Source organism: Lutjanus erythropterus, chromosome 12 (assembly GCF_056507025.1).
Source record: "Lutjanus erythropterus isolate fLutEry1 chromosome 12, fLutEry1.hap2, whole genome shotgun sequence".
In the NCBI taxonomy this organism is placed as follows: Eukaryota; Metazoa; Chordata; class Actinopteri; order Lutjaniformes; family Lutjanidae; genus Lutjanus; species Lutjanus erythropterus.
Genome location: NC_139328.1, coordinates 23,584,993 through 23,719,719, shown reverse-complemented (window position 1 = coordinate 23,719,719; position 134,727 = coordinate 23,584,993). Strand labels below are relative to the sequence as shown.

The 134,727-nt window shown below is 39.1% G+C and overlaps 4 protein-coding genes across 7 annotated transcripts; all 4 read right to left on the bottom strand.

The window, feature by feature from the left end:
- Window positions 1-48,768: 48,768 nt before the first annotated feature.
- LOC146318034 (serine/threonine-protein kinase pim-3-like) lies at window positions 48,769-50,068 on the bottom strand. The gene is made up of 4 exons (XM_084732860.1): window positions 49,698-50,068; window positions 49,244-49,424; window positions 48,954-49,127; window positions 48,769-48,860 (listed from the first exon to the last, which is right to left on the bottom strand). Exons 1-4 carry the CDS (start codon window positions 49,980-49,982, stop codon window positions 48,769-48,771), a joined length of 732 nt encoding a protein of 243 aa, XP_084588986.1. The 5' UTR covers window positions 49,983-50,068.
- Window positions 50,069-56,969: 6,901 nt separating this feature from the next.
- On the bottom strand, window positions 56,970-61,643 carry LOC146318033 (acyl-coenzyme A thioesterase 1-like). The gene is made up of 4 exons (XM_084732859.1): window positions 61,495-61,643; window positions 58,694-59,155; window positions 57,981-58,183; window positions 56,970-57,767 (listed from the first exon to the last, which is right to left on the bottom strand). Exons 2-4 carry the CDS (start codon window positions 59,148-59,150, stop codon window positions 57,159-57,161), a joined length of 1,269 nt encoding a protein of 422 aa, XP_084588985.1. The 5' UTR covers window positions 59,151-59,155; window positions 61,495-61,643; the 3' UTR covers window positions 56,970-57,158.
- Window positions 61,644-63,620: 1,977 nt separating this feature from the next.
- LOC146318032 (acyl-coenzyme A thioesterase 1-like) lies at window positions 63,621-68,236 on the bottom strand. The gene is made up of 4 exons (XM_084732210.1): window positions 68,111-68,236; window positions 66,304-66,785; window positions 65,898-66,085; window positions 63,621-64,528 (listed from the first exon to the last, which is right to left on the bottom strand). Exons 2-4 carry the CDS (start codon window positions 66,776-66,778, stop codon window positions 63,920-63,922), a joined length of 1,272 nt encoding a protein of 423 aa, XP_084588336.1. The 5' UTR covers window positions 66,779-66,785; window positions 68,111-68,236; the 3' UTR covers window positions 63,621-63,919.
- A 1,260-nt stretch (window positions 68,237-69,496) lies between these two features.
- LOC146318031 (supervillin-like) lies at window positions 69,497-133,560 on the bottom strand. 4 transcript variants are annotated; one of them, XM_084731349.1, is made up of 41 exons: window positions 122,569-122,798; window positions 119,685-119,748; window positions 118,342-118,433; window positions 118,172-118,229; window positions 117,908-118,056; window positions 115,730-116,564; window positions 107,753-109,099; window positions 106,578-106,748; window positions 106,346-106,383; window positions 106,187-106,248; window positions 105,475-105,611; window positions 104,534-104,620; window positions 102,105-102,390; window positions 100,554-100,619; window positions 98,073-98,751; window positions 94,434-94,962; window positions 90,696-90,828; window positions 89,128-89,184; window positions 87,217-87,294; window positions 86,500-86,647; window positions 85,620-85,715; window positions 85,231-85,311; window positions 84,815-84,992; window positions 84,312-84,493; window positions 83,889-84,044; window positions 82,405-82,541; window positions 81,703-81,850; window positions 81,406-81,551; window positions 80,034-80,209; window positions 79,071-79,218; window positions 78,511-78,790; window positions 77,751-77,902; window positions 77,347-77,452; window positions 76,379-76,586; window positions 76,139-76,272; window positions 75,457-75,612; window positions 75,200-75,343; window positions 74,236-74,357; window positions 73,733-73,888; window positions 72,903-72,924; window positions 69,497-70,403 (listed from the first exon to the last, which is right to left on the bottom strand). In XM_084731349.1, the coding sequence occupies exons 1-40, from the start codon at window positions 122,627-122,629 to the stop codon at window positions 72,913-72,915; spliced, it is 7,995 nt and encodes a 2,664-aa protein (XP_084587475.1). In that variant the 5' UTR covers window positions 122,630-122,798; the 3' UTR covers window positions 69,497-70,403; window positions 72,903-72,912. The 4 variants fall into 4 exon arrangements, with proteins under 4 accessions (XP_084587475.1, XP_084587477.1, XP_084587474.1 ...); XM_084731351.1 differs by lacking the exons at window positions 72,903-72,924; window positions 122,569-122,798 and adding an exon at window positions 133,174-133,560; XM_084731348.1 differs by lacking the exon at window positions 72,903-72,924 and having other exon boundaries at window positions 122,569-122,797.
- Between the last annotated feature and the right edge of the window lie 1,167 nt (window positions 133,561-134,727).

The window sequence follows — 134,727 nt, the reverse complement described above, 5'->3', positions numbered from 1 at the left end:
GAAATACTCAAATCCAGGTACCTTGAACTTAGCTGCATTTCATCACTGAACTGAAGCTCAAATATAGTAACACTGCATTAGAGTAAAAGTTCTACATTCAAGGCTGTATTTATGTAGGTAAAAGTATTACTAGAAAAACATTCTAAAAAGTATCAAAAGTAAAAGGAGTTATTATGCAGAATGATCTTCTTTGGAGTAGAAAATTATGTTTATGAAGTTTAAAAGAGCACTAGCATCAACATATACTTAAAAATACTTTTTGTATTATGTAAAATAGCCCATTTCAGAATAATATATTGTGTTATTGGATTAATCATTAATAGATTAAAATTACACATGATACATATATTAATTAATTAATTACATATCTTAATCTATTATAACATATCATATTTTTGTATGGATGATATGTTGCATGAATAAAGTAACTAGTAAGTACATTTTTCAAATAAAAGTAGTGGAGTAGAAGGATAGAGTGACCTAAAGAGTACGTAAAGAAACTCAAGTAAAGTACAAGTACTTTACAAGTAGTAGTACAAGTGCAAATGCTTACAGTACTTGCATTGAAGCACTGCTGGGTTTTGTATCAATATATCAGCAACCAAACAAATCTGAGGCATCAAAATCTTATAACTCACAATTTTCAGGTTTTAGGGCTTGAGATAAGACTCTTAGATAAAAATAAATTCTGTATAAGTAGAATGATTTCAAGCATTTCAGGAAAAAAAAAAAAAAAGCAAAATAAGTGTTCAAATTAATCAAGATTATTTAAGAAAAGGAAAAGGAAATCATCTGGAACACATAATATATTTAGATAATACTATTTAATACATATATATATATATAGATTATATGATTGAGATGCCTTTAGATGATAATTTGCTGCCTCTTGAAATGAATGAACAGACATAGAGGATAGAAATGACAGAAAATGGAGCATGATTCTGCAAATGTATCCATATCCATCCACAATCCTGCCAGACGACAGCACAAGAAGCAAAGATGCGGCATTAATATTTTATAGGTTTCTCAAAATGAAGACATTTCTATGTCCTTATTTCTCTTCTCCTGCAAAAAGATGTGGTTTCTTGTCACTAAGATGATTAATGTTGTCTGTTTCACTTGTTTGAACACTCAAGACACTCTCAGCGTTTAATCCCCATTTGCATTGCATTGTGCCAAATAAAAGCTTAACATATTTCTCTCTAAATACAATAATTTGCCATTTAAAATGAATCAGGCCAGCAGTGTTGCTTAGCTCCACGGTGGTGGGGAACTAATGCATTGATGAAACAAATGTAACATGTTAAACAACAAAGAAAACTTGAAGCCAAAGATGCATGCCCACACACACACACACACACACACACACACACACAGAGCGAGGTTTTGTCCTCAACAGGGACAGAAGTTCAATGACAGTTCACAGCAGGTCAGGGGAGTGGCCTTCACAGTCTCATCGAGCTATTCTTGTACCTGCCGACGATCAGGTTTCCAGTTCAGACACACCAGGTGCTGCTGCAGGCGAGCCTCTCACAGCCAACAGGACTCCTGTGGATATCCTGACACCGTGCTGAGGACGGTGGATGAAATTAAACTGAACAAGGGGGCAGTAAGTTTGAGATAATATGCATTTTTAAAGGTGCTTTGTTGTTGGCGAGGTGCATTCAGCTGCCTGACTGAACTGTGACAACATGAACGAACTTGGATTGGATTGTGAAGGAGAAGTGCTCAGATCTTTTACTTTGGTAAAAGTAGCAAAACCACAGTAATAAAATACGTAATAAAAAGTATGGTAAAAAAAAAATAAAATACAGAACCAAATACAGCTGTTTAAAGTAAAATCATAATCATATTTCTTATTATATATCAGAGTTTAAACAGAAAAACTGTAATACAAAATGCAGTAATATAACATGACACTGCTATTAATGCTTTTTGTCAGGTATATTTTATACAAACAGAAACATTTTACAAATTTCATGTTCTATTTTAAAAATAGGAATATACACAAATACAATAAAATTATTTTGATATTAACATGATGTGTCTGTTTAAACAATATGGTAGCAAACAATCTCATAAATTAATGCTTCACATCTTATAGATGTGAAAATGACCGTTGTGTGACGACAGCTGTCAGTGATGACGATGTTACGTCCCATCCATAAGCAGCCTTACGCCATTCCACCGACCCGCACCAACCACAGAGAAACACCTATGAAACAACCAAATCCATGATATCAGTTAACATGAAGACATAAAGACACTGAAAACACATGAAGACATTAAATCAAGGCTACCAAAAGATACAAACTCAAAACAGCAGCCCCCTCGCCACACGCCTCTCTCTCTTCTGCTGCTGCACAGGAGCTTTTAAGCTCTTCATTCTCAGGCCAGGTGCACCTCATTGAGCAATCAGATGAAGCACACCTAAGCAGAGCAAGAGGACAGCAGGAAATGGGACAAACAGCGCAGGGAAATCTAAAAATAAGGGCATCCTCAATTCATGTGGAGATCAACTTTGGTGAACTTTGACCTTTGCAAAGTCGCAGCTCCAACCAATAGCAAAGAAGTGTGTGTGACTGACTGTGTGGCTGTGCTCTGAAGCAGCTAAATGAAAGCAGCTAAATCAAACTCAACAACTGTGCTTTTGTTACTGGGACATGTTGAAATATCTTCTGCAAAAAAGCATCTTTCAGAGAGTGTCATGGATTTGTTTTCCAGCTTTTGAATCTCAGCTGTTGCGGAATAGCAAAAAGATACACAGTCTTACTTAGAAAAAAGTCATCTGTAGAGTTAAAGCCATGTGATGTAAAAGTAGTAATATTTCACCTTAAAAATACTCTCTTAAAAGTCAAAATTTACTTAAAACAAAAGGTATCAAAAATAAAGGTATTCATCAGACCAGAGGTGCCCCAAAATCTCTTCCATGAAGGGCCTCTGGATGAAGGACCAAGGGCCAAAAATAAATTTCATTTCACATCGCATGAACATGTATTTCATTTTATAGAAAATTTACATTCTAAATCTATCTAAATCAATCTTAACAGTATTGTTTTTATTTGCAGAGATGATTGTCATGTTGAGAGCATAGATTTAAAAGGAAAGATCTCTCTGACAGAAAGTGCATGTGACTCAATTTCTGCTGAACAGCTGTATTGTCCACCTTCATAATCAACGGTGGAAATTTGACTTCAGCTTGACAAAAATATAAAGGTCAGCATCATAGTGATAATACTGAACACGATGCAAACAAGTGAGTGAGTGAACAGCTGATTGCTTCAGTTTTCAGTGAACAGACTGAGCAACGTGTCACTTGCTTGAAAAACTTCTCATCCTGGCTCTATTTCAGCAAAGTTTCATGCACCTCAAACCTATTTTATCTGGTTAAAATCGATGTGACATTCTTGACATTTCTGTTTCCCCTAATCAAAGCAGTTGAAAGGGAGAACGAGAGACTAACGGTTTAAAAGCGTCACCTTGTATATGATTCAGAGCAGCATTTTTATAGGAATATCCTCAAAAAGGACGGGGTTTGGAAGGGAAAATGGGAACTTTTGGGAGTGACAAGTAAGTAAATTGTCCTCCAGGCTGATTTAAGAAAATTATGTTAGTTATTAATAAATAACTCAGGCACCTAATTTACTCATCTACAGATGGAAGAATCTCAAGTGAGCTGCAGCGATATTGCTCACATATGTGGACAGTTGTTCGCTCGCATCACTTCTAGTTACGAAGCGGTGTTACTGGTGATAAACTGTGGCAAGCCAGCTGAGTTTGGTGGTAAAAGAGACTAGAACATCATGACAACAGGAAGCCCTAGCTTCATAACTTTCTAGTGCAAAACTTTCAACAAAAAGTCTGGGAATGCTTTTATATTTCATATTGTTGGCAATGACCATGCTACAAGCAGGACAATCAACTTGTAGGTGTGCACTAAACAGTTTGGTTCTTCGCCTCCATGTCGTGCCTTCAAACTGTTAAATGCACACCTACTCATTGATTATACTAATAAAATTATAATAATATAAATACATTTGAACATTAAGGTTGTGAGTGGTATTGTATTTTACAATGCAGCTAAAATATGAGTGTCAGTCTCTTCTCTCAGAACATACACTCACCATTTTGGTAGAAAGATGATCTGCTTATCAGTGTGAACCCTCCAAACCACAACCAGCCCCTCTACCTCCACTACCACATCACTAATGCTTTAATTGAATCTCCCACTGGCAGGATATGAAGGGCTAAAGAGTCCTCTGCTGTCAGGGGAGTCATGGCCGCTACATCACAACGTCTCTACAGGCAGCTGCTGTCCTGCTGCCTGTCATGTGAGAGGAAATGGATGCCATTATTCAATGCTAATTTGGTATTGATATGAATATTGGGCTCACAGGGCTTTTGGGCTTTTTTCCCCCCTCTTTTGTAAATTCATTTGTATTTCAGCTGGAAAATCTTTCTTAATGAGTGGTCAGCCAATAGACTGAGAGTATTGTTCTTTGAAGAGGTGAACCCTCAGGCTAAATGTCGCTTTATTCCTTCCTCATCAGTTTGCTTTGTTATGCGTCAGGTAGGGGTTCTACCAAGAATGAAGCTGTGAATCTGACTGAGAAATACGGGGAATTCAATCTCTAACCCTGTTAGTGTTAGTACCTTATTTTAAGCAGGATGACAGTTTGCTGCAGTGATATGAGGTATGTAATATGATTTAAAAATAAAGAATGACATCTATTATAATTTGGGGCTGCAACTAATGATTGGTTTTACTGTTGCTAAATTTCTTGATTAATCAATTACTTTACTAGAGGTGCACAGAGACATCACTATCTGTATCTGTATCTGTTCAACAAAATTATCTGTCTCTGTATCTGTAGTCAGATGGAAGACTAGAAATGTGTGTGGTTTAGACTGGAAGACATGTTAAATTGGTCAAATGTTGTGTTTTATAAAATTAAATAGTACTCTGAACATTACTGCGTAACATTTAGGAAATGTCTGCTTCCATCCAATTATATGTGCTTTCCAAAATAACATTTTCAGATCTAGGTGCATCTGTAGTTTGGTTCATAAAATGTCATAAAAAGTGTAGGAAAATGTTGATCACTGTTTCCTAAAGTACATGGTGAAATGTCTTGTTTTGTCCACAACCCAAAGATATTCTGTTAATTGTCATAGAGGACCAAAGAACCCGAAAATATTAACATTTGAGATGCTAAAATCTGAGAATTTAAACTACAAAGCCTTTTGTAGTTGCAAATAATCAACAAACAAATAAATAAAATTAACATATTCTTCATGATGATTGTAAAGATGAATCTAGAAACTTTTCATTGGCACATTTGAGAACCACTGCCACAGAAGCCGAGTACATGAATATAAGACTTTTTCCAGATGAGGCAAACATGGTGTTTCATTCAAAGTTTAGTTTAATTATCAGGTAATATTTTTCTTCCTGCAATGTGTGAAGCCATTGACTGGCCTGATAATTTACCCTAACGCTAACCAATGCTCATTCCAAATGCCTGATCCTAAACAACTCAACCAACAAAAGTAATTAGTACCAGCCAATCAGAGGCAGAGTCAGGTGAGTCATGCCATGCCATGAAAATGGGATGGATGTGAGGTCACAGTGATCTGTTCATGCTTTAGCCCAAGTGAGCGTTTGTACCAAATTTGAAGAAATGTCCTCAGGGTGTTCTTCAGATATTGGTTTTACAAGAATGTGATAGACATGAGGTCACAGTGACCTTTGACCTTTGACCATCAAACGTTCACCATTGAGTCCAAAACCCCCTTCACACACGCACTGAAACTCAATTATTTTTTTCCAGAATGGAAAAGGCATGTCAGAGTAAGGTATGGCATCCCTTCACCATCCTGGGAAAAAAGTGTTGCTTCTGAGTTGGCACGCTCAGGACACAGAGTGCATTAAGTGACAACTGATCAGGTGGTTGCTTGTGCCACTTTGAAGAAGTTCCCTTAAAAGGTGTTTTTGATGTATCCCATTCACAAAAATGGGCCATATGGATTTATGGATGTACAGATGTAGATACACACAGACAACCTGAGACACAATGTCTCCAGCAAGGTATTATGTCACAGAAACATAATAAGTGGAAATACTCCATATACCTGTGTATACCCTGCACTACACCCCTGGTGTCACGTGTTTTCCTTTTCAGTCTGATTTTCAGATTTTATCTAATTACTCTAGACCACACAACATGGTGCGGAGCACAAACATAAAAAAAAAGTAACACTGCAGTGGTAAACGACCAAAATAGATTCACTTGTGTCTTCTCTGCTTCCCTGTTCGTCTCTCTGTGCGTATCTGTGTCTGTGATGTGGGCAAGGCTCTCTGGTTGCTGTTCAGCCTGCACACCTGCTCCAAGCCACACACGTGCAATCCATTTACTCATCTACTCTGTTGCAGTACATCAACCTCAGCTCTTCACCCTCTCATCGCCACATTCTTGTTTCAGCCAAAATGGTAGCTTCTTTAACTCATCTATCTGTGAACACAGGTTCACTGCTTGCCTGCTGCTGTTCAGGTGTCTAGTCTGCCAGTGCTGACTGTAGCTTCCAAAATATCCATCAGCCACGCTCACATCCAACCTTCTTCCCTGCCACACTTCACCAGCCACCAGCTCCCCTCCCACCCCACTGCCTCCACCTGCTGGACTTTGCCCTCATCCACCTTCAACCCCTAGAACCCAGTCTATAAACCCTTTTATAAACCCGGTACACCTTATCCATTCTGTTCTGAGTCTGTGTCCTGTACTTGGATCCCCTCCTGCTGATCATTACAGAAATTCTACATGTAAAAGGAACATAACATTGCCATATTATTTCATAGAGGTGATGCTGAAAAGATTTTTGTGAAAAATGTCAGTCAGTGCCAACCAAAACCGATGTTACGTTTTAGGTTTGGTTAAGTTTAGACCCAAAACTCGGCTGAGATTAGGGAAAGCTTGTGGTCAGCAGAACACATTGCTGTCATTTTTCTGGTGAAAACAGTCTCACTGAAACACATGACCAAGACTAAAGGCGTCAGTGTACTTCATGAGAACTGCTTGTTTGATGGTTGAATAGCTCGTGTGCAGTGGTGACATTTTAATGCATAAATGTTACATATTATAGCTTTAATGTCATGTACTGGCCCTAATAGACTTGGCCTTTGAAGCAGGTCTGTCCTCTCAGGCTAAATGCCTGCTGGCCTTCTCCTCAGTGTTTCATTTTCATGTTTGTCGGATGGTAGATAGGTTAGCATGAAGTATGTGAATGAAAAGTGAGGACAAAGGCACAGTATAGCTCTGTTTCTGGCATGTTAATCAGCCCAAACATGTAACATTTCCTCCAAACAAGTCAGATAAATTCAGCCCTACTGTCCTCTTGTGCAGCACCATAGAGGGGGTCTGTGGCATCCCGACTTCCCTCCTCACTCTGATGTATCCCGTATTTCCCCAGAAGTAATAGATAATAGCTAGCAATGGCTAGCATGAAAAAAGCACCGTTACCTTGAATAAATTACAGAGTATTCTGAGTTTGACCATTGTTGGAAACATTTGGGATAATGGAAGTGCACAAGTTAACAAAATATATAGTAGTTCGAGTGTGTTTCGACATTTTAATGCAAAAATGTTACATATTATAGCTTTAATGTCCTGCACTGGTCCTAAAAGAAAGAAGCAGGTCTGTCCTCTCAAGCGAAATACTTGTTTCCTGCCTCAGTGTTTTGCTCAAAGGTTTGTCAGGTGTTAGCTGAATCTTCTCAATGAAAAGTGAGGACAAAGGTACAGTAACTGCAGCTCTGTGTCTGATATGTTAATCAGCCAAAACACGTAACATTTTCGCAGAACAAATCAATTAAATTTAGCTCTGCTGTTCAGAACCGTAAGGGGGTCTGTGGCCAACCGATGAATAATGTAATTTTGTGTCAGCATGAGTAATGCGGGCACACATCACTTGTCTGGATGAGTGGCTGGGGACTTGATAACGGTGAATCCTCATGTTGGGTTTATAAGGCAGGAGGAGAGAGGAGATAATTCATCCTCTCTCTGTCATTCTCTCCATTAATGATATGCTGTAAAGGCTGTATAGCTGTGCGGTATTATGAATAAAAGGAAGAGCATGGACCTGGAGTAAAGGAAACTATCTGCTGGGAAATGTTTACTTTATGACAAGGTTAATTAAAGGGTTAGTCTGAAGCCCCAGTTCAGTTTTAAACTAGCATGTAAATGCCTTTACACACTGATAGGGCTATAATTATTCTTTAAGGTGACTCGTTAATCTGTCTATTACAGTAAAGACAACCTCAGATACCTCTAAAACATGTTTATTGGATTTTTCTTTCATGCAAAGTACTGTTTTATTGACTTCTCATTGATTGAGACAGTTCGACCTGGGCTTCAGGTTTTCATTTGATCCTGTTACCTGAGATAAGAGCTGTGTTTGACAGGACAAAGTCTGGAGGGCTGTTTTGGCGGTAGACAGGTAAACCGGGGTCAGTTGGCTCATTACTCTCTCAGGTGTGTGTTTGTTTGTGTGTGTCTGTTTGCTATTCTGCTTGTCTGTGTGATAACAGTCAAAACAGGAAAGCAGGCAATAGGTGAAGAGATGACATGGACTCCTTCATATCAAGACATATACGTTAGCTAATTCAAACACAAATGCGAAGTGGACACAAATAGTTTCTTTGGATAAAATATCAATGCTCATGCCAAACTGTAGCTCTGTGGAGTTTTTAGCTCCCTGATTCAGTCTTAGCCATTCTTTTGATCAATCAGACATCTCTAGCACAAAGCTGCGATAGTGAATGACATATACAGATTGTAGCCTAATTATGAACAGCAGAGTAGGAAAAACTGTTGTAATTCCAAGTTAGACATATTGGGGATGTTTTACAGCCACTTCAGTGGCCTATCTTTCACTTGATGTAAAAAAAGGGGGACGATATTTTCAAACCCCCAAATAGGAATCCTTAAGTCTACCATACATTCCCACACGCACACCTGTATGTGTTTATGCATGCACAATAGGCATTTTCATTGAAATGGGGGACAATGGGCACCACGAATGCAGCATTTTTGCTGCCAGGTACCTTATGAAGGAAGGAGTAAGCTCCCAGGAGCTCTTTAGAAAAGACCAACTTAGGGGCCAATCAGACAGCGATGCATCACTACAGGCGTGGCAACTTCAAAAACACCTTGGAAAAGCCCCTCGGGCAAAACAGCTGGTGTGTTTGTGGAGCAGGGCTGCATGTGCAACCAGGAATTTAAATATGAATTACAGTGACCAGCGGTGCGCCTTGCCCTGAAACATTGAGAATATTTTATATTTTATGTGCGTCTAAAAACTGCCTGGAAAAACACTATGCATGGTGCAAGAGAGGAGCATACACCAGGCACACCATAACATAAGAAAACAACGGTTTTGCAGACAGCGCATTTCAAGTGATGCATCTTGGTGTGATCGCCTCTTTTCTGATTCTGGCATATTTGTCAGGACTAAGGACACCCAGCTTGAAACTAGGACAATCCTGGACAAACTGGGACATCTGTTCATCATAAAAACACCTACCTAAGTATCAACAAACCATTAGAAAATTACAAAGCTACCATTGATGATAAACTTCATTATTAGTTCTAATATATTAAAAACAGTAAGAATACATTATTTATCTTATTTTAGTTATTTAAAAAGGCTAGTGTCTAACATAGTGTCTAATACAGTAAGATGTGTCGTATATCAGCTTGTTTTTATTTTTCCTGCCCCCTACTGGCCAAACATAGACTAAAGCTTCATGGATAGAAATCACATCAACTCAAACACACACTCCCACTCTCACTGTCCACCCTCCAAAACAACAGCTCACCCCAAATGACACAGTAACACCCTCACCTCCCTGCTCTTCTCTCTTGCACAACATTCATTTCCTGCAGTGACCATCAGTCTCCTCACATCACACTGCTGATCAATAGACCCGTGTCCAGTTCAGGTGATTTGTGCAGTGATAACCTGGTCTGTTTGCTCGCTCTCTGCAGTGATAATAGTGAGCCTTTATCGGCCAGTGTAATGAGTCACATGCAGGAACAGGAGCGACTGATGTCATTTTGCATCACTTCATCTCCAGTGGGACCAGACACAGTGTGTGTGTGCATGTCTGTGCATAGATGTGTGTACTGTGTTTTTATTGCATGCCTGTGTGTGTGTGTGTGTGTGTGAAGCAGTGCTCATCCCGAGGCACTGCCTGCTGTTCAAGCTCATACCTGGAGGCTGACCTCATTTGTTGCAGCACTGCAGCTCCGGACACATGGAAGTCACATGACTAAGCCCTCCCAACTCCATATGGAACAAAAGCCTCCTGCCACAGACCCTGCTGACCTTATTACCATAGTGTCTGCTTTGAGCTTTACAGGAAACTCTACTTCCTCTAATGCAGTGTTTCCTTACCTTTTGATGCCTTAAAATTAAGCAGTTATGACACCCCATAAAATAAGATAAAAAATATACTTTACTGTTGTCACATGGCTTCTTTTGAATATTATTGGAGGCATAAAGCCGTAAAAAACTATCTGGTATTCCACAAGCAAAAGCCAAGAAGAGGTAAAAGTTAGACAAGAATGCATAAAATGTTGTCGTTTTCATTCTGATTTGTCACACCTTAGGGATCCAGGCCCTCAGGTTGGAAACTACTGCTCTAGCGTAACTTCAACACAAAAGTGAGAATATCTGGTGAATTTAACAGTTCTTTCCCAGGTTGAATATCCGCTTTAGGATTCCCTACAGTCCATGAATTTGAAGTGAAATTAGATAACTGAGACACCATGTTTTACCCCTTAGAGTCACATGTTAGTGTCTTTGCTGGAACCTCGCAGCAGTGAAACTTTTGCAGATTGTCACGCTATCAAAGAAAATAAAAAGTGTGTATTATCGTCCTCGTTCGGCGACAAAATGGCTCACCTGCTGTGCTCCTGACAGCAAAGGTGGCGACTATCACCCGATGTGTTTTTCTGCACAGTCTATTCAGCACATCACTCTGTAGCCCAGCCGGATTCCATCTCCCGAACCTCCCCCGAGATAAATGAGAAATTCTTCTGGAGGTGGGAGTTAAAGGCGTTGCAGGCAGGGGCCTCAGCCAGCCAGTCTCACTTCACTCTTACCACACATTTGGGTTCACCAGGTCTGTCCAGCAGCAGACACAGAAAAATAGAGGTGCTAACTGGAAAAATGGTTCTTCAGAATGATGCCATAATAGAACATTTTTTACAATTTTTAGTTCCATGCAAAACCCTTTACAAAGAGGTTCTTTAATGAACAACGTCTGCAAACAGTTTGTTAAAGAACCCCCAAAGGTGCCTCAAAGAAAAATCAAAAATAGGTTCTTTGAGGAATCATTTTTATGAAAGTGCTTTGTGGGCTTTAACTGGTTTAGTGAAGAGCCTCTTTTAAACAGTTCTTTAGAATTTTTTCAAAATAAATGTGAGCTATTGGTCACTATCTTATGTTGATCTAAATTGGCACAATGGATTTAATTTATTCATGGTGTGTTCAAATCCACCTTAGCCAGTGTGTGGAAGGATATCCTGTATCGCATGGGAACCCAACGTCCCACATGTCTGTTGAGATTTACTAGGCTTTATAATTATAATAATAATTCCTTTTTCTTTATTAGTGAGATTAACTTTAAAGACATGCACATGCATGGTTGTTTAATAGAAATGAAAGGTGTTTTGCGATTGAAGATGTGATGATTGCTGATTGAGATATGTGAGCATATCTTGGTTAAACGCGAGACACACATACACACACACACTCTTTTAACTTCAATATTTATACTTAATTGCTGACAGAAAATATATACAAAGGACACTTTACCAATCCACACTCCTGAGTGGGGAAAAGACTTACCATAAACGGAGGTGTTTTGTGACTGTGGAGATGTGCATGTATGTTTCGTGTGTGATTGCTATCTTGTGCATTCAGATCTATTGCGCCACAGGCTTTGCACTTGGATCAGGTTTAAGCCAGTTTAAGGCACAAGTGGTTTTCACTGCAACGCGCCAAGCACAAGATAGCAAACGCATCTGGCCACACCATCATTTTGCCCTCATTCTTAGACCTCCTGCCCATTGCTGCACAGACTAGGCATAAGCTCTTTTACTATCTTGCAAATGTCACAAAAATGGCAATTGCGCTGTACTGTAAAAGTTGGGTGTACTCAAAAAAATTATACAAACTCATTGCCTCAAAAATACTAAGTAAAGTTGAGATTTTAAAGTAAAAATAACTTGTTTATTTTGAGCCCACAATACTTAGAGTTTGTGTTTTTTGTGTTCTTTTTTTATATTTTAAAACTGGTCACCATTCACTTCAATTGTACTGGATTTGGCTGCAACATTGTTTTCCGCTGAAGCTCCAGGAGTATTTTGTGAACTGGAGCTCTTCACCCATCCTCACATCAGCACAGGGGTGAATAGATATTGAGTGAAATTTCATTTAAACCACTTTTTTTTTTTCAGACTTTTGGAATGATGACACAGACGCCCATGTCTGCTTTCTGACTGGGTCTGATCAATCATGTTGTGTCCTACTCTAATTTGTCACACCCCTCTCACATGACCCTTTCAGATGCTGTGAGGCTAGCAGTTGCTTGATTGCTTCAGGTTTAATGCATTTTTAAATTTCTTTTCATTTTTAGTTTTAATGCTATTTTAAAAAATTGTCTCTGGATGTCTTGTACATAACTGATCTTAATCTGCCTTTTAATCTGTGCCTCACTGAATTTAGTACTAGTGTTACTGGTGTTTCAGGAAGAAAAGAGCCATTCATCCAGTATGTGGTACAGGTGAACAGCTGATTCTGGCAGTTTTGAACCACTGACAGCCACACTGTGGACACCACAACACAGCTAACAAAGCTAGCGATTTCTTACAAAGTTAGCATACTTATTGTATTACCTGAGTGACGAGGGAATGCTCCAGAAAATCTCCAGTGCTTTTGGACTATCCTGACAAGTTGTATCAGTCATAAATGTGTGTGTGTGTGTGTGTGTGTGTGTGTGTGTGTGTGTGTGTGTGTGTGTGTGTGTGTGTGTGTGTGTGTGTGTGTGTGATAATAGATTCGCGTTGATGCATCAATGTGTGTCAAGTATACTTGAATGGTAATGTGATATGTGTTTTCAGGCATGACAGAGATTTCTTTGAAATGCCACTAAAACACTTGTCCAGACAGAGATTGCTTTTGCTGTTTTAAAATGAAAACATATTAGCGTGGATGTAGCCGTCCTCTCTGGGGATAGCTCCAACACACCCAGGACTTTGATTTCATTTTCTACTTGAACTCGGCAGTATTTGCCCACTGTTTTCCCACACGCCACACAAGGCATCATCTAGGTAATGCTGTGGCTCTTCAGTGTTGACCTGCTGAAAGTGAGACCTGATCCCTGCTGTTTCCCACAGGATGTCAGTATTTGGCTGGGTGACATATTAACATCACTTCAGCTGTAGCATCCTTCTTCCAATCCTATTGTATTCTCTTCATCCAGTCCAAATGCAGTGTTTGATATATCCATTGAAGTCCAACTATGTCAGCAGTGTAATCACACCCTGTGTGAGACCTTTTGCTGCAGATTCACTACAGGAGTTGTGCTATGTTTGAATTTAAGCTCAGAGAGCATTTGTGTGGGAAGATGAAATATTCTTTGCACATGGGCATGCAAATTTCATTGAATTAAACCACCGACTGTGGCAAAATGTACACACACCTATGAAATTTCTATGCATATAAGTGGAGATTTATGTAACAGGCGGTACTGCAAAGGATTTATGGCTCTACAGCCGTTACAGCTGCGACAGCTTTACTGCTGATGCACAGTGAATGATATGCAGGTGTGAGCACTTCATTTAACATTTCTGTACAAGGTGTGTTTATGTGTTTCTATACTACAGATCTTAAGTCATATTCATCTTTTTTTTACTGCAGGATTCAGCAGGATAATATGATATTTTACCTAACCCATCCCCTGTGGTCTTACATCCCATCAGCGATGACCTCACCCTGCCTTAGCCCCAGTGTATGATGGGATAGGGAGCAGTGCTCTGTGTCTGAGTGTGAGTAAGTCATTGCTAAGACATCCCGATGACTCATCCCAGTTGACACTATTCAAGATGAAAGTCAGACTTGCTGCTTGTCAGGATCTCACTAATAACCAGAGGGTGAAGAAAAGAAAAGAGTTTCAAGAAAGGAAAGAAAAAAAACTCATTTTAATAATGAACAGAGCAGTTAGTTATTTATTTATTAAAGAAGAGCAAAGAACAGCTTTTCTCCATGGAAAAGATGTTTTCACTCTTCTCCCGACTGGCTTCAGCAAGAGTTTGATCTGATTGGATGAAGTTATCTCGTGTAAGACATTATAGAGAGACAGTTCATCCAGACACCTGCCAAGTGTTTTTTGAAAGTGCCTGCCCTCTTCCAAACAGTTTCTAAGGACAACTCCCCAGATAGTTCTATGTAACAAACCATCTAGTGTGTCTGGCGCCAATTGTGATCCCCAAAGTTATTTGATACATTTGCACTATAATTACTTTATAGTATCTTACAGTTGCTTATTCCTCTGATTAAGATTTATTACAAGACTAAATTGTCCTACTAATTACAGCACCATACAATTACAATATAAAGCTTCCATTCTTTATTATTTAAGTCCTCAAATGGAAATTGTGCCTCCATTGTACATCTATCCTCAGGCTGTCATCCTCCACACTCCATCATGAAAAATACTTCTATGTTTACAACTTATTATTTAAACAATTTATTAATTTATTAAGTAGGATAAATTAACCTGTAAAAATGTGAAAGTAGGCTACATACAAAAGAAAATCACGCACATTTAAAAATATTCATTATACAGTTGGTTGAAACTAAGGGCCCGTCCCTCACTGGACAGATAACCAATAATACTTGAGGATAATTGGGTGGCACCTGGGGTGGCCAGTAACATTTCAGGGGTGGCCAAAGCCCAACATGCCCCCCTTCCAGTAATGCATTCAACACATCAACTTGAGGAACTGACTGTTCACTTGCTGCTTAATATATCCATGCTTGTTCCATTGTAACAAGGTTATTAGTGTTATTCACTTTACCTGTCAGTTGTTTTAATATTGTGGCTGATCAGTGTATATTGACTTGAGAAATGACAAAGAAAAAAGTGCAAAGAGGAATATTCTTTGCTAGAATATGTGTCTATATCCTACTAATGTCTCAAAAAACCAACAAATGGCAGATTTGCTTTGACAGTACTTTCACCACAACACAGATAGTGAGAGACAGACCAGGTCATTTCAATTAACTCTACCAGTTAGGTCTTGATATGTAACTCTACACACACAGAGACAAACACACTGAAGTAGCTGAATTTCAATCTGCTGAACAACATTCATCATCGCACAGGTAACCCTCCCCCACCCCCAGCCTCACCCTATCATCATCCCCAGATCAGCAGGAACCATCTACTCTCCACTCCTCACTGTTTTGACACTAATTGCACTTTGTCGAGATCAAACTGCCTCGCGGTGTTTCCTCTGCTCACCCCCAAATTTACTCTGACACTTGACAGTCACTGAAAGGGGCTTCATATCTCACACATCAGACAGGTATCGAGTACGATGTGATAAAAGCCAAATTTAATATTCAAACCTCCTTTTTTTTTTCCAGGCTGCCATCCTCAACCTCCTCTGCTCTTCTCAACTTCAGAATCACTCTTTAATCTGCCAGATCTTATTCAAAGTGGGTAAGAAGGAATGACACTGTCTGCACTGTCTGATGTACTCTGACTTTTGTGGTGTGTTGTGGGTGATTACTGATGAAGATTTCCTCTCTGAAAAACCAGTCTGGAACCAGGTTATTCAATACGTCAATCATAAATATATGTTCCCTTTCATCATTTAAAAAAAAACAGATTTTAGATTTTTCTGCTTAGATGTTTTTGGCATTAATCATTGTGAAAGAAGCAACATCCTATTTTCTCATTTGAAAGAACATCCCTGTATGATGAATTCAGAACATTCATGATTAACTACAACGTTCACTGTCAGATCTGTGGGTGACTGTGTCCAGTACCAAATGTCTCTCATTATATATTTTTTGTTTCCAACATAGCCAGCATAGTCATAGAAAAAACTACTAAAAAAGATACTTGAAATGTTTCATCCTCAATTTTTATCCTGTATGATTTTCTCTGTTAACTACAGTTATATATGAATGAAGTCAAGTTGCAAACAAAATTCAAGGACCTTCAACTAATGGCTGGTTATAAAGTGTGAATGAAAATGTTCAAACGTGGTATTTTTTTTTTTATATGCACTGGCTATGAATACAAAAATAATATGCAGTAAATAATAATATTACTATGATGGTTAAAGCTACTACTTTTATCCCTTCTGGACCACAAATGACCACAAAAATCAAAATAAAAACCTCTTCCTGCCTTGGACTGGTTTTCATCTTACCTTCCTGATAGCAGTTTTTCTTTTAGACCTTTAAACCTCAGTATTAAGGCTGGGGTGATTAATCGAATTTCAATTTCAGTTATGAATTTGGCTTCCCACTGATCTGGTGGCAGGCATTAAGAATAACTATAGACAATATTCTTGTTTTGTTAAATTTTGTATGTCACATAGAAGCATCAGTAATAAGTTAATAAATTAATAATTACTAAATAAATAAATTGAGACTGTTTTATAACCAGTTTAAACTCCTTGTAGTGGATTTAAAAAAGCAGATGTGAAGTTGAGACAGCAGAGAGCGATGCATTACTTCTGGCATCTTTAACCAGTTTGGTGGAATACCTCTGTGTTTTCAGTGTTTTCAGTCCAGCAGTGAAGTGCTCTCAAATGTGTGTTTATCATTAATATCAGCAGTGAGGACTATGCTTCACAATACATGTAGATCCTGCAGGTAGAGTACTTCAAATCTCCTTGTTCCTCTGATGTGAACTTAATGTGCTTTAGAGAGGCTACAGGGAGAAGAGAGGATAGTTTAATATCATGAAAAGTGCAGTCTAGATCTGCTCTAAATAAAAAGTGCCCTGAGATGGCTTCTGTTACAATTTGCTGCTATTGACTTCTTTCTGTAAAATATTTCCTTTTAAAGAAATAAAATAATTACCACTACAAGTTAATAAAAAATACCAGCATAACAATCCACCTGTAAAATGGACTTAAAAGAGGAAACCAATAGAAGAAAAAGGACTAAACAAAAAATGCTGGTGCTTCAGTCAGACAGGCTTTCATTCATCAAATTGTAGAAGGAGGATTCAGTCAGTAAGATTGCATAAACACTAAAATAACGATTCAGTACAACAGCTTTACTGTACTTTACTCAGATGAGACTTCTTTCCATTAGGTGCACAAAGAATGAATGAACCAAACCCACAGCACTTATCTGTGCTGTGACTGTGGTTAAGATCATGTTTATCTCAGACAGTCTTGAATGGCTTTGGTCTCTGTGGTCGTGTATTTGCGTAGAGATGTATTTGTTTATCCTGTATGCGAACGTAATATTATTAATATATATATAATATATATAATAATATATATATATATATTGTGTGAAGAGTTAATTTGTGCATGAATTAACGTTCCTGACCATTTTCACTGCCATTTTTGTGTCACTTTATATTATCTTGAGGGATGTTACTGAAAATATACACATTAAATATTTTATATATTCAAGAAAGACTAGAATATAAGTATATATACGTACAAATAAGCATATAGAAATATAGACTATAGAATTAAGATAGAAATATTATGTAGAGGTAAACTTTAAGAAATAAATCGAAGTGATGTACAACAATATATACAGCTCAGTGATCTCTCAGGGATAAAACTTGTACAAATATATAGTATGGCATTATCTATACACTCAAATGTGGGCTCTGAATTTACAAAGTGGACCACCATGTATTGCATGTGTGACATTATATGCAAGCCTTTTCACATGTAATCTGGAATTTAATCTGAAAATCTTTTTTCCAATATTAACAGACATTGTTAGATTAGTTTGCCACATTCAGATGACAAACAGCACCCAGTCAAACTGAAAGAAGTTGGACTATTGGACTATTTCATTTCATTGAAAAGTACATGACTATAGTAAAAATGTAAAATATAATAAATTACACACTTCTTGCAAACACACTTTTGCTCAAACAAAACAAAAGCTGAGTTCAAGTAAAACAAAGAATGTCCTGTAATTTTTTACATGCATGATATAGTGTGTTTTTTTCTCAGGCATTCTATCCCTCTGTCTTCCTCTCTGTCTTGCTTTTGTCTCATAAAAACACCCAGCAGGTCTTCTCCAGCTACAGTCTTGATCCACATGTAAACAACACTACAAGAACGACCTCTTTAATGGATAATTGACCCACAACAAGGCCAGCCACTCATCTGTGTGCCTGCAGGACGTCTCCTCCTGCCCCCCTCCGCCTACCTTGCCAGGAGCGCTGGCAACACCTAGAACAGGGGAAGTGCATAAAAGATTAAATTATGAATGGATATCCAGCGAGGCAGAAGGAAATGGTTGTGATAATAGCATGACAGCATATTTAATTTGCAGATAATTGCACTTTGGGGGCTTTTAAGGGGCTCGACTCACACTGGCATTTTTAATGAAATGGGCAAATCATGGCTGTTGTCACCTTCCAGTCTCAAAAGAAGAAGGTAGATTAAAAAGAGCAACAACATAAAAGAAAAGTGACTGAATGGACTGTGTCAGCCATTTTAATGATTCAGATTGTCATGTGAAAATGGAAACCAAGCCTTTGCACCGCCACTGTCACACGAGAGCAGTCTGACTTCAGCATTAGGAGAGGTATGATTTATTATTTTCATTTGCTAAATTTGTATTTTTTCACAAAACCAATTTGTTTTTTTGCAGGAACCGTTAATGCACGTGTATCAGCAGATTTGGGGTCACAGATAAAAAAAGCTCCCCTGACATATGTACGCAAGCAGAAATCTTTTATCTTGTCACACAAACACAACTCCACAGTTACCACAGTTACACCTTTTTGAGTCTGGCAGCCTGTCAAATCTGTCCTACATACTGTGCTCTACATCCAACAATTTACATCTCGCATTTTTGCTATAATTGCCTCAGTGAATGTGTTGAAAATCTGGCATGTAGCAAGAAATGTAAGGTCAAAAAGAATATTTGTGCAACTGAAGTACAAGCCAGTACATGAATACATGCAACAAAGGTAGTGAAAATGTGTACATGTTTCTCACACCAACATGATTGTAATTACAAGCTCTTGAATTTGTAAATATTAAACTGGAAATGACACCATGTGTAGTTAGTCCAAATGCCTAAATCGACTTGCTGTACTTTTACATTTAGCTGACAAGGGCCTCTTGTGGTGGTGTGAATTTATTTGTGGTGTTTTATTTATTTATGCAATTCAAGTATTCCATTATTTAATTATGTTTTCAAATGAGCAGTCCATTGGTCTTAGAATTTTATGGCATTTTCAGCGCTGCAAGAACTACAGCCGCCTGCACCTGTCACCAGAGGACACTCTGAGGGTGACTTTTTTCATTTGACACAGAGGACAGACCCAGCCTGCCGACTTGGCGAACACTGAAATTGCAGAGTCGGCTAGCTCGAGTCAGGCCTTGAGATCGGTGTACAACAAAAAACTTTCTTCAAGCCAAAACTCCAAAACCATCCAGACTAGTGTGCCTCTGGAGAGGTTTTGAAGTCTTGTCAGAGGAGCAAACTATCTGACACATGTTCACACGCTATGAAAAACTTGTCCTGAGTTTAAAAAAAGAGCAAACTAGATTGAACATTGGTTGGGTGAGTTTGTGAAGCCTGTGCACTTTTATAGTTTGTATGTATATATTTTGAGAAGTTAACTGCTTCATGCTGAAACTAGAATGACCAAAAACAAATGTGGGACAAAAAGTACATTTGTTTCGAACAATGCAGCACACATTAATAATTCTGAAAGGCAGTCTAAAATTTTAATATTAAAAAAATATATACAGTTCTATTCTGGCCATTGGCTCACAATGTCTCTAGTTGATTCAGTCTAAACCAGTCTTTGCTGAAGGTGCATTTCCTTTTCTTTGAGGTATTTTTCATCATTTTCTTCCTAAATCAGCAGAGCTTTCAACTTTGTGGTGACTCACAATGGGCAAAGGGTAGGAAAAATGGTGGAAAGTTACCAGCACTTGACCCATGTGTGTGCAGTTTGATTGACATCAACCCCATGATTTCAGCCTTCACTGCTTTCTTCACAGCCACTGGATGAAAGCCAGATTAAAATCCTCTGTCCTATGCTGTAACATAAGCTACATTTTAAAAGCGGTAATCTTGTGATGGTTAAAAGTGACAGGTTACTTTTAAAAGTAACGTTCCCCAACATGGGTTATACTGCACAGTTTCATATTATTTGACAAAACTTTAATCATTTTGTAATGGTCATTTGTAACTGAGAAAACTTTCTCACCTCAGGGTTCATTGAGCAGCTGTTCTGATCCTCTTCAGCAGAGCAGTTTGCCCAGATGCAATGGAGTGGTACATGTTTAAGTTTCCAGTTTTCTGAGCGCTTATTTAATGACTCATAAGCATTATGATGCCTTTTCGCTCATATATAAAAAGAGACGACTCCTCTTCAATAAACATTGTAATGGATGTTTTGGAAAAGTTATTTAAGCATCTGTGGAAGCAGGTGATGAAAATGTGTTAAATGGTTAATGGTTCGGGTTCTTTAAAATAACCTCCTCTCTACAAAGATATCGATTAATGAATGTGAAAATTTTGTGCTAACACAAACTTGTGTGCGGTTCTTCAGAGGGAATCCTCTACACAATGTAACAACAAAAATCTGAGCAAGTCTTAAAGTCCTCCAAGGTTCATCCTTCAACAATTACATGTTTTTTTCCCCTAAAACTACATGTTCCAAACTTCTATTCATATGCATCTGTTTTGCATTTGCGATTTATGTTCACTGGCAGCAGCATAGAGAAGAGCGAGATGTTCCTGCAGCGTACTTCATGGGAAAGTATGAGGTCTGGGAGGTGTACAAAACATTTGACTCTGGAACTCTTGACTTCTGTTTCTGACAGTTTTGAACATTTTGCAGTTACTGTAGTGTGAACCCACTGGCCTGAATCTGGCCTTTAACAACCTCAATCCAGCCCTTTGATTATTATACATCTGATACAAAAGTGTATCATTGTGATTTTATTTAAATATCCTGCTAACATTTCAGGTTTATGTGGGTTTACATTGTTTAGAAGATCATCATTTCCTGAGTCATGTCATCAGCCCATTCACTGGTTTGGTGTGTTTGTTCTAAGCACAGAAACTTGTAAGAAAATTGTAACATTGTGTTTATTAAACCAACAAGCTACTTCTAATTTAGGATTAAAAAGATGATTTTTTTCTTTTACTTTTGAACATAGCGTTTCTTTTTCAATATTGTCAACTAATAAAGTGGAGAAAAATTAAAAGGTGTTTTGCTAGACATGGGAAATGTAAACGTCCAGCACCTTGGCATTTTACTTTCTTTTTCAAATCCAGCCCTTCTAAAAAAAAAAAAAAAGTAATTCAGTAGGCCTGCTGTAGTATTTTTCTCTATTTAAAAAACAAAACAAAACAAAAAAAACAATCATGCTTCCCTCAGCACATATTTTTCTAATGCAAAACAGTTTTACATAATTCTCAAAAAAAGATTGCATGAGTTACATACAATGTGATGAGCCTCCTTTATTCACATATGTAATATATATTTCACCTTCATGGTACTTTTTCCCTTGTGTCAGGAATGATCTAAACATGAGTAATAGTATTGTGTAATAAAACATGCTGTTAACTCAGGTATGTCAGGCTTAAAGACGTCTTAAAGTGACAGTTCAACCCCAAATAAAAAAAGACATGTTTTTCATCTGGCCTGTAGTGCTATCTATCCATCTAGATTGTTTTAGTGTGAGTTGCCTTTCTGCTGTAGAAAGAAAATAGTTCCTGCATGAAATTCCTCATAACATGGTTTGTGGATTAACTTGAGTAACTGGGTCATGATTTCTGGAGAGAAATATTTTTCAGATGTATTGTTTTGGATCTTTTAGCACAACAAGCACAGCACCATTTAATTTGGCTATTTAGTAGAGAAGGGAGACATATCTCCAAACGGACAGAATGCAATGTACTGATACAGCTCTAGACAGATTTATATAAATTTAACTTAGTCTATTATTAAATTAGTTTAGTAAACATTTAACTAATTAAATGAGAAAAGTGACAGTCATGTGTGTGAGCATGTTTGTGTGTGTGTACAGGACCATCAGAGCTTGAGTTGTCTACAGATAATCTTGCATACTACAAGACTCATCAGCCAAATATTTTTGATTCACATTTATGACTGTATGCTAAAACACCTCTTGTAGTCGTGGTAATTCTGTAATTTCTGCAATTTCTGCAAAACCTTGAAAAACCTATGTAACCTATACATAACCTGCACTGACTGTCTGTTACAGTTACTGAGAAAAATGTAATTAAATTACAGTTACTAAATAAAATATTGCTGATTACAAAGGGGTGCATATGGATATTCTTTGTGAGTTTCCTGTCGAAGATCTGCACTTACTGAGCGACCTCTTCTAGTTTATGAAGTGCTCTTACAAACAGTTTGATTGCATTGGGCAGTTTACTTCACTTGTTTCTATTAAAAATAAAATCCTCCATATTGGTGTGATGATTGGTTTTAATCTGTCAGAGGCTCTTTACAGAGCAGACCCACTAATCGCTGCTCATTCTTGTGTTTGATTTAGAAAACAGGGTCATCAATAAAGAATTTAGTGACTGACGTGAGGGCAGATTTTATCCAGCTTATGTTTTTTTTACCTAAACCCATGGGATACTTTCAAATATCATCAGCTGTACTTAGTAATATAATACATGACAGTAGTGCAACCCTGTGTGCCCTGAAAATAGATGTAACATAATATTTCTGCAAGACCTCATTCAAGGATGAAATCCAACACTTCTTCTGCATCAACTGACAACAGCAGACATTTGTGATCTCCTCTACCTCGAAGCTTCTGGCTGCTGGTCAGCTGAACGCTGCGATTCATGTGAACACAGAAGTGGTAAAAAAGGTAATCTGTGTCTCAGGAACAAGTGAGCACACTCAACGGCTCACAAGAGTCGAAACGAATTGAGGCTGAAGATTCCCATTTTACCGATTAATGAGGTAATTCATGTAAATGGTTTGGTTTCTCATTAGCATTCTGTAATGAGGTGAGCAACCTGCTTCGCTCACTCCTCTTTCTCTTCTTCATCCGCTGCATCAACGTGCTACACTGGAATTTACAGGCAAATTAATACAAAGAGACAGCCGTGACCTCCTGAAGAGGGATGTTGTGCTGAGTGTGTGTGTGTGTGTGTGTGTGTGCGTGCGTGTGTGTGGTGCTTACCAGCTGTTTCATTCAGCCATCTGTGGTGTCAGATGTTTGTAAGGATGCTGGAAGATTCTCAGCCTGGTGTGATGAGCATGATTGCACATTTTGAGCATTATGTGACACACATACATGCATATATACACACATGCGTATGCGCACTTTTTTAAACATATCTTTCTCTGTGTATTGAAGTCAGTTCAGCTAAATTCAGTTGAGTGTAATTCAGCTCAGCTCAGTTCAGTTGGTGCTTTCTGGGTGTGAAATTACATAACTGCCACAGCCGAGGGTGGCATAATTAATTACTACAGGATGATAACAATTAAAACAAATCAGTAACATTATGTGTCAGTCTGTATTGTTACAAATCTGAATCATTTGCACGAAGAATATCTTAAATAATGTAAAATATACAGTAGGGAAACCTATGTTTTCTATAGATTACATAACAAAGTGAGCCATTTTTAGAAGCTAATTCTGGTTTATCATCACTTTGTATTTATTTTAATAGCTTTGGTCACCATTTCCATCAGTTATGAAAGCACTGTAATCACTTAATTGTAGTTTTTAGTAAAAGAACAAATGCTGCAACACAGTTAAATAGGGAAAGAAACACATGCAGTCGGACGATAGGAATGATGTTTAAAAACTATGGAAATAAGATCCATCTCTATTTAAATCTTTTTCATTTATACTTTTGTTTCCCCCTTCTTGCAATGAGAGTAATTACACACACACACACACACACACACACACACACACACACACACACACACTGTTTGCATGTACTAATGACGTATGCACCCACCATACTAAAAGTTGATGTCTACTTCATCGCCATGGTTGTGCCCTTCCCTTCAGCTTTTGCAAACCAATCACATCGCAGATGTAAAAGAGATCACTATGTTGCCACAGACCTGAGAGCTGAAATGCCTGGTATAATGCAAAAAACAGAGATTTACCGGGCAGTGATTGTTTGACATTTTGATCTGAGTTTTATGAGTCTGGTGCAGTGCACCTTAAATGTCTGATGTGTGACTTTTCAAATCTGGAATGGTGGCGCTCTTCTTTCAGCCATCGAATAAAACCCATCTCATCCTAAATAAACGGCTGGCCGAGACAGATCCAGGACGGGTGGAAAACTGTCTGAACAGGAAGAAGGACAGATATATTTGCCAGAGCAAATGAAATATGGGCTTGCAGATTCATCTGGCTCCCTGGCTAATACCCCTTTTCCATACACATGTGCTGGCCTGGTAAAACAAGGAACAAACACTTCATTTCCTATAAATTCTTCACAATAATAGTTGCGTGTTATTTTGTTACTCAAAAGCTTTTATTATGAAGTAGCTAAATGAGGAAATGTTGGGTCTTCATCAGCAGTAATTTAACATGACTCATATACAGCTGGTAGTGAACATCAGTACAATAATGCATCCACATACAAACACACACATTTGCACACACATACTTCATGCTACCTCTCAATAAGGCCAGGCACTGCTTGGACTACCCCAATCGAAAAAGTCAGGAAATGTCCCTGATGGAAGTGTAAATCAGCATGGCATGATTTGACATGGCATGGCCAAAAGTGACAATGGAAAAGCCCCATAAGTCTCTTGTGTATTGATGCAGCCTTCCCCACAGGTGCTGCATGTGATGTCACACGTGTGCACCCCTCCAGTTTTCCCCTGCAGACAGGTCATGTCTTTAGTCTTTTTATTTATGACATTTTCAGCTGAATTAATCGTCATGATTGAACAACCTGTGGAAAAGTAATGTTCCGACCTCCAGCTGCTTCAGTGACTGGACGACAGAAGATTATGTTTTACTGGCATGAATGTGAAGCAGCCAGGATAAACACAGGTAAAAAAAAAATCAAATGTGTGTTGCCTCTCAGTTGGACATCTCGTGTTGTCAAAAACGAGTCCATAAAGCAAGCTGTTTCCCTTCAGCTGATCGCCCAGATGATCACAGCGAATGCCAGGGTGCTGTAAAGAATTACAGAGCCGATGCCTGAACAGAACAGCCGAGCAGAGAGCCGGTGAGATCCTTCCATGTACCTGTCAGCCTAAAATGATGGCTGACTTCCTGTGGGCTGGAGAAACACTAATAGTCTCCAGCTGGACGGAGAGATGAAATCTTCACCGTGTGTGTGTGTGTGTGTGTGTGTGTGTGTGTGTGTTTGCTTCAAACAGCAGGAAACTTTACACCTTCATGAGGTCAGAGAATGACTTAAACATATGTGGATTTCTGTGTTCACCTGGTGTGGTACTTTTCCAGCACAAGACTGGTGTTGAGAAAGAAAGAGGAGGTGACTTGATGAACACTGCCAGGACGTTTTCTGCTCCTGTCAGACACTGTGGAGGTTTGACAACACTGACTGTACCTTATTTTCTGGAGACGTTTCAGCTGAATTATAAACATCCTGCCAACACTGTCTGTCTGTCATCCACATCGTCTCATCATGGAGCTCCAATGGAGAATTTCACATGTGCAAATAACAGACAGATGTACTGTATAACAAGTAGACCAGACGTTGTGAGAATAATATTGTGTTTATGTAGCAGGAGGGGGGGTGTATGATGTATGAAATTGTCTGATAAGGTAGGTTTACTGTGAAAGAGTAAACTGACTTGTTTTTATGCTCTGTATGGTCTCTACTGCAGAATAGGCTCTGTGTTTACACCTCGTATTAACCTGAGTCCTGCGTGATCCGATCACGAGTGGGCAGCTCTAACTACAGGTGGGAACACACCGAAGAGGCAGTGGGCTCCACGCAAGAACCACATTCTAGTTTTTTAGGAGAACTTTCAACATTCAGCAATTTTCTCGTATTTTCAATCTTCTTACAAGTGATGCAGATCTGTCATAGGAGACACGTGTAGTTTGGTTTGAGACATCATCCTGTTTGGCTACATTTTAAATTATAACATAATTGTAAAATTACACATCAGGCCTCATCATGCATTTAATGATGCTTTCTTACTGTCAGGTGTATTGGCTGTATATCTTGACATGCAGGTTTATGAAGTTGCTGTCCTGTCCTCACTTATTCTGTCCTCTGTCTCTGTGATGAAAACTTCCTCTTGATCCCTTCCTCTTGTTGCATGGCATTTCAATTTTATTTCATTGACAGTACAACCCTCAGATAACACGGCATTGACAGCACTCGTTTTACCTGTTCTTTGCTTTGGCAGGTCCCTTAATTCCACTGCTGACACCTGACAGCTTGAAAATGACAGATTTTCCTTTATGGATCGCTGAAAGCAGAACTTCAACTCATAAAATCCCTCTTTTTACTCGATGATGCAGGAAGCCTTATTTGGTATTACTAAGGTGTTAATTATGTTAATTTACCATTCTTATGCATTTGCACTCAAATACGGACAGGCGTATCATTTATACAGGTGTCTGAAGTTACAAGCCTTTGCTGAATCTGACATGGCATGCTCATACATGCCCTTCATATGAAAAAAAAATGAGGAATTTCAAATAAGAATAAAAAAAAATCTTGCATGAGGCCCATTGAGATCCAATCACTTAGGCCACATAACCACATTCTTTCAGCAATGTGTACATGAATATGGCTCTGGCCATATTGAAGGACTGCCTAATCAGCTGACATCCTGTAAATAGAAATATAACAGCTGCCTGATTTCCATTTGATTCACTGCAATGTAAATTATGTGTTTGGTGCGGCGATCAGCAGCAGGTGTTTGTGAACACACTGTCTGTTTCAACTAATTTCACCACTGAAGTAGTAACCACAGTATTACCAGACCCCCATTAAAAACTGCAAATTGAGAGTTATAGATTAAGGAGAAACTTAATAACCTCTATGAAACAGCTATGGCAAATTCTTAATCAAATGTGCCTTTTTGTGAATTGGGCATTAAATGCAAAACACACAGTTTGTCATGGCATAGCTCTAATGGTGGCTACTCTGCGCCTAAAGTGTATCTACCTGCTAACATTTATCTGTTGTTTGAACGCACTATTTAAACTGTTTTCACCATTTACACCAGATTTATGATAGAAGACAACGTTCTATTTACAGTGAACACGGTAACCAATATTGGCTACTTGTTTGTTGCAGTGGAGAAAGTCCCCAGACTCCCTTTGAAAAGAAAAGCACAGTTGTGTGAGTTGCTGAATGAGGAGAGCAGGCAAGTGAGATCTGAACACATGTGGAGATGTGTTGTGATGCCACTTTTGATGGGATCACTCTAGAAGCATGTTAATGCCAGATGTAAACTATGTACAATACATACAAAGTAATAACAACAGGAAAGGTTATGATACTGTTGAAAGTGATCAGTAAACAGCAATGCAAGGCTAATATCTGAAAGTACAAACAGGAACGCTGGAGATACTCACATACTACTGAAGCTGAACACAGAGTGACTTATAAAAACATTTGGATGCTTTAGCTGCACCAAATCCTCCTTTATGTATGTAATATTATGTGTCTACAAACATAGCTTACGCTGTGTGATTCAGGGTGTTTTGTGTCCACGTCTTACAGAGGACATCAAATGTATCAAGTAGAAATGACATCATGAAAAACATGCATTTTTAATTTCAGTCAAACTGACTTTTTTTCTTTCTTGAGAAAGTCTTCAATAACAATTTAAGTGGCAAGATTGAGTGCATGCTGTAAAAGCTAAATGCAGGTTGTTAATTTTATACGAGCAATAGGCTAATCCACAGTCACCTGCGGTCACAGTGACCTTATCTTAATGGCATCCTAAAGTCTGAGCAGTCGCCCAAACTGAGAGCAGGAAACTCACCGCACATGTATAAGGACACTTATCTTTTTTAACCAAACTTGTTCTACTTTTTCTGCACATTATTTTATATCTGTCTACAGTATATACACTCACTGTTGTAACATACTGTACGGGTATGGGTGTACAGTCTGCAAAATTGTCCAAATACAGATTTGAAGGGCAGAAGCATGTGTCTTTGCTTTGTTCTTTTAGAAAACATCCTCCCCCAGACTTGATAAACTGGGCTCTGATGGGGATGGAAAAATGCACGCCATGATGATTTTTTTTTAGAGCATAAAAGCTGGATAACTTGATTTTTATTGCAGAAATGCATCCTGTTTCTGCCTCAGAACAATCTTGAGCTCAAAAGTTAAATTAAACATTATCAATTCATCTCTCCACCTCCGCCTAAAACACTTTTTTTTTCTTTTCAAGTCATCAAAATTTCTTTCTACTCAAGCAACTTTCTCTTGTAATCCTGTCATGTATGTTTCATAGCGCACACATCCACTCAGCCCTGTCGTATCTAAAATCTCAGCTTGGTTGCTTTGATCTGAGGGAGAAAAAACTGCAGCGTCTCTCTGGGGGAAGAGACAAGTATTTCTCACAAGTCTCTAACATGCATCCAAGAGTTTCCTCAGAAGATAAACAAGCGATACGTCAAATAAAGCAGCTGGAAATAATTAATTGCATTGATTTTGAAGTGTGTTCTGTATCAGTAGTTTTGGCGAACATGCATCTTTATATGGAATTTTTATCCTCTTCTGATCTGAATGTCTGTCCCTCGCTGAATTTCCCTAAAAGGTATGCAAAAACAATTTAACCCAGGTCTGATGTAGTCAAACAGAGGGAGTGAAACCATGTTGAAATCATTAACAAACCTGCACACTTTCTGCTGTATTTCTCTGCAGGTAAGAGCTGAAGTCAAACCACAGCGCATACTTGAGATATCTGGCCAGAGGAATGTGTGTGTGTGTGTGTGTGTGTGTGTGTGTGTGTGTGCATTGCTGCTTTCCATCCTGAGGTGTGTTTTCAAGGTCTCCAGGCTGCGTGGAGGTCCCTGCTCCAGGTCTGCTCCACATTAAAGCCACATGTCTCTGTTTTTCTTTCCTACAGCCATGTCATACCTGCAGCTCGCACACATGCACGCCACTGTCATAAGGTGAAAACCTCATGACTCCACACCGGTGATTGTCATGATTTTACTCAATGTGAAGGATTAATTGGTTCGCCGTGGTTTTAGAAACATTTATAGCCACATGAAAACTTTTTTGAAACGTGTATGATGACTCAGTGAAGAGGTGAGGTAATCAGTAATTGATGGAAAGAATGACTGGATACACTTTTCATGTATTTATTGGAGAACATATCACGAAACTCTTGACAAGAAAAACCTTGAAGGTTGCTAAGAAAGTGACTTTAAAAAAAGTTATTGCAGAGGTTTACTATTTAATAACTAGTTTAAATGTAAAGATTTTTTCCTTCGATAACGCCTGAAAATGTATAAAACAAAAATTACAGCAAGACACACATCATCTGTAATGAAATTTTTAAAGTTGCATTAAGTGATTTTGGCCATTTGGGGGCAGCAGAAACATGCACTACCTCTAAAGTGGATTTTTAGAACGTTTTCACCGAAAACAGCTGTCTTTGGTGGCAAAAAACAACTACAGCTCTCTTTTCATCGCTGTGTTATTAGGAATTTTCTGAAGTGGCACATTAGAAAAGGATGATGGAAACATACATAAAAACAGAAATATCATATTTCTATTTTGTTTACTACATTATTTTTCCCCATTTGCTCTTTTAATTGTATCATCTTGTTGTACCCTCCTCTTTTGCAATTGTATAATTGTTTTCAGACAGGAGCGCCGGCGCCACCCACCACTTATCTTGATGAGCCAACTCTTAATACTCACATAATGGCAGTGGATGAAAACAAGCATGCACTCGCATTTTCTTTTGACGTTTTACAAAATGCAGTTGAAATTTGTGATGTATTTGTATGGAAACCTGCATGAGAGCGGTTTAAAGTGAACTAAAACAGTAAAGTTGTCTGGGCTGCAAAACCAAAACAATGAGCTGAAAGACACTAAAATGCTTCAGCTCAACGTAACTACAGAATTGGTTATAATTGTCTGTGGGTTCTTTGCTATATGACCTTAAACTGCCTCTTCCAATCAAGGAAGTGTTCAACCCACAAACCTTTAAGAAAAGGGTCCAACAGACCGAAGCATGTTGACATTTTAATAGATTGTATATTAGGTTTAAAAAGCACACGTATTAATGTGTATTAAATATTTTATAATCATAGTTATTTCTAAGTGGATTGTTGTATTTTCATGTGGCATGATGTGATCATGTGTCTCCTGCCATGGACGCAACCACAATGGAAATAAGTCCTGGACTTTATTCCTGTCAGTGGGATGGGATATACAATATGCTGGTACCTTTTTTTACTATAGTATTTGAATTTTTGTCAGGTAAACTACACTAAATTAAACCCTTTTTACATACACAAAACAGTTTGATGCATTGCTCATATAAAATATAGCAACTTCAACACTGACTCTCTGTGTACACATTTGCTGCTGAAATTAACCAGAAACTGCAGGTCAAACCATTGAAGATCATAGACTCCCATTACATTTAAATAAAAACAAAAAAACAAAAAAAAAAACACATGCTTTGTGTGCAGTTTTGTATTACATTATATTCAGCTAGAAAAACAAATAAGTGTCTTCATTTATCCTCCTGCATTGCGTTGCAGCAATGTGGCTGTGCAGTCACAGCCACTGATGCAACACATGTATTTAGACATTAAAATGAAATTAAAGGACATTTTAATATATTAACTTGCAGTTCACATTGTGTCTCAGCCACAAACATGTACATATATGGGGTAATTTATGATAAAATGATATTAGCAGAGCAAAAGTGTTCTAAACACAAATCAATCTCCTGAACCTTTACTCAGTACTCTGTAGAGCCTTGTACACAGCATTGACAGTATATAAAGATGGAGGACAACTAGCTTAAAGACCCCTGATTTATTCATTTCATGGCACGTTGAAGGTCCATATCATCTCTGGAACTGTGTCAGGTCAGATTAACGACTATGTCAAAACATTTGCTATTTTGAGCTCCCTTTACTCTGACATCTCTCTGACGCATGTCTACAGGTCCTGTTTGTCATGTGTGTGTGTGTCATTACAACAGAGTGAAAAATGTATTTTTAATTAATAAAGTATACCTTCTTTCTTTTATTTTGATTAACAGTTTTTATCAGCACTGCTCTGCTTCACATTTGCAATCATATGAATGTGATACAATATGATTTCTCTCTCTCTCTCACACACACACACACACAAAGACACAGACACACACACACACACACACACACACACACACACACACACACTCTTTCATACACACACTGAAAGTTGGACAGGAAGGGGTTGGGTTTCATGTTTCCTGCGTTGTATTCCCCAGGCTGTTGGATGATGTCTTGATGTGAACCGTTCCCAGTTCCCTGTAGTGTGCGCTGGCTGCAAACCGGTGTTTTTACTGGGAGATCAGAAATCTCCCACTTCTTGCCAGTAGTTACTTTGTGTTTTTTTCTCTCCGCCTCCTCAAACACACAGAAACATTACATCGTTACATCTTCATCTTACATCTTCTACTTTAACTTCAAAACTTTATTTGAATAACCCTCCAAGCCAAATATTTATAAAGCCTTTGAAATATCTACTTATATTAGATGACCAGTTGTCTCATACATGGATGAAGGGGTATATCTACACTATATCTGTGTAAGTGCATAATGGCACACATTTTTTTTTTACTTATTTATGGATGAGTTTTGGAATTACATTATGTTATATCTGATATGATTGTAAATGACATGAATTTTCCCTTGTGAGATACTAAAGTTTACCTTGTAATCAATTACAAGTTAGTGCACACAGAAGTTGTTAATTACAAGTAGGCCTGTTGGTAGAGTAACAAACTTCACTGAATGATTTCAGTCAGACATTTTAATTTGAGGCTGATATGAGGAATTGTTTTAGCATGTAAAAGCACAAGGCAGGATGCATTTATAAGATATTTTTCAGGTTATATAAAATTATCTGGGTTTAGTAAAAGTTATATGAATAAAATGGATGCAGCACCAGTAGTAAGTTTTTAGTGCCATCTTGGTGAAAGATTGTAAACATCTTGTCTCTCCTCTTTCTTCACACTTTCTTTGAACAGGAATTCATTTTAAAGCATTGTGTCATTTGTATTCTGCACCGAATAATAATGCCTCTGCGTCAAAGATTACTGTGTGTATTGTTTTTAAGTTTATGCCTATTGATTTTTACTGTAGACCTGCTAAAATGGAAACTGTTGTCTTCCTGGAGGGCAGGAAAACACTCATAAAACATTTTATTAAATGCACTCTGTCATGGATTTGAGCCTGCAGCTGCAGTTTGTCTCAAAGTTTACTACTGAAACTTTCTTTATTTCTACTTCTTTCAGCTCTTCATTCATCTGTAACTGCAACCTGTCATTCCCATATCCTCTTACTTTTCCCTCCATCTCCTCCTCTGTCATTTTGTTTCTTTAATGCAGTTTTCTCTCCAGTTTTAATGCTGCTGAGGTGGAGTCATTTTTCTGTACAATGTGCTGGTTACAGTGCCTTGGGGCACGTCATCTCCATGTTGATCTTCTCAAAACAGACACAGACCTGCTTTGCTGCGCACAATATCTGATGATGGCAGCGCTGCATTACAACACCTGCAATTTAGTTCCAGATTTTCATGTCAAAAAGAAAAAGTGTTAGCATAAAAGACAAAATGCACCATCTCTGGAGCGAATGTGAGATGCCTGCAGCGAACTACTCAGAGGATGAATGTACTGGAATTCAGCAACAAAACTTTTTATTCACTGTTTCAGTCAATGATTCACATGGAATAAAACTCAACATTTTACAGCAGCTCTGTCTATATTCAGTGTAGCAGCTTCAGGCAGCCAGAGATGGCTCAGTTTAATGTGTGGGAGAAAGGCAGCAACATTGGCACAGCTCAATACTATGTTTTTTAATTGGAAATGAGGAAATTATGCCCCGGAGTAAAGCCAGTAATTATAAACACATAATCATAGCCGCCTGTCCTTAAGTGGTCATTTACTGTATACACTGTTTAGTTTCATGACAGACAAGAGCAGATTGATATTCACAATAAAACGTATAAATCGCTTTGATCTGTAGACAGAATATAACAAAGATTAACCAGTAAGTTGGCTCTTTAAAATACAATTTTCTATGCAGACAGCTGCATTTCATCCTCACAGCTGTAGCAAAGGCCTCGCTGCATGCTGCATGCACAGTTTAGATTATGTTCGTTATAATGTTATTCTTTAACTGCCATTCTTCTGAATCGGAATAATTGTTAATACCACCTGTTTGACATTTCTTCTTGCATTTAGTGTTTCCTGAAATACGACCACTGTGTTTTGATGGTAGCCAAAACTGTACCTTAAAAATAAGTGCATTTCCCGGGTTATATTGGGATAACTATTACTAATATTATTATAATGAACTAAATAAACTATTACTAATACTTACATAATATTACTAATATGACTCATAGTGCTACAGCTACAGCACCACTGCATCAATCATCTACTACAGTACAGTACAATACTTCTACTACTACTACAGCACTGTACCTATTATGGCAATATTATAAATGCTACTAAAAGTAATAGCATCACTTTTTTACTTTTACTCCTGCTGCAACTGTCATTACCGCTACTAGTACTAATAATAATACGATTATGAGTGCTTTTACAGTGATTACTACTGGTACTGCCAGTATAATCTACTACTGATACTTTTACTATTATGGTTTCATTAATGCTACTACTAGTGGTATTTCTACTGCTACAGCTGCCATTACGGCCGCTATTATTAATACTGGTACTATTCATCTTCAGCTGTGGTTACTGCTATCACTACAGCACAGTGCAGAATCTTGAATGTGTAAACAGCGTGCATTTCTCTGATAGTCTGATATCATCCAAGTCAAGAGGAGGTGAGGAGGAGTTTTTGTTTTCCATCCTGTTCCCCAGTTCTTCACAATCCATTTTCTACATTTAGTTCAGTGCAAAACGTATCAAAGAATCTCAGGTATGGTTGTTCGATACACACAAAGAGGAAAAAAAAACCTTCTGCAGCAACAGAGGAACTGACCAACAGCCTCTGAATGCCTCACTCAGTTAAATATAGCCGGGAGATGCATGTCTGTCAGCTTCCTCCTCCCTCCCTCCCCCTTCACCGTCCCCTCAAGCCCTTATCTTAATTAATTCCAGACCTTTCAGTCTACACGCACGCATGCACGCACACACACACACACACACACACACACACACACAAACAGCTGATAGAAAAATACCAGTGTTGTGTTTACAGGCCTTCCTGCTGATCTTAAAGGACACCGATTACAGACGGACTTTCTAAACAAAAATAGCTTTCAACTTAAATGTATAATTTGTAAGATCTGTCACTGGGAGGCTCTCTCTCTCTCTCCCCTTACGACGATAACAAAAGAGGTACTTTGATGACATTGTGAAGTATCATGGGATCATGGGAGTTGTTTTCCTCAATGTCAAACAACCACCATTGCAGATGAAAATCTATTTGACATGGCTGAAATCATGTTCGTAGATGAGTTAAGTTTTATTCACGACACATTCAGCGTTAGTGTTGACACTGACTTTCTTCCTCACTATCTGACTCATTCCAAGTTATCCCAGAAGTTAGAAGGAAAAGCACTGTTACCTTTAATAAATTAAGGATTTGGGAAAATGTATATACACAAATCACAAATCATGATGCTACATTACTCACAATGCAAACTGACTGCCAACAGCTCAGTATGAGATTCTTTCTTGTAGCGGCTGATATAAATTTGAGCCACAGCCACAGTTTTTAAAACACAGCAGCATGTTTACAGTTAACTGTTAGCTACTATGTAAAGTATATATTTGGCTAAAGCGTGTTCTGCTCCTTTAAACATTTAGATATATTTTATATTAGACGTAAAAGGGTCTCAGGGTCTGGGTGAAAATTCCATAATAACAGCACATAATTATTGCAGTGGTCTGAGACAAAACTATAGTTCTACTCTGTTGTCAGGCTTCAGAAAATCTAGCCTGCGATGATCACAATAAGCAATTCTGGGGAATGAGAGTTGATTGTTGAGTCTCCAGGTTATTAAGTACAATCACTTTGGGTTGGTGATGACAACTTGGGAACAAAACACAACAATCAATAATCTTTCTCCAAAATCACTGGCTGCTTTCTTTAATTTATTCAATATTTTGTTCACAAAGTGTCTATATAGAGTGTGTGGCTCCAGGGTAATCAGAGAGTGTGTGAGAGATGGACATGTGTTAGTAGTGATTAGATGACGTCCAGCATTCCCTCTGTATGAAGAGCTCTGAGCAGTGAGCTGTGAGATTGTTGAGACTTACCAATCCTGACTCTCCCAAACACCTGAGGAAAGACTCCAGCACGCTCACGCAGAACGTTACCGACCGTGCAGACGCTGCGTTACGACTGCTGCGGGTCCAAACCTCGTGTCTGCAATATGGAGAAAAACACAGCCTTTAACCAAAGTGCCTTCCAGCAGCAGGGGCTGCACACTCAGAAAGGCAATTTCACATAATAGCCTACTCATATTTTCTTGATACCTGTCGATTTTTTAGATTATAACATGCATTTGAATAGCTCTCATCAGCACCACTCATCACTGTGTGTGTGTGTGTGTGCTCAATTCCAGCAATAACATCAGATAAAACTTTAATGATCTCAGTGGGGAAATTGGGTTGCAGCAAGCAGCTAAGAAAAAAAGTGACTCTGAAATCACAAAATGGAGGTTTGATAAACATAACATGACAAAAAATATGTTAAATGTCTTCAAGGAACTGTTATGTTGGCAGCAAACACTGCAGGCTTATTATCTCCCCGACTCAGAAGCGTCACAGACAAATTCCCTAATGGCATGGATATCAAGCCATCAATAATTCATCGTTTCATTCAGCTAATTAGCTGCTCTTTCACAAAACACTGCAAATGTCATACACATTCAAGTAATTGGTATGTCTCTGTCATAGTAAATGAACATATGAGTCCCTAAAATTAACTGGGACACATTTTGATGAAGCTCACCAATGATTTGAGTCAAAAAGTTGTTGCCTGTCATAGGTTTCTTTTACCAAACCTCGCAAAAGTTGCAACATCAGACAAAAGAAAGTAAATGCATTAGAAGCCAATTTTAATCACTAAAGGACTTTACACACCACCAGCGACACGAATAAACAAAATTGCAAATATTTCAAAGGTGAAATTTTGACCTGCCTATTCACATCAAGCATGGCACATTTTGGTGAATAAATGATTAAGCTTCTAAAAATATAGTGTACCATGGCAAAAAAAAAAAAAGATGAAATCAACATCAAGTGAACATGAGCTGGAGTTCCTTTTACTTGATATATATAATATTATATTATATTATTATATGTAATAAAAAGATAAAAACAACGTATTTAGGTACAGTCAATATACAGAAAGAGAGGAGAACTTAATGAGTTTCATGGCTGGGTTTAAGAGCTGAAAATGCACCACAGCTGCTTCAAGTTCAAGTTTGATATACACATTATAGTCATACTGAAAATCATTTGCTATTCCTCTCCACACATGCTCTTAAAACGGAATTTGGCAAACCATGTGAAACAAGGGATCTGTCGTGTTGGATGTTTCAAACACGCACTTTGATTGGACAGATGTGTTCATGTTCTAAGTAAAACTTAAAAAAATTGGCCTTGGTCCCACAAAGTAAAAGCCACAATATTGGTCAGTGAAATTCTGCCACTGATTTGAAAGTTTACATTGATTGTTTTGAAAAATATTAACATGCAAATTATTCACTCATTTTTTTGTGAAAAGGCCTTAATGCTGATGACATTTTTCTTATTGTTAAGAAATTCCATGACGAGACCAAAACCTACAATAAGCTGATCCTACCAACACACCTGTTTCCAGACCCACTATCATCAACAGTGCAACAGCAACAGCAGCGGAAAATAGTAGGTGTTTAGGTGCTACGGTCCAAGTATGGTTCCATTAACAGATTATGCTGGAACACAACACTCTTAAGTGAATGCAGCCTGTTGTTCCTCCTCAGCAGCAGTTTGCTTTATGAGTCAGAACAGCAACGATCATATGTTGATAAATCTGCAGCCTCTGAGAAATGACGCACCAGAATGCAGTGTCATTACACATGTCCGTTCACTGTGTTTACCATCATTAACTCACCTCAAAACAACACCATGCTGCTACAGTATAACCATACAGACCTGTACACTCATTAGACTCGTTGGTTTTAACTCCATAATCTGCATTTTTATAAAGAGGCATCTGATTACCAGAGCTCATCATGACTGCTTTTTCATCTTAGAATTTAGTAAATTAGCTTACGTTTTATCCTTGAAACACATCACAGTGTAAACACTGTTGTGTAATATTAATTACTAAACTAGACTATGTGACTGTGGCACCCTGGACATTTTATTAGTTCAGATTATGTCCAGAATTATGTCTTTATTAGTTTTTGTATTTAATTTTGTCCCCCCAGCATTATTTTTCTCATTAATATAGTTTGAAATACTTGTGTCACTATAAAACACTCACCTGCTTCACCTGAAGTATTTGTAGGGAAATGCCCATTTGTGTCAGAAGGTGTCAGTATTAGCTTTATAACAGTCATGCGACATGCAGCAAATTAGGTTATCTGATAACTCTAAATTGCCTGTAGGTGTGAAAGTGAGCATGAGTGGTTGTTTGTCTGAGCCCTGTGATGAACTGGCAACATGTCCAGGGTGTACCCCACCTCTTGCTCAATGTCAGCTGGGATAGGATCCAACTTTTCATCTTTGTGAAATGATCGAGAGGACAAATGTGGTGTCCCTGAGTCCTGCTGTCCTGATGTTTGGTCCCGCCGCCTGCTGCTTAATTCCTGATTTCACTGGAAAAGTTGAAAGACAGGTGACAGACAGCATGTGCGTGCGTCTGTGTGTGTGTGTGTGTGTGTGTGTGTGTGTGTCTGTGTGTGTGTGTGTGTGTCTGTGTGTGTGTGTGTGTGTCTGTGTAAACAGAGAGTGGTCAGACGGCTGCCCACGGGACAGAAGTTGAGCCTTCGAAGTGTTTATTATGCAGCAGATCAACCTTCACTGAGTCTCTCCTGAATATGAATGTGTGTGTCTGGACCTCAGTGTGTTCATGTATGTGTCCATCCTTCATTCTGCATTCCATTTAGTTTCCATTTGACAATTGATCTTGAATATTCACACGTAGCTGGCTGTAATCAAGTGTAAGTATTTTTCAACCTGAACCCTATTGTCCCATGAGATCGCAAGATCACATGAGAATCCATCTTACCAGGCTTCAAGTTATCTGTTAGCACCTGCACCAGAAGTGTTGCAGCCAATCACTGTTCTTGGAGGGACTACTGACAGCTACAGGTGTGGCTTTAGGTGTGACAACAGTGAGAAGCATCCATGGAAGTGATTCATCACAGACAAATGATGGAGGCTCCTGTAGAAGTTAACATAGATACTGCGATAGCATCACTTATATCAGACCTGGAGAGTATTTCTTTATTGAAAGAAGAGCAAAGAACGACACTGAAAGCTTTTCTCCATAGAAAAAAATGTGTTCACTCTTCTCCTGAAAGGAGTTTGATCTGATTGGATGAAGTTTGCCCATGTTAGATGTGATAGACAAATGGTTCATCCAATCAACTACCAAGTGTTTTTTTTTTTTTTTTTTTTTTTGGTTTTTTTTGAAAATGTGTGTCCTTTTCCAAACAGTTTCTAAGGATGACTTTCAAAATGGTTCTGTGTAACAAACCTGCTTTAAAACCCATACACCTGAACTGTAGAGTCAGAATTAACATGCCATCTGTATTATTTTCCTGATCTGGGACATGATTTTATTTAACTTATTTCAATGTCGTTTAAAGGTTAAAGCAAACTATTAACTTTTATTTTTCCATGATTCTGTAAGATCTCAAGACTCTGGACCTCCTGGATCAGGGGTTCTGGACTCCTCAATTAGGTCCCAAAATAAATCCAAGGGTTCAAAAGATTATCAGAGATAATGCAGAGAACATGTATATATCTCTAAGACAAAATTAAAAACTTGCCTCGTGTCATCTCTCTAAAAGTCCTTAAAATGAATCTGAGACAGAAGGGGTGGAAAGTTACTCCATTTTAAGGGGTCTGAGGGGGGAAATGGTTGGAAACCACTGTTTTAAATAGTCAAGGTTTGACAAAACTGTTAAAATCACATCATTTGTAAAAGAAACTGGGATTTATAACAGAGACGGGGTTCAATGAGAGAAAATGACATGTATATTCTTCTCTTACAAAAATTCAAACTTGCTGCTGCTTCGCTGCCCTTGATGGTTTTATCCTTCACCTAATTTGTTCAAGAACACAAAATCCCACAAGTGACATGAGAAGACTTTGTACTTTATCTTCAAGCTGTAAAAGCGACTCCGTCATTTTGAGAGTGTCGTTGCCATTGTCACCCTCACGATCACGTTATATAATAAAGCGTTTTCCCGCCTGACACCCCCTCATCTGTCTTTCCTTTATTCTTAAAGGAGTCATTATATAACTGCTGTGTTCCCTGTCTCTTTGAACTCTTGTCTCTTAGCTGTCACAAGCACTTAAAATGAGGCCAAAGGTACATTTGAGACTCCTTTATTTTCACACACACATACATACACATGTATGCACACACACACCTCTATTTCTGTGTATGAGACAAAGCCTGTCTTTGCTTCACTTTATTCCATCCAAAGATGTCATTAGTAGTAATATATAAAGGAAAAAGTAAGATAACTGTCACAACTCATGACCCACATGCAGATAAAGCAGGTGGGCTGCATGATTTTAGTGATTTAAACAGCATAATTATAATACAAGCATGCATTGGACTGGTCACGATTAAGGGCTACTCTAAAATGTGCAGTTTTATCTTTAAAAAAAGATGTTTATTAGGCACTTAGTTATAGGTGCCAACCCTACTGAGGATTGTGTGATATATACACGTTGCAGGATATCTCAGTAGTTTGCAATGTTAATGGGAGATGTTTTGGGGAGAAGCCTGTGAGGCAGGGTATATGATTTTTTTTATGTTTTTAGAGCATAAGCACATCTTTGTTGAGTTGATCTAAACCCACTCTCAACTGTTTTGAGGCATAATCCCAACATAAAGCTTAATTTTGGAAAATATACTATACTAAAGGCTGTTATTTTTATGTCTTACTTTAGATGTTTTGAATTCAAGAAATCTTGATTGAGGTTTAGTCTTATTTGAATCATACACAACTCTTCAGCAGTCCAGCTAGATGGAGCAGGAACAGTGGCACCTGCAATGTTGTGTTCAAGCTCCAAATGTTCAACTATAGCACCCCTATGAGGATATGCAAGGTATTACATCATTAGAGAAACATTTTTAGCGTGCTGAAAATGTTAACACATGATATGCAATAAACTTCATGCAGTAAAATAGAGTCCTGATGGACTGACTCTCAAGAGCTGAATTGCAGAAGGTTTAATGAAAGTCTGGTTTGAGGGCTGTGATCACATCTATACAAACTATGAGACAGAGGCAATGTGAGTGCATTTTCTAATTATCACCATCTACTGTAACATTGCATAAATAAATAAATCTGCACAGCATTAGCTCAGCGTGACTCAGAAAACTATAAATATGCACATTTACATGCAGCTCTGACATGGAAATCTTTGCAGGACCTCCATGTTCCTGAATCTTAGTGAACCTTTGCAGGTCTCACTGGGATCAGTTTAAACAACTGAACCCGTGGGACGAACAAGCAATTTTTATGCTTTTACCAGAAACATGGGAGTCTTTGATCCACTGTTTTCAAAGCCTGGCTCACACGGCTCGTCGTCTGCATCTTGGCGAAGGCCTGAGGAGCGCTGCCAAACACATGGGCCACTGAACTGCCGAGGGATTTGAATAAATGTTTCTGGAATCACTGCATCCTTGTGTCCTTGTTAAATGAATTAAAAGGAGATGATACGGTAGCGCTGCTTGTTTTGGATGTATGATGCAGAGAAAGAACCAAGGACCATAGATAGAAAAGGTTTAGAGTCGCTCTTGTGCAAATGAAAAGGCAATTAATGTTGCTGGATGAAAATCTGAATCTGAATTGAATGTTCTATTTTTTCACAGATGCGCATTTCTTTATGAATTCAAAAAAGTCATTACAGTTACTCAAATCATAATGACCATAAAAGATTTTCAAAGTGGGGAAATGTGGCAGTTAGGGACGGTAGCTGTCATTGAGATCACTCATGATTTTTCTTCCAAGGGATTTGAGTTTTTAGCAACGTCAGTGTAGTTGGTCTATACTTTATAATATGATTGCAGGATTTTTACACTTAACTGACAAATCACCTCAGAGTAGCAGACCACATAACCAAGCAAAATTTCATCTAACTGTGTTGCTGGGTACCAGAATCGAATTACCTCGAGAGGCCGTTGGTTTCGCGAGAATGTGCTAGAATCTGTTCTGACATGAAACCAGCTTGTGACTCCACATTTGAGTATTATAAATAAAGTTAAATGTGCATATGATCTGTTTTAAGCTAAATGAGCACATTTCAATGGTTCAGAAGATTAGTATCAAATCTAATGACCACATCCAGTTGGACTAAATTAACCAGTCGTGTCTGTCCATCTCCCCTCAGTCAGTTATCAAGATAAGAGATGCTGGAAACCAAAGGTTTTCTTTAAAGCAGCGAAAAAAGGAATTTTTTTCTCAACTTTAAGAGTTGTGGCTTTCAAGAGTTGCAGCTGTTTCAATTAAAAGTAATGGGGTCATTTTTTGTCGCACTGCTCCGTCCTTTGATGCTAATGTCGTCTAGAGACCAGTTTTGCTGATTCACAGCATCATAAGAAATACACAGAAACATTAACAATGCTCCCTCTTTATGCTCACTAAAATAAATAGATTAATCTGTGCCAGAGAGGAACAGAGATTCTGCCTCCCATCCACCCTTGCCATTAGCCTGTTGGGCTAATTACATATCATAGACTGCATGTACAGCCTAATAATACATGGCGGTGACGCGATAGCCTGGTAATTTTCACCATTTTAAAACAGCTCAAACGAACAGGCAAGTGCTACTGTTTGCTGTTCTCTATTCTGGCTGGTAGAAAAATCTAAGAGGAAAGGAAAAGTAGATCATTCTTCTCTTCATGTTTTGAAGGTATTGCCACAACAAACCTATACGCAGCCATGGTTACAACTTTACTGTAGGGAAATTTACCCTGCAGTAAAAGACAAAAGGCACAAGATCATGATTATAAAATAAGGTTTAGTCATAGGTCACACCCACCGTTTGGGTTTAAAAAAAATTAAAGGCATGTATGTATATACTGTATTTACAATTGATGCCCCATTGAAACAGAGCAAAGGTTGGGTACCATTCATATTTGAACCAACACCGGTACCAATACTGAAATTTGATACCAGTACCCTACGATACATTTTTTTTTTTTTTTTTTTTTTTTTTTTTTGCTACTTTACTCCCTCAGTAAGAACAAAAATGAGGCTGTAGGACCCTGACACTTAACTCAAGTTATAGTTTTTGTCCAGTCAAAGTGTAGAGGTTGACACTAACTAAGCATGAAAGGCCTGGTTTTGATCTTTCTTGGGTTAAATGATCTTACCTGATGATTCAGTCAGATAGTTGTAAATATCAAAGTATTTAATTTATCTCCATTCAGTGGGATCATTTCTCACGGAAAAAAAACAAGGTAAGGAGAAGGGACACTGAGATTTGCAGGCAATAGTGGGTTATCAATATAATTTTGCCTCTCTGGTAAACATAGGGTACAAATAAAATCCTTTGACATGCTGAAATCTGTTTTTTGCTAGCTACCGTAACTGTTTGCATTTCAGTCATTAGTTGCAGTTGCAGTTGTGCCGCCATTGGTTTCCTCCTCTGGTAAATGATGTCGAGACCTATCTGTACATCACAATCAAAATTATGTAAAGAAAATTACACTACTGTCATAGAATCTGGCACAAAAATACAGTTTCAGTTGAAATTAAATAAACTTAGGCACCACGGACCGTACTGCTTGGCTAAACAGTTCAAATAAGGTCCACATCATTTTATAATCCTTATTGCAGTATCAGGTCGTTCACCCTTTGACTGCATTTCTCTTTCAGCAACGCTTCCTGCTTCCTTGTCTTTATTACTCATTAAAAATACAGCAGTTATAGCTCGTGTACACGAGCTGCCTGCAGCCACAACCACGACACACAGCATGATGATGGAGGAGGCCAACTGATATTTCTTCTCAATCAGAAGAGTAATGACACACTCCTGTGAGCTTAAATTAAAGTACTGAAAACTGCAAAACACCAACAGTGTGGTAATAATATGAGCGCATAGTTTCTTTGTGTCTGTTTATGCTGCTGCCTGCTTGAGTGGTGAGATTTATGATGTATTATGTTGCTGGAACAGTACAGTAGAGTGTTTATATTTTTCTAAACCTCCCTTACTCTGCTGTCTCTGGCAAAAAAAAACAACTTTTAAATGATTAAAAAACAATGAGGAGATGAGGAAAGTGAGTTAGAGAAGTGAACCAGTGACAGGAAGTTCAAAAGTTCAGATGTGGGGGTGTGGAAAAGAAACATCACACGTATTGAGCATTAGGATCACTCTGGCTGTCAGTGTCATATGGGAGGTGGTACTGTGACAAAAAGTCTCAGAAGATAGGCCAGTGTGGGCTGGGCTCAAGGCCACAACACCTTGTTAACTTGCTAAAAAAAAAGTAAATCACCAAAAGTATTTCAAAGTCCAAACCAACAATGAAGAAAAGATCACTGGAGGAAGAGCATCTTCTGCTAGTTAGAGTTTATTAGTCTTTCTAGTGCAGCAAAACCAACAAACTCGAGCTGATCACAGGACCAGACTGATGAAAAAAGCCTAATACACCTCTCTTTGTACTATATGGAGACTCTGAGGAGTCTCATCCTTTCTTCTTTCATTTTGATCCACACTCAAACATACCTGTGTATTACTTTTCCCTGTCCCCTGGCTTTATTCCATAGCCGTGATACAAAAATGTCTACTACCCTTAAGTTCAAGTGGCTTTAGTCACCTGTTTATTTAAAAATAGTGCTGACAAAAACAACCCAATGGATACATTTCACGGCATCTCTGTTTGGCCTTCACATAAGAAAGGAAGATGGTGACACTGAACAGGGAATGAAATGTGGACAGAGTGGCAAAAAATATACCACTACAGTGTATCTGTCAAGTCCTCCTGTCAGCAGCTGTTTTATCTTTTATTCCTACCTTTTAAAAGAATGAGGTGCTCACATTTTATATGATTCAGTACAGATTTTAAATAGGAATCAAGTTTATTGGACAAGTGGTGATGGGTGCAAGAATTCGACTGTGGTTCTCAGTAGCCTGTAATGTACTTAGACACAGTGCAAAAGACTTAAAGCAAAGACAGCAGACATACAGCTAAATAAAAGAAAAACAGCTAAACAAGCAGATGCGGTATTACATAGCTACAGCAGAGGTGAGACTCAGACATTGTTTTGCAAGTCACAAGTAAGTCTTTGGACTCAAGTCCCATGTCATGAATGACTGACTGCCTTAAAACGTGAGTTTCATGTCCTAAACAAGTCATAATGTGCTCTTTACCAAATGTAATGTCATTTTAACAACAGAGCCTCAAGTTTAAGTTCTTTGTGAAACTTCAAATGCCGAACAAAGTTAAGTTGTTGTGTCTCCATCTGTAATTTTGAACAGTGCATTTTGCATTCTGCAATTCAATTTTTTCTGAGGGTTATTGTAGGCAACTGGATTTGATTAGATTCTTGAAGATGTTTCGCCTCTCATCTAAAAGTTGCCCTCTGTTTGAACTGAGAAAACTGAGTTTCCTCTGTCCTGTCAAGTTTATAACAACATTTATAACAACATTATTTTTAGTTTTCCTACTTAAACGTCCCACAATACTTGCTGCACTGATCACTGTTTGCATAGAAGTGGGAGGTGGATGATTTATGCGTACATACAGATTTGGATGAACTCACATCAAGCACATTATGCAGCACTACTTGTCGTTGTTCCAATATCTAAGTTGTATGATCAAAAAGTTGGGATGCAAAAGTGCACATTTGTGTAATTGTGGGATGCAGCTGTTCCGTTTGCTCCATTGCTCAGATGCCTATGGTTGTGTTTGTGGTTGGTTGGAGTGAAGTTCGGGGTCTAACAGACCCTTATAATGAAACCAAGGTGGGAGTTTTCTTCTGGTTGTCCTTGTCCAGATGTTCCAGACACCAGCATTATCAGCTCTTCCATGATTCCAATTCATTTTTTTTTTTTTTTTTGATAACCCTGTGATGCCTACTATTTACACAATGGCCACCCTCTTCAAATTTTTTTTATAAAAGCTGCAGTGAAGTCAGGCATTTTAGGTCACAACAATCCAAAAACAGGCCTGTGAAATCCAGGAGGGACTGTAAAATGACTACCCCAAGCTACCTCGGGGTGGTATGGAAAGGTCTTTACCATATCCTGTACAGTTTATGTTGGTACCACGCTATTCTTAAACACACAACTATAAACAGCACAGGAGCTCAAATACAGCCTCCACCTCAAGTTTCTGATGTTTGTACATCTCCTGGCGCAGGTACGGTAGTGGAACAAATAATTCTCTGCCTTTTAAAAGCCAGAGGCTGATGAGAGCTCTGTCTAACTGAAATGACAGAAAGGGAGCAGTCAGATACATGAGCACAAAGAACAGAAGATAGGCAGAGAAAGAGCTTTTCAACAATACTGCTTAATAAATCAAGGGGGCAGATCAAGGCTGGTTCTGCTATCTTGATGAAGCTGCACTAAAGCAAGCCTGCCAGGGACAATAACATGTTATCTCTCAAGAGTAAGCATGATGGAAAGATCAGGGTGAGATAGTTACCAATATGTCAGGTTTTGTTCCCTGCCTCTCATTTCCTTTTTAGTTCTCTACTGTTGTGTTTTGCCAAGGTTGTTTGGAGTTGACTCAGCGCTGAGTATGATATGATGAGTCTGAAGCAAAGGTTGAAAGATTTATAAACCTATAAAAGCTTCACAATTTTCCATCAAGTGCTGTTAGAATGTCTGAAATGAATAAAAGATGTGTAGAAAACAGCCTTTTAACACATGGAATCTACCATATCACTGGGTTAAAATATCTACGTAAGGCAGTGTTTTGTTTTTTTGTTTTTTTTTGGCAACCTCAGTTTTCATTCATTCTGTGTTTTACCATTATTGGAAACATTTGGGATGACATCAGTACACAACTCAACAAAATCTATAATTCAGCATCATTCGACCACCAGCCAGATGAGCTGGATGCAGCGTTGCAGACCACCCCAGGAGGAGTGAAGGGGAGCACAGACAAGTCATGTTACTCCAGACTGGATTTAATTGCGTAATCACACAAGAAAAGTATACTCAGTGTTGCGCAAGTTCACACTGCTAGCTAGTTCAAACTTCAATTCACAGATATTAAAATGAACTAGTTCTTGTTCATAGTTAGGAGGTGCGTGTTTTGTATCTTACAAATTATTAATAATTAATCAGTTGTTAGCATTTTCAACTATTGGATCAGGAAATTGAACAAAATTTGCAACCCTAGTTTGGAGACATGACTGTGACATCAACAGTTAAAAGTAACTAATACTCTGAGTAGTTTTTGAGACAAATACTTTCTACTTTTACTAAACAATATTTCTAACACCTGTACCTTTACTTGTAATTAAGTAATATTTTAGCAGTGTAACAGTTCTTGTACTTGAGTACAGATTTTCAGTACTCTTGCCACCACTGTGCAAAAGAGCTTATACTCATACTGCCCATGCATAAATTAATCAAACCTTGCATAATTCTAATCTTTTCGTTGACTTCTTCTGTCAGGGCTACATAACCTTGAGACAGTTGTTGCAACTGCAGAAAACATATAAAAACAGACCCATACAACAACATTTTTCTGTTTTTTTTAACTGATTTTATTGAGCATCAAGGTAATACATTAATCCCATACAATCTTGAACACTCCTTGACAATATTTTCATTTCATTTTTTTGCATTTCAAATAAACAATTACAGTTCTTCAGACCAGAAATTAAAAGATAACAGTGATTCATTTTTACTGTCTCAAACTGAAATATAGAGACTAAATAGCATTAGCAGAAAGTATGCTTTTTGCGTTGACATCTTGATGATGTGTCCATCTGCGTCGCTCTGTGTTGACTTCCTGATAATCCGTCGATCTGCGCCGCTCTGCGTTGACATCTTGATGATCCATTGATCTGTGCTGCTTTGCGTCTACATCTTGTTGAGTTGTCATTCTGCGCTGATCTGCAGTGACTTCCTGCTGAGACATCGTGCTGTGCTGGTCCATGTTGTGGGCAGTCAATCTTTTGATTGTTTTATCTGCTGCAGGTCCACTCTCCTCTGCCTCTTCCTGCTCGGCCCTTCTTCATCAGCGGCGACCTTTCTTTTCCCGCTCCTCTCGCTAACATCCTCCACAGATGAACTGCATCTCTCTAGTGGGCTGCTGCTGCTCTCTAAATTAGCACACAACAAAGTTTCACCTTGACATCTTGATGATCTGTCGATCTGTGCTGCTTTGCGTCTACATCTTGTTGAGTTGTCATTCTGTGCTGATCTGCGGTGACTTCCTGCTGAGCCATCATGCTGTGCTGGTCCATGTTGCGGGAAGTCAATCTTTGCAGAGGAAAGTGTAGATCCATGTGGGTGTGGATCCACTTTGCAGTGGTATCAATGGTCAGCAGGAGTTGGGATGGACTGGTTCATCCGGGCTGAAGAGCGTTCTTTCCTTTGTGCTGCTGCATGTAGATGAGGATGGATGTTGCCACAGCCACCAACAGCAGGAGAAGCTTGGGCTGCTATTATCTGTGAACGAAGAGCTTTTGATGGGAGAACACAACACCTTGCAAAAAGTCAACGGCAGTCACGCATTTTTCATATCTAAAGCAAGATGTCTCTTTGCACAATTATAAGGGGTCCCCAGGGGGTAGGATTGGCTGCTTGGCTTGTTCTTACATGTCATACACCTATTGCAAAATTGACGATATCAACGATATCAAAACCAATGCTAGCAACCATTTCCCCCTTTGTTTGTGTGGGACCTGTCATGTTCCACACAAGCAATGAGAGAGCAGTTGGGGCGAGGAAAGTGGGATTTCAGGGGGCAACTAGACTCTCCTCACAATACAACAGGCTCTTTTACAGAGGTATGTTAATGAATGTAAAAATGACGTGTGGAGTTGCACACACATTGCACATTTACACATATGCATACATTTTAGCCTGTAGTGGATAAAGAAGGTGTGTAGGTTAAGATATTAAACTTATTTGAGCCATGGGTGAAGCTGGAGCTGCTCCAGGGTGCTGCGCTCTTCAGGTGCTTTGGCCAAACATGCTCTCAAGAACCTCTGGCAGTCTGGAGAAAAAGAAAGAGGAGAAAGGTGAAGGTGACGGCAGTGATCCATCAGAATGTGAACTACAGAATGTGAGCAAGTTTCTGATTTCTTACTTTTGGTCAGGTTCCTATCGATGCTCAACCTGTGTCTGAGAAATTCTTTGGTCTCGAACACCTTGTCTCTGTGGAGCGACTCGAACAGGACCGCTCCCAGCTGCCACACCGTGGAGGGTCCAGGCCTGTAGGTGCAGCGGCTGTACCACTCCGGGGGGATGTAAGCAGAGGTACCTAGAATACACAAATGTAATAACAAGACGTGAGGATGGGGAGAAGCTTTGTTTGAATGTTAAAGTCACAGACAGGTAAATATGAGTGTAAAGCAACATAGAAGCTCGACATCTCACCGTAAAAGATGCTGTAAGATGATCCCTCCTCAGTAAAACAGCCCAGGCCAAAGTCAATCAGGCGAACACACGGGACATCCGAGCCGGTCTCGATTAGGATGTTTTCCAGCTTGATGTCCCGGTGAAAGATGTTCTTATCCTCAAGTTCTTTTGCTGCGTCGACCAGCTGTTTCATTATGATCTGACAGAGACAGAAAGACAAGGGTGAGGTATCGAATTTTCAAGGCTGTGATTCAAAGCGGACAACAACTGCAACATACAGTTTCTACAACTATCTACAAACCTACAGACACTGAAACAGGGCAGGACAAGGTATTACAGAAACTTCCTAACTCACTTAACTGTTTGGTTGCCAGGGTGACATAAAAGTTGATTAGCAATGTTGGATTAAGTATTTAGGATTTCCTAACCTGAGCTAAGATATAAAAAGCTTGAAACACACACGGCCGCTTACCTTGGCTTGGTCCTCCTGTAGGGAGCCTCCGTTGGCCTCAATGTACTCTAAGAGGTCTTTGCAGGGGACTGGTCTCTCCATCACCAGGATGAGCTCCTGGTCCAGATCATACCAGTCCAGCAGGGACACTGGTGCTGATGTCCCCACTGAACCATCTGTTCCAGTCTGCAGTTTCAACATGATGGCCACCTCCATCACGATCTGGGTCCCATTCTGGTCCTGAAACGTCACAACAAGATGGAGGATGAGGGGAAGAAGTTCCAGAGACTCACAGAGAACCACCATTCATACAGAATACATTCAGCCAGTGAGAGCAGAGAAACAGCAGATTTCAACAGCTTTTGTTTGGTGATAAACTTCTTTTTAACCATTTCAGGACGTTGCTCAAAACAGATGCAAGATGGATCTGTAGATGAATGTGTAGTTTAAAGCAAATATATCTCCAAACTTACTTACCTCGTGTTTGCAAAAAATGTTGTCCTTTGGAATGTGTTTGATCGCAACCTACAAGACACAAACAACACTTTGGTTAGCACTTTCTGACCACTGTGCATGTGTGTGTATGGTGTGCGCTTGTGTGTAACACTTACAGGTAAATTATCTGTTTTGCGATATCCTCCAAACACAGCTCCACAGCCTCCTTCACCGAGCCGATTCTCTTCTTGATATTTAGCCTCAAAATCAGCTGAACAGACAGATACACATATTTTGTTGAGTCACAGTTCTGAATAACATAATTTCCATCTTACCAAAGCTCTAATATTGATATTTCCTGTGTTATACCTCATGTAAATCCTAATTTTTCTCTTTACCTTAAAATAAAGTCAGACATTAATCACTACTTACCTCTTCGGGCTTCTACCAACAGTTCTTGTTTGATCTGCTGCAGGTCCAGGCTCCTCTGCCTCTTCCTGCTCGGTCCTTCTTCATCAGCGGCGGCCTTTCTCTTCCCGCTCCTCTCGCTAACATCCTCCACAGATGAGTTGCGTCTCTCTGGTGGGCCGCTGCTTCTCTCTAAATTAGCACACAACAAAGTTTCACGTTTCAAAATATGTCACCTGAACTTTTGATTGAAACGTCATGTAGAGGGCTGGTGGATAAAATACAACTTGGTTGCTAAGAGTTGCATGTTGGGGAATTAGCATAATTAGCTCATTATCAGGACTTCCCAGGGTAAGTTCATTTTAATGTTAACAATCTGCGTTACAGTTTGACATACCTTTCCTGTCCAGGATTTTGGCGAAAACGTCCATCCAAGAAGTGTTCTGGGCTTCATAGTCAGACACCCTTGTCCTCTTGTTGGAGGTCCTCTTGTCAGGACTGGCTTTTCTTTTAGTCCCCCCATTCTTTCCAGACGCTGCACAATGTTGATTTGTGCTGCTGTTGCTGTCTAAAAATGAGAAAAACAGTGGAACATTGATTTGTTGTGAATTGTTTCCACCAACTGTATGAAAAGGTCCTTTAAACATCTCACAGTACAGATTCAGATCACTGACATCAGTCATGGATAATTTATACAAATGAACACAGATTTGTCTGGATTTCTTACTTACCTCGACCTCTATTGAGGAACAGAGAACAGCGATTGTAAATCTTTGGTGAAGATTTGTTTTCCATGATAATGTTCAACAAGTTTCCAAAACGATCACTACGTACTAACAAGTCAATGTCCATCCAACACGTCTATCTGAACTAACTGTCCACAGTTTGTGTTCTTATGCCTGTTGTGCATGGAACACGGAATGTGGTGACACGTTCTTTAATGACACATCAAAGGACGTGTTCCAAAATGTTCCAAAATTCCGCATAAATTAAGGCTTTTTTTTTTTTTTTCTCAAATCTCAATATGGCCTCCTGCAATTTTCAAATCACAGGAGACACAATATTTGTTAAAGGTGAAATGTGTGTCAAAATGTCATTTGTAATTAAAAATTGCCATGCTTCTTGGCCTACACACCATGTTTTACAAACTGAAAAAACATCTTTGTTTGGTACAGATCCCTGCAAAAATCACAGTGAATCAATTTAATATGTTTTTCAATGAAAATGAGAATAATAATGTAAAAATTATCACTCACTCTAATACTGCATATAATAATATAACAACAATATTGCAATTGCAGTATCAGTTTTTAACAGCTTTTTTAGTATTAGTAAAATATTTTGCCCTTGAATAAATTGGGTGTGAGATATTTGAATGTGTAAGCCACACTGAGACACTGGATAACTGATATTAGTGGCCCAATACTGGTCTATAATGGCTATATTGGTCTATATCAGTATGTTGTCTGATATGCGCCTATATGAAAACTTTTTTATGTTTTAACACAACATAATGAAGATTGTTTTTATTCTTTATGCATAATTTTATGTATGGTTTATCATATTTTCTCAATTCCAATATGGATCCTTCCTAATATTGGGATTGGCATGAGCCCCAAAAATACAGTATTATTTGGACTCTTTCTCTTCCCTACTAAAATGTCCTCAGGTGTTTTTTATGAACTGTTCATGTTGATCTAAATGTCAAGCACCATAAAGAATTAATACATAACTTTTTTTAGCCATGCTAGAGACATAGCTTTATGGATGGCAATTTTGTTGTGTCAGTCAGGCCAACACTTTTGTCCAGAATGAAACATTCACCAACCATTAGATGAGATTTTGTGACATTCATGGTCCCCAGGACATCAGTTTTATTGGTTCCAGTGACTTTTTCTGACTTTTCCTCTAAAGTCACCATCAAGTCTTTTAGTGAAATTTCTAGGGAATTTTGTTTTTACAAACTTGGTTTACTCACTTTCCACACGGATTTAAACCTGTTCAAAGGTTTTGATTTCCCAGCCACATCTGCATTTGTGTGTACTGTAGCTTGTGTGAGACGTGCAGTATATTCATTTTAATAGTGTGTTTGGTTCATAATTATACATGTTAATTACATCCACTAAAATTGTGGTTCCCATCCAACCTTTTCCCTCATGGGACCCCTTATTTATTGGGAAACTGACAACTATACCTATATAAATATTTCATATTACAGTTAATGCATGACAGTAACAGCAACATAAAAACTGGCAAACTTTATTATTTCTTGTGAATATTTCATCAGGGATGAGTTTTCTGATATCATTAGGAACTTTATATAATTCTTTGTGTTGTGTATTTCTAAAATTTTTATCAGTCACACTGTTATGTGCCACAGTGTCTGTGTGGTGCTGTGCTCTCCTGTGCTCAGGTTCTGCCCCTCCCCCCTTGCAGGTTGTAGTGATTGGCATCAGGTGCAGCTGCTCTGCAATCAGGACCTGGTGCTTAAAAGCCTGGAGAGTGCAGCCAATCAGGGCCAGTGAGCCATTCAGTGGACAGTAGTCCCCATGTCAGGGCCAGTGTGCCATTCAGCAGGCTACAGTCTGCAGTAGGTTAGACTACTTGTGGTGGTTGACAAGTGCTTTGCTAGCGCTCCCAGCTAGTGAAGTCACTTGTCCTTGTGTTTCATGTGCCTTGTTTACCTCCATGGTTGGCAAGGACACTCGTTTGGGCGCCCTCATGTGCTTTGCTAGTCCCGCCAGCTAGCAAAGGCACTCATTGTTTTCTGTGCTTGTGTTCTTGTTAGCCTTCCTGGCTAGCATGGACACTTGTTGTCTTTTGTGTGTGCGTGTTTAATTTAGTAGGTTAAGTTAACCCTTTTGTTAGTTTAATTAGTTAACTTAATTTGACACATTTGTTAATAAAAGAACCTTTGTTTACATTTTGTCGCAGTCTTCCTTCCTTCCTTCCTTTTTCTCCCGGTTAAATTTATTTAATGTTACACCCCTCATCCTCAAGCCCAACTTGGGGGTCGTAACACGCACATACTTAGGCATTTTTTTTTAATTATTAAATTTTGTGGTTTTTTTACTTTAAAATAATACAAACTTTAAAAATTACAAATTTCATTTAGTTTTTTTTTTCACAGAAATTAAATGCTCTGAGGTTCTCCTGTGACCCACCTGTGGGTCAGGATCTAGTGTTTGGTAATGACTCCTATAAAGCACTTGTAGGAGCTGACTGATTCTCAGATGGTGCTGAATGGCTGTTAACATCTCCACGGGTCTGTTTCAGGTGTTTGTCTCCCTTTAATAGCAGCCAGTGGTAAAACCCTCCTGAACCTCCATAGTATTAAAAATAGCCTACCTGTGACAGCTGCTGACAAACAGAAGAGGCCAGAGTCAGGCTGTTTAAGTCAGTGACGACAGTCTGCAGCACAGATCAACTGAAAGAATAGAAAATGTCCGTCAGCAGACTGAAAAAAATGTAGGAAAACATGTCTAAAAAAGATGAATGTGGGTAACTACACTTCTAATTGTACGAAAACCTCTGTTCAGTGAGGCGTTGTCTATGAAAAGAGGTTTAGATCATGGTAGTTTGAGTAGCTGTCATTCATTACTTCCACCCCTGCTCAACATTTTCAACTCAGTTCAGTATAAATCAGTGAATTGATGGGACAATAAAAAACACATTTAACCAGAGAGAAAGTCATTTTCAAACAAGTCAAGAACTCCATTTGTTCAGCATCTCAAAATTTGGCCTGAGTAAACCCTCTTCACCAAAACACAATCAAATTAGGAACTGTGGGAAAGTTTTAGTGGTTCAGTTTATGTTTCACCTCAAAGAGTAAATCACCTCCCCACCAAAGTTAAAACCCTCTCTGTTAGAGTTAGAACAAAACATGAAACCAATGGTGATTAAGAATAGAAAATAAAATTACATAAGGGAAGCTAAAATTTATAACCATTCAAGTAAAATTCAAAAGTCAAGCAACATACATAAATTCAAGCTGATATTGCAGTACAGTCTAAAAGTTTAATGATAGTGAGTAAAGTTGCAGCAAATATGCATACAGTATTGTGCAAAAGTTTTGGGCAGGTGTGAAGAAATGCTGTGAAGTAAGAACACACACACTTTTGCAATAATCCGTCGAAAGTGGTTAACATTTGTGACAAGTAATGGAGGCATTATATTTTATTTTATTGTCCCAAATGAAAAGGTGATGAAACCATAAACTTTAACCAGTGTTTTAATAACTATGGCTTCAAAAAATGAAAACAGAGCTAAACATGTATATAATAAAAATGAGTTAAGAAATAAGGATCGACTGTACACAGAATGTACATAAGGGTCTGACAATAATGCCAACCACAATATTTTCAGAAATTTCTCATAACCTTGTGTTTCACTGTATTAAAAATAGATGACCTGTGACAGCTGCTGAAAGAGTCAAGAGGCCCGAAAGATTCTGGAGTGAGCCGTTCGATTCCATGTTAGTGACGACAGTCTGCAGCACAGATCATCTGAAAGAATGTTCAACATTTTGCAAAAATCATTATCATGTACTGATTGTCAGCAGAATATTTCATTGTTTTTATGGTGCCAGACAGTTCCTCTGACAATTTCCTGTTTGAAATTTTAAAAGGTCATTTCCCCGACATGGATGCATGAATACACTCAGTCATAAACACACTTTTTAGAAAAAAAAATGAACCACCAGAACAACAGCACACACATAATCAGGGTGACAATGCAGCACAAGTCAGTTCAGTATAAATCAGTGTATTGACAGGATGATGGAAAAAAAAAAAAAAAAACAACACATTTTAACCAGCAAATTAACTCTCCCAAGATTTATTAATAAGGCCTATTGTGAACTGGGTCACTATGGTTTGTCATGTTTAAAAAACAGGTCCCCAGAAAAAAAAAGTCTGGGAAACACTGATCAAGTACAGGATGATTGATTTTCTGTCCTGTCAAAGTGTAACTGTCGTCAAAAGTAAAATATACAAACTTTACAGCCAATGAAAACCTTTGCCCATTATTCTCTTTAGAGTGCATGGAGAAATTAAAATATAAATCTAAATATATACATTTCTTCATGCACTTTAAACACAATGTAGTTTGAATCCAACCCTTCCAAACTCAGTGTACTGCTGTAACACTGGCAGTATCATCGCCATCTAGTGGCCACAGTGATGATTACCAGGCACCTGACAGAAAACTCCTTACTGTTACAGTTAAGGACATTACCAGAGTATAATCTCATACTGAGATTGTGAGAGAAAGGAAAACGAGGCAGACAGACTTCTGAAATTCTTTAATAAAACATCTCACAACAAAATAGAGAAAGAAAATACAATTCATATCAAATATGTATTTAAGCACAACAGACACCGAGAGCACTTCACATTGTATTTTAAATTTCCACTGTGTATTATTATTATTATTATTATTATTACTATTACAACACTCTAATTATAATATTTATATAAATGTAATATACTGTACATATGATCAGAGGGGTTTAGTAATGGCTGTGGCTGGCCAAAGGAAAGTTAAGTTGCCACAGCAAAAGAAGTACACAGTTTTTCAGTGTACCCACACAACATTGTGTGTATTTGTTTTTACTGTATGTGAAAACTTGATAGAGCCCACACTCCATTCCTTTGCTGCATGTCACCCCCTTCACCCTCTCTTCTTTTCCTGTCCTATCCATTAAAGGCATAAAAGCCCACCAAAAATATTTTTAAAAAACATATTCAAAGTGACAAGCATGACTTCAGAGTATGGACAATATGAAGAAGACAACATACTGTGATATTAAGTATTGGTATAGACAACGTATTGATTTTTCTGAGTACACATCTAAACAAGGACACTTGGAAGTCTGGCATATGATTGAGGTCCACACAGGGACGCCCACGAAATTGTTGCAAGGTTTGTGGTCAATAAACAATAAAAATTTGATAACAAAAAGGATCTGTGATTGGTCTCATAACAATGATAACTTCCTTAAGCACTTAAGTCTGCTGTCTGCAGATAAAACAGTTGATGTAATTTTCCTAAAACTTCCTTTTTTCTTCAACCAAGTGTTTTTTTCTGTAGTGGACATTAAAGTGCGTTTTTTTTTTCTACAGTTTTTGATAGATGTTGTGGCATTGAGCAGTAGTCCAAGCTGTCATTCCAAACATGATGCTTGTTAGAGGGTCACAATTTGACACAGTAGTCAAGTAATGTACGACATGATTAAAATATAATGCATGTATCCCATGACATGTTCGAGGACTGCACAAAATGTTTATGAGGGCTTCCATTGGCCCGCACTTTGAGAACCCCTGAGAGCATGTTCATCATTATGTTGCATATTGGCACTGTATACTTGTTGTCCTGTGACTGTCTTCGTGAGTTTGATCATTTTCTAGTTTCTGCTTCTCAATATCACACTTTTTTCAAACTAACATTAAAAACTGTAGGCCATGAGTAGTAATTGTGCATTAGGTTATGATCAGTCATAATCTTTCCCTAACCCATTAAATATTAAATCAAACATTTAATATTTTGTTTCACTACAAAACATTCATATTTGCAGTTAACTAGCAGCCAAAATGTTGTTATGTATCTGTTCCTTTGTCCTCTATATCATGATCTCTGTATCTATAACATGGCTTTAGTCTGTTGAGAATCATTGGTCAGGTGAGTTCTGAAAAACTCCTGGATCTTCTTCCACATGTGGACTTCAGCTGCTACGTGAGACCTTGGCTCACCCCCCCACAGGGCTGGTTGACCCACAACCCCATGTAAACTGGAGGGGCAGTAAGGTCCATAAGGAGGCTCCAAGTAATGTCCTGCTCCAGGGTAGCACACACTCTCAAAGCTGTCCTTCCCATGACGCTTCAGTCTCTCCACCATCATGTCCACATAAGCCTTGCTGTCCCAGTTGAGGTCATCCTCTGCGGCCACAAAGAGGAAATGTCCTTTGGCGTGTTCAATGGGGACCAGGGTGGCCTTGTACTCCTCTGCCAGTGGATTATTCATAACATACTTTCCTATGACAGCTTCTGAATCAGTGCGAATCAGCTTGCTGAGGTCAAACATCAATGCAGGAAGGATTTGGCTCTTCTTGTAGTAGAGAGGGAGGACTGTATTTGCAGAGCAGCCATTAATCCACACTGTGGCTGCAACACCTGGCAGGTAAGAGGCTATTGAAAGAGCAAGCTCTCCACTTTTTGAAATTGATATTACACCAACTCCTTTATTGCACACCTATGGAAAAACATACAAACAAAACTGCAACTATTAGCTGCTTTTTACTATTTCTTGTGATATCACGCAGATTGATTCTTTTGCAGATAAACAAACGGAAGTATGTGCAGACCAGTCTTCAGCATCCCAAGTGATGCTATAAAAAAGTGAAACTGGTAGGAAGACAAAAAATACAAATTCTCAGATATGACCTGTACCGTTCACAAAACTTACCTTATCTTGTTTTTTTAAAAACTCGATTGCTTCCTCAAAATAATCTAGATGGACCTCTTTGATTTTCTTCGGCATGTCATCATGGCCATACAGTGCAACAGTCAGAGCCATAAATCCTCGACTGGCCAGCAAAGCTGCCCTTTTCTCTGACAAGCCTCCACCAAAAGTGTACAGATCCAACACAGCAGGGAACGGACCTTGTCCTGGACCAGAAGACACAGAAGAACACAATATATACCATATTTAGTCATTTTTCATTGTGAGAACAAAATAATTCAGTGTTTTTAATGACAAGTGTCTTTATGAACCTGAGATAATGCTCAAAGGTCAAACTAAACTGTCATTCAGTTTAATAGCTTCAAAATGAATTATAGCAAAAGCAGCATAAAATAATTAAAACTAACTTAAATAAAAGTAAATAAAAGGTGCACAACACCAACTGTAACTGTGTATTTGACTATAGTGGGCCTGTGACTGCCAGTGATTGGCTGTCTTATTCTAGGGTGGCCAACAAGGGCAAATGTTATGCAAATTAAGAAAACCTCCTTACAGCACATCACAGGAGAATTGTCTAAACCTCCATGCTTAAAAATGTATTGATATGGACAAAAAAACTGTAGGAAACCTTGCAGACTGTAGGAAACATTATTCATGCAGCATTAACATTACTTACTAATTGAATTATTTAAAGCATGGCAGAGACTTATAACAACCTGGAGGAGTAAACAGGACTCCACGAATATTTCCCTCTTTGACAGGGAATCGGCTGACTCCATCTGCCATCAGCAACCTCTCATTGGTCGCCTCTGCCAGCATCCTGCCTTCCCCTCCCTCCTCATGCACAGAAAACTTCACCACACTGGGGTTCAGTGCTTTGGTTTTCTGAAACCTTTTGTGCAGGGAGTCTGCCCTCATCGACCACAGCAGCCCCATGGGTTCAACCCCGATGTAGCTCCCACTGAGTGACGGGTCTCTCTCCAGGTCGATCTCCCCGCTCCCATCGGCCTTGTAGGTGGCCAAGGAGCTGAACGCCACTCCCTTCTCGTCCGTCACTCTTGCTCTCATGGTGACCACCTGTCTGGACCTCAGCCCAGCCACTTTCACCTGAAGAGGTTCATCGAATAAGCATCGGGTTCTTGGCAGCAGCCTCAGTCTGACTTGGGAGGACATCTCCTCTGAAACAAACAGGCAGTTCGGTTTGTGATCCTTTACAATAAAGTCCAGTCTAGTTTCATTTCAATGGTTTGGACAGCTTGTACAACAGGTGCTCTTTAGTGAGGCAAGTAAAAAAAATTCAGGAAGTCTTGCCTGAGTTATGCAGACAACCCTAGGAGGAAAAACTTAGGCATGTCTTCATCAGAGACCCTGACATTTTGTCATTTGTAAAAAAGTGGATTCCCAGAAATAAAGGCTGGGAAACACAGTACTAAAAGACACTAACTGAACAGATGACTAAAACATAAAAGCCACTAAACCAGAGTTTCTCAGTCTTGGTCCTCTGGCCCATTGTCCTGCATGTTTTAGATGTTTTGCTGCTCCAACACACGTGATTAAAATGAACAGGTTGCTGTCAGACTTCTGCGTGATGGAGAGGAGAACCATCTAAAACATACAGCACAGTGGGCCCTGAGGACCAGGAATACAAAATGCTACACTAAACAATAAAACAGTCATAAAACTTCCTCCAAAAGGGAGGAAAGGTGGCTAATGGACAAATCTAGCCTATGCTGATGTAACATAGTTAAATACGGTTCATGTTAAATTCCGCTAAATGGGAACACAGTGCCATCTACTGTTTTTCATCCGTACCTGCAGTTAATAATAGTAGCAAAGGATTATGGTTAATCCTCAAAGTAACGGATGATTTGCACTGAGGTAATGTATTTGTAAATGTCTGTGGACAAAACGACGATAAAACTTGTAAAAGCACTTCAAACTTAAAGCTGACTGTGTTCCATTTAATACTAGATGTTTAATTTTAATTGTGTAAAATCTTTGTTGAGTCACCTACGGGTTTTTATGTGTTTTATTTCGAGTAAAAATACCGCTAGCTTAAAGTAACGTATGCCGTCTTTCCAGAGAGAGAGAGCATGCGCCGTTGTCCACAAGCAGTGATGATTATGCTCTATCATCCTTTGTCTTAACTGCAGGTACGTGTGTCCCAAATTGTTTTATATTGTTATTATATTTCAGGAAATTTAGTAATGTTTTTTTTTAAAGAAAATGTTGAATTTATTTTGTGTTTAAAAGAAAAGAAAGTAACAGTCTGGTAATGAGATCTATTGTAAATTGTATGTATATTTTTGAGCAGTAATCCTAAAAGTAACGGATGATTTGCACTGAGAGAGAGAGAGCATGCGCCATTGTCCACAAGCAGTGATGATTATGCTCTATCATCCTTTGTCTTAACTGCAGATAAATGGAATAAATCTGACTGTTACAACCAAAGAAACAGCTCCAAGAGATTTGTTAAGAAGACATCACACACACAGAGGTCACACTGACAGGTCAGTGAGTCAGTTGCAGGCAAACTAGGCCTATCCTGGTGAACTTTCCCTGTCTTTCAGCACTGGGCTCTAACTGCCAATCACTGCAGCTACATGAAGGGGGAGATGCAGTACCTGGGCACAGAACAACAGCACAGCAGGTAACACACACACACTGGCACGTAACAGAGGGCTATTTATTCTAGACTTTGGAATTGCCAGGCGGGGCCCATGTAAGGATCTAAGGCTACATACTGGTTTAGTTTATTAATGTTTTACTGAGAATTTCACCTTTTTTAAACAAGTTGAATTATTTGGTAAGTGAAGTTTTTATGGTTACACCACATGTATGGACTCATGTCCTACAGCAGGTTAGACATTTATTAACAAATACAAATAAAACGATAAGCAGGCTTGTATATCTTTTCATAAATCACTGTTGTGGCTTTTTGCCTTGTTTGCTACTTCATACAGCTACAGACAGTTGTAACTGAACCCATACAGCTATTGAAGCCTCAGGACATGAGGTGGCCGCTTTACCCAGTGACCTAAAGTGACAGATCACTGCGCACCACAATCCCATTCCTGTCACATTTTTTGTGTTTGTGGCTTCTTCCCAAGATATCCTCCTCACATTGTTAATTGTGGTAATATTGGCATTTAGTCACGATGAACCCTTTATACCTTCTATATAGTTTGCTCTGTTCTGTAGCTGAGAAGAAAACTGCTCCCATTTTCCCTTCATTTTGTGACATCTTTTGACAAACATCTGCTCTGGACTGCTTATCTTCCTTGTGCATGGTCAAGATGCAAACTTGTTTTAGCTTGTCTTAAGTTAGCATTGACTAGACGAGGCTAAATTTTATTAAGTGGAATGGCTTAAGCCTTGAGTGGAAGTTGGAAGTTTTTTACTTAAAGGGATAGTTCAACCAAAAATGAAAATTCAGTCGGTGTCTATTCGCCCTAATGCTTGAAACGAATAACAATTACTCAGCCCTCATCAATCTTTACTTTCAAGTTAGGCTTACCTGATTGTGATGTGACATATACGCAGGAAACCGTCGACAGAGGCCGTGACGTACACACGGTAAAGTAGAAACGACGTCGTCTTCACGTCAACGGTTCTTTAATTCAACCCCAAAATGGTGGCAAGTCTGGTGACATACGGACACACGGGAACGTAGACTCTGGCCGTTTCTCAATATGCATTCTTCTCTGTTTACGCTCTTGGTTTCTTAGTCAAGTATCTGCCAATACAGAGTCGCACTTCCGGTATGTGCTTCACAAATAAGAGCTTTCTAACGATCAGCCGTTGAGAAGCTTTTATTGTTAAGCAGCTGCAGTTTGCTGCTTCGTCACTTACCGACCCGAGCAACACTTCTGACGGATTTAAAAGAAATCCAGTCGGTGAACTTTGGATTTTCCTTTCAGACGCTGGTATTAAACAACAAAAAAATGGGTGGTTATTTGATTTGTAATTGAAATATGCTTTTTATGGTCAAAACTGATTAAAAATGGTTTGGTCCTCATTTCTATATTTGTTTTAAGTTTTTGGGGAAATTAAAGGGAGAGTCAGCCCGAATTATATTATACCATTCATAACTTTCTATAAAACTGAAGAGTAAAATAACTTAAAATTTCATATGGTTATAGTTAGGGCCTTTGTGAACAGGACTCCATTTAACATTTAAGCAAACTTACTGAAGAAAAAAAGAAAACAGGAAATTATGAGTAGTATAATGCAATTTGTGTTGACTGTCCCTTTAATATTCTATTATGGATGATTTTTTTTAATCAAATAAGGACTTGTTTGTGATGTCATATTTAACAAGACCTCACTGTATCATGATGTGTAATATAATGAGAGAAATTATTGCTATTATGTGAGACCAGGCACAGGTATCGTATCAGAATCTAAGTGGTGTATGACTTGACCAGGTTTTTGCAAAGGATGGTTCACTTGTGTGCAATTTCAGTTTTACGGATGACAGGCCCTGCTATGTCTAAAATCATATTAGAGTAGGTTCCCAAAGTCATTTTAGCATGGGATAAAGCAAAACTGGCAATCTAACATTTGACTCTCATCTTGCACATGATCACATCTGGTCTCTGAATATGAAAAATGGGCCTTTTTTGTTTGTTTTCTCAGTTTATTTATTTATTTATTTGGCTGTACTTTGGCTGTGGTTGTTGGGGGTGGTATGACACATGATTTGAGTTGAGTGTTATTGTGATTTAAATCACTATATCTTATAGCACAAAGTCTTTAAAAATGCAGACTAGACTTTCTGTATATAAACTGTACAAAATAGCAATAATAAAACTGTTCAATGGAATATTCAGTAGTTTCACATAAAGGCAAACCGCAATCAAAGAACATAACTAATATGCACTGGATCATAAACAGCCTATCATATCCCTTGATAATGGTATGTGCTACGAGCAACACACAAACAGCCAGTCATTTAGTGTGCTGCTCAGTTGCACCAAAAAGAAAAAATAAATAAATTTTAATAAATAAGAGCAGGTCAGCTCTCCAGTGTGGCACTTTGGTGTTTTTTTGTTTTGTTTTTTGTTTTTAATTGTATTTAAAAATAGGTAACTGAATATGACCATGAATAATAATTATATATATGTATACTGTCTGAAATGAAACATTTTATGTGATAATATTTTCAGCTGTATCACCCAGCTCTAACATAATTATACAAAGTTTTAATTTTAGGCCTTAATTTTTCATGGCACACCTTGGCAAGCCTGAAATTACAAACCCTTCACCACAAGAGGGAACCACACATGAAAACACTGGTGCATGCTGCAGAGGCATCACACTCTCTAGTAGCACTAAAATGAGCTCATCTTCTCTCTGTTACAGATAACAAGCCTGCACCAGGTTGTGATCAGTCGTAATCCTTCAACATGATCCAGTTCATGTACATTTAAACATTAAATTGTTCACTCAATTACAAAACATTCAGCTTCATATATTTGATTTGATTTAATTAGATTAATTTTAGCTTACTAGCTAATCTTCCAAGATTCCACATTTAAAACATTTAAGCATAAAATAATTGAGCACATAATTAATGACACACACGTATACACATATGCTGATACCTACCTACAGCACCAGTCAAAGGTTTAGACACACATAGCATTTACAGTTTTATATTTTTCTAAGAAATGGTTCAGATTATACCAACAGTGTGCATTCGGTCATCAAAGCAAAAAAAGTTGCTACTTTGAGGAATCTAAAATATCAAAGAGCAAAAAACTTCTGCACACTTGTAGGTTGACAGGTGCACTGGAAAGGACCATGGGTCAACAATAAAAAGCAAAAAGACTCTCACACTCTGCATCATTATAGACCCACATCACACCCTTAATGTTAATTAGCAGCTATAATGCAATGATTTTGTTGTCCCTTTGTCTTTCCTGTCAGCCTGTTTGTATCTATAACTTGGCTATAGTCCGTGTAGCATCACAGCTCAGGTGAGTTCTTAAGAACTCCTGCATCTTCTTCCACATGTGGACTTCGGCTGCTGCATGGATACGGGGCTCCCCTCCCCACATGACTGGACATCTTAGTAGCCCATGTGTAGCCGAGGGGCAGTACGGTCCGTACGGTGGCTCCAGTACGTGTCCAGTGCTCGGGTAGCACACACACTCAAAGTTGTCCTTCCCGAGACGCTTCAGTCTCCCCACCATGTCGTCCATATAAGCCTTGCTGTCCCAGTTAAGGTCGTCCTCTGAAACCACAAAGAGGAAACGTCCCTCGGCTTGTTCAATGGGGACCAGGGTGCCCTTGTTCTCCTCTGCCAGTGGATTCTCGACGGCATACTTGATGATGCTCGCTCCGGACTCGGTGAGAATCACCTTGCTGAAGTCGACCATTAGTGGTGAGAGGATCTGGCGTTTGTTATAGTAAAGAGGCAGGCCCACGTTGGCGCTGCAGCCGTTGATCCACACAACGACCTCAACACCTCGCACAAAAGCAGCGAGTGAAAGCGCAATATCTGCTCCTTTTGAGCGAGATACTATTCCAACTCCTTTACTGCCCACCTGTGAAGAAAAAACGTTTAAATACACTAACTGGGCTATTAAGGCGAATCAGTGTCACTAACAGAGTCAGAACTGGAAGGTCTCCTCAAGAATGATGGCTTAATCAATTAACAAAAATAACCTGTATAATTAACATAATTAGCACTAGATAAGATCCTTAATGAATTCCACAATAGGAAATTTCTACTGGCTGTTCTGTATAAAACTAACTGAACCTCACTTTTTTCATCACGAGAGCTTCCTTCTTTTGTCTGTTACATCTTGTAACTTTTATGACATTTTCATCTTGTTACATCCTGTTGCATCTTATGATGTTTTCCTCTTGTTACGTTGTTGTTGTTTTTATGTCTTTTACATAATTCTTGCCTTCTTAGGTCTAGTTTCGTCATTTTTGTTATGTCTTTTCCATTTTCACTTGTTATTGTCTTGTTTTATTTTTTAAAGCATTTCCGCCTTGTTATGTCCTGCTACGTCTTTATGTTGGTTTCCTTTTTATGTTGTTTTTGTCCTGTTATTTATGTCCTTAAAATAATTTCAGTCTTGTTGCTTCATATTTCTCTTGTTACATTGTTTTCATCTTGTTGTCATTTTCATTTTGTTGTCTGTTAGGTTGTTTTTGTCTTGTTGCATTACATTCAATACATAACTTTATTCTCGTGTATTGTTACATTGTTTTCATCTTGTAATGTCTTGTACATAATTTTAAACTTGTTATGAAATGTTGCGTCATTTTCAACTTGTGTTGTTTATTTGTTTTTGTCTTGCTGTCCTTTTCATCTTTGTTTTTGTCTTGTTACATCCTGTTATGCCTTCATGTTACGTGAATCTAGCTACATCTTTTATGTCATTTTCATCTTATGCATTGGTATGTTGTTTTCCTCTTCTGTCTTGTTTCATCAGTCATCTTTTTACATCTTTTACATATTTTTTGTCTTATGTCTTTTCGTGTTGTTTTCATCATTGAAACTAAAGTAACAAGCAGCAGAAATTACAGATATTTGTGTTAATATATAAGGACTTAATGTAAAAAGCTGTCAGAAAAAGAAATACTTAAGTAAAGTACAGACACCTGATAAATCTTGTTCAGTTACCACCTAGTTTTGAGTATCATTCTATTTTGTTGACCTCTTTTATAGGCCTAGTTATTAAGTTCTTGGTTTATATTGTTTTGCATTTTTGGGGAGAAAATAAAAACCCTATTTTTCCAACAAACTCCTGTTCTCCTAATTGCCTCACTGCTTGGTCCTTGACAGGCAATAACAAAAACAAAAACCAGAAAAAGTAGGCTACTTGCTTACCACTAAATGTGTCAAAATCAAAGGCTTGTAACTTCATGCTGCCGTGTTTAAAAGTTATTCAAACAATTCACCTTAGGCTGTCGTTGTAAGAATTCCACCGCTTCTTTAAAGTGGTCGAGGTGCATCTCTTTGACGCTGTCAGGCTTCTCATTGTGCACCGCTACAACCAGAACCAAAAACCCTTTATTGGCCAGCAGAGAGGCTCTTTTCTCTGACATAAAGGTGCACAGATCCAACACAGCAGGAAACGGACCTTCTCCTGGAACACAGACGTGACAAGAAAATGTTAGCAGTGGGTCATATAAAATCCTACATCTTGCATAATAAAAAACAAATATAACGTAAGACTAACTCCAGATATGGTAAAGCAGATCTGACCAAATTATGATCTTGTAGCGTTTACACCTTCTTTGGATACAGATCACATTGACCTGGTGTCAATGGGGTGTTTAAGACAGGAAGTGGGAAACCACCGACCTGGTGGAGTAAACAGGACTCCCTGAAAATTCCCCTGTTTGACAGGGAGCCGTCTGACTCCATCTGCCATCAGAAACCTCTCATTGGTCGCCTCTGCCAGCATCCTGCCTTCCCCTCCCTCCTCATGCACAGACAACTTCACCACATGGGGGATCAGGGCTTTGTTCTTGAAAAAGTATTTGTGCAGGGTGTCTGCCCTCATCGACCACAGCAGCCCCATGGGTTCAACCCCAACGTAGCTCCCGCTGAGTGAGGGGTCTCTCTCCAGGTCGATCTCCCCGCTCCCATTGGCCCTGTAGCTGGCGGAGGAGCTGAACACCACTCCCCTCTCATCAGTCGCTCTTGCTCTCATGATGACCACCTGTCTGGACCTCAGCCCGGACACCTTCATCTGAACAGGCTCATCGAACAAACATCTGGTGCTCGGCAGCAGCCTCAGACTGACTTGGGAGGACATCTCTTCTGAAACTTTCATCCTCTGACTGTAACAAAGTAAGGAAGGTGATGTTTCAGTGTGAAATAGAAAACCCAAAATTCTTCTTCAGGTGCTCAGCAGTCTGAGGTCTCTGTCATATTTTGTGATTCATAATGCGCCACATATTTTCAATGAGAGATGGGTCTGAACTGTACGAAGGTCAGTCAGTAGTAACTGAACTCTTTTAATAAACTCTTTTGTGTTTATTAAGCTCATAATGTTCAAATATTGAGGGGAAAAATGGTAAAATTCGGTAAAAAAAAAAATCTGAGTTACAATTCAAAGCATACATATAACACTAACAAATATTTAAGCTTGGTTTATTCACTCAAGACTTTTTTTAGTACAGCTAAGTTATTTGGTTTTTATTGTGTAATTTATGTTTATGAATCATTACAACTTTTCACTGTTTGCGTGATGGAAGAGGTTCCAACAGCTGCATTTTCTATAAACTGTCAATCTTTGAACAAAATTAACTTAGATTATTATTTAAGTCAATATGTTGATTAATTTGAAAATAAATAATTTTAAAGAAGGATGAGTTATGGGTCTTGTTAATGTTTATTCATTTTATCTAATGAGTTAAGTTATTATCAATTGTTTATTAACAGCTCCCTGACCTCCTGTAATTTTGTGGCCCAAACCGATGAAAAACAATTTGAGTATCCGTGCCATAGATTTGACACATTTACAGTCTGAAGTTTAAACATGTACTAAACCAGCCAGGGTACATTTTGTTCTTGCATGCATACATACAGAACCGTATGAGAAACTGAAAACTTACATGTTGAAAATGAGCCTATTGCTCCTGCACGAGACCTGAAAGCCAAATTCCATTCAAAATTTAGCATTTTAAAACTTGCTGCATTAGCCTGCAACAACAGAGCTGACAGTTTCCCACAACACTTATATAATATGGATCAGTGGGTCATTTTGGTTAATTCGGCATTGAGTTAATCCACCAAAATAAAATATTACTTCAGTAAAATCTGAAAGAACCGAATGAGTAAACAGGGAAACTGGAGCAAAGGTCATATCAAGTTATTCTCGGCTACAGGTCAACATTATGAAAGCGAGACCCGCCACACAAACCAAGTTTCCGACGTTCAAGTTTCTGTCAGCTTCTTAATGCAAACAAGGTCAACACTTACGGTAAATCTGTGAAGCTGCAGTGTGTTTCAGAGGCAGCAGAGCTGAAACTCAGTGGAGAGCCTGTTCTCGCTGTGGTACGATCTTAATCAGTAGTTTTGCGTGAGTTTGATACATGCCGAATTTAATTATAAAGACTATTGAGACCGTATCAAAAATAACTACTTACTATTATTTACTAACCTGAAATGTCAGCCTCGTTTTGGAATAAACACTGGTGCAAATGTAGCCTCCTGGTTTGTTATCTGTAGTCTCTGAGTTTGTCCTTATCTCCTTCCTCATCATCCACAAACTCTGCCTTGCTGACCATGTAAAGTTTGCACCTGTGTTTAGTGTTTTTAAACCACATTTTAACTCTTTATATGTAGAAACACTCATGATCTTGCCTCAAATCTGCAGGAAATGCCGTCACCGAAATGTAGATGCAGAATATAAAATCCTCCCCTAAATAGAAACGGGTATCAACACACAAACATTAACAGCAAAATATGAACAAACACGAAAAATGGATTTAGTGAAATATAAACCTGTTACAGTTAAACGTCGGTTACACAAACATCAGCTGATGTGACTGAACGGAGCTTTGTGCAACTCGACACTGTGGCCGGCAGAGGGCGCTCATTGATCTGAGTTTCAGTGGGTTTTACACAGATTAGTGTTGAAAAGTAATTTATTTTTATTTGTATATTTTTATTGCATTTATTTACTCAAGTATAACACTTTAGCACAATTCTGAGGTACTTGAATTTGAGTATTTTCATTAGGTCTTACTTTATAGGAGAATATTGTACGTTTTATGCCACAAAATGTAATTCTGATAATGTGTTGGAGTGTAAAGGGACAAAATGAGGGCAATGTTTTAGAGATATCACTTTATCACAGAGGATCAACAGCAGACATCAATGAAAAAACAGTCTTATTTCAAGGCACTATAAAACTTTGGTGCCCTCTACTGGTAGTTGGGACAGACATGAACCTTGTAACAGTATTTATAGTGTTTTTAAACCTGAGTAATGGTCCTCTTATATAGAGTATTTATTATGCATTTAAATAAATGATACCAGACCTTTTAACTGTTTGTTTGTCAGTGATACATATTGGATGAAAACGGTTCTTAATGGAACCCTTAGTCTTAGAAAAAACCCTTGTCAAACCTTTTCTTCAAAAAAGGGTTCCTCAGAAGCAAGTGGTTCTGGGTAGAACCTCAGCCCTGCAGAAAGAACCCTATGGAACCCTTATTACTAACAGCGTATTTATAATCCTCGGGTGTATTTCCGAGTCACAGTTGACATTCTGTGGTTTGAATGAGTGACATATTTAGTCATAGTAAACATTTAAAATGAGTAATCCTCATTCAAACTATGAATCACAGCTACTTATCAAACATACAGACACTCACGTTTGTATTTTTACAGTTGATAATGGGACTTAATCTGAGCTCTTATCAAAAGTGACAAACAACTGACATTTCATGTGTTCTGTGATATTGACTTTTTAAATCAAACATAATGTTGAAAATGAAGCATGGTGTTACAACGTATGAAGCAGGAGACAAAGAATGACACGTGGTTTGAGCGTTATTGTGATTTAATTCACTATGTCTTATATCACAAAGAAAGTCTTTAAAAATGCAGACTAGAATTTTTGTATATAAACTGTACACAAAAAGCAAGGCACTATACATTCAGATTCATCAAGCTGCTGTTTCTCAAACCTTTAAATTACAACTCTTACATGTCTGCTCTCATGAGCTCAGTGAGTCAGAGTCACTTTAGCGGGTTCAAACATCATCGAGCGACATGAGTCACCTACGTTGCCCGACGGCATCCAGACACTGTAGACAAAATAAAAACACAACATCTGACGTGACAGGATTTGTTTTTACATAGATACAAAGTCACAAACGCACCTACACACACCTACACGAATCAACATTACACACGCACACACACACACACACGCACACACACGTACAAACATTATATACAATCGCACACACACACATACACAACCATAGCATGGCACTTTGACACCAAGCGTCCTAGTGTGCACATTTTCTTCAAGTCCATGAGCGGTGACTTCAGTGTTTGGAGGAGACTCCAAATACACACAAACACCACGTATGAACCAAAGCGAGGCGTCTTCACCTTCTCTTGAATTTAATTTTCTTATGTAATGACAAAGTTGAAAGGTAAAACATGACTATAAGCAAGGCGAATGCATCTCCAGTCTTATTCTTCATGTATGTTTTATTTAGATTCAGACATTTTCTACTTCAATGTCCTCGCAGGTTACCACAAAAACAGGTTTATGTGGCATTTCTCGTGTCTCCATCTTAAGTGTCCACTCTTTTATCCGCTTCACGCGCCATCTTTGATTAAAAACCTCCTTAAAACAGTCCTTTGACCTTCTTTAAGTTCACTTGCTTCCACCCTGGTAAACTTTCGTATTCCTCTCTCTTCATTTCCAAAGCTTTCTGCAATTGAAAGAAGACACAGTTTATTAATCAGGAAGGTGATGACACTGGAAAGTTTCAAGTGGAAGTATTTGACTGATAATAGTTGTGGAGTCATCAACCGTTTGTCATTGTAGCTACTAAAGAAAAAGACCAAGTGACACAACGAATGCAATTTTATGACCTCAAAGAAGATGTAATCTTTCAAACTGAAGGCGATTCAATGCTGAACAGCCTTTAAAGCTGGGGTATTTTTGGCATCATTGTTCCATAATAACCTACAAGCCTATTGTAATTCAAGTGGTCTGACAGAAAACTAGACTTCTGCTCATCCTCCTGGCTCTTTTTTTCAGGCTTTAGAAAATCTATGTGACTGTGACGGCTAATCAAAGGTTGGTAAAATATTTAAATGTTGAGTCTCTTTCCCAAAACACCAGTATTTGACAACCTGGGAATAAGGGTCATATATCTTTTGGTCACTGGATTTTCTTTCCAGAAACAGCTATTTAAAAAAGAAGAGGACGTTTGGATTTTGTTTTAAAATACAAAAAAACAAAATTGAAAGGCAAGGAGTTTTTGTTTCTTATATTCAAATAGGAATGACATAATTAAAATAAAAAGTTTGACCATTTCGTATAACAAAAAATAAAATCATTAGAAAACAGAAAGGAAAAAATATCTTGTTTTTTTCTTATTCTGAGACTGGATGTGACCATTTAAGATAACAAGTTAAGATACAAGAAGATATGATAGGATACAATAAGATCCAATCCAATAGTTACCTTTTATTTGTATCCATATTATGTAATCTCATTAAATGTAATGTGTTATGCCCTAAGCCTTCTGATAAACCTCTGTTATTTCATTAAACATTTCATTTCATTTTCATTACATTTCAGTAAAATGTGTTCAAATGATGTCTTGTTTTTTTTCACAGTTAGATGTCAATGCTAAAATTTTTCAGAGTAGACTTTTTTATATTAAAGTGCATTTTTTATCTTTTATTTTATTTTTTCTTTTGTGAAAAAGTAAAGCAACATCTTGTACATTTTGGACTTTTGGACAAATTTGACACTTACACCTGTTAATTCACTGCTTTGGTCAGTACCAGGCTCTGTAACATCACAACACACTGAGGTTGTGTTAATAATGTGTCTGAGTGCTCTGTGGGTCGTTACTGTGGACCTAAAACCAATTCTACCTTACAAGGACAGTTTAGTTGTTTCAGTGTTTTCATGCCTCCATTTTAGGCTCCACAGACAGACAGTGAGTCAGACTGCAGACTGTGGCTGCTGATGGTGGATCATAAGTGCATTTATTTGAACTGAGAGGAAACAGTCTCAGGTGGAAGGTGTGTGTGTGTGTGTGTGTTTGTTTGTGTGTGAAGAGAAGAGCAGCAGCAGCAGCAGAGAAGTGTACAGGAGTGTGTCGTAGTCGAAGGTGTTGAGTATGACACCTTTTAAAGAGGAGAGAAGAAGAACAACGGCTGCACAACTAAATGTCTCATTATCACAACAGTATGAATTTGAGTGTTAAACACCTAATTTACACCCGCAGTTGTTCATATTGATGAACTGTCTTAAAAACTGTTCATTCCAAGGGTTATACAGAAACCTATTCCTGCTAGAAAAAAAGATTCTTCTGTTCATGTATGGAAAGTATATGTGTAGGGCAGCAAATGACTTACTGCTTATTAGCCTAATTATTTTCATGACTGATTATTCTGCCAATTATTTTCCCAATGAATTGCTTAATGTTTGGCTCTAAAAAGTCAGAAAATAGCGTGACATCCTCCATATAAAGTGACATCTTCCTCTGAGCATATCTGAGGGAAAATGACAATAAATTCACATAAAATATAAATGTTGATTACCCTGTGCAAGTGCACCACGTCAAACACAGACAAGAAGGTTAATATCTAAATCACATGAGATGCCCTTTTAAAACTTATCCCATGCAAATTCAGTTTATAAATTGAGAGCCAAATATTTTCAGGTCTATGAGCTACCATTGTAAAACATGCACTGATTCAAAATGATGATAGTGACAATTTTGGCTGTTGTAATTATGACCTCCTACATAATAAATGTGAACATAATTAAATAAATTCATACTTGTAATTTAGACTCTATGAAGGTAACTGTTAGAGTTTACATTTATATAATTTCTAATATTACATCACCTCTTTTTCCAAGCAGGAACAGGATCTGTTTGGTCATGTGTCATTTGATATTTGTTTTCTACTGCGTGCAGAAGCTGCAGCGCTAAATCCTTTGTGACTGCAGTTGATCTAAAGGACTACAGAATAATCCGACGATCATTTCAGACGTAATCGTGCAGCCGAGCGCAAAAACTTTCCTCCTCAACCAGCGCCACGCTCAGGAGACAGGAGTGAGACAGGAGTGACTCAGAGTGTTCAGATCCACATTCAGAGAAAAACAGTAAGTGCTGACGTGCCCGAGAGAAGGGGGGGGGGGGGGTCACCAAATGCTGATGAATCACATGAGTGGCTCTTCTTACCTGAATCCACCTACAACTTGCTCTGTAAAGTGAGAGTTAGATGGAGTTAGGATGACTGACATGAATGAGATGTTGTAGTAATCCAGTAAAGATCCAGAGGAAAAATCCACCCATGAATAGTTTTTACTATTTTATACATAAACTATGATCCGTTTAAGCGTGGAGCAGAACCCATTTTGTGATAAACTCCTGTCATTTACTGGTTTCAGAAGTGTCACAGTTTTAGATGTATCGCAGTAGATTTTTCTTTTCAAAGTATATAAGGATTATTTACTTTTGAATCACAAATCTCTCCGTTCATCATGCTCTAATTTGTTTTCAGTGATAAAACAAACACTTGTGTAAAGCTTTTAGTGCAAAACTGTCAAATTTGATTTGATTTCAATTCAATATATATTTCAAGTTACATATTTGATCTTACAAGGAACAATTATGGCCACATTAAGGAAAAAATAATTTTGTATTTTGGAAATGAAGTTGCAATGTCGAGAATAAAGTTGACAAAAAACTTTCACTATTAGTGCCAGAAATAAGAAAAAATAAATGGGGGATAATTTTTATGCTGCATTTCAATAACAAATTCAAACTGGTATTTCAACTTTATTTTCAACATTTCAACTTTATTCATGAATTGCAAAATTTTAACAAAAAAACTTTCCTTTTTTTCCCTTACGCTCGGCTCTAATACTTCTTTGCACAAAAGACATTTGAAAAGTTACACAAAAACTAATCATCACGTATTTTTCTGTAATGAGGAACTCCCTATAACCAATATATTCAAATAAAAACTCAGTTTTTTTTTTTGGAGCAGTGTTTGTGGGTTTACGGACCTCAAAGTCCTGGTCGGACAGGTAGATCTCCAGGCGTAGTGGGTCGACCCCCTCGGGTAGCGGTCGGGCCTGCAGCTGAGCCAGAGGGTAGGTGTTCTGACAGAGCCGCGCCAACACGTCCTCCACCAGGATGATCTGGTTACACACCTCCGCCTCCTGCAGCCACAACAGAGCACACTGCATGAAGTGTCTCACAATGACAGCAGGTGATTGGACAGTTAGGTTAAAGATGGGAGAAAGAAAATTATTATATATAGTATATTCTGTGTAATGTTTTTTTTTCCGTATTTGCAAGTTCAGTCTTTTTACTTTAATAATACTGTATGTAGAAAATAGGAGATGTGTGTTTGTTAGTGTGGTTGTGTGAGGACATGAGAATAAAATAAACTATGTGAGCAGACTGACTGAAACCCTTCTGACTGCTCACTGATATGATGATTATATGATATAAATAAAAGAGCTGTTGTTAGGCGCCTGTGTGTGTAGGCGTGTGTGTTGCTGACCCTCTCAGTGATCTCAGCCACATCCTCTCTGTGCTCCCAGCTGGGAAACATGTTGGTGAAGGTGAGCGGCTCCAGACCAGCATGGATCAGATACGACTTCTGAGGCTTCTTCTCATTCTTCTCTGCAGGAGAAAATCCACAGTCATTACTCAGTCATTATTAAGTTATCAAAATGATTCTCATGATCAGAATGTTCACCACAGTTTGTTTATCTACCTGAGTTTCAACAAGTCTGATTAAAATGTGGGTTGTGCAGCTCATTTTAATTTAAACTTCACAATTAAGTGATGAATTCAGAGGTTCTTAATATATCCAGGAAGAAATAAATGGTTGGGTATGAACATGATGTGTGGAGTGTTATTTCTGATTACACTGTGAAAGTCGCAGTAAATTAAAAAAAAAAAAAAATCACCACATGCATACAGGTTTAACTTGTAATATCAAAACTGATTTTTGACTACCAAAAACCCATCCCATCTTATCATGTACAGTACAAACTGAAGACGTGCAACTTAATAAGTTAAAAAACATAATGGCAGCATAAAAATTGGTTAATCTATAATGGCATGTTAGAGTCACTGTTTAGGGCCAAGATTCAAGTCATAAATGTATGAGGAAAAAAAACTAGGACCAATATTGTTTGAGATCAAAGTCGTAAATTTACAAGTTTCTTTCACCAAAAAAAATCCACTTTTTTCCTTTTTTTTAATCCTAAATTTGTCTGAGAATATTTGAGTTTTTTTCTTTATAAAGTCACTACTTTAATCTGGGAAAATCTGAGTTTATTTCTAGGAATGTAACCCTCCTCCTTCAGCTCTACAATTTTTTCATATGCCTGAATACACCGTAGTTCATCAGTGGCAAGGATGTATTTTATATATAATATATATAAATATTATGTCAGTACACCTATCACCTTTCAATGATTGATGAAAGTGAAGTCTGTGTTGAACAGCATCCTAACCTTTGCAGTACTGCAGCACAGTCTCCATTGCACACTTTCTGTCTGCATCCCAGCGGATACGAGCTGAGCCGGTGCTCTCGCTGTCCTGAGGCCACCAGCCCTGCCACAGGTAAACCTCATGGAAGTTATCCACCAGGAACAATGCTGTCACAGAGATAAATCATAATTTCAGTATATGGTATCTGTCAGGGTAAGACATGTATATAGAACATATGATAATGTGTATTTATTGCAATAAATTTGTGTCCAGGTCTCACCAGGTTGTGGCGTGTTGTACAGGTCCTCCTGCAGGAATGGCAGTGAGCTGACCAGGTCTGGAGCTCTGGACGGGTGGAAAAACTCAGTCGCCACAAACTCTCCGGATGTGCTGCTCAGTTGGAAAAGCCGTGGGGTGAAGTTGAATTTACCTGGATCTGAAAAAGAAAATTAGAAAACCAATGTATAAATAATTCCTTCAAGGTTAGTTTGGCACCTTGTTTTGGAATTGTGTATGAATCACTCCACTTGTTTATTCAATTGTTGATCAAAAATTTAGGGCATTCTTGCCTTTATTTGAAAGATATGACAGGATAGTTGGTAGAGAGAGAAGGGATGACATGCAGCAAATGGGCCACAGGCCACTGCAGAGGACTGATAGTCTCAGTAAATGGGCCGCAAGTTCAACAATACTCCAGATTTTTGTCTTTTACTGTTTAATTGTCAGAAACTGTTTATAATAGTCCCATATCTCAGGTGAATTATTGGAAAGGTATCCAGTCTACTTGAAGCCTTTCAAAAGGTTAAAATTTAACCCGTTTATTTGGGCAAAATAGTGTCAAAATATAGTGTCAAAATATATGTTCCCTCCAGTTTCTTTGCATTATGCCTGACTGAGAGACAGAGTTTAAATATACAAGAGTATATCACGAAGTAACCAAGGTACTTGTGTACAGACTGTACCTTGCAGCATACAGTCATATGCCTTCCTGTCTTTTCTCCCCAGAGCCTCCCAGAAGCCTGGAGGCTCCACTCCCTCATCACACTCATGGATGGTCACCTTACTGCTGCTGTGGAGACCCGCCTCCAGTGGACACCTGAGAGAAACAAGAGGGAAACACAATTCAATCCACATGCAAGAATGTTTAATGACCAACCACCGACCAGTTTTCACTTGGTGTTGATTTCCTAATAAAAACTCACTGCTCTTTGATCTTGAGTGCAGCCGTGTTTCCGACGCTGCGAGTGTGCAGCTGCGTCTTGCAGCCGTGCCACAGGTAGATGATGGCCTTGTTGATGTTGAGCAGGATCATAGAGGCTCTGGAGCGTAGACTGCTGCAGTGACACGCCACCTCCAGCAGGTGGCCCTCCACCGGGACCTCACCCCGCACACAGTACAGACGCCATTCACCTGGACACAGGCAAGCAGGTGAATATGATCAGTACAGTGACAGGAAGAGTTTAATTTTCACTCAGTATAAAAAAATCACATACATGCCGAACATAAAACTAACATGACCAAAACCCAATTTTTTTGAAAGTAAATGAGAAACTATAAGTCATAAAAATAACAATTAACAACAAAAAGTATGATAATAACACAGTAAAAAGTTCACTATCCTTATTGTTATATAACTGAACAAAGAAAAATGACATCTTAAAAAAGATGAAATATCTGAAATCAAATAATCTGATATGTACAGCGTTTTTGTCGGCACAGATTTCCTTTTTAGCTTAAAGTGCTTCTGCTTTCCATCATCGATAAAATAAAATAAAAGTAGCCAGCGGTGACCTAAACGTGCAAAAAATTGGCATGAATTGTCTTTGGTAATGTATGTATATATGTATTCTGTATGTATAACTGCAAAACAGAAACAATGCAGCAGTCACTAGCAGTCCTTTTATAAAACAAAATTAATAAAATAAAATAATTGACCATGTAATATTACGGCAGATACAGTCCTTTACACGGACTTGATATTATGAAGAATAGGTATCATTTATTTAAAATCATGATGCTTTCCTGTCAATCTAACTGTCAGGATAATGATAAGATAAGCACAAACTTAAGAACGCCACATATCAAATTTGCTTGAATTATTGCTAAATATACTGTATATTGTTTCATATTTCACTTGAAATATTTAGGTACAAAGGTTATAAATATTTACTCTGTGTGTTCTCCTCCTCCTCCTCCCTCTTCCCAGCGTGAACAATCATCCCTCCGTTGAAGCACTGGAGGAAACAAGGAGGCTCCTTTCCTTGCTGCACCTGAACCTGTGACACAAAGGCCAAAAGTCAGCTGTGACGATGACTACACAGTATATACAGCAGTATGGTCATAGACTAGCAGGAATCTGGAGAACCTGTTACAAGAAACCAACATCAGGAAACATCTGGATATCATTCATTAACTTATGATGTTACAAAATTAAGTAATATCAATGTGAAATCTCCTCAGTGTACAGTATGTCCCTGTCTGGTTCTCAACACTTTTTTAGTTGTTTTTACACCACGTTACTCTGTGTTAGATTCATATGTTTCTGTTTGAATTATTTGACTTTGTCTCGTGTACCTGTGCCCCTCTTTCCTCGTCCAGCTCCACCGTCATCAGCGCTGACGTTCCTTTCTCGCTGACGGTGGAGTGCCGACCCTGCCAGAAGAAGTAGCAGCATTTCTCCTTCCCCGGCCCGGTGCTCCTTGCCTCAGGGTTCTGCCTACGACCAACTGGGACACCCAAATGCAACACAGAATAAAAAAAAACATTCAAAACTGTCAATAGTGTTAAAATAATAATAGTGTTGCAGCAGAGTCTATTTTTAACTCCCTGTGCAAACTGATATCTTAACCTTGAGGCTTTTAAAAATACAGAATTTGTTATTACTAGTTCACTAGCTTAACATACTTTTTACAAACAAAAAAAATCCTTGAACAAAATCTCACATTTGAATAAAGTGATTAAACGGATGACATGAGTGAGTCTTTCTTTCTTTCTTTTTTATTAAAATATCTTTCTTCAATGAATATAGCTCTTCGGTTTTGTCGACATAAATGTAATTTAAGATTGTTAAGATGCTGCTGGGCTGCTCCGTTATGAGCCTATAAATATGGACTGAGGCAGGATATTTTGTTTGATAAGAACATGTTGTGAATTAAAACTAATAAAATTAATGTAGTCTTATCTTAATCTGCAAATGTGCTGAAAGGCAAAAAGAACGGCATTTAAATTTAAATGTCAACATTATAAACAACATTTTGAATTCTTCAGGACATCCCTGGTAATTTTCCATCTAGTAAAACACAAATGTTGGAGTATAAATGCCACAGTGACGTACCTGATGTGCTGACCATGTACTTCCACTTGACCACGTAGGCGTCTCCCTCGTGGAACTGGCCAATGCTCTGGCGCGGCAGACGGCTGTAGTCGAACTCCAGGATGTGCCACACATCCACTGACACCGTGCTGATCTCCTGAGTCCTCATGTGGTCCTCGGTCTCCACCGGGCCGTAACCGCGGCCGACATTTACCCCGTCCATGATGGTGGAAATGGATGACTGGAGGACAGGCAGCATCAGGGTGGCATCGTAAGGCCGGCATTCTCGTCCTGGGGCCTCCTGAGACAGAAAAGTGGCAAAGATCATGATAAAGACGACATCCAGCCTGACTGGCAGCCTAACAGGCAGAACAGCCACTCGTCTTACTATCCACTCAAAGGCACACTCTCTCTCTTATTCTTGTTTTGGTCCAAGGATGTAACCAACAGTTCTTGCCAACATTAACTGAGCGTGAGTTTGAGCCACAGTTGAATAAAATAAACAGAAGGCGAGATACAGAAAACATATGTGTGACTGTTGTAATGTAATTATTCTCATTAAACAAGCACTGTATCTGTACCTTCTGCTCAGGTACAAGCTCGCTGCTTTCCTTTGGTGACGGCAGCTTCGCCTCGGTCCAGTCCATGAACTTCTCCTTGAACAGAATGGTCTCGTTGTGCTCAGTCAGCCTGCCGAATATGGCCCAATCAGGACGGCCCTGGCCCTTCCTGTCAGTGAACACACACACAGAAAAGGAGAAAATAAAGTTAGGGTAACAGATGTAATAGTTAATGATCGTGTTGGGGGAAAGCGGAATGATGAAATTTTCATTCCATTTTAGCCACTGTCTTTTGAGAAAAATACCATTTAATTTTAATTTATTTTATATAGCATATTTTAGCCATTTGAATAGTTTTGTTTTAGTCTAGTTTAGCACAAAAATGCACAAAAACAAGACCCCAAAATAATGGTAGCTTGGCAAAAACATAAATGTGTTTGTACAGGTTGGCTACATGTATGTAATGTAATGTTAGAATGTTGAATAAATACATATATTGTCATTTCAAAATTATATTAAAGGCAAAATGACAATAACTGTTTGAACACACAGCCAGAGTCTGAAATTAGGCTATATCAAGGTAGAATGTTAATTTGCCCACTGAAAGTCATTTAGACCTCTGTATTATTATTGTGGTCCTCTGTTTTTCACTTAATGCATTGATTTTAAATTTAAATAAGTAAATGTGATCATGTCTCATTTAGCCTACAGACAGACTGTTGTCAAACAAGTAAAAAACAAAAAAGAGGCATTTAAATTCCATTCTTCTTGATAAAATGTGAAACGTAATTTTGTGCTTAGAATGAATTTTAGACCAGGCTTAAATGGTCACTCTGTTTGTATGTTTTTTACTTGTAATAATCAATAATTGAGGTTCATTTAAGATTTATGGTAACCCTTCAGAAAATGAATACAAGTCAATAAAATATTATTGCAAATGATAAAACAAGTGTGTGTGTGTTTGTGTGTGTGTGTGTTTCCCACCTGGGTATGAGTGTGTTGCAGCCTCCAGGGTCCAGGGGGTTGACGTCACAGCACGTGTAGTCAAACATCCCATTCCAAAGGTGTTTGGCGAGCTGGAAGGCCACTTTCCTCTGAGCCAGAGTGACCTCTTTACCGTGCCACACGTACACCTCACTGCCAAAGTCAAACACCAACACCTGCAGCAGAAACAGTATGAGAGCACAGGTGAGTCATTGTTGTTTGTTTGTCCACGTTAACTAACATGACACGATGCTTTAGTTTTAATAAACACCTCTCTTGTAATGTAATACCATATGCTTGTTTGTACAGAAACAAACAGTACTATATGAAAACACAAAACCTAAACATTAAAGCAAAAATAGACAGCATATAACATAAAAACACAAACAACACAAATTACAACAAAATGTACTGCACGGTCTTCAAATAATAGGACCATAGAGGAAGAGAAAAAAATTCAAATGACTGTAAAATGCTCCATCATTTATATGCAAAATATAACTGCAGTGCACTCCCTGGTCCCAGCCCCAGTTTCATGAACCTATTTATTTTTTTTCAGCAGCAGCAGCAGTGCACAGATGGATGTAGGAGGTACTCGCTGTGGCACCTGCTGTTGCTAAGCAACAAATTAAAAGCAGCTTGAAGCACAGAGCTCTGAAAACTGTAATACTGTAAATATTGGCATTCAGAGCTAAGTGCCTTAAAGGAAAAGTCCAACATCAGATTCTCTTAAACCTAAACTTAGTTAAAATTATAGCATGATGGAAAGTTAAATTGTTGGTGTTGTATTACATCCTGGTGTAATGAAACTACTGGCAACAGAAAAGCAGAAGCCAAGCTGAGGAATACCAGTTAAAAGACACCACTGCTGCTCACAAACCAAGCATTTATCCACTGCGGCCATTCAGTCGAACACAAAAAGGCTAAATTCCACTATCAAACATCTCTGCCTAAAGAAGAAGTAAACTAACCACTGCTGCATATACTTGTATTATAGCTTCCTTAACATAATGAATGAATAATATTTTACAGTTGTCCCCTAACATTTTAGTCTCTTTTTTTTAAAAAGAAATAGTATGAGTTGAAAAAATTGGTAAAAATATTGTTACAAACACTATGAAAAGCACCCTGCTTATGATCAAACTATTTTTAGAAATTCAGAATTGTATATTTCAGAAAACAGAACGGGGGTAAGGGTCTATAAACAAATATTTTTCTATTCTCTCTTTTCTTTTTTCCATTCTTATCAAGAGTTGGAACAGCTAAAAATCTAATTCCATGCTATTCCATATTGTATAGGAAACCTGAAATAATGATGAGACGCTCCTGGATTTTTTAAAAGGCTTTTGTGTACCAACAGAGTCCCACTGACCTCCTTTGACTCCAGCAGAGAGCAGCGAGGGACCTTCCCCCACTCGTCATCGTCAGGAACCAGTTTGTCATCCAGCAGTCTGAAGATACAGTTGGTTTCCACGATGGCGTTCTCAAACTGCTCGTCCTCTTCTGGTGGACCTGCCGCTAAAGTGAGATTAGACAGACATATAATATCAGTGTAACTGTCTGCAGGCAAGTGTTAACAGAATATCTGTACACTCCAACGACCTGCAAGTGGGTTTGAGAGCAACAACACAAACCTGACAAATCTTAATATTAAGAGATCATGTCTTACATTGGTAAGCAGTCTGTCCTCCTAGGATTGTCCAGAACTGTTGGGTATCTGGACCCTGTGGGTTGACCCCTTCCTCGACGGTCTGCACCTGGTTTGCCCTGCAGCCCATGTCCTTCTTCGTCTGGATGAAGGTGGCCAAATCTATCGCCTACAGGCAAGAAAGAAATTTAAAAAATGGTGATACAGACAAGGAAGATGTCTCATGGTCTCATGTTGACTTTCCTGTAAACAACAAAGAAATTTGACTTTTCTTGATTAATCCAGTGATTCAGATTCATCTACAAATTCTGAAAATTAACAACTGAGGAGAGCCTTGTTTGACTTTTGGTTTTTTTTTTCTGAGCAGAAAATCATGATAAAATGAGTAAACAGTTCACTCAAAGAGAAGGCAGAGTAGAAAACAAATGTTTATTAGAAAATGTCTAGACAGACCTACTTTGGGGAAATGCGAGAACTGTAGACTAGCCTGAAAGCATGTTTTTGATGAGGAGCACAGATGGGTATATGTGCCATAGTGTGTGTGTGTGTGTGTGTGTGTGTGTGTGTGTGTGTGTGTGTGTGTGTGTGTGTGTGTGTGTCTGTGTGCCGGGAATGGAAATGAGAGGCAGGATCATTGTTCAAATACCAATATTACAACATCAGCTTTGGTGTTGGACAGATTAAATCTCTCGAGTTTGTAATGATCCAGGTGCAGTGGCTCACCTTGGCCTTCTCGATGACGTTTGAGAACTCTCCGATCCAGACGAAGCAGTGCTCTGGAGTGACCAGCAGGAAACAGTCGCCGCTGTTCAGTGACGAGGCTCTCGGCTCCACTAATCTGGTCTGAACATGACGACGGCCTATAGACAAAGTTATTAAACTGCTGAGTTACACCTTTCCGTTCCCTTAGAATATCAGGTCTTCACCAGTCAAAATGTTACTTCATGGAAACAAAACTATTTCACAGGAGCAGTTTAACATTTTGGGAAATATGTTTATTTGGTTTCTGGCGGAGAGTTAGATGAGAAGATGCACTCTCATATTTGTCCTTGGGCGACTGGCTGAGTCAAATGCCATTTGTTTTGGTTTGGGTGATTTTTGTCATTTTATTTTAATAATTAAATGGTCTGTCTCCAAAGAAAAAGCACGAGCTGCTGCTCAGGGACAGATTCACACCCACTGAGGCAAAGAACGAGTGGGAGGAAGACAGCCGGTAGAGCCAGAATATTTTCACTTCTAATGCAATGAATTAAGGATTTATTTCAACCAAAGCAGAGTTGGTGATCGTTATAACAATAGAAAGACTGACCAAGATGGTTAACAAAGCAGTTAAAGGTATAATATGCAACATTTTATGCAACATGTTCTTTAAAGACAATTAACAGAGTCATAATCGCTTTCAGTCATCACTTATGATGGACTAGAAGTGTGTGGCGGTGTCTGTATTTGCAGAGCCCCTTCTGTTTGCCTGCATTTCTTAATTATTCCTCATTATTTTGCTATGTTTGGGATGCTTTACCAACCCAAAATGTCAGTATTTGATTTCCTGGTACCTTTCTGATGTGTTTACAAACAGCTTAGACAAGTCCCACTGCTTCTACTCACACACAAGCTTCACAAAAGAGAGAAACACAGATTCCCTTGAGTTTATTTTGTTGATTTATTGGATGCAGCAAACTAAAATACCTGTGCGACTACATTGGCAATCACCACTTGCTGGGCTGAGTTTAACAGCAGTTAAATAGCAGTTTAACATATTACTCAAAGCTATATGAAGCAACATTATCTTGTTTGTTTAATCAGTACAAAAACTTAAATGCGAAAACAAGAATTCGCTGTTGACTATTTCTTGGGTGGAACCAGTAATTTCCTGGAATCTCCACTGGTTCCCTTGCAACGGCTCACAGTCAAGAACTACGTCACATTTATTCCTTTAAATTTCGGGTCAGTGGATTATTGGTCTGGCAAATTATCAGATCCAATGTTCAGTTTATACAATTATCTGTATCTATGGACACACCATTTCCACCATAATAACAAAAAATGGTGGATATTAAGAATAACTAATAATAATTGCAGTAGTTTTAAAAATAATGAATTAACATGTTCATATTATACAGATGTCAATGGACAACATCCATTATCGGGGTTCATGCAGTTAAAACCGACCACACATTACAGCTCAGCACAGTCAAACAGGGTTTTACCTTTGATCTGTATCAGCATGAGGTTCTTGTACGGCACAGCGCTGTTGTTGGACATCTGCTCAGAGATGTTGACGCTGCGCAGACTCACGCTGCTGAAGTTCTCTTTACTGGCGAGACCTGCCAGAGCAGCCTCAGAGTACTCCGAGGTTTTATTTACTGGAACGAGAGTGCGCATTTTAGTTTAAAAGTATAGAGCTGTGGGGGGTACAAAATAACATAAATGCTTCATTAAACTTTAAAGAAAATGAAATCCCTGCTGTAAACACTGCTACAGAAGTGGGTCATGTGAGGCTGCATTCCAATTAGTGTCCAAAAAGAGGTGGAGATGGATGTGGTTTTGGAGGCTGTAAACCACGATAATGTTTCCAGTTTTCCACTGGGATCTTCAATGTCAAACAACATGATAAACACACAAACACTTACTCTTCTCAGCCTTCTCAGCCTTCATCCTCTTGCTCTCCAGCTGCGCCACATTCAGTCTCTGCTCGGTGTACTCGTGTCTGATGTCCTCTCTGGCCGCCAGCATCTTCAGAGGGTTCCTGGATGCTTGGACGTTCCTCGACGGACGCACAGAGCGCTTATGCTGCACCATGGCCGAAGTCAACCTGAAAAGGGGAAGAAGTATATGAGCGAACATGCAGGTGGTGTTTTTATTGTCTGTGTTTTCCCTCCCTTTTTGATTTGATTAATTTGATTACCTTGTGTTTTTCCCTTTTAAGTTGCCAAAACTTTGTGTTTTCCCCATTATTTCCTTTTTGTTTTTGGACTTTTGGTGGAATTACATGTACTTTAGATTCAGGTTTTGCTTGTTGGTTTGATTTAGTTTGCTTATGGATTCATCTTTTTTGTCTCCACTTTCTCCTGATTACCCCAACTGACTACTGTGACAAGCCATCATTTTTCTTTTTTCTTTATACTGTTCTTACTTGGGACCCTGAGAACCAAAGATGGTGTCAAAATCCTCGTTGATCTCAATCCTGGTGGGCATGCGTGGAAATTCGGCAACGCGTCTATAGAACTTGGAGAAGATTTCGTCATCCAGCTTCATCACTTCCTTCACTGCCTTCTCGGTAACTGTTATGGTTGTTTCCTGGAGACCTGCCACTGATTGGCAAAGGAAAAAAAATCCATCAGAAAAACAGGCTTGTGACAAGAACTTCAAATAAAAACGTGCAGTTCAAGTGCGATAAACGACTGCTACATGCTTGACAGAACCCCATCAAATCAATAAAAATTTAAAATCCTACAGATTCTTTAGGTCAACTGCAAGTGAAGTTAACAGAAAACATGGCTGAAATTAAATATCATTTAAGTAGCTTAAAGTCAGTAAGGATGAACATACCTTTACTATTTAGACGTCCCAAGAAGCTCTCCAACTTGTCTAGTTTCTTATCCGATTCCATGTCTGGTCTGGCCTCGATTTCTATACATGAGAAAATTCAATCTCAATTGTAATTCCTCTGTATCCAATTTAATGTACATCATTTGGTCTGTTTCATTATGATTATTAGGTCAATTATTAGGGTTTAAGTTATTTATCATATGTTTTGATGTTATTTGAATGATAATTGGTTTAATTTAGCAAATAAAAAGCTTCAAATTGAAAGTAGCACTGGCTAAAGCAACAACAAATAAAAAACAAAACCACACAGGTTGATAAAATCCACAAAATGAGATTTCTTCAGCTGAGGTGGCAGTGATGACGACAGAGGACATGTAAACTTGTCTCACCCTCTTGTGGTTTGTTGACAGCAGGCGTGCTGCTCTTGAGTTTGGTGGAGACGGGTGACAGGATGGGACTGATGACTGAGGACGAGGCTGCCAGGCCTGCGGACACACAGGCAGAAATTCACACAGTGGTTATTTAGTCATATTGTATACAAAATCAAACATTCAATCAATCATATGTTTTGTTTTGCATTTGTTTAAATGTTCTGCTTATATTCAATTCTCATTCAGATATTCTTGTGCCATAGATCACTCAAAAATTACAATAATACAAGAATGAAAAACAGAGTAATAAATACAGTGTATAAGGAGTAAATACAAAAACAGTGGCTAATGGAATAACAATAAAAACAAGATCGGTCAATAGAAAAAAAATAAACCAAAATAAAATAATTAGAAAAAATAGTAGTGCCAATGATCTTGAAAGTAAACTTGGAAGTGATATTTAACTGTAATAATATACACAAAAATGTATAAATATTGCATGTGTTATATGTGTCATAATAAACATAATACTGCACATTATATTCAAAAGTAATATTGCACACAATGTTGAAAAAACAATGCTGCACATAATATTGATATTATTGTTCTCAGTGACTGAATTTTCAGCTATAAAATAAAACAAAACGTAGCCAGAAGACCCTTTTTGCATTTCACTCTAAAGTGTCATGCACACTTTAACCTGTGCACAGAAGGTTTTCACAAAGGATCTTACTGGGCATCCATACTGGGACACAAATTTAGAGTTAAGGAAAGTGCATGGGGACCAATAAAGATGAATAAAAAAAGGTTGCATTGTCGCATAAAAATCAAGTCTAGTGGCATTTGCAAATGGCATCCACCTCAGTGAAGACGACAAACAGCAGGTTTGTGTCCTGACCTTTCTTGACCATACGAGCAGCAACGGTGTACTGGGTGGAGTCGTTGGCCGCTCCTTTGCCCTTCGTCTTCCAGGCATCCTCACGGATCGAAATCATCTGTTTTCTCTCCTCGATGGTCATCTGGGCCTCAATCTCCTCTCCAGCCTTCTGCACAGACACAAGGAAACCAGAAAAATTATAAAATCATGAAAGATTACAAAGTTGGAGTGCCAAATCATTGCATGCAAAGCAGTGAACTCTACATAGTGAGGCTGGCTGTCAGCTTTAATTTCAGGCTATTTCTAGTCATGGTGGAGTTATGTGCATTAAGAGCAGTATTAAAACTTAAAACAAAATCATTGAGCCAAACCAAAAATCTTCCAGAACCCAGAGAGAAAGAGAACTACATCAGCTCTCACACGCTTCACTACAACTTCATGTGACTCCACACTTCCCTCGGGAGCAATTATTCATGTAGCCACAGTATCAAACCAAGCAGATATAAAAAGATTTGATACACTCAAGCGTGATAGGTGCACGTCCTTTCTAGTCTGTATAATCTACTTTATTCCACAGGAGGAGTGATGGCTTTACATTGACTTGTACTCATGCAGTCAGAGCCAAATAAACTCAACAGCACCCAAAGCGCCCTTCACACCCACAGCTGCAAACCAAGCGGAAAAGATAAGACCCCAGTACATGCAGCGCATTCGAGCGTGCCAGGTGCACGTCCTTACCTGACTATGATGGTCAATATACTGACACTTTTGACCGAGGGAGATAGGAGGAGAAAAGGTGGAAGAGAAGACAGGTTCCTGAGGGTGTAGAGGTGGATGGAAAAGTGACAGAAAGGAAATGAAAGGTGGAAATGGAGGGAAAATGATGAACATGCAGGTGAACAATGATAAAGGAAGGATGCAAAAGAAGAGAAGGGCCATGTAACATGACTGCTGTTAAACTACTCCTTCAACTACTACTTCAACAGCCAGACCTAATCTAAAAGCTCTGTAATTAACGATAAACAAAACCTGATAATACAATTAAATGTTTTTGGAACATACATGCACATTATAAATATCTATTTGTTATCTTTAAGAAGTTAGAGAAGTTAAATTGATTGCTTGTTAATTAAAAGACCCATGCATCCCCCTAAACAGTATTAAAATAATAAAAAAAAAACCTTCAAATACAATAGTAATCTTTATAGTTAGAAACAAAGCAGTAAACTGTTGAAGCATTTTTTCCTCTGATACTTTGTAAGTTGAGACAGGCACAGCTTGTCACAGGCACGAAAGGTCACATATTACATTACCAGTGCAGGACAAGTGCAAACACAGCTTCAAGCTTAAAGGTGCATTAAGTAATAGTTAGTCTTAAAATGTAACATATCTGTACAATCTTTAAATAGAATCTATAGCAGTTGTTCCCAATCACTTTAGCTTGTGACTCTTTTAAACAATACAAAGTCATATTTATGACTTACTTATATTTTTATGAGCTCAGATTATTTAATTTGAGTAATCTTTCAAGTTAAAAAGATCTAGTATGTTGCAGGAAAAATGCAGCGAAAAGACTGACTTTTTCAAACCTTCCCTCAGATTTTTTTTTTTAAAGATATGTTTTTGGGCTTTTTTTTTGGATAGGACAGCTGAAGAGCAGACAGGAAACAGGGTGAAGAGAGGGGAGACGAGATGCAGCAAAGGGCTGCAGGCAGGAGTCAAACCAGCAGCCGCTGCTCCCCCTCAGATTTATTTTAAGTGTACTACGGGTCTATAGCTCAACACATTTTGTTTTCAAGCCGAAAAAAAGCTGTGAAAAAGTAACATCAGGGGCTGCATTTACATGGACAACAATTTTTCAACTAGACTGAAATCATTCTGATTACAGAATCCAACTTAACTGTTTACATGGATGCTAAATAAACTGATCTGTTTAGATGTGTGTTTACATATCCTGAAGCATTTAATCAAGTAATTTAAAGCTTTCAGGTTTTTTTTAAATGTGCAAAGTGGTTCTACTCACTGTGTCATGTTTAATCTGCTGGAAATACAACAGATAGAAGATAGAAGAAGAGGCACTGTCTCATTGAAGTCCTAATATCATGGTAAAATGGTGAATTTAAGTTATCTTATAAGCAGTTGTGCAGTGTATATGTCTAGGGCTTTTATTGTGGAAGGTAGAAAATGGAAGGAGTGGATCTGTAACAATAAAAAGTCATCTGACTTCAAGGAGAGTCCGACCTGGTAGCAGTCATTAACAATTAACTATATAGAAAAAGACAATCTTTTCGCTGATGGTCTTGTTTGCTAATGTAGGTCATACAGTGCATCGGTATTAAAGTGAGACTGTTTCATAACCAATTAAAAAGTCCTTGTAGTACATTTAACATTCTTCAGGGAAGTTTCCTTTGAAGTTAATGGATTACTGAATGTTCCTTTAAGACAGAAAAGCTGAAGAAAGCTTAGAAAAGTTCCAGTGTTAGCAACCTTCCATCGACCATCCCACCATTTCAGCAGCATCACAGATGGCACAGAGCTCCCAAAGAGCCACAAGGATAAGCAATCACACAAAGTCCACAAAAAAGCTGTGACTGGACAACACAGGTCCCACACGAAGCCGACTGGTTTGGGTTGGTGTGCGGGTCTTACCCACAGCTGCTCAGACACAGACACAGCGGAATAGTCTTGAACAACCACCCCTTCCTCCTGAGGGGTTAAACACAGGGGAAGTGCTCGATCAGAGGGAGGGAGGGGGGGCCGACCATTGTTGCTGTAATGGGTTTAGGGGTGAGACTGCCTGGAGGATTACCATCCAGGGTTTAAGCAGGCAGTTACACCCAGCAGAATACTAATGTGAAGTAGATGAGCTGCAGTAAAAAGTGTAAATCCTGAAATTAGAGCTTCTTTGAGCTTATAACTTTTATTCTAGCTGCTGGTTAAACCAATAGAGATGCATATAAATACACATAAGTGATTCTTGAACCATTTCCCCTGTCAAATAAGCTTTCATTCATTATTGAAACTTGGCCTGAAGCTTAACCAAATCTGATCTTGTAAAAAAGGAAAATCTATTCCCAAACCCCCAGACTGCTAATTCTACAAGCAGACTGTCCCATATGCTTCCTGGTTTACAGCCTATGGGGGCCTGGATGCTACATTATTCTGGACCACTGAGCTCAAACAACAGATGGACTAAAGGAGGAAATGAAAGGAGCACTTAGCTAAAAGAGCGGGGAAAGGAGCTGGCATGGCAACCATGAAGGATGGAGGGGGGTTAGTGAAATGTGGAACTTGTGTTTTCTCTGGTTAGTTTGGTAGAGCTGTTAAACTATTATACCCAGAAGTGTAATATTTTTATAAACATATGCTTTTTTAAATTCAAAAATATTAACATATTATCTCGCTAAGACAATAACACAATAGCACAGGGTGAAAAGAATAAAAATTAATTTCAACCTGGGTTTTATTTTCACAGTTTTGACCAGCTGCACAGCAGAGATTTCAGGAATCACTATTAAACACAGCTTTACAATGATGTCCATTATAGCAAACAACACAAACAAACTGCTCATTTAAAAGCAAAATCAGAAGTAAATATTTGAAGTTGTATTGTGAAAATTATCCATTGCACTGCAGGTCTTCTTGACCCACTAACTACATTCAACCTTTTTATTCAAAGCAATGTGAAAACAAAATTGGCAAAGATTAAATAAAGAACAGAGGCTGAGGAAGAATGACAACATGCAGAGCATCCTGTATGACACCGCACTTATTGTGACAGGTGGTACTGCTGAGCCACAGCGCACATCTGGGCTGAAAATATCATAATTACAGCAACCAAGAAGTCTTACAGAATGTAAAGTAATTCCCACTTTAGGCCCAGTTTGTGGGACTGTTCTGTTATTACTTATGTCAAAAATCCAAAAACTTAAATTACATCAGTGACACAAATTGGGCAAGCACCCATTTATATTGCTGCTTGTACCGTTTGCTATAATGGACAACACTGAGAATAAAGTGATCTGGAAAAAAGGATAAACTCTGAGGTGATACTAACCAGTTTTGATGATAACAGGGCTTAAAAACATTTCTTTGGAGATACCAGGAATGTGTGATAAAATGTTATTTTTTCAGAACAATATATATTGTGTGTATGGCAGTGTTACTGTGAGTATGAATATGATTTATTACAATGAATTTCCATTATTAAGACTGACCTTCTTCTGGGTGGTCTGATCTGTCTCCCATAGCTGAGCTTGCTGCTCAGTGGACGCCACCTTAACCACTTCCTGTTTCTTGTTGATCCTGTTCCTCCAGTCCTCCTCACCACTCTTCTTCAGCAGTGCCACTCTGACATAAAACAAAACAAAGTTTAATCAGAGATTGGTCTTGATTACACATCAATTTCACAGATCCACCAGTGGGTACAAAATACTATATGCTGGGTTGAATTTGGGGCGAAATGTTTACAAAATTATGAACAAGTCATCTAGGATATTTCCATCTGATGGAATGATACAGAGCTGGGTAATTGGTTTGACCAAACCAGAGTTAGTGATTGCTGACACAGTGGAAAGAGGAGCTAAGATGGTTTTGGTAAAATGCATTTAGTTTACTTCACACACACCTGAGCAAATTTATCAGCATGTTATATGTGAATATACTGGCAAATAATATCAGGCTGGACTGGTTGAAATGTTTTAATATATTGCCCAGGTTCAGGATGGTGGAGTCTTGAGTTTCAATAATTCTGATATCTATTATTTACAATACAAAATAAATGTGATACTCTTAGACAGGGTGGAATGGAAATATGTCTTGGACTTCTTGATTTTTCTGTAAACGTTTATTTAATGAAATGTTCTCTGTCTCATAATGTCTGATAGACATAGACAGAGTGTCATGCCCACAATTAGTCCTGGTTTGTGGAACTGGTATTGCATGCTATTAATGATGTCCAAAATGCAAAACCTAAAATTACATCACACATTTCTGTAGTTGTATGATTTAATGAAATGTTATCTGTCTCATAAAGTCTAATAAAATAAAACTGAGCAAAAAAGTTTTTTTTCCAACCTTAAAACGATTAAAATGGATGGAAAAGTGAGAAATGGATTTTAAGAGGTTTAAATTCTGCATCATAGTGCTCTGAGATTAGTCAAACATGTTATGACAGTGTACATCTAAACATCACAACTTTGGTAGATTAAATAAGTGGACAGTGTATCCCTGAATTATGCGAGCTGTTCATTTGTTATTTCACCAATAGCTCAGTAACTTAACTCAATTTAAAGCCAATATCATACATTAAAAAAGACAAGGATGATGCAAAGACCAATAGGAAGTAATGCACTTGACAGTGAATTTTATTGTAAATATTGTTTTGCTGTAATGGGTTTGGACCTCTTGAATTGCTCTGCTACTGCTAACATGTTTGCTATTATTAAAAGAATAATCAATAAAAGGGAACAAAAACTGCATTTTCATTATTTCCATGAAGGTCACAAGAAAAAAAAATCCTTCAAGGTTGAAAATCCAGGTCAGAGATTTCTGCTCTCCAGCCAGCAAACGTGACAGTTGAAAAAGAGGTCTATAGAGCAGTGATAGCGGATGGCTGAGGGGTAAAAGAAAGTATGTCATCATCTCTGCAGCTTGACTGTGGACAGGGCAGAAATGAGGGCATTTGGAGGAATCTGCCAAATCTCAGAGGATTTCTCCAGTACACACAGCGCTCTGCTGGCTGGGAGAAGAAACACAATGTTGCTAAAAATGAATCTCTCTCACCTCCAAAAATGTAATAGGGTGGAACAAACCTATATACTGCAAGAGAGGGCAGACAGTGACTTCTGCCTCATTCTGTCAAACACTGCAAATTTATGAGGCACTGGCTTCTCACCCAACCCACAAAAAAAAAAATCTCTGTCAGTGTGTGATCTTTGCTGACACCTCAGTTTTCACCTTTGTGAATGTAATCAAGGTTGACTTGTGCCTGCAGCTTTGCAAGGTGTTAGCTTTTAAGGAGCGTGTTACTCCTGCCTTTGTGTTTCGAGCAGGCTATTATTAGAGACCTTATTTGAGAAGTCACTGTGATGGCAACAACGTGTATGTTTTTTTTTAGAAATGAAAATACTAGAGCTGTTGTTTCCACCGATCACATCTTCTCGTCACGTTTCATGTGTGAAGTGATTGATGGAAAAAACTGCCTGACTCGTCCCTCCTGATGAATATTGACCAGATTTTGGCTTTTTGATGTCTGCTGGACTAAAACACTTGGCATACACTGTAGGATTTTGCTGCCTTGGTCATCTGTGCCAAACTTCTTAAAAAAGAAAAAAAAAGGCCTTGACATAGTATATGGACTTACAGGTGGCTAGGAAGACAGTATGGCTTGGCTAGTTGGCTAGTAACCATATTTTGATGTCCATATTTTCCAATTACATGATACATCATTTTGCCATGGCAGTTTCAGGTGCTCTTTGCCGTTTTGTTCAGGTGCAGTGAGAAAAAAATACTCTGACCTCGGGGAATCAACTCATGGTTCTACTTCAACTATGCAAGAGCCTGACAACAGGCGACCAAAATTTCTGACATGTTGGAAATTCATCCAAACATCTGATGGCCGTTGGGGAGCAGCTGATCGGTCTGTGTGGTGCCCAGTGAAACCAAAACTGATTATTATAACCCTTTTTTCTGTCTGACATTTGTATATTTATTATGTGAAGATAAAGTTATTAAACTGACAGCTTCACTATATCCACTAAATTGTTTCAAAAGAGTATAGCTGTTTCAGCTTTGTGTAATGTTCTTTCTCTTTCTTTTCTCAAGCCAGTCTCCTAACTTTGAAATTGTCCTCTCCCTGGCTTGCTGCCAATTTTTGTGCCTTCTCCCTCACCAAGGTTCCAGCTCAAGGGAGGCGTTTCATGATTGGGAATTATCAATCCAGTTTGCAAGGGCAGCTTCAACCATGGGTGCTTTTCAAATTATTTTGTGTCTCCATCACTAAAAAATCTCTTCATTGTTTGAGATGACTTGCCTGAGGAACAAGTTTTGATGTTGCATCTCGTTTTTGGCAGTTTGTTATAAGCTTCAAGAAGGCCACGTATTTCATTCAGAGGAAATGAAAAAAAAAAATCCTGTCATGACTTCAACGTGCACAGAGCAAACAGAGGCAGCCGCAGAAGCAGACGGGTTACTGTGAGGTATTAAGGAGAAATACAAAATGCCAAAAGAGCTGCTCAGTTTGTGTCCAATGCACAGCTAACTAATGTTTATACAAATACGCAGAAACTGTGATTCTTTTTTTTTTTTAAGTAAGATGAAAATATTCTAGTAATGGAACTAAAGAGTCATCTTTGCCACTGTGACATAAGAGAGTTTGATCTGTTCAGTAGGAGCCATAACTTGTTTCTAAAATACATAGTTAGGTATGGCTTATCAACCACCAACATCTACTGGTAGACATAGGAAATGCATTTGATTTACTCAGTGTCACCAGATTTGAGTTTGAGTGTAAGCGGACTACTTGCATTACTATAGCGAAATTACTTATGCAGCATTTTTTAGGGAATGATTCTGTCCTAAGCTCTGCAATCCATATAAGCAGGTGATCATTATGAGTGGTTTCTACTGTATCACAGTCATTGCAATGTCTAAATTTGGTCAATCATCCAGTAAAATTCAATAACAAACAAAATGGGCCCTGTATTGCAAAGGCACATCATGAGAAACTGTCTCTGAGGGTGTCAGAAAAGTGCACCAGTTTAGATTTCTGTAACTCTTGCAAATGATTTCTGTCATCTTGAAATGATGTTAAATCAGTGTGTTTGGCAGCCAGTGTCAGTCCTTGGCAAATTAACCAGCCAACCTTAATACTGGCAGCAATTAATCTGATTGGTAACTTGTGTTTACTGGAACATCTACAATCTATCACTTTCCAACCTTCAGCTGTCACTCACCTCTCCTTGATGGACATCTGTTTGGAGGACATGCTGTCGGATAGTTGGTCTCCAGAATCAGTGGGGGACAGCAGATCTCCAGAATGGACACTGTGCCTGCTGAGGTCCTCGCTGTGGTCTAGAGGCAGGGACTGGGACTTGACCAGCGCCTTGGGGAAGCACTGGGGTTTGGGAGGTGTCTGTGGAGGCACCTGGGGTTTGGGCTGAGGCTGGGGGGCTGTCTGTGGGTAAGGCTTAGGGAGAGGCTGGACGAACCTCTGAGGTTTTGACTGGGCTTGTGGGGACTGGGTGAAAGGTTTGGGGTGTGTTGGTGGTGGCTGGGAGGGCTGGGAGTACGGCTGGGGCTGGAGGTCGAGTGGAGGTTTGGGTAGTGTTGGAGGAGGCTGCTGTGTGAAAGGTTTGGGAAGAGTTGGAGGAGGCTGGATGTTGGTTTGCTGCTGCTGCTGTTGGCTGCTTGAAATGTGAGACACTGTCCTGGATGAAACTTTTGCTATCAGAGGCCTCAGCGGTGCAGGATGATCCAGGAAATCTGAAAGGAAAGTATACAGTATATGATCACGTAGTCACAAGGTCTGAGATTAACTTTTACTGGTCACAATGATTTATGTATTATCAGAGATGTGACATCCACAACATTATTTGTACTTTTTTCTGTGTCTGCTACTGTTTAGAATCAGGTATCAAGTGTTAAAATCAGTCTTTTATTAAGTAAAGGTAAACTGGTAACTATGTGTTTTTCATTATGAATTGGAACGAGGAGTCGTGATTCTCCAAAACCATGATTCAATATGACTTTTTTTTTTATCACAATTTGATTTTGTCTTCAGACAGGCACCGGATGCTGTAAGTTGGCGGGGGTGGAAAAAAAAACAAATGGAAGAACTGCAGATTCTGCCTTTCAATTCATTTCTTGAAATTGAAAGCTCATTTTGCTTAATTTTCGATCTAGTATTGAAACTGCGACATCCAATTGAAACAGAGCTCAGTATAATTAAAGCCGAAACTGATGCTTGATAACAAAATAAAAACTAATTTATGATGACCAAAACCAAAACCAAAATCTACTGACACAACAAATAAAAATCGGACAAATTTCTTTGTGTGTTAGGTTAGGTTAGATGCCCACAACTAGACAGTACTACCAAGTATCTACCTGGAAAGTGAACTAGCATGCACTTGCTGCTCATAAACTGCACAGAAATGTCAACATTTGTGAGAAAGAGAAGAACAGACATATGGATAAATTTCACATTTGATGTCAAGGAAGACAAGACTATTCGTAAACCACGTGGAGCAACAATCACCACTAAAAACACATCGAACTTTAAGCAACATTTGTAGAAGAGTCGTCCTGAAATGCTAACATACCATTAGGCAAACGTTCGGGGTTTTTTTTTTAAGCTAACATTATTTTCTCAGCTGACCCAAGCTGGTGTGTTTTCACTAAACTTAGAATACAAAAATACAAGTCAAGCTAAAAGAATAACACGCTAAAGATAATAAGTGTAAAATTTAACTGTCCTCAAATTGAAACAAATATGTAACAAAAAGAAGAATGTATGTTTAGGAAAATGTAGTGGCTTGTGAACACCCACAAAGGTGTTTTTAGTTCACCTGTCTGATGAGACCTCTGTTCAGGACTGTGATTGACTCACAACTTCCTGAGTCTCCTGATAGCTTTGTTGATTGTTACCGAATAGATTCCCATTAAAAGCTTCAGCTTCAGGCTTCAATTTCAACCTGAGCAGAGGTTTAATCAGCTAGAATAACCCGAAAACACCTGTGTGGGGATTCAGAGGCTTTAATGTTATACACAGAATGTACAGTATGCATTACACTTTAACTGGATTTATTGAGAGTTTGCTAAGGACAATCTTAAACATGTAACTTATCAAACCCTAAAAGATACAAAAATCCAAAGCAGAACATCAACTAATGTCAATCAAGAACAGTTTTCATACACCCACAAAGTGCTGAGAAGAAGGTCAGCTAAACCAGTCAAAGTAAAAAGCCCCGTGTGGGTGTAACGTGGGTGTAAAAGACCTTTAAAACCTTCCTCCAGCAGGTTGAAATACTAATAAAACAATTTGAGAGACGAAAGGGAAAAGAGGGAGAGAGAGATGCAACATTCCCAGCTGGATTAGCAGTGTGGATGTGATGGTTCATCAGTGTCTTGACACCTGCACAATTTTTCCCATTACATTCATCTTTAATTATGGTTTGATTACCATAAACCCTCTGTGTAACCAGTACTCAGCATCCCTGAAACACATGCGTGTACATGCACACATGCAGCTAGTTTTGAAGGAAAGAAATGTGATAAGTATCATACAAGCTTGCTGTGTATTCTGCATGAGGTGATTGTGTATGAATCTGTACTACTGATTCAGTGGGGTTGGGCTGCAACCAATGATTATTTGTATTGTCAATTCATCTTTCAAGTATTTTCTTGATTGATTTATTAGTTGTTTGGTCTATAAAATATTCAGAAATAGTGGGAAATGTCAAGCATTGTTTTCCAAAGCCAGAAATGGTGTCTCAAATGTCTTGTTCTGTTCACAACGCAAAGTTGTCACTTTACTGTTAAAATATTCGCATTTAAGAGGCTGGAATCAGAGAATTTGGACTTTTTTTTTTTAAATTACCCATTAAAACCTATTAATCAGTTATCATAATAATTGGTGATTAATTTAATAGTTCAGCTCTACTGTGGGGATGAAAATCTGTTCATAAATTTTTGTGACTCATCTCCAATTTGAGTACAAAACATTGCTCCCCACAAGCAAAACAACTAGATCTTAAAGCTTAGGTCTTGTCTTTTGTTAAGGTCAGGGTAAGGGCTGGTGTTAGGATCCCCAGGGAATTAGTGAAAGTCAATGCAAGTCCCTCCAGCCTAATGATACTGTAGTATAATAGAGCAGACTTTAGTGAAGATCTACTCATGCAGAACTAAATAAGAGTGCAGCCTGCAGACAAGGCTTTCATTGTGTCCTTGCTGTCCTCTACCTGCTTCATGTAAGTGCCGGCCGATTGTTCTGCACTCTCTCATCTTTTTGTGTGCATGCATGGGAAAAGACCACCCCGAGACACATTCTGCATTAGCACATAAAGAAACAGGTCAGGCCCCATTATACTGTAGCATGGCTAAACCCACAGGCGTAATAATGGTGCAGGGGGACCACAGCCCATTTATAGGCCATGACAGTGAGCGCACACAGTTCGATTTAAAAAAAATCCTTGACGTCTGTTAACTGACAAACAACGTGTCAGGACAGGGCTTCCTCTTTCAAGACAAAGGGAGCCACGAGGCAAATGCATGGAAAAATATGCTAATTAGATGCAGCCTCAGACGTCTGTTTCTCCTGCACACGCTCTCTCCCTCGCGCTCTGTATCAGCCAAATCAAATACCCCCAGCTGGGACAAGTGTGTGTGCAGCCGGCACAAAGCAACCATGCGTGGGAGCTGCATAAGACAATGAGGATAATCAGAACAGCTTCCTCTTTTTTGTCACTCCCTTTCTTTCTTTTCTTAATGTCCATTTTGTTTAAATGTCTCTTCACACACCCCTCTTTTCACCCTCAGCTATTCATACCTCTATTATTTTTTTCCCTCACTCCTCTCCATCTCTTTTCTCCTACCTGAGATGCCAGGCTGGGTCCAGCCGCTGCTCCTCTCCTGCTCCTGTGTAGAGGAGCTGTGAGCCGCCTCTCTCAGGTAGCCTCCTCTTCCTCTTCCTCCTCCTTCTGCTCTCTCCTTGTTCTCCTGGGAGTCTGTGTCTGCGGCTCTCCAGCTGGGCAGGGGCTCAGCAGAGTGCTGAGGATGCTGCTGCCGCTGCCTGCCGTCCCGGTCCCTGTCGGGGGAGTGCGGCTTTCCCTTACTGCTGCCGTCTTGGTTCTCCTCTCTGGCTCCTCCCTGCTGTCTCACCCTAACCTCCTCCTCCGCCACCTCCCCCTGCTGCTGCCTGTGACCACTAGCAGAGGAGGCATGAGGATGAGGAGCCCCCACTCTCTCTCGGCTCTCAGGGAGGAGAGGGGAGGAGTTGAGCTCAGACTCAGAGTGGCCCGGGTCCCCGCTCTGGGTCATGGAGAAATACCTCAACGCCCTCTCCTGGTGGCTACTTGTGCTGCTGGCAGCCTGTTGTTGGGCAGGGATGTAGGGGACAGCGGTGGACTTCCCTGGACGGTGGCTGTCATCATCGCCGCTGCTGCCTGGCGTGATGGTTACCGTGGTGACGGAGGCTTGAGAGGTGACGGCTGCCACAGAGCGGACGAGGGAGGCTGACAGAGGCTCCAGTTTGATCTCGCTTCCGTTTTTTAGCTGCACGAACAGCAGAAATCATGTCAGAAAGTGGGGATGGATAAAATGACAACAGGAGAGCAGAAAGGATGGATTAAATGTGGCTGAGGCAGGGAAGTTAGAGATTAATAAAGGTGTGTGTGGATGTTACAGAAGGTATGTGGTGATGAACAGACAGATGGATGGAAGATTAAAGTGAGACAAAGGATGAGAGGTAGGAAAGAAACAGGTGGATGGATGAGGGGCAGGATAGCAGCAATCAGAGCAAATTTGGGAAAACATTTTAGGCTTGCTCATGAAGCTACAGCAACTCTGTCGTTCACAAAATGGCTGCAGGAAGCACAGACTTTAGCACAACTGAGTCACAAAGACAAAAGAGACAAAGCATTTAGTTTCAGTTTTAGCAGTTATCAATCATAGGAATCAAAGCCATGTCATTCATAAACAATTTTAACACCACAATGGCATTCATCTTGCCTGGATCTGGTCCTGTAACTTTTCAATCGTATTTGTTAAAATATGCTTTTTAATCAATTTGATTTCAGTAATACATGAAATTGGGATGGTGCCCTTAAGGGGCAATTCTGGTTTATTTCCACCTGGAATATTTCCCAAAAAGGTGGCAAATGAGACTCTATGGGTCATACTAACATGCATCAGGATGTCTGGATGAGTAAAGTGATTGAAAAAACCTTTAAGTACTGTCAACTAATGTACTAATGTGTATTGTTGATTTTATGTTTCTCTGTTGAATCTGTATATTTTCGTTGTACACACTTTCTGATGAACTCAGGCATGTTTTCAAAAATGTTACTAATATAAACTCTCCCTGTCAAATAAAGTCTAAACTAATTTTGAACAATGACTTCAAATTAGAGCTGATGGATGGTTCCAAATTCACATAATTAATACCAATGTACTGATAATGTTACATAACAAAAAGAATCCATTTCAGACAATATTTGATCAGAATGATTAAATAGTGATGTGATAAATAAATAAATCAGTATCTTTATTAGTGTATTTATGATGGCCAAGCAAATTGAGGCATTTACTGTTCATTTAAGTCACCTGGAAAGAACAAATATGTTTAGGAAATTATATCACTTAGCTGTGATGCAGCCTAAAAAAACAGAAGAAAACACAATATTGCAGCTGTATCACTATTAGCATCAATATTAAGGATGTACAATGAATATCGGTGCTGATAACACGAAAATATTAATCGATCAGTTATCTTATTGGTATCAGCCATGAAAAGCAGGTAATTATCAGCATTGGCCAGAAAAATAATCTACATTGTGTATCCCTAGTGCGCTGTAGATTCTAAAACCCAAGACTACTGTTTTGGATTGAAAGTAAGTTCTGCATTGATCCTCACACATTTTTCTACACAGTCAGTATCAAGGCCGGATCCATCATCCATCCACATAATTATTCCCCAGATAAGCAGTTTTTGCTAGTTTATTCAGGTAGGGAGGATCCCTGAATGAACTAGCATCCATCATTTGCAGTTAAGTAATGCCATGCTTGTTATGTAATGAAGCTGCTGTTTACATCCAAAAATGAGGAGCCATGAAAAATACAAATAAAGCACCCTAAACTTTAAAATCAATTCCTTGTGACAAAGCAACATCTACCATGTAAAGTAATTTCAAACTTTAAAATGCACACTGGAATACATTTATGGACATCATTAGCTACTGTAAGCAAGACAAGACAACAGTGGTCACTGGCGGGACCACTTATATAAATCAATAGCAGGCTGCAGGATCATTCGATGCAACCAATCAGAATCTCTGGACAGGCAGCGAGGGTCTTACATGTTCTCCCTGATTGGCATCTAAGTCACCGTTACACACTGCAGAGGTTACCGGCAGCTCAGCTTCCTGTGTGGAAACCAGTGATTGACTGAGTGTTGAGATTGTGGTGCAGGTTAAGTTTGACACTGTGACTCTTGGGACAAAATGTTTGGGTTTCAGTGTACATCGATTACGACGGAGAGTCCGTTCTTATCCTATTTTTGCACTGTACTTGACCTGCGCTTAAACGTCAGTGTAGATGTTTTGGCAACATAGATGGAAAACTATTCCATCAAATACATCAATATCAGCTACAAAATTAGAAAAAGGTCACCTTCCTGATTATATAAAAGCTGCTGCATCAACTGACAAAATGGTTTCCCTGTATACAATTCCATACATGAATTCTTGGTGATTTGTGACATCTAGAGGCCACTGCATTAAAAAGCAGAAACAATAAAATCTGTGACCACTGTTCATTTTATTGTATCTAATATTAATCCAGCTGCACATAGAATCATGTCATTCATGCATCATGCACCAGTTTCTACTGGTGCACTGCAAAACACCCTGTACTCTGTAGTGTAAGTGACCTGGAAGTGAATCGTTTGTTGCTTCAGGCCTGTTTACTGTAAAAAGATCTTACATCCAAATAATCCTTAGAAGCAGTGATTGTTCATTTCAGTTAATTTACAATGTTATCTGCATATCTGTTCCTCTGGGTTAATGCGGTACTCTCAGGGCTTGAAATTAAGAATGTTTCCAGGGGACAAAAAATGACAAAATTAACACATGGGACACGAGAATACCGTGTCTGAGACAATTTTGGGACAGTGGTGGAACTTATTAAAACTAAATTATGTTTATGCATTGATGAATATCAGGCGTTCAAATTTGAACACCTAACAAGCACTTGCACTAACTAGCAAAAGCGCTACGCTCACACATACACTTATACAGTCATGGTGTTCAATAATAAAATGTGTTTACTCTGATATATATTAAAAGTTTGATGTAAGACCTTTTAAGGAGATTATGAATGCAATTTGAGACCTTTCATGTAAATTATGCCAAAAAAAGTAAAAAGTCAAGTAAAACCCTGGTCTATGCAAATTTCCATCACAGAACTTCAATGGCCGAACAGAATGAATCAATGAAGTGATGCAAGTTACTGAGACAAAGTTATTGAACAATATTTATTATATAGAATGAAAAAAGGCACTTAAGCTACTGTGCTATTTATTCTGCAAACATTTCATGCTGGTGTCTGCATATCAAACATTTAGCCTGTTTATAAATGTTTTTGTGACTTTTTCCTCTCTTCAAAACGTAATCATATGTTCTTATTTAGTGGGAATAATGAGTGGGTTTTAGATAAGAAAACAAGGGAAAAGTGAATCTATCATAATGTTGTGAAATGAAATCTACTGGACTAAAGAAGGGCCACTCTTTTGTCATTGCTGACTGTTGTTACAGGACTTTAAAATTTTGCTCAGAGGTGTACAGTAGAAGAAATCTAGTTGAAGGGCTTCCCTGATCTTGAGCTTGCAAACGAGGTAAAACTTTTTTTACCTGCTCCACCTCTCCCTGTGTGATGGGTTGAGTCTGAAACCGAGCGTTGGCCCTGCGCTGGCGGGTGTCTCCTCGGGCCCCTTCAGCAGTCTTGCCTGTAGTGTGAGAGAGTCGGTTGAAGAGGGCCATCTTCTCAGTCAGGCTGAGGGTGGACAGATCAGGCTCTTCAGAGACTGGCTCCTGGACATCTCCCTCCACACCAGCGCTGGAAGCTTGAATTGGTTTCTGTTGCTCCTGGGTCTCCTGATCCTGGACAGCTGAGCCTGGCTGGGAGGAGGCCTGGATGCTGGGTAGTGACAGAGGGATGGATATCAGTGGATGAGGGTAAATCTTATAATAACCATTTGATTTAAAATGAAAGCTTCCCTTGTGGACTGGGAAGTGTTTACAGTATGTATCTGAAATCTTGTCCAATCACTAAAACTGCCTTTATCAAGACTATCTCTGCATCCTGATGGCAGAATTTTGAAGTATCTAAGGGTGCAAAATAAACTTTTTGTCCATTGACTAAATGGCAAGTGAATGTTAAAAGTTCATCAGTCAGTCAATAGATGACTGATGTTTTTTTTTGGTTGGTGAGTGCAGCAAATCAACCATGTACATATTTTACCAGCATTTGGCCTGAAGCTGATGCTAATTTTGACCCCTGACTTTAATAGTGCATGGGATGTCTGAAATTAAACTAGAGACAGACACAAGGTGCTATTTTTATGTCAAGAATAAAAAACAACATACAACTGCCTTTTGCTCACAGTAGCATTTTTACATATCTTATGACCTGAGTGACTGAGAATCTCTATGTTCAAGAAAAGATTTGAGTATTCTATTAAAAGCTTGTTAAATGTGTGTTTTAAATGAAAGATCTGTTTCTACTCAAGCAAAACACATTAATCTTTACATGAAATACCTCATGAACTACAAGCCTCATGAATGTACAGTTAACAGTATCTCATGCATGCAAGGACAACACATTACTGTTAATTAAAGCAACAACTAAGGTATTTCAATCACCATGATTTCTGAGTTATTAATGCTGCTCAAGTCTTCTTTTACATGAGTCTACAGGGCAAAAAGGGTCACAGCATTGCTCATACATTTTGTTGAATTGCAAGTGTTTTAACCATGATTAACTAAGCATTACTTCTTCATTTGTGACTCTTCAAATAAATCAGCCCTTCTGTATATTTGGGCATTCTGTATTTGCAAATAAATGATAATTAAATGATAATCTCATGTATGTATAGGCAATAAAGGCTTAATACATGCAATTTCAGTATTATGGCACTATTAGTCATATATTATTCATCAGTGGTAAAAACGGACCGGTCACCATCACAAACATGATGCATTCATGAAGACGTAATGCTTATTTAATCCTCATTACAACACTTGGAATTCAGCAGAATAAATAAGCTGTAGATTTACCTATGAAGTTCTGAACATCAACAGCATCTTTAATAATTCAGAAATCATGATGATTGAAATACCTTAATTGTTGTATGTATTGTTATGCAGTGCTATTGTTAATTCTTGTATATTCCTGATAGTTCATTAAGCACTACATGAATGAACTCACGAGTGTCACCATGAAGTTTTTATTGAACATGCGATATTAAAGTATCAAAAACAAATGTATTCATCTGCCTAATCTCCTTGAGTTGAACATGCATGTAAATACCAGCTAGCAGGTAAATAAATGTGACACCTGTGTCAGATTACAGGCGCAGCAACAGAGACATAAGTAGATCAGCACACATATGCCAGATAATCATATAATGCACTCAGATGTTAGCAGGGGATATGGCGATCTCATAGCAGTGAGCTAAGTTAAACCAGGGTTGGTAAACAAACCGCAGGACACGTGAACTCAGACATCCAGAGGGCTTTAACTGGCTCAACCTCTGACCTTTCCATAAGATATGTAACTAACTGACTTTTGTGACCTGCATGTGTGAAACACTGTGAGAGGGAATGGTTGGAAACTGGGCATGGAGAGCACTGAATGAGTTATTGTGTAAACACCGACTTCGTTTCCCTATAAGGTGCACAAGCAACTACGAAGCAGCACATGAGGGAAGCAGAAATAACAAGGTAAGATGAGCTGGAGGAGTAGATCAGCACTGCAACCAGGAGAGGGAGACGGAGACTAAAATTTCTAATGTGGATTCTTTCTAGACTTATATTCATTAAACTTCTATTGCACTCTATCCATGGTTATTTCTAAATCCACTGAGGTCAATCTGCTATAATGCTTCCATTGAACCGAGATCTTGAAATTCATCAAAGCTTCAGAGGGTTTTTATGCAAAAGAGACATTCAGCCAGTTAAAAGTATAACACAACAGCATATATCCTACACGGGTATGATGAGCACACACATACAGATAAAAAGCACATATACAGTGGGTTAGCAGCTGGGCTCAGTTGTACCTGAGGTTGGTGCTGACTACAGTTGGGCTGGGAACACGAGTTACATTAGTGTGGCAGCCCAGAGGCTGTGATGATGTGGCAGGATCACTTTAAAGTAGAGAAAAGGTGGTAATAGACTAAACTAATTAAATTAACTAACTAAAATACAGATAATGAAAGGCAAAGAAAAATACAGACAACAAAAGTGGTAGGAGAGGCATACATGCCAACCTTTCAAACTTGCTTAGGTGACTCCCATTTGTCATTGCCCTCTTCTGTTTGCCTACTGGGGTCACAATTCTCCTGTATTTCTCCTGATTTATGACAAATTCTCACAGCTTTTTGTTTAAAGACTGTTTTTGTACTGTGAAAGTCTACTGTTTCCACCTGGACAACAGTATAACTACATTTGACATTCAGGAGAGCTGCTTAGCATAGCCACAGAAAAACATTTATAAAATATTAATTTTCTGTGTCATTATAAGCAAATTCATATTTGGACTAGGTTGGGCTAAATGGTTGTGTTTTCCACCTAATAAGTGCCAGGTATAGGTCATCTACATGTCAAAAAAATGTCAACTTATTATTTGGTTATTTTCATTTTCTTTCATTAAAAGTCCTCAGGATGCAGGAAATAGTCTATGAATCTCAAGACTTTTCTGGAGGAGTACCCAGAGACTCCCTGATTTGGTTTAAAAATCCTGTACATTTTTGAGGTCTCAGGGTTGGCAAGTATGGCAAGAGGAGAAATAAAGACATGCAAGTTGAAAGACCTGTCTAAAGATGCAGCAAAGAGAGACGGATAAGGATAGAAGAGGAGCAGAAAATTACAGAAAAGAAAAGGCAAAATCGGGAAAATAAGAGGATGGAAAGAAAAAGAAAAGAAAAAACAGACCAATAGTATATTCTCTCCATATTATATGGTGGAATATACAGCTTCACAAGCAAAATAAAAGCTCTACCTTGATGCATTGACAACCTCCTTATTGGTGACGGGTTGTGTGTGTGAGCGATCCTGAACTCTTCTCAGGCGCCTCTCTATGGCAGGGTTTCGAGAGCGTGGTTTGGGAACACCTCCGTCTGATGTCCTTTCCAGCTCCTGGAAGGATATATCAGGAAAACATCAGTAATGTGGTTAATTAGATGTACTACAAGGAGTTTTAAACTGGTAATGAAACTGTCTCAATTTAATACTGATGCCTCCATATGACCTACATAGGAAACAAGACCATCCTAAAGAAGATCAGCTATTTCTATACAGTTACTATTGATGTTTTCCCCCAGGTCAGATTCTTCTTGAAATCAGATGAAGCGAGCCTCTGTTTACATTTTCCCAGGCAATTTTACTCTGAGTAGTACATTAGCCAGTTAAATGAAAGCAGGGGAGATTTTTATTTTGATAATTTTATTTTTGATATTATATTTTGTGGCTGTTATGGAATAAATGCTCATGCTTTTGTCCACAAAAATATCTACTTGAACGTCTATGAACACACAATTATCTTGCAGATATAAAACATGACGCCCAAAATTACACAAACACTAGTGTCTAGCATAAATCTGAACAAAGTTTAAGTTTTTGAGATTATGAGTTTAAAAATTTGCTCCTTCAAAAATATACAATATCAATCATCTCTCCCTATGCTTGAAATGTAAATAAAGTAAGAAAGCTACCCTGAAGAGAGATCTCTTGGCAGCCACACTCATCTTGGCTCTGTCATCCAGTTTTTCTTCATCTATTAAAAAAAAGAATTGTGATTCATGGTATCAACTATACTTAAACTTCAGGAAAATGTACATATATTTCACATTTATGCAATAAAGTGAACTTACCTTCGGCATCCTGTAGCTGTGATGGGCTTAGACGAGACCTGTAGAAAACATTAATATACAGCAAGAATCAGTATTTAGACTGCATTTTTTAATTTGAGGAACCGCTGCATATTATGGTGATCAGAATGCCAACTTAGAACCTTGCTCTGACATCTGATTCATGCATTGTTCTTTGCAAATAAAATGATGCTTAGAAGCTCCAGCGTATTGATGCAGAGAGCTCCTCCTGTACCTATCTGACTCCAGCCGCTCTGCAGAGGTGATGGGCTGGGTCCTAAACCTCTCCGACATGCGACTGTCTCCCGGGGTGATGTAGCGTCGAGGCCTCCGTGTACCCCTGTCCCGATCGCTGCCACTAGCCGGATCTACCTCCATTGCTGACAGATCTACTTTAGTAGTCTCACTTTTAGAGTTGTGTACAGATTCAGAAAGATTGACGAGGACAACAAAAAGGAGAAGTAGAAGTAAGAAAATTATTAGAGGTGGTTGGTTTTGATGTTGTTTTAGTAGGTTACAAGTTTACAAAAAACTACACTCAAGTTAGAAGAGCAGGGTCTCACATATTGATGTTGGCGCAGACGATGAGCACACCCTTACTGCAACCCAACTGTAGCTGCGTTTACATGGACCCCAAACGTCCACTAATAATTGAAATAATAGCCCAGTCAAACTAAAAATACCTCATTCAAACTCATCGTTTCAATGTGGTTGGAATAAATATATTCCTTCTGACCCCAAATGGGGGTGTTATTAGATGACATCAACAAGTCTCAATAGTCGAAAGGCTCAAAAAGATAAAACTGTAAAAACTATTAAAAAACAAAAAAAACAAAGCAGAAATCCACTGAACCACTGATCAAATCAAACACTACTGGAAAACTTTGTTCTAAAAGGTAGAATCAATTGTTCTAAGTTTTCTTCTGTAATGTTTCCAGAAGATCATATGCTTCACAGTGGGCAGAATCACTTAGCGCATGCAATGCACATGCGGGTTAAATGTTTTGGTGTATGTAAATGCACATTGTATCAGATCAATTCATTCAGTGACTGTGTAAACAGTCAAACTGAATCTCTAATCAGAATGATTTAAATTGGGCTGAATAAATATTGTCCATGTAACCGCAGCTGATGAAGAGCCATAACCCAGTGTTAACATGCAGCAGCAGACAATATCCAAAGGATAACGTTTAACTTGCACAAGTAAGTCAAATAAAACTGCACACCCTACAATAAACATGACAGATATCAAAGCACTACAACCGGACACATTTCATGCCATGGCATTATATGAGCATTATTTTCTTGGATGACTGGATTATTTATTTGCAACCGCTTACTAATGCAGAGTTAGATGGTTATAGACAGTTATTTAGCGATGCAACATAGAGCCCATGCCAGTGGACCTACAGCTCAGGTTTCCGGTTGGCATTCTCCAGATAAGAGTGTCGCAGCTGTGCTACAGACACTCTGGTGTCCAGGGTGCCCATCTCCCCATTAGCCATCCCTGATGGAGGGACTGCTCTCTCCCTGCTGGCCGCTGCCCTCTCCATATGATACATTGCAGAATGCTGGCTTACACCTATATCTGACATGGAGCGGGTTCGTGTCTTGGGTTTTGGACCGCCGCTTATCTCCATGCTTCTGTGTTTGGCCTGAGGCAGAGAGGAGCCCTTCTGGAGGTAGATGGCCGAGTCAAACCTCTGGTGCCCTGACGGATTCTGCTGCTGCTGCTGCCTCTGAGGCTCAGAGTCTTTGTCTGGTTGAGACTCTTGTTGTTTTCTCTGGGAATCTTGCTGCTGACTTGGAAGCTCTTGTCTTTGGGGCTCATTCTCCTGCTGAATTTGAACCTGCTGTGGTCTTAGAGGCTCTTGTGTCGGTCTCAAGTGGTCAAGCTGATGCTGCCTTTGAGGCTCCTGCTGGTGAATTTGAGCAGCATATTGTCTCTTTGCAGGTTCATACTGTTGCTGCGTTGGAGGGTCTTGTGGCAGAATTCGGGGCTCTTGATGGTACACAGGCTCTGAGGACTGATGCTGCCTGGGCTGATGGCGAACAGAGGTGTGTGAAGGCTGCAAAGACCTAAATACTCTCTCCTCTTGGTTGTCACGGCTAGAGACATGCTCTCTCCCTCTTTCTCTGATCCTCTCGACATTTCTCTCCCTCCCTCTCTCCCTTGGTCTTTCCCGATCCCAGTCTTCCTCGCCTCGACTCCTCCTCCTCCATTCTGGGCTGTTCTGCCAGTCCATGTCTTCATGACGGCCCCTATGGGTATCATCCACACTCTTTTCCCTTCGGCGGATCTCAGAGGGTAACACAGCTTTCCTGCTCTTAAGCAGGCCTTCTGTCTGGGCCTCTTCTTTCAAGGCTTGCCTGGCCTCCAATCTTGCCTCCCTGTGGCTGGCATAGATTTGGTCAGCACTCACTCTCCTTCGTGGTTGTACCTCAGGAGGTCCAGCAAGTTTGGCAGTGGCTGCCGGGGCAGGGATGGCCATATAGGGTTGAGAGTCCACAGCAGGGCCAGAGTGTTGATACTCAGGAGCAGTGGAAGGATGGGCTGTTTGGTCGTGGGTAGGATGGTGGCCTGGGCTGGGCTGAGGCTGGGCAACAGTCCTTTGCTGGGTGGGTTCTGAGCGCTGTGGGATATATTGAGCAGTGTTTGCCTGAGTACGGTGTCTGTTAGCCTGCTGCCTGTCTGGACTCCGGTCAGGGGGCCTCTGGGCAGTTTCATCCCTGGACAACCGTTCCTTTGCTCGAATTCTTGAGGAAAGGAATGGATAAGGCACACTGAGATTCCAGGCACTGTCTGAGCTCAAGACTCAGTTCAAACAAGGTGAACTACATTTCCACTGCATGGTAAGGCTCTACTCAAATTGTATTGACTTGACTTGACTACTCTTGCTCGGGCGACGCAGGGCACCCTGCACCAACTAGGTGAACACCGGCATTTTTAAATAGACGAGCTACCATCGATAGTGACCAGCAAAGGCACTGACAAAGTGCAGACATATTAAGAGCACCATCCCTTCATATGGTCTGTTACAAGAGGATCACAGCTTTGTTGTAAGGAAGAGAGAGGGAGGGAGATTATGTGGCAGAGAGCGATGGTGAATGCAGCAGAGCAGATGAAAAGGTGAACAAGGGACTTGCTCGGTCTAGCAGTAAATGACAAGTGTAGATTGGTTTATCAGTGATAAACTGTGCAGCTTCATAAGACCAAGCACAACTGTGTCTTTGTGTGGCGTTCAGCCCAATTGCTGATCTAGCATTGCTATGACGCCTACATTAAGAGAGTACAGCCACAAAGGCTGGTCAATGCTGAAATTAACTAGCCATGATTTTACTATCCAGCTGCATAATTTGAGTGAGTGGCAAATCTAAGCAAGAATAGCCTACTAATAGCCTATGTGGCCAGTAGGGCAGATGAACTTAACACCAACAGCTCAAATTTGATTGATATTCATTTTGTACACACGTCACCTCAAATCCACTGTAATTTTATCCCTGCATCACAAATCTCATCAATGATGTGTGCTCCAAGAACACATTGTGAAACATATTGCACAAATGTTCATGACATGAGACTATCATGGGACCAACTTGAGCTCCCAAATCCTACTCTAGAATTGCAACAAGGTCAAGTACCAGCATGTCCTGGGTTTGAATTTGAGTCTTAGTTCAAACTCTCTCTCTCTCTCTCTCTGATGTCTCCGTGCCAAAAAGTAAGCCAAACTATTTTCATCTACAACCTTCTGACCCCTGGTAGCCAAAGGTTGCTCTAATCTCATTCAAGACCACTAAGCCAGACATAATTGATGGGCCTCTGCTTTATCTGACATGGCATGAAGGACTTACACAGTGCTCGTGCTACAGTACATGATTACTCACTAATACTAGTTAGCACAAGGAGCTGATATGGCCGCAAAGACAGTCAGTGCCAGTGGCACAAATTAGACATTTATATTAGCTAAAAAGTAATAAGTTCTAAAGTTCTGTGGAAAAACTGTATCACCTAAATTTTGCAAATGGCCATCAAAGTGAAACTCTTTTTTTATGTGTACCAAACAATCTAATCCAGCTCTACTAATACTCTTACCAAATGTCATTTTATTACATCTCAAGTTCTACCGAAGATTTTGAACAAAGCTTCGAATATCTGTAGTCATATTTTATAATGTCCTCAAATGAGTAAACTGCTTGTGTCCATAGAGGGTTTTACCCTGGAAGAAAAGCACTGGCGGGGCACATGGGAGTGCTGGGATGAAGCACATGTGTGGTGCAAGAAAAGTGGGGAATGCTATTGGGTAACATCACCAGAATGAGCATCAGAACTGTAACTGGGCTCAGCAGCCACTGAAGTCACCGGCACACTGCTGCTAAATAAACTGTGTTGTAGCTGCCATAAACTTGAAAGCTTGGATAGCCTAGAAAGACTGGAACACAGCCCCTGAGATGAACAGAGGCCAGTTTGATGACTGGGAATATAGCACCAAGGTGATTTACAGCTCCAGCCAGGACTCTGACTCCTGGGACGGTGAAGACATGGAGGGGACAAGAGGCATGAAGCTGTTGAGGATCAAGTTTTTATACATAGTCCTTTGCATTTATAAAGCTGATAATATGTGTTTTTGTGAAGTTGTTAATTATTTATTCCCTTGATTTGTATTATGTTGCACTGTGTTCAGATTACTTGCTGGTTTTCCCAACATATTCAGAATTACCACTTTTGCTCTTAGCATTTAACAGGCTCACCTCACACCCCAAAAATATACATTTTAAATAATTAAATTAACATCAAAACATACATACAACTAGTTGACTAACGGTTGAGTCTACCAATAGACTAATAAAATCTCATGAGCCTTGCCCTCGGTCAAGCACACGAAAGAGAGGACAGAGAAGCTATAGCATGACCATAAAAAATAATGGTGGTGAAATCACAGCACACATCACAGTTTCTTCTTTATTTGTTTTTATTTTCTGCCTTTTATGATAGTTTCTGTCTGACATATCATAAAGTATCCTACATACTATCTGTAACTGTGGAAATACCGGGTCTAAACAGAATGAGTAGACATGCAACAAAAAGCTGTGCAGCATGTTGATTTAAAATTTGAATACCAACACTAATGCTGCGTTCAAGACGACATAGGAGGTTCCCTGTTGAAACTTTCAACTTCTGACCTCATGGTGTCCCAGGTGCCTAATGGCATAAGTTAAAATATGGTTGAATGTGACAAAAATTTCTTTGGCAAGTGCACACACAAGTGAACCCTCAGAATTGCACCCTCTTTGCATAAACGAAAGAGAGGAGGTAGAATGATGCGTGAGGAAACAGATATCATTATACATTTTATTTTACGCTACTTAATAACACTACTGATATATTAGGACAACAATTTACATGCAGAACAGGTTTTATTATATAATAGTATGCCTTATTTTAGCATTATTCATGGGTGTTTCCATTGTTGTGTGCGGTAAGACAACAACTTCTTCGTGAAGTCAGAGTTGATGCATTTGCCCGGAGTTCATGAGGAACTCTGACTTTGAGCAGTGTTCCTTTGTGTTTTCTCAAGCAGGCAGTCGGAAATTTCCATGTTCTCTGGAACGCAGCATAAGAATTAAGTTTTGAACTATTCAGTATAGCCCTAAGAAATGTTTATCTGACCAAACTAACCATGCCTCTATGAATTTCACCTGCTGATGAAGCTCAAAGGCTGACCCTGGGCCTTCATCCTTTCACAGACTATCAGCAAGCCAGCTATGTTACATATCTGGGTCACAGTCCACTCCAGAAATACTGTACGTTTATACCTAAGGACCTAAAACTTGAGTAGCAAACCTTCCAGAAACACTTAGATGAAATCAAAGATTTCTGTTAATCTGTTTTTAATCATTTCAGTACAAAAACACATCAGGCATTTAAAAAACATAAGGGGAAATGGATGTCTTACGCCATGACGAAATTGTCAGTCACAGGGTACAAGACTCAGATGTAATTTCATATGTTAACAGGCCAGAATCTGAGGAGGGGGCAGGGGGATGCGAGTACAGCCTCAGCTGATAAGTGCTGAGTCAGTCTGCGACTCACTGACGACTGGGTCAGGGCATCGGGCTGACTAATGTTGTCACCTCATCAACTCCGGGTCACTAACATCAGTCAACTGCTAATGAAACTCAGGCCACACACAGTCAAACTAATTTAACAAGGATGGAGGTGCTGGGGATGGTGCCTTACTGATAAAAATGTTTAGTTTTGGAGAGTAGTGGGGATGTTTATAGAGTGTGATCTGACTCTGAAGAGCTGTAACATGAAGTGGGTCAAGTACAAATATTTCCTGGAACTGCGCTCCTGTGATCTTAGTGCAAGGTCTTCTGGGGACAAAGTATTAAGTTTACGGAGATTGTTCTTCTGATTTTGGCTCAATAAAGCATAGATGGTAGCATGTCTTAAAAGAATATCCACTTTTTTACTGACTTCCAGGCTGGACCTTTTTTGACAGTGGTTTCTTTTTTAATTGTTTGATAAGATTATTACATAAATGAGAGTCCTGATGGCAAAAAAAAGTGAAAAATGGGACAAATGGTGCTCCAGAAAAACAGATGGAAATGATTGTATGACTTCTGTAAATCTGAATCTTCTGTAAATTTGATGATTAAATGTTAAGTTGTCAGACTAAATTAAGGATGAAAGTTTGTCAGTTGAAAAATTTAAACCCATAAAAATTGACAAACTGGAACAATTGTTAAAGTGAGAACACAACACCAGTTAATGAGGGAAATATTATTGAAGGTGATGAAATATTTACTGTTATATGGTAAATCTACTGGAATGAGTAACCTGCATGTCCACCAAGGACGTGTTTCTAAAGTGCTGGCTTATAATCTTGTGACTTTATTTTTTTTAGGGTGTCATCAGCCGTAGGGATGGGAATCAAGAAATGGAACGTCTCTCTGTTCCAAATGGTCTGACCCATCAAAATGCCTCCGAACTTTTCTTCTGCTTTTATTGGTGCCGGCTTTTCTGACAGTCATGCATTACAAAACAATAGTGTCAAACTCATACAGCTCTGCTGCTGGGAACTTGCAAGAGGGAGCGATGGCGGAGAGGGCGAAATAGTCCAAAGCTTGGCTTATTTCACAAAGGAAGATGACAACAATGCTAGTTGTAATATCTGTTGAAAACTTATCTGCTGAAACATCTTTTGATGAAAGATGGGCTTAAATTCCAAGAATGCCATGTATTTGACATTTAACACATTCTATACATTCACAAAAAGCAACTAAATTATGATTTGACAGTCTTATGACTTCTGGACATTTGTGACACAGACATGGCATGGGAATTTTACAATAAAAATGATAATATAGATAGATATTTTCACTTTGCATCAATCATTGATTTTGTATGATCAATAGATGGGTTCAGGTTGATGTAATGTTACACCCCTAGTATGCACAAGAGCCACTGCTTCCTGTCTGAGCTACGCATCCATTACTGAGGGTATATCCTGTTATAACTTCTTGCAGGGAGGCTTAGTAGATTTTTTCTCTGACTGAGAAAATCTAAATGAAAACAAACGCTGTACAATTATTTTCTCATTTCATTCATTTTAAATGATCACAGACAGCTTGTTGCTACATCTAGCTCTCAGGCTGAAGTAAGCTTGACTAAAATTGATCAGGAATCAATAAGAAAATTGATAAAAAACTGGACTGATAAACAGAATTGGCATTAGTTTCAATAAAATCTTTTCAATTCCCATCCCTTCCCAGCAGTATTATGGTAGGGTACCGGCAGATTTCTGAATATTGAAAGATATATTACAATTGTTTGAAGACGATTAAAATGTCTCATAATTTTAAAAGAATGAATATCATGTGAAAGAGACATAAATGCAAGAAAAAAGTTTTACCGCAATTTTCAATGACATTCAACTACTGAATGAATCAGCACTTCCCTGACCATCAAGTGTGTGCTGCCAGCTTTAACACATGTACCCGGTGGGCTGCAGGGCTTTGTAAGGGCTTCACACTGATGACATCCTGAGCAGACAGTACCTTGAAGGCCAGCTGAAGTCTGTCTGAGTGTCACTCTCTGAGTCTGTGTTGAGAGTCCAGTCGCTCTTTGACAGGGCGGCCAGGCTACAGGATGATGTGGTGACACAGTGTCAAACCCTGAGGGAAACCTCTGAGAACCTCTCAGTTGAGAGGATCAGTCCAAGATTTTCACTTTACATTTGCTGATCAAAAGTTTGTCATTGAAGTGTGACTATTTTGAAGTGTTACAGAATGCTTTTTTGCTGATATCTCTTATTATATATAGGTTTCAGTTTATTTTACGGTATGTCACTTGTCTCTGCATCAATGTCATCAAGTCAAATTCTTTATCATTGACTTAACTTGACAAATATTATAATTATCATTCCTTTTGGGGTAGCATATTCAAGTTTATAATAGAACGTGACACAAGCTCTTCGCTGAATCGCTAATGAACCAAGCTGCTGTTAACTCAGGGTTACCTCTTGGGGCAAGCAGGGAAATCATATCCCCTCCAAAAACCAACCCTGCTGCCCTACAACCTTTCCCTGATGAGCTCCCCAGAGCACCTTTCTATGTGAAACTGGAGCAAGGCAAGCGTGACAGAGCTGGATCCACAGTCTAGAAGGATCCTCATACTGACCTGGTGGTAAATGCGGCAGGCTAGCTGGCTCATCAGCCAGTGGACAGAACAAACTGCATTAATGTATACATTTTGGAATCTTAAAATATCCATCAGAGATTTTTCTTATTTGGATTTCTACTGCTTCTAAGTGTTTCAAGTATACCAATTAATCAATTTCTTACAAACTATTAATTATGATTAATAAGAAACAATAAAAAGATGTACAGCCTGCTCCACAGGGAAATTAGCAATCAGTGGATCAGACAAGAAAATAGTCCTGTGAGGTTTAAACTCTCTGACTTTTGAGGGCCGATACTGATACCTATTATCAGTGATCAAGGAGACCAATAACTGTTAGACATATTTGGTGCCAAAATTTAGAATAGCACAAACTCCAAGACAAAACTTAAATAAAATACCTTTAGGTGTATAAAACAAAATAAAATAATGATCTCCATCACTATGCTATTTAAAAATAGCTACCATGGAGTAAAACTAGAGTACAAGAATAGAAGGTTCTTGATTCTAGTGCCATCTTAGACTTTAAAGGTGTATTAGATTTTTTTCCAGGACATAATTCCCCAAATCAGCTATGAAAGTTTAAGTTGTTGCATTATTTTAGTAGTATCACATCCTGAGTGAGATTATCCACACTAGGACACATGTCTTGAAGTCAGTCTTACTTCATGTAAATATTTTAATTTTGCGTTTTGTAAACTCACCCCTGCCTGTTGAGGATGCTCTGGGCCTGCTGCTCTATGAATAAATCCCCAGGTGAGATGCCATAGCGAGTTGAGGGCAGCGAGGCCCGGCGGGCGGTGCGAGGGGAGCTGGGCACTGCTGCGATGCTGTAATCCCTGGTGGAGGCGGGGCTTGGCTCCTGCTTGGCATTGTCCTTGTTGTAGTGGGGCTGCTGCTGTTGTTGGGGCGGGGGTGGATGCTGCTCCTGGGTTCTGGTTCTAGAGGAGACTGAGCGCTCTTGAGCTCCACCTCGCCGGTAGTTCTCCATGTTCATCGCTCGTTCCCGCTCCAAGAATCCTCTTTGTTTTTCTTGTGTGGGAGGAGGGGCTTGGTTTGAGTGGGCGGGGTTAGAGGTGGAAACAGGGGCAGAATCTGGGTGAGTCCTCATGTAAACCCTGCCCACTCCAGAGCGGTATGGCACCCTGGGCTCCCGACCTTGTTCCTCCGTTTCCTGTCTGTCTCTGTCTCGCCTGGTGGCTGTTTGTCGGTCAGAGACATCTGTATCACGCCGGGAACGGTAGCGTGGTGTGTAATCGATGTCTGCCTCCTGATCCAGGAGGATGCCATAACGTTCTGACAGCTGGCGGCGACGCTCGGCCTTGTAGCGGGCAATACGTTCAGCCTTGGAACTGAGGCTGGCCGGGTCTGTGGGGCCAGATGTGGGTGTAGAGGAGGTGGATAACGTTACTGGGTCAACATACACCAGTACTGGCTCTGAACGGCCACCACCGACACCGCCTTTGACCTGAGGTGATCTGTCTTGAGATGACACCTGCTTCTGGGGTGCCTCCAGCTCCTCTCGACTGTAGCGTCTCACTGTGGTAAATAGCAGAAATACTCTCTTACTTATCAGCAACATTTCTTAAAAAACAAAAATTCTGCCACATTCATGTCACGTGGGAATAACAGTAATTACCAACCTCAAAGCCACAATTACAACTTGACTGCATACTTTTCTGAAAGCTCAGATACAGCCGACTTGTTGCTAAGCAATACGTAAGAGTTGAACTGGGCAATATGGATTATAATTTGTATTACAATATAATTCAATGAATGGACATATAACAGTATATTTGTTTTTCTTAAAATTTCAATATTAATGCTTCTTATGGGGCAAAACACTCATATGGCGACTAAATGGCAGCTATTATTGTACTCTTATCACTAGGACATGTTTCACATAGTACAGAGGTATTTTAAGAGCATGAAATATGCAAAATTTAAAAAATAAATAGAGAAAAACAAAACATTTTCTCAAGTATATCAAGTATTACCACCCCTTGTAACCACAGTCATCTAATGTGCAGATTAGTAAACATTTACAGATGTCTCTGCTACAGTCCACAATTCAAGGTAATTGAAAAAATATAATGCTTTATTGATCATGTGCAGTACACTTGCTGCCTTCCCACGTGACATAATTTTTGCATTATTCCAACAAAACACATCCCAGATATTCATATCAATTAAATTCAGTTCTTCAAAATGCGATGACATGCAACAATGCTCAGAATTTTGTGTTTTGTTTTCACCGACACTGTTACATTCATTAAACCTATATAAGGCTGCCCAACATATCCACAGATATTAACTGTTGGCCCACTAAGCAGCTCCACTGGAAGAACCAGCAGCAGGCGATTTGATGGGGGGTGCCGTCCCTCTTGATAGCAAAATGACCAAAATACATCCCCCGGTTAACCTCTCCATGCCCTCGCAGCAGAGAGAGTGCAGGGGCAGGGGGGTTGTTTAGTTGAATATGTTAATCTAGTCTGATTCTTTGTCCAACTGAGGTTTGTTCAAGTTAGAATCTATGGACCTGACCACGGCTCTGAAATATCAGCAGCCCAGCTGTGCTTACTCCAAGGTGCTGTCCTTGGTTCTGAAGTAGCAGAACATTTTCTGAAACTTTTTCTGAAACAAACCAGGTCCATTCCCCTGTTAAAAACTAACAAATCACTAACTGAGAAGCGGTTTTGCTTAAATGCTCAACAACAAGTTAAAATAACTGTGAAAGTAAAACAAAACACTTTTTCAATATAATAAAATCATAAAGTTTACAAATGCTGAATGGCACACATGGGCTCATGATTCAGGAGCCTTAATCCAAGTCCACTAAAGGCAGCATCATATATTTCTGCAGTGCATCGTGCCATGCTTACCCATCACACAAGGCTCACAGGGATCTGAGGCGCGGGTGTACCGCGGAGGATCCTCCTCCAGCATTCTGTTGGCCACCAAACCACCGGGCACCAGAGCAGGCGGAACATCACTTTCAATGCCCTCCAGGCGCCGGGCTATCCTCTCCTTCCTATCAGAAAAAAGAAAGCCAGAGGGTAAAGGTGAGCAACTGTTCAGCTGAGTGGCTGAAAATGTTTAGACATGTATATGTGGAAAAAATATAGCGTGGTGAGCCCTTAAGATACCTGTTCATTCCCAAATCCTTTGTGACACCTCCCTCAAAGTATTTCTTCAACTCTGAAACTGAATATCAGATCAGAAAATATGCATTTAGTATAAACGTAAAAAGCAACAATCTATTTGCTTTATTCTGAGTTACTGTGTTAGATATAGTGTTTAGAAACCATATGCACACCTTTGGGAAGGGCAGCCAGAAGTTTGGCATCTGTATCTGAAGCGCTCTTGACCAAGGTGGTCTTGTCACCCAAGGAGAAATCACTCTGAAAACTGATTGGGAAAACAGAGTCACAAATTCTGCATAGCTAATGAGCACTGAATAAATATTTGATCAAGACAGCTGATTAGATTTGATTGCTTCTCAAAAAGGAGGATGATCAGGTGCTTTATTAGAAAATACTCAGTGATAAAAGAGGTGCAGAGGTGTGAGCCTGAAAGTATAGAATGACAAAACTATAGTGTTCTTCAGCTTATTCAGATTAGACATCAATAATAATTTTTGCCCAGTGTCCTACTATAGCTGTCCACACAACTCTGCTTTAAAGGCCTCATCTCAAAGAGGTGACAGCAGGTAAAGGTGAAACTCAGCTGGAACCACTTCCAACAGGATCCAGCTTATGAACTAGGCCATCAAGTCTTGACTCCCCTCCAAGTGGAAACAGACAATCGAGGTCTTCTTAATGTCCTTACATGTCACAATCAACAGGTCTCACAAGCCCAGACAAATAAAATCACTTTTATTTTCTTTCCAAAATCTTAACAAACTTATTGCTAAATCAGTCAACAGTCAATTCAAAAAAGTTTAGAGACAACAACAACGTTCTGTATTTTTTAAAGGAGCAAATCAGTTAAAATTGCTTCTCACTCAGAATTTATGTTCCAGCGCTTCAAAGAGTTGTGTGCATATTCCTGATATCTTTCCAGACAACAGTGTCCACCACAGCTTAGAGATTAGAATATATCTCTTCATATAAAAATAGAGAGGAGTTGCTCATCATGCTGCTTTTTCTCATCTTTAAAAAGACAATGTTTATTTTAGGTGTGGATGCCTGTTACTGTACAATGTACATAGTTACATAGCTGAATGTTGTCTTGGATTTTCTGTAGGAGTGGAGCAGAAACACTGTAAACTAATGCAAAAGGGGACTTTGTGTAAAGGGCCCCCGAGGGAGGTATTATGGCTGTAATGCCATGTGCACAAAAAAGTGTCTTAAGATAAGCTGTTCCAGGCATCTCCAGCTTTTAATGCTTACTGCACATGATAAGCTAAAGCACTCGACTGTAGTAAACCTATATCCTTACATATCCCTATCTTGATGACAATGCAGAAATCATATTAATGTGAATGCTCTTAATAGAATGTGTCATTTTTGTAGTTCCACCTTTTGCCTTTAAAATGCAGAAAATCTACTGTTGGTTTTTGTGACATTAAATCAAATCATCAGCTAAAAAACAAACAAAAAATCTTTAGGCTATTAATTGACCCATAAGTGTTTGTGGTGTTTGCAAACAAAAACTCACCTTAAAGCTTCTGTTGGCAACGAAGTTGAGCTACAAATCTTGGGGGGAGCTTTCGATCCAATTCCTAAAAAGAGAAACAAGACTCAGTCAAACTTGAGTAACAAAGAAATCTACACTCCACCTCCATCTTGCAATCCAAAACTCTCTAGGCTAACATTCAGAGTACTGAAACTCATCCAGAGACCTAGAGATCTACATCACTGAAAGGCTCAATGGATTGACAAAGCTGTAAAGACAGAATTCAGATGGGTACGATAGGAAGAGCAAGGCTGGTTTTACACCATAATTCATTTCACTGAGACATTTGTGATCGCGCAAAACCTGGTGCAGTGGGCTCTGGGAAAAAATGTAGGATTGTCCAGAAAAAGACAAACCTGACTCACTTTGTGTCACAACATAATTCAGTGCAATTCCACATGGTACTGATCTGGCCACATCCCTGGTATATCCTACTACTTTCATGAGGAGCATAATTCAAGGTGGAGGATAAAATAGATTGTTGCTGAGAGTTGTAAAAATCCTGTCTAGGGTCTAATAGTATTATAAACCACTGAGCAGTATTTTGGCATTAGATGAGCCTTTAGGCTCATGGATCTCATACCCTAATGGACCACCTGAATCTTGTTTTTTCAGCATCTGAAGATACATGTCCTCACTAACGCAGCAAAAACACCTCAATACTAAAAATAATTCTCTAAATGTTGTATATTTTTGTAAGCAGTTATTAGAAGCAGTTAAAAGAGGTGCTGACTGGTGATGCTGAAAGTACAGAATGACAAAACTATAGTATTCTTAAACTTATTCAGATTAAACTCCAACAACAAATCATGCCGAGTGTCCTCCTTTAGCCGTCCCCACAACTGTGCTGGAAATGCCTTGTTTTAAAGAGGCCATGGCAGGTAAGGGTGAAACTCAGCCAAAGTCACTTCCATCAGGATCCCTGTCATTAACAAGGATATACCTAGACACTAGCACTGGCTCCACAGGCCACAAAGGCCTTCATTCAACCTTTTTACCATTTTACCACTCGTCTAACAAATGGATCATTATTATGGTATTCTAAAATAAAAAATACAATGTTGATAAAACTAAAAGTGATGATAGATGGTTTACTTGCAACTGTAAAGTCAATTAAGAGAAGTCACTTTTCTTCTCTTAGAGTAAACACCACCAGTGTGCCATCAGTTCTGACAGGGACTTTCAAGTCTCAGTATGAGTCACTTGACAAAAAAAGGATTACTCAGAAAGTTCACATCCAGTTCCCAGCTGATAGTTGAACCTCTCATTCTCACGTCACAGCAACAGCAGCCTGTTGTAAAGTTGTAGCCCAGTATAGGAGACAGATCGTGTTACTGCTCCAGACGCCTTCAGAATACCTCTGGCTTATTTAAGCCTCCAAAGTCTGTGTGGCAATACAGCAGGGACAGAACGTAAGGAGGTGAAAGGTGTGTTGGTAGAAGCAGAGTCTTGCGGCTCTCTAGATATCAAGTTCAAGGGCTTTTCAGTGTTTTGTGAAGTGATCTGGTGAAATTCAAAGATTCAAAAGTGACATGTTCTGATGTAAAGCATCACACAAATCCAAACTGGACATACAGAAGACCAAAAATCTGGATTAGACCACTGTCATGCCAGGAACATGATTCTCCACCACAGGTTTTCCTTGGGATGTACAGCATTCATCCTCAGTGAAGCAATGTCTGTGACAACTTTGACGTTCTATTTTCACACTCAAAATCTATAAATGCCATAACCTTTGAAGCTTTATTTCATCTCACATCCATGCAAAAACATGCAAGATCTTGGAAGCCTGTGGGAAGCTTGTGGAGGTGTGTGTACATATATCTGTCTGTTCATCTGTCTGGAAAGCCCCTCGCACTGAAGTCAGAGCGGCTTTCCTTGGAAACGCCTGCAGGTTGTCAACAAAACGAGCAGCACAAGGCTCAAGGATGGCAGTGCCAGAGAGCAGCTTAGGCTGCTGACGGTCCCAAAGTGAGCATGGTGAGGAGAGGGATTTTCTATAAATATTCAGAGGTGCAAAATAGACTCCCTGAGTGAAGTGGGCCTTCACTTGCACACAGTCTGTTTGGAAAGGTTGCTGGTTGAACATGAACAGTCTTCTATCTCAGCAGGCATTGACTAATTTGGCTATCAGAGAGGAGGAACCAGGAAAAAGTATAACAGATACAGACATAACAGCACACACCTGTTGAATATACAGCATCACATGAGTGCAGAAAAACGTTCTCAACCATACTCTCCATTCATTCAAAGCAGCCTGATGTCATGCCCATAGTAACAGATAAACTGTCTGTATCTATTCACAATATCCAAAAATCCTCGAGGATAGTCAGTAGGATTTGTCTGAGCTGTTCATAAATGCACCAGAAAGATAGTTTATTGCTGTGTCTCATTCATCATCAAATACTGGTTCATAAAGTGTCCCAAGCACAGCAAAATAATGAGAAATACAGGCAGAGGGAAGGGTCTCAGCAGATACAGAAACCACCACTTCTAGTGGTTCATAAGTGATGATTGAAAGAATGTCTGACTCTATATATATTTTTCTTTAGGAAACTTTGCATATTATCCTTTTAAACTCATTTGACAGGGATGAGTAATTTGTACACGTAACATGAATCCTTGTTTCATCTGATCCAACCAAGCAAACTGAAGCACAATAAGGAGTCAACCAGGAAACTTATCTGCCTCTTAAGCCGTCTTGCCAAGCCGAATCTCCCCACTGCAAACTGTATCAGTGACAGCCATCAAACTGTGTCATTATCCCAGTAGCGAGCTAAACTGCCTTAGCAAAGTCCCCCAAGCAGTCCATAGAGTTAAAGTCATCCTATTGCCAGACCAAGCCCTCCCCTCTCAAAGGCCTTACCTTGGCCACAGGGCTGCACATGGTTCACATGGTAACTAGAGATCCATGGGTTTCGAAACATGTTTAAGGAGAAGAAAAGAAGGATGCCCCGCTGATATGACTCCCCTCCGGTCACAGCGGTGGTGACGGTGGCTGACAGCAGTAGCGGCAGCAGCGGGTGGAGGCGAGGGCTACCGGCAAGCAGACAGGCAGGGATGGAGGTGGTGACACAGCCACACACACACACACACACACACACTGGGACAAGCACACAGAGCACAGCAGAGTGACTGCCCTGGCTACACAGCGAGCTACAGCCAATACAGACTGGCTGTCACACAGTGTGTGCGTGTGTGTGTGTGTGTGTGTGTGTGTGTGTGTGTGTGTGTGTGTGTGTGTCGGTGTGCATGTCAGTGTGTGCGTGCACGCAAGAGAGCTGAGAGAGAGAGACAGCACAGCAGGGTGCTAAAGCAGCTCAGAGCCCTAATCAGATTACAGGCAGAAATTAGCCTTGATGATAAAAACTCTGGAACAGGATTGGAGGAGGGTGCCAGCAGGGTTGCAGGGGGTGGTATGGGGTCCAAGGCGACTGGAAGTCAAACAGTATCCTGAACACAAGCACACATCAAGCATGCATCAGCCAGGATGGCCAGGTGCCATCAAATCACCAAAAATTAAACACAGAAATTGCATAAATATTAATATCATTATCACACCAGTGTGAAATCTGTCTTATTCTGTTCTTAAATGCACGGAGACTTCAAAATCATAAAATTTAATGTACTGCTAACAATGTGATTCATTATGGTTGTAAGACTTTTACTGGTGGCCTTGACTTCATGCCAGTTCAAGACAGGCTCAATTAAAATGTCATGTGCAGTGCAGAGCAGTATTCATAATTTTCTGCCATACTCTAATCTTTTCACATTGAACACAACACCACTGGCAAGGATTTTTAGCACGTTTAAAAATCTAAAATAATCCAAAAATAACCAAACCTTTTCCTCATTTTGTGATACATATACATATTTGTAGTCTCACTGTCTTCCTCTACCTTCTCAAATTGTACAGTACAGCACACACACACACACACACACACACACACACACACACACACACACACACACACACACACACACACACACAGAATAATTCACACGAGCTTTAACTCTGTGTCACAAGTTGGTGTGAACTCAGAAGTGCAGACACAATCTCATCTAACATACAACAAAACCCACTTGTCTCAGTCATCACATCACAGGACAGTGATACAAGCGCCCACTACTAAAACAGTCACATGATCAATCATCACATCTTAGAAGGAGGCCCCACCTCTCCCCGCCACCCCGCTTCCGCACCTCTGCAGTCTGACCCTTCTCCTTAAATAAATAACAGGAAGGAGGAGAAAAAAGTCTTAATGTTGAGATTTTGTAACATTTGACCAATTAACTCCTCAAACTCTGGAAACACTTACTTCTGTTTCTCCTGTAGCCCATGTCTTTTTGGGCTTCCGAATGCATTGTTTACAGTCTGCTTAGCAACTTGAGATGTAAACAAAGTAAACTTTTTCAGGTATTTTATGTTCCATTTTGGCTAATCTCTATAAACAGTTATCTGCATATGAATGTTGATAAATTTAAATAGGCTAATAAAAGGCTAAATGTTCATCAGACGATAGCTGGTGTGCTCTGAGGATGCAATCTGGCCACTGCACTCTGCCTCTGCTGCTCTCCACACAGACCTTTCCTCCAAGAAGCCAAAACCTGTGACTCATCAATACCACTTGAACTAAACAACCTAAATACAAAAACTAGAATGCTTTCAATACCAAAGTCTTGCTCCTTGCCCATAGATTCTGCATTCATGTGCAAATATCTATTCATACAGATTAGCCAACTCCAGCTGCTAAAAACATTAAAGGTATCTGTTGAGTTTGGATTGTTAATACTAAGTTGTCTATTTTACTGTCAATTATACAGCCTGAATAAAATTTTTTTTATTTTATTTAAGAGAAAAGGTACAGATGTGCACACTTGCAGACGCACACCCTGCAAACTCCAAAGCAAAACGAGGATCAAGACAAAGCTCTGTATATGTATGTAGTCAGGGCTCAACAATAAGGCGTGCCCACCTGCCTGGGGCAAGTAGAACATCATGTTGGCCAAGTAATCATTAAAGTAATTTTTCATGCAAAATGGCAGAAAATGCTGTTTTCAGCCTCTCAAATATGGAGCTTTCAAGCTTTTTTCTGATTGTTATCATATTAACAACAAAACAAGACATTTAAAGACATGAAATTTGAAAAACTGGGATGGACACGTTTTGTTATTTTATAGATGTTGCAGCCCTCAATTAAACATGACAGTTAATTTGAGTAATTTTTGTGATTGAATAACTGCTAACAAAACAGTTTGTAAAGGTGCAAATAACAACTGTCTTTAGGCACAGATTTTTGATCCACTTGCCCAGCCGACAGAATGTAATGATTAGATTTACAAACTTAGATATCAAATAGAAAATGAAACATTTTAGAGAAGTGAAGTAAGAAAACAAAGAATGACTGCAGGTGGAGCCAAATAAATGGCATAAACATATAAATACTTCCTATTAATTCAGGATCACAGCTCCTTTGCAGATTGATCAAAATTAAAATAGAACAAAACCTAAAAGTCTGACTGATGAGGTTCTTTGCTTCTGCTAAAAAATCTCCTGCAAAGGCTGCAAGACACTAAAGTAGGCAAAACATTTAGTTACTGCAGATTTAGTTACTGTAGTCCGCAGCAAGCATGTGGGCTGTGCTGTTTCCTCAGAAGACAGAAAGTGCATCATTCTTCACATCAGTGTTTTTAATAACTGAAAGTTAAAAACTTGTTGTTTAGATTGGGTTAGATTGTGTCACTGTTTTGACTTCAGTGTGTACAACAAACTTAATCCCCCAAATCATCAGTTTGTCAGTTTGTCATTCTTCACTGCCCATGTTTCTATCTTTACTGGAAACCAGAGATCTATCAGTATAAATACTAGGAATTACATTACATTTTCCAGCACACAGGCATCAAAAAGAACAAAGACAGAAAATTATTAATTTACGCTTTTCCTATTCTTGTGGCACTGGACAGATGAGAGGACTCCACTGTAATCTAAAAGCTATCTGGACTGCATTAAATAGGCGCACTGATTATATAAAGCCAGCTCTTTAACTCTTGTCACACACTTTTGAACTCTGTCTTAGTCCTGCTCACTTGCACACTCACTCACCTCGTGTATCCGATGCTTTTTCTCACCCTTTCACACACAAACTCTCCCCACCTCCCCGAGTCTGCCTCCGCTCCCTGTAGACGCCCCTAATAAGGCAACGTGTGTTGTGAGTGGCTGCCTCGGGGAGAGGTCACCCTGTCAGCCAGCCGGCCGTGTTTACCAGGGGACCGTCTCCACGCCTGCTCTCTGCTCTGCCTTGTTTTCTTTCCCACTCCTTCTCTTCTCCCTTTCATTCCCCAGATTTGTCATCTTGCCATCCATCTCGCTCGCTCCTCTGGTTCCTCCTACTCATTCCTGTCAGCTTCTTTTCTCTCCTGTCTTTCTTGTATTCTTTTGTGTTTCTTAGTTGTATTTTTTTGTATCTATTTGCTTCTTCACCTGCCTCTCTCCACTTCAGGATTTACTCATCTGTTTACCCCTGTTTACTCCCATGCCTGCTTATGCAGAAGCAAACATGATACACTTTATGTCACGTCTCTGTCTGCTGGTTGCATAGATTTTATTTTAAAATTTCAAAACAGACCAGACGTCATGAAGCATTTCTTGGAAGTAAACCTCACTGGAAAAACATACAAAGCCTTCCAAGAAACCAAACTGAGGCGGACTAGAACTGCAGACCTGTTTTCCCAGTAATGTGTTGACAAACTCTTTAATTTTGAGGTTGGATGTTTTAAAGGACCAGTGTGTAACAACCCAGATGTTACACACTGTTCCAGATCGATATATTGATTCAGTGTTCAAAAATCCAATATTATTGATACAAAGTGAAAATATCATCATGTTTAAGACGTATTTATTTTGAAATAAATTCTCATGGCACAAAAGTGTCACAAATGTCTGGAAGAGTTAAGTCATAAAATTGTTGAATCATAATTTAATTGTTTTTTGTGAGTTCACATAAATGCAAGTTAATGTGTTAAATGGACATACGATGTAATTTAGTGATGATCACAGACGCCTGAATTAAATCAACCCAAAATCGTACCGTGGCAGACTTTGTGATATCCGCTAATATTGTGTCATTGTCCAAAGAATCAATATATTGTCGTATCGTGCTGAAACTTGATTTACACCTCTACTCATCTTTCCCTTCCAAGCAAGTAAGAAACCCTCTGGTGGCTGCGATACTCAACATACTGTAGAAACATGATGGTCCAGCAAGGTGAACTCTGTGGAAGAGGACCCACCATCTGTAGATGTAAACGGCTCATTCTAAAGTTACAGGGTGATAATACACTAATAAAGACTTACTTATGAATATTATACTCCTTTTCTGCCATATTCTGCCAATAAACCTTGATAAATTGCTATTTTTATATATCTTGCATAATATACAACTTTCCTGTAGTTTTTTACTTTTAATAAATAAGTTATTGTTGCGTAACTGTAACAATATTGATGATCTTGGCCCTAACACTGGCTATTTCCATCCTCAGGGGAAAGAGAGAAAACAACAATGTTATTAAAAACACACTGTGAGAACATCAGATCACTATTTTTGATTAAAAAATACTACTACTTTACTTTTCAAATTTAGAAGTACTGCCAAAAGTTTATATATATGTATATACATATGTATGTATGTAAGTATGTATGTATATATATATGTGTGTGTGTGTGTGTGTGTGTGTGTGTTTGCGAGTATGTATATAAACTAATATTAACCTTATAAACAGTATATGTACGTAACTAGAAGGCCTACAGCTTGTTTATTACAATTTTCACTATTATCACTCACCAGATCAGTTGTCTGACTAATCACGACATGTTAGCAAATATAGACCAATGAGTCCACTTGCTCTGATAATAACAGTCTCTGGGTCTAAAAATGTGACACTCAGCTCAACAATTTTATCCTGCTACACTGGATGTACAAACCAGCCAATAAAACTCAACACCCAGAACATCATGTAAACACCATGAGGGGAAGTACCTCAACAAATCCCGGCGTGACTCAACATCAAAGCATCTGTTTGCTAATCAAAGTTTAAGCTGTGAAGTTTCAGCAGCACACTGGTCATACAGGGGTTCAGCTCAAGGTGGACTTTTCTATGGGAACCAACACCACATGATCCTTTGTTTCGATCTGAGCTTTAAGGCCTTATGTGATGTACAGGCCTACAATTAGCTTTTATTTAGGTGAACCAGGTAACAACAATATTAATGACAACAGGACAGAATCATATTGGCCCTCATCTAGAACTGTTATGCATTTACTGCATGTAGTTTTTCTGAAGTTATTTGAACAGAAGAAAAATTAACTATAAACATTTAGTCATTACATGACACATTATTATAAGACTGTTGTCTTTCAATAAGGCAGTAGATTATCATGGTATTTTGGCTGTGCCTAGTGAGAAAATGGATTAAAGAGCTCATTCATTGTAAATGTATAACCAGGTATCATGCCAAAGCATATAACGGACCCACCAGTCCACTCAAACAGTGGCATGTTTTTCCTCTCCTATGCATAAAAACCACACACATTTTCATTCTGTGCTCAAGTTTTCAATCATACACATGTGCAACAACCAGTTAAACTTTCAAAATAAAACTTGTGGTATTCCCATCCATCCACCCCAGCCTTCTCACAACACAGACTTTCTTCCTCTTTATACTGTGTTTGTCCTTTGTTCCCATCATTATCACTCTCCGATGTCACTGAACTTTCATGTCTATACACACCTGAATATGAGACAGGCCTGAAATATGACGTATAACACTCAACAGTTTTTTGAGAACGTAGTGTCTTGCCCTACTGGAAATACTTTGGGTATTTTCGAAAATTAAAGCTTTACTGTACCCAGAATAACTTCCCTAAGGGTTATCGTAGGCAACTGGGCTTGATTAGGTTCCTGAAAATTTGAATCACTTAAAATAAATTTGTTAGAGAGTGAATGTCTTCCATGGAGCAGACATATAACTGTCAGGGGTTGCAGCATAGACAACTTTTTTTGGAGAGTCTAACCTGCATTTCTGCATTTCTCTCCTAAAGCCACTAATCTTTTTTCTTCCAACAAACTGCTTGTGGACAGCTATCATCTACCTTAAAAGTCAACCCAGAAGAAAAACTGGCACTCACTCATCCATGTGTGGAATGTGGGCTTTAAAAACTGGATTTGTTCTTAAAGGGAGCATGCCAACATATTACTGAGGCATTTTAAGTGTGGCTTGATATTCTGGCAATATTTTCACTAACGATAATTAACTTAGCGGTAACAGTGGTGCATTATAATTATCAATTAAACTAACACTGGTATACAGCTGCTCACACTAACTACTCACTTCTTGTGCGTGTTTTAACAATAAATAAAATCTGTGACTTCCTGTACATCTGGGCAGACTTTCCTCATTCAACGGTTACCAGATACCCGTTGTTTAGAATAGCAGAGTGGTCTTTGTTTTATCAGGAAATGATTATTAGTTTTAAGATGTCTTTGCACTGTTGGCAGCAGCAGACACTGCTCTCCAACACCAGGCCTGCCTTTATTGGGAGAAACATTCTCTGTTTAGGTTATCTTGGACAAATGCACTCATGTACACTGAGACACAGACACACATGCACTAATATAAATACGTGCACCCGCATGCACAGAAGGACATATTCTAATCACTCAGAGCCTAAGTGAGCAGAACAGGAACTTTCCTCCTTCCTTAAACATTTACTCTGGCAGTTCGCTCTTTAGATCCAGATCTGCGTTCCTCTCTGCTGCCTTGCATCAACTCTGCCTGACACTCGGCACAGAAATATGCCTGCTCTGCTCTTATATGGATATCGATGAGCACAGAGCCTGGTGCTCAGGAAACACACTTAAAAAAGTTCTGCGACTCTTAGACAGAGCAGGAGAGAGGGAGGAGGAGAAAAGAGACAGAGACAGAGTGAGTGCAGGAGGAGGAAGAGGAGGGTTTCATGCCAGAGATGCTTACTTGAGGGTTTGGCTGTCCTTTCTTAAAGTTACATCGTCCAGGAACATCTTCACATTATGTAACGTGATGAGGTAACTCCAGAGCAGACAAAAGAGTCACACCAATTCACAATTTAGTACAACAAGTAGTTAGTTGTTGGTGCGTCTCAGAATTACTGCACAGTCATTTCATTCACCATGTCATTTGCCTAGATAGAAGACAGAAATTAAAAAGACCATAAACTCGCCAAAACAAATATTTTCAGGTGAGTGTTGGTCAGTGTTGTGCAACTATGGTAAACCAATCTTTGTTTGCTTCCCAGTAGCCCCAAAGTAGACCATCATTTACAGAAAAATGGACAGTATATACTGTCTGCTGTATATGTAGTTATACTTATAATAATGCATTCTAAAATGTAAAAAAAAAAAAAAGACTAAACCATGCATTTAATAGTACTTAACAATTGTTTTTATATCATATTAATGGTCCAGTGTGTAAGTCTTAAGGGGATTTACTGGCGGAATATGTCAGAAATGGAATATAATATTCATAAGTATGTTTTCATTGGTGTATAATCAGCTGAAAATGGGAATTGATGCCCTTTCGTTACTTCAGAATGAGACGCTTATATCTACACAGAGTGCAGGTCTTCTTCCATGGAGGCCACCATGTTGCACTGACAAGTTTCACAGTTCCTGTATACTCTCCTGCTTGGAGGTCAATCTGCAAGCTCACTGCTACATGCCACTAAATTCTACACACTTTAAGTACCTTTTTTCACTGCTAAATCCTGCTGCAACCACCTTACTTCCCAGTGTGTTAGATTTACAACAGTCACAACATCCAGCAACACCCAGAAAGCCCACCATTAAAATTACTATATACTACCATCATACTGGTTCTGATACCTATACATCAAATGATGCAAAACATAACAGAAATAGAGAGGCTATAGTTGTACATGGAGGGCACAAAATTAGCACCAGCCACATGCTGTTAAAATATGCAAGTGGTTGATAGATTTGCTTCACTCACCAGCCAAACAAACTATGGTCATCTGCAGTAATTAGTGGCTGGTAACATCTGAACATTTACTAGCCATTTGGCTGGTAGACAAAAGATTTTGCATCCTGTATGCACGGCACATAGTAACTATGAACATCCTAAGAAACAGTACCCATTGAGGAGCATGGATGCCATGGCCATCATCACTGATTCATGTCACATGTAACCAAACAGCAGTCATACATTCAGAAAGAGGTCACCATGTTAGCAGGCCAGCAGGAGCCGTGGACAGCTCCCTGCCTCTGACAAGCTAAGTGCTGACAGTATCAGCACACAGTGGGGACAACCAGAGATGATGGTGAGTACAAGCCACAAATTAACTGGTAAATGAGATCATATTCAACAGATCACATCAGTCTCTCTTCTAAATAGGAGTAGGGGGGTGATGAAAGAATGGAAAAGGTTGCTCCAAAGAGTTGGAGTTGTTCAAATCCCTGTTAGGGCACACATTAATAGGAGATACTGCTGTTCTGGGAACTGAATCCTTGCCCTTTCATTTATATGAGCTCTGACAATGCTAGTACTCTCATCCTTTAAACACCAACACCAACCACATAAAAGCTATATTTCACTATTGAGAAGTGCAAGAGTGTGCCCCCATACCCCATGCCAGAACCACTGTTTTAATCTATTTTACCAAAAAAATGCAGGCCTTTAATGGATTAATGCAAGTCTCAGAGCTGGATGATAATACAAATATGTGTCTACAACACTTGGAGATATGTGCAAATCTGTATTCTTCTATGTAGATGAATAGAATCCAGTGACATAAGGTCAAACATGGGGCCAGCCTGTAAACCTGTCCGTTCATTTTGATGGGTGCAGCAGGTGCAGAGCGCCAAGCAAGCAACTGCCGTACGAAGTCACACGCACTCACACGCACACTATAAAAACAAAACTGTGGAGAAATGACGCCTGGCCGGTGTTGGAACAACACACCAGCACAACACACTGCCGACAGATCAGCTGCACACACACATGCCACCATACAGCCATAATCTGCAGCTTGGAATGCTAATACCCATGTGGTTACTTGAGACAGCAACAAGAGGGAGGCTCGGTTGGGACACTACATTCAGTTCTCCAGGGGGGAATGTAAAACAGACACCGGTCAAGTCCGGCTGAGTTTTGGCACCAAAGTTTGCCTCCACTCAGATGTGGGAGTAACTAAGTACAACTGTATTTAAGCAGGGTTTTCAGGTACATGTATTTTACTTTTTTTTTTTTTTTAACTAATTTTTCTGGCAATTTAACACAAATATCTGTGCTTTCTACTCTTTACATTTTCAAAACAGGCTCATTACATTTTAATGCATTTCAGGTGAATCAAGCGAACATCAACACCGATTTCAACCTAAATGGACAGGACAATAACACATGAGACACAAAGATGGTTTCTTGGTATATCTATCAGGGCATATCACACATCACAGACATAATAAGACAAAAATGACATAAAACACACAATAAAATGAAACAGACAGAGGGAGACTCAGTTAGCTTTGAACAGAAACTGCCATTAGAAATGCCCTTTTAAGAGATTCTTGTTACTTTTATCTTTTGAATACATTTCAGAGCCTGTATTTTTTTTACTTCAGTAAAGAAGTTAAATAAATACTTGTACTTTTACCAGAGTCTTTTTGTCCACAAGCATCTGAACTTCTACTTGAGTACATACTGCATGTACTTTTGCCACCCCAAAATATTAATGATTGAAAAATCTTACTCAAATCTAAAAGACACTTTAATGGGTAAAATACTTGAACCAGCAGGTACTCTGACATAGCAGAAAACAGTAAGTACTGCTGTCCTCTGTTATTCTGCTCTTTTACTTCTACACCAGAATTTATGTCTTGTTACTTTAAATGTAATGTCTTCAACCTTGAGCTTTATTGTCTTGCTGTACTCAGCTTTTAATTACATGTATGATATACTGTTGTACTTAGTTTATTTCCCTTTTACCTCACTGTCTCTTATTTTCATAAAAGCCCTTCTATGGACAGGTGTTGCAAGTTAGCATCCACTATAAACTGCATTGGACAACTGTTTTCAGGTTGTCTATCATCAAATATAGCATAAATAAAATAAATAATACTAAAGGATGGTTTCTTTACCTTATCTAATGCCAGATGACAAGTTATTTCAAATTGTTTTACATTTAAGTTACAAGCAAGCTAAAGAAGCACAAAAGTAAATTAAATAGCCAAACATAATGGTCAAACATCCTTTAATATAATATATACCAGATATTCTTCAATTTGCAGCTCCAGATAAAGCTACGTCACAAATGATGAATAGTTGCCAGATTCGTATAAAGGAACTAACTGCTTACTTTTTGACTTTATATATATCATAGCATGCATTGAATTAAGAGAATTAAGAGAAAACCATACTCACTATGCTTTAGCTCCAACAGTAAGGGACTGAGAGAGATGCTTCACAGGTGAAGTCCATTTATCCTGACAGTAGAATTCAGGGATATGAAACTACCAAACAAAGGGTCTCACTAGTTCCTTATTCAGAGCAAAGCAGATGCTGAGGAGGCAGGAGGCACAGGTGTGAGCAGGTAAACCCAAACAGAGGATTCAGAGTCATCCACCATGTAGCAGGTCCAACCTCAGCAGCCGACAAATATAGCCTGGTGCTTTCCCACTTGCTCTGCTGCACCGGGCCAAATAAATCAGTCCAGGAACAGCCAAGCAAAGAAGAAAGAAAAGGAGGGAGAGGGAGAGAGGACGAGAGGGAGTGGGGTATACAGGAGAGGGGTGAAGGAGAGGATGAAGCTGAAAAAAAAACACACAAAAGGGGCGCGAGGTTAGACTGATATTCCTACAATAAGTGGATCTTCAAACTGTTCCAAAGAATCAAAACTGTGGTTCGTAAATTGTCCATTCCTGTAAACCAGGTTTGGGACCCTGGTCTGATATATTTTAGACTGACGGTAAGAAGCGACACAACACTGCTTCCAAGGGGTTTGGGGAGTGCGGGCCAAAATCGGCGTGGTAACCTCATCCCACAGCAACCATGTATGGGCTGAAGAGAGCAGCCTCGATAGAGGGGCATCTGCCATAAATAGCCAGGAAGCATCGGGCTCCCAACACAGGGGGATCGAATCAGCTGTTAAACTACAATCCAGCAGCACAGTGTGAGCCAGGCTCTGCAGGGGCTCCTGTACTACAGCACTGGGGGCTTATAGCACATAGCTTGGAGCAATGCATGGTTTATCTACGCATTAATTTCAGCCAAATAACCAATTATGTATCCAGCCTTATGGGATATATGTAAATTTCTGCACTGTATGGATTTAAAGGCTACAACAGATAAATGTTTCATTTTTATCTGAACCTAAAAGGAAAGAGTTGAACCTGCAGTACATTCACTTGCAATTTAATGTGTTATTTTAGCCAAAGTACTCACTGCAAGATGGCTGTGAGTTCACAAACAGAATCTCTTCTGTGCTGTTCATGTTGGGTTGTTCACCTACACAAACACACATGCAGGCACACAGTGTAAATATTTATGAAAAGTTATGCAACTATTGTTCATCTCCAAAAATGGAAATGTGAGTGAAGCAAACAATTCTTTAAAATGTTGTTTTCCAACATGTCTTATTAAAAGACAAAGAAAAAATAAATTGAAGATGTAGGCAATAAAGACAACAAAATCTTTCTCAAGAATGGGAATGACATCACACCCAAATTGACCATATTTCAGTACAAGTCTGAAAAAAAAACTTTTTTGCACCTGCTAACAGTGAATTCTGGTGTGTTTTGTGTATACAAACACTATAATTTCATGTCTACAGACAGTATTGTGTGTAGGACTGATTTAATGAGACACGGGTGTCAAAAAACAGTTTTCACTACTGGTGACGCACAAAGCCATATTGGATTTCATGGTTGGGTTGTTGACTTTGTGAGTTGGAAATCTGCCTTCAGTGGATATTCTAGT

Excerpts from the sequence above, each read along its gene's own strand:
- LOC146318031 (XM_084731348.1), bottom strand. The coding sequence starts at position 122,629 with ATGTTTCGAAACCCATGGATCTCTAGTTACCATGTGAACCATGTGCAG. Across the intron at positions 85,716-86,499 it reads TGCTCGTATGGTCAAGAAAG|GCCTGGCAGCCTCGTCCTCA; the intron begins GTCAGGACACAA and ends GTGTGTCCGCAG. Across the intron at positions 70,404-73,732 it reads TGTCCGACCAGGACTTTGAG|AAAGCTTTGGAAATGAAGAG; the intron begins GTCCGTAAACCC and ends TTTCAATTGCAG.
- LOC146318032 (XM_084732210.1), bottom strand. The coding sequence starts at position 66,778 with ATGAAAGTTTCAGAAGAGATGTCCTCCCAAGTCAGTCTGAGGCTGCTG. Across the intron at positions 66,086-66,303 it reads AGTCCTGTTTACTCCACCAG|GAGAAGGTCCGTTTCCTGCT; the intron begins GTCGGTGGTTTC and ends TCTGTGTTCCAG. Across the intron at positions 64,529-65,897 it reads TCTTACAACGACAGCCTAAG|GTGGGCAGTAAAGGAGTTGG; the intron begins GTGAATTGTTTG and ends TTTTCTTCACAG.
- LOC146318034 (XM_084732860.1), bottom strand. The coding sequence starts at position 49,982 with ATGGTGGTTCTCTGTGAGTCTCTGGAACTTCTTCCCCTCATCCTCCAT. Across the intron at positions 49,128-49,243 it reads ATCTTACAGCATCTTTTACG|GTACCTCTGCTTACATCCCC; the intron begins GTGAGATGTCGA and ends TGTGTATTCTAG. Across the intron at positions 48,861-48,953 it reads CGATAGGAACCTGACCAAAA|ACTGCCAGAGGTTCTTGAGA; the intron begins GTAAGAAATCAG and ends CTTTTTCTCCAG.
- LOC146318033 (XM_084732859.1), bottom strand. The coding sequence starts at position 59,150 with ATGTCCTCCCAAGTCAGACTGAGGCTGCTGCCAAGAACCCGATGCTTA. Across the intron at positions 58,184-58,693 it reads AGTCCTGTTTACTCCTCCAG|GACAAGGTCCGTTCCCTGCT; the intron begins GTTGTTATAAGT and ends CTTCTGGTCCAG. Across the intron at positions 57,768-57,980 it reads TTTTAAAAAAACAAGATAAG|GTGTGCAATAAAGGAGTTGG; the intron begins GTAAGTTTTGTG and ends GTTTTTCCATAG.